The sequence below is a fragment of the Cyanistes caeruleus genome, chromosome 8, assembly GCF_971803275.1.
Source record: "Cyanistes caeruleus chromosome 8, bCyaCae1.hap1.1, whole genome shotgun sequence".
Classification (NCBI taxonomy): Eukaryota; Metazoa; Chordata; class Aves; order Passeriformes; family Paridae; genus Cyanistes; species Cyanistes caeruleus.
In genome coordinates, this window is record NC_141708.1 from 38,126,738 (window position 1) to 38,228,121 (window position 101,384).

Here is a 101,384-nt window from a genome sequence, read left to right on the forward strand (position 1 = left end):
TCCACACCCTCCCTGCAGAGCTGTTAAAAGGACAACAGAAGGTAATTTGGAAAGAAAGACAAGCTCTCTGTCTTGGACCATTCTCAGAGTGCTAAAGGCAGAAGCTGAGCTCAGGTAAACAGGTGATAGCACTGTAAATATGTACCTTTACCCTCATGAGCCTCTTCAGCCCTCAAATAATCAGTTCTGTGTGCTTTGTACAAGGGGAAGCTACTGTCCCTCTTGACATGAGAGAGGGAGCTTTGCTTTCCCTAGAGAACAATTTATTTTGCTCCTTCATTAAACTGCCCCCTCCTCATAGGAAGGGGGGGAATTATTCATTTATGAAGACCTGCTTCCTTAGGTTAGAAACAGGCATGGCTGAAAGTGAACTTCAGAGACAGGGCATCAATATCCTTCCTGTGAAAAACCAACACAGCTGCTGGTAACTAAGCTCCTCCTGTCCTGTCACTGGGCTTTGGAGTTATTCAGTGATCTTAGGAGTCTTCCTTACTTGCTTGTGCTTTCACCTGCAGACATCCATAGAATATTGCCTGAATAGTATTCATTTAACTGGCAGAAATTTCTCAAACTCAATGAAAGAATTGGGAAACTCTTGGGAAGTCAGGTATTTATAATTCTGGTAATGCAAAACTTCAAGAAAGTTAAAACATTAAAGAAAACATTAGGAATTTCTCCAAGAAAACTGTAAGTTTAAGCAAAAGCTATCAGTCAAAAATAGTCTGAAATATATTTAAAAGTAAGCATTGACACCTTTCAAGTCACATTTTGAAAAGCAATACATTATTTGCCTTCTAGCACCTCCATCTTTATATGCATTCTATTGAAATATCTTTTCCTGTGATTTAATTTTTTCAGTCAATGGGGTCCTGAAGTATTTTTATTTAAGATCTACTTTTCCACCAATCACAAGACTCCATAGGAATTACAAGATTCCTGGAAGTGGAGCATTAAGAGAAAGCTCCAAATAGTCTAAGACCTGTACTAAAATAATGAAAGAGAACAATAACGAAACTTACAGTTTATTTGGCTGCCTTCCATCTTCCTCACTTCCACAGCACTGATTTCTCCAGCTTTTCAGTTCTGGTTTTCTTGGAATCCTTTTGAAACCTTGATCTCTTATCTTTTCAAGGAATGTTATCTAATATTGGTACAACTATTCAAATAAAAAACTTCTGCCAGCAAGTATCTAGAATTTCAATGTAACTTCTAATTAGAAATCTTGAAAACTAATTAGAATGACTGAATTAGAATGAAATTAAAATTTCTAATTCGTTCTTGAAAATTAATTAGAAATCTAAAAAATGAAGTTTTTAATAATAAAATTAAAAGTTAAGCACAAGGCTGGGGTCTTCCTTACAAAATTTTACTATGAGTGTGATTCAGAACAAAGAAATTATAGTACAGGACAACTGTAGCAATGCATCTGAATGGCTTGGGCCATGATGTGCTCCAGCCAAACCATATTTAGAGTTTCTTAGCAGACCCTCTGGAATTTCTCAAGGTTGCTCAGACACAAGCTGTTCTAAAAATAAGAAAGAAGAGGTTGAGAAACAAGAAAGCAAGACCACAAGGGTCAGATAACAGAGGAGAGTTGTACACCTGGACTGTAACCAATCCTGTGCCCTGAAGGGTGCGTGCAGAGAGCATGGACAGGATAGGGGCACCAATGAAAAGATGCGTGAACAGTAGTTTTAGAATGTATAAATAAGTGTATAATGTAAATAATAAATGGTTTCTGCAAAATCATATTAGGATTCACTGTTCAGAGGTCCAGAGCTCCCACAGACAACTGCTTAATATTTAGTAAACATCATGATTAGACAAGAAAACATATAGAGTTCCAGCTGTCAATGACCATAAAAACTGTTGTATAATTGTTTTATTACAGAAGGGTGGAAATTCCTTCTGGAAAATTCTTAGCACAGCAGACGCTTTCTTGTACTAAGTATTCATTGTACAGGGATACATTTTCTCTTAAAATTTCCTTTCTCTTTGAATGTGGCACAGGAGAAGAAGTCTTTACTAGAAACTAATGTCTACAAGACACCTTTCCAGCCATTCCATACCACCTGATGTTTATCTGAAAACGAACTTCCAGTGTCAGCTCCCTGCTCAGACAAACTTGTCCTTTCAGAAGGTTTCTTCCCACTCCCTGGCTCTTGGATTTGCTGTGAAACCTCATATGGTCAATTGATGTGATTTCTGAAACTGTTTCCATGCCACACCTCTGTCTCTGCTACATCCCCACACTCTGCTCCATGGAGGGCTGTTGAAAATGCCCATTTTGCTGGGGCAGCCTCACCATTCCTGTGATAAACTGCAATGTGACTTCTCCATCACTGCCTTCATTTCACCTATAATGGAGAGCAATGAACAGCAGCAGCTCCCACCTTTCAGTGAGATGTAAATTCTGTAGTCTGAAAGCATCTGCTAAGTTCTCCACCACAGATCAGGAGAATATGGTGTCACCCTTCAAAACACCTGCCACAGAGAGAACCTGGTCATCAGTCCTGTTCTACATGTTCTTCCTGAATACAGAGTCCTTCCAAGGCACACCGAGCACGAATTCCAGCCCGTTCACAGTTGCCACTGGAGGTGGGAGAAGGTTCTGTTCATTGAAAGGGTTGAAGTTTTGTGTGCAGTCCTCACTAAGTGATCTGCAGGAGCCATTCCAGAGATGAACATTTCAATATAATTCACAGATTGGAACTGACCTTTGCTGCATACAAAATACAAACACAGGGACAACAGCAGAACTCTTATCACATCTTCACTGCTGCCCAGTTTTTCAGTGTGCAGTCCGCTTTGGGAACTTGCCACTGCTTTGAAAGCTCATGTCCTGTTTAATTTTGCAATGTAATGACTGCTATCAAGACGACAAGTACTTTCTGACTGTAATGGCAAGATAGACACTGGGAAAGCAGACCAGGGTTATGAGCAACTATTGCAAAATGCCTGTGCAAGGCAGGCCCCTCCCATGCTGCCGGGGCTGGGCATTGTGTGCCTGCACACCACTGGTTTGTCCACATACTGTGAGTGGCAATTAGTTACAGGGTGTTGATTTCTTCCTAGAAGGCAAAAGCACTGTCTGGAAGCAGGGAAAGGAAAGGGAATGATTAAGGTGTCTTTAATGTAATGTTTAAAGGTACTGTGGTAAGCAAAGAAACAAAAATACTTTCCCTCGACAAAAATTAATCACAACTCCCATATTTTACCTCAGAATTCACAGAATTAGCACTGCATGGGACTGAAGGTTTTCCCCTAGATAAGGAGCTGTCAGGAAGGTGAGCATTGGGAAGCACAGGGTGGGACATCACCACGTGTGTGTGGTGCATCACCACAGCATGAGTAGGGCAGGGAGGGATACAGCCTGCTGAGAACATCGGGATGTCAGCAAGGGGTGCAGCTGGGAACGCCAGCACCACGGTTTTGCAACACTGAGTGAGTGTGGGAAGAAGGAGCAGAAGAAATTCACCACAGAGAAATGTTTTATCATGCATAAATGAAATCTTAAATCAATGTACGCAACGGAAGGTTCTGAGCCAACTGAGACACTGGGATTAGAATATGCCATACATGCTGCTCCATGAGATCTTGGTCATGATGCTCTGTAAAGGTCAAAAAAGGGAATTGAATGCTCCAAGTTATTAGGAAAGGGGCAGAACAGAACAGGGAAAACATCACAATTCCTCACATCAATATGCAGTGCACATGCACCACGAATGCTCTTAATTCTGAAGTACCTATCTGCAAAAATATAACAAGGATTTGAAAAGAGCAAGGGGAAAAACAAGAAGTCTGATCAAAGGCATGGAATGGATTTTGTGTGAAGGATAACTGAACAGGCAAACTTTTTCATCTGAGGGAAAAAGCTGACCAACGGGTTATATAACAATTTTAATATAACCAACATAAGTGATCACTCTCTTTTCAAAGAGTGAGACATTATATAATAGAAATACATTTTTAAATCACAGGCTTAAAACATGGGGAAAATTACTCTATACTGTGCACAGTGAAGCTGCAAAACTCTTCACCACAGGATGCTGTTGATGTCAAAAACTGACAGGGCTTCAAAATATATTCTGCAAATTAAAGGAAGAAAAGCCCCTTGAGGTCCATTGAGTAAAGAAACACAATATTTGGTTCAGAAGTGCCTGCAGCACACATTTTCAGGAGGTAATCCAGGATCTTAAAGAATCATCACTACATGACTTCCCTGTTTTAGCATATGACACAGAGAGGAAGGAATGGGAGAAGACACACTGAAAATTACATTCCTTGGTGTGATAAAAATTCCTCTCAGTCTGCTTAACAGCTCCATTTCTTACTACAAAATGTAGTGCAATAAATATGTTAAATTTTTAAATTTTTTTTAGTTGTAAAAACTTATTGAAACTTACACTCACCACCCCGGTAATATGAGACCAGGGTGCCACCTCATTTTTGCATCGTAAAATGAGAAAAGAAAGATCAGGATAATGTCTCCCAAGGAGCCCAACTTTTGAAGCCGTCAAATGTGGAGAAAGCAGAAAGAGAATTAAGATCTCTCCCAGCCAGTGTGAGGTCTGCAGGTAGAACTCAGGCTTTCCCACACTGAGACTGTAATATCCTTAATTTTTTCACAAAAGGATTAATTAGAATAGACTCTTTTTTAACTGAAAAGGAAGTCTTCATTCAAGGAAAATAGTCTCTTGTGTGTTCAGGGTGCTAGCTCATCCAAGAAGGGGGCAGGCTAGAGGAAAATAATGTGAATAAGTTCAATTAAAGAATGAGCATGGCAGTGCAGGTGTGAGTGCCCTGACTGACCTCTCCATTGGAGGTGCTGCTCGGGAGGAGATGACTCCTGAGATGACTCTGGAGGGAAAGCACTGGCCAAAGTCTACAGAACATGGAGTTTGTCAAAAAGCCCTTCTTTTTGAATAAGAAGGTTATTCTTTCTCCACGGGTTTTAGGTAGAATTCAATGACATGCAAGTTGTGTATCAAGCTGCACATGTCAAGTTTATGGGATACCTTGATACCTGCACAGATATAAAATTCCTTCCTGACATTAATATATTCATGCACATGGTGGCAGCAACCTAGAACTAAATTCTTGGACACAAGATAAATATTTTGAATCAGAGGAAATTCTGCACAGGGGGAATAGAAACCATGGCACTGGTGTGGTATTAGCAGTAGGGATCCCCAGGTGGGAGTGGGATCACAGAAGTCTCCACTGTCCAGTTAGTGACAGAATTACCATGCCTGTAGACATTCCTCCAGTGCTGAAACCCCTCGACCCATAGCATGTTAAACAAACACTGCAACAACCAAAGGACTTCCCAGGAGAAGGCCAGAGTAGGCTGATTTTGTGTGTGCTTGAGCATACAATAAAGGTGTGAGATCTCTGCTCAAACCAAAAGAGTGAACAGATGTGACTGCAGGTGCCCTTCTGGACTTAGGCAGGGACTGAACCACTACTTAAAAGCTGTGGTTTTGGCTTTCTACAGAAGAATCTCGGAGCTACACGTAAGGTGTTATGTTATTTTGTTTGGATTTTTTGAGCCTTGAAACAGCAAATCTTCAGGAAAGAAAAGATGGACAAGCAAAAAGAAAGTACACACATTACCACTTCTTTTGTGTGGGAGTCTGCAGACACAAAAAACTGCTTTCTGCACGCATCAGAACCAAACCCCACAGAGAACAGTGCAGGTGTCCTGAGTCTGTGTGGATAAGGATGAGCAGCAGAGTCCCTGCTAACACACTGAAAGGCTGCTGGCAGCCTGTGTAGCTCTGCCTCTCACAGCGCTATATTGAGAAGCTGATAGTGATGACACATCCTTCAAAAAATGCTTTTGATTTTCTGTGAGAGACTGAAATGTTTTGGTTAATGGCTTAAGCACTGTTACGAAGGACTTTTTGCCCATCATGGCAAAGCTGTATAAAGAGGCTGTGATCACCAAAGCCCAACCTCCCCAAATGTGCCTGACTGGAACTTTCGACTATGACTTATGCCACCTAAGGGAACTTGAGATAAGATAAAGGTGATTCTGTCGGTCAGTTAGGTCTAGGGAGAAGGAAACAAAGGCTGAGGGAGAAAAATGTATCCCCAAGAAAGCCAAACCGAGCAACTGTCCTGAAAATCAATTCTGGCTGGGTTCTACGGGCTGGGGGAAGGTCATAGCCCACAGGTTCATCTGCTGAGGCCAGGTTTGCACAGACTCCCCCCCAACCATGATGGAAGGATAGTTCTGAGGATGCAGCACAACCTCTGGTCAGAGGCAGTGAACACCAATCCTCCCTCATGAAAACTGGCTTAGTGTGAACACCCACAGCCCCAAGAAAGCCACACATGAAGGATATTTACAAGAGGGGCAGCTGAAGGGGTGTCATAAACCCATCAGAGCTGAAGTGCCCCGAGACTCATTGCTGAGGCCTTGCAGCAGAGCACTGCTCATGATGCAAAATGATACAACATGTCCAGAGTCTGTTGCAAGAGACTGTCAAATTCCCCAATGCCAGGGGAGGCACCTGGGAATTCCCACCTGGCCCAAACATGTATTAATCCATTGAACTATGTGTTTTGGGGGAACCCTCACCACCAAGAAGACCTGATGGAGAGCATCAACAGGACACCATTGGGATCCACAGACTGGTGATACTTTTTACTTGACCTTGAAGTCTCTGTCACTTATCTTTCTGCCCCCCACAGCTCTTTTCCTACTCCCTCTCTTTCTCCCTCTCTCTTTCTCTCTCATTTACTGTTAAATGAAATCCATACTATTGACTTTGGCATACGATCTCATTTGCACCTTAATTTGGGCAGAGATGTCTCTAAAAATTTGTATAACTGGATCATAACAATACTTGAAAAATCTTTTTTATAAAATAAGATTTCAATAATTTGATTGTTTCTCCAAGTCATTATAAGTCATTGCAATGAAAATATATCCCATACAAGAGCTTTGGGATTTTTTTTCTGAAAATCTTAAAGAAAAAACAAAACTAGACCATGTTTAATGGAATCAATAATCAGCTCTCTCCCTATTATTATTCCTATTACCCCTATTATTTCCATTATTCTCTCCAGGAATACTCCAGCTTTTCTCATACACCAGCTATAAAAGACCTTAAAATAATTGCCACCAAGGGTTAACTTCATAGCAAACCTGATGTTGGCAATGCTGTGAAAGCTGCTGTCTTGTGATGCCAGTGGTAACTGTCATGACTCCAGTCAACCCTCCTCCCAGCATTGTAAGAGATGAGGGCTTGCACAGGCTTGCTTCTAAGCTATTTTTATCCCAAACCATGGCTTTGATAAGCATAACAATAGAGCATTGGTGAAATGCAGCCACAAATCTAAATGTGTAGAAGACACAGGGTGTGTCAAGAAGAGAGGGGGTGAAATGTGTGTATATATCTGTATCTATAGATTTCTTAGCTTTTCTCTAGGTGAACTACTGCTTGGAGAAATTCTGAAATGTAATTACTTACAATGTGGAGAATAAAACTCTATAGCTTTGTCCTTGATGTGAAATAAGTGAGCACACAGGAGGCTAAGTAAATGCAAGCTGGTTTAATACAGGATTGCATTCCTGGTCTTCAGTGCACAAAACCCAAGGAAAGATGGCTGGAACTGCCACAGTTGAGACACCGGGATATTTCTAATGCCCTAGAAAACTTTGATATCACACATCCTTTGTATGTGACTCAGTTTTTCTTCCTTCTTCAACACTAAGGAGAAAGAAAGGGTAAACCTTTAAGTTTATTTATGTCTCTCTTTGGACAGTGCATCAATGACCACTAGGTGCTGAAGGTTCTCTCTGCATGCAAGATACACCACAGTGCACCCAGCAGAACAAACATCTTCTACCAGGCATTGCTGCTCCCAAGGAGGTCCTGCAGACCAAGCTGTACAGGCTCATTTTCTGAAGAACACAGGAGAAATTAGACAGATATTCTAATGACTTGCTGGGGAAGGTTGAGGCCTTGTATTTAAAACCAGAATTTGTTTAGTGGGTAAGCTCTCTGACTAAGAAGGACTTTGCTGAAATCAAATCCTGGCCAAAAAGTTCTTCCTTCTGCAATCCAGATTATATATAAATGCCAAATTGTTTTACAAAGAGTATCTTCCAAGCTGTTATTCCCTGGTAATTGATTGACTTTTCCTTAAAAGGTTACCTCCTCATTTTGGAATTGATCTGGTGTCTATGATGGAGTCACTGAGTCAAGGAGAGGCACTAAATCAGTTTCCCATCACAAAAGTTCTCTCATGAAAACTCTGGCTCTCAGGACCACTAGAGGAAGCTGGATATAGGTTAATTGAAAATGTCCCTGCTCATTGCAGGATGGGGATGGACTAGACAACCTTTAAAAGTCCCTCACAACCCAAACCATTCTTTAATTCTAAATATTTCCAGCCTTTGATAACAGCATGAAACACTTCAAGAATAAAATCCAATTATCTTCTGGAATTAAACATTGGTTCTATTTGCAATCTCATTCTCAAAGTAGCAGTGTAATGATCTCTGCATCCAAACAGATCTTTCCAGGAATTTTCAAACATCATCTAATGGGTAGGTTATGGCATCTTCATTTCTGTTCTGTGGGGTGCTCCAAGAAGACAACCCATCTCCCAGTGGCCACGATCTGCTGCCAGTAGGAAAAGCCTTGATAGGTGAGATGATAGGTGAACAGGAGTAGCTGTCCTGACCTCAGATTCTTTTATGAAGGGAGATGTTGCCATTTGAATTAACTCTGAACTTTTAAGTGAGCTGATGAAAAGAAGCCACAGAAGAGGTGAAAACGAAATTACTGAGGGTTACAATTTATATTCTATCTGGGCTTTTCCTCACAGCTGAGCTGAGCTGCAGTGTCAGTGAACTTCACCAACAGCCAAATTGCAAACAGATCAAGTGCTGGTGTACATTTTTGCAGCTCCAGGGACTGTTATTTGCACTAGAAGGTGGTTGAGGCTTTCATGCTTGCTCAGCCAGGCTTAGGCCTGCTAAAAGGTCAGCTGATGAAGAGCTTCCTAAAGTCTCCCAGCAAAAGGAGTGAAATCAAGACTGTCAGGCTCTCTAAGTGTTCGTTACACAATATACTCCAGAAAAAGCATTAATTTTTCCCACTGCCATTCAATTAAGCATGAACTGTATAATACTGTTTCAGCTTCAGCAAACTGAATCACCTGAGAGAGAACAGTGCTGCAGTCAGCAGCAGCTGTAGTCAGCAGCAGCTGTAGTCTGGATGTAATCTGCATCCATGAATCATAAACTACTGGTGTGTCCAAAGAATAAACATTGTACAAAAATGAGGTTATCCTATATCCACATTATTTGTCCTTTGATTCTTAATCAGAGGTTCTCAGCTGTGAACTCCAGACATTCCAGCCCTTCTTTTCTATACACTGTCACATCTCCATCTCTCCTGCCCTGCTTCTCCCTCCTGGAGAGCATGTAACCATCCAAAAGGGCACTCCAATCACAGGATGTATCCCACCAGGTTTCATTTACACCAGTGGGACTGGGCCAAAGCCTCGAGCTCAGTACCACCCTAATTACAACAGAGCAGTTGCTGCTCCCATCTAGTGGTGGGTATTCAACTGATTACCAAGGTATAAGCTACAATCTCTTCTGGTGTTTCAAATTTGCATTTCTAGTGCATTACCCTCCAAGGACAAAAACTACTGCCCATCTGTACTGCATCAGTTCCTCTTAAGGGGCCAAGAAGAGATGAGTGCACTCAGAAAGATGAAACACAGTTTGGAACCTGCCAAGGTTCCACAACATCAGAGTTCAGGTGTAAGAGCAACACCTCGCCCCCAGTGCTTTCTTCTCTGCCACATGCCACATGCAGCAACAACACACAAACACGCCCTTCAAGCCAAGACTTTTGCCAGCCTTTGCCTTTACTACATCTTCTTGTAAAAACAGTTTTGCCATCTCCATTTTTTCTGCACACTCATGGAAATCAGGAATAGAAACCTTCTTGTGAGGCAACCTTACTAATCATCCTTGCTCTCAGGAGAGTTTGCTTGGTACTTGGCTAGTTGCAGCACCCACAGCACATGTGGGAGGTGGCTTAGTGGTTTGAATCCAGGCCATCTCCTCCTGTCTTTTGAGACACATGGATTTCAACCTATTAAGATATTTCAAGCCATATATATGTGGTCACATATGCTTCCATAATATGGCAAAACACTACTTAATAAACACACCCCTCAAAGCACATATCATTAAATACAGGAGGGCAACACGTTGTCCCTGGCACAAAATAGCATAAGGAAGAGCAAAGTCTATCCATCCCAACAGCCTGTCACTGCAATGTCCAAGAGCAGCTGCCTTGGGAAGTATGGGAAAACAGGGTAATCCCAGGATAATCTACTAGCCCTTCCCTGAAGCACTTTTCCACCCTCTCGCAAGACTAGAGGGTTTGGTAGGGATATATTGAACCACACACAGTCTATTTGTATTTAACATGAGAAAGAATTTTTTCCATAAATATAACCAGTTATATTTTTGTTTTGTTAGGTTTTTTTACAATTGGAAATTTCTGGAACCTACAAAATCCTGTGGTATTCCAGAGTTTCACCACCAATTTAAAAAAGAAGAACCTTTCTGTTTTGGCCAGAGCCCTTGAATTTCATTTGGTTCCTGCTGGATGCTGACCAGGAAGCTATCTTCACCTCCCAATTTCCTAGACTTCTTCAGGCCTTTTTTCAGGAGAGAGAGTCCCATTTATTTCCTTTATGGAGCCTGTTCAGTACATTTCATCATTCAGGCTGCATTTTATGAGCCTTTTCCCATTCTGTTGTAGCTTTATGAAGATGGGGCCAGAGCTACATGCAATATTCAAGATGCAGAAGCACCATCATGCAATGTCATAATGATGTTTTCTGGTTTATTTTCATTCCTCTTTCTAAACATAAGCAGAGCCAGTTTTTTTCCTGAAGCCTATGGAGAATTCAGCTAATCTTTCTTACCCCAAAACTTGCTCCTGAGTTGTATGCTCATCTAAAAGAGGAGTTCAAAATTACTCCTCCTTCCCCCACCCCCATGTACCTCACATTGCATTTATCTGCATTTCACCTGCTACTTTTTCACCTGTTACTTTTATCACTCACGTGATCACTGGATTTTTTTATGCAGCCCTTCAGATAGCCCTCACTTACCCTGTGCCAAAAAACGCAGTGAGACCTGCTACCTCTCCCTGCTCCTTTTGGGTCACCTGGGACACACTGGATAACACACATCCCACCACAAGCCACTATTTCTACTCTTCTTATTCTACCTATTGATGGCCTGTCCATGGGAAGAACTACTATTTATTTCTACATTAATTTCCATGAGGAGTCCTCATCCTAAAGAAAAGTTCTGGAACAGAAACTGTCCTCAGACTCCTCCGCAGTGAATGAAAAAGCAGAAATCATTGACAGGGTGGTCTGGCCTTTTATTAGCTTGGATTGGTTTTGTACCACAATCACTTAGTCTCTGGTTTTCTTGGCAGATTTCCTCTTCCCTTGTGTCTTGGTTCTAGAAGACAGGTGTCTGCTAGGGAGAGCAGGAGCCTCCCTTGGGATTGTCAGGAAAATTAATCCACGAATACCAGAGGTTTATGTCCAAAGAGGAGACAGAGGAGTCCTTTTACTTTATTCGAATAAAGGGAGAGGCCATGGGGCATTCCCCTGGGGTCTCTCAAATTTTTGGAGGGCACAGCCTCCTTTTTTATCCTAATTCCCAGCCACTTGTCCCTTCTCCCTTTCCCCATAGGCTGAGGTACTTGACAGGTACAGACTGCCCGGAACGCCTGACACCTGGGGTACCTTTTCCCCCTCCACCCCCAATGCATAATCCCTTCTTAACTTTTATGGAACTCCTAGTGTTCTTTCAGTGCCTCTTTGATCTTCTACTGGAATCCATCCCATTGTTTCTGTCGTCTGTCACTGATAGCTACATCTTATCAACTGACCCACAGCTTGTTTGTAAAGACAAGCTCATCATTCCTCTCAAACAGAACCACATCTATCACTTCAAGAGGACTGCTACCACCACCCTGACCAACAGGGTGTCAGGTTGTATCCTGACTCTGTCTGTTTAAGCCAGTGTTTTCTGCCTTTATTTTAATTTTCCTATTAAATTGTAATTCTGACTTGGAATTGCCCACTGTCTGTTTTCAAACTAGTACACTCATAAAAATACAGCTTTAGGTCCAGACAAATGGTAACTATTGCTTTTTGATGCCTCAAGTGATCTTTTTCCACTTCACTGCTGCCATCTTCCTCACACAGATCACAAAACAGTGTAACTGATAAAAGCAATTATGATGTGTCTCTTAGTTAATTTTTAAACTGTGGTTTTAATACTAAAATTTAGTTAAAGTCAGGTTTAAAAGATACAAAAACAGCCAGCCTGAGGCCATGCTATTTACAAAAACTTTTTTTCTTTATAAAGAAGGTTGCACAATACATTATTAATGATAGTTACTTCAAAGCATTGCAAAATCTGTAGTCTAATGGGGTTATTCTGGACTTCTGTTACATGCTAAGGAGAACACTGTGCTGCTGAAGAAGGCTTTGATAACCAAAGCTGCCCACCATCAAGAGATCACATGGTACTTCACAGGTGAAAAATGTGCTTTGGGTTTTTTTTTTTCCCAGATGGGTTTAAAAAGGGGGAAAAAAACCCCAACCAAAAATGAACTGTAAAGAAGTTGGAATAAAACTTGGAAAGAGGATAGGGAGTGCCTAATGTCATGAATAAAATCTCTCAAGAAATCCACCCCAGTTAAAACACTGTTTAGTTATGTACAGTTAATGCTCTTATCCCATTTGTAAACCTTGTACCCCTTGTTTACTCCAATGGTTATTAGTAATGTTAATTACTTACCAGTTTCTGAAGTGTTTTAAAGGTTCTTATGAGACATTCCTGTACCCTTTCCCCTTACTTCCCTGCTACCTTGTAACAGAGCTGCTCCCATGGGGGCTAAATCCAACTAACAAAAGCAACCCATTAGAAAGGTGTGCCACAGAACCAGGCAACTCCCATGGTCCCTGTGCCACACTAGAACAAAAAACTCCCAGGAAGCTGTGTAACCCAGTAAAATGCAAACTAAGGCATGCAGGACACCAAAACAATGAGCTAACAGAGGAATAAAAGGACAATTTAGAAAACATATTCTAGCAAGCTATGATGCAAGATCATCTCCCTGCATCAACTAAGCCTGCTTAGAAACCATCTTCCTGCATCACCATGACCTAAGAGGACTGGAAAGGACTGACACCCCTAGACAGTGAGCCAGAACAAGAGGCCTCCTGGCTACTCTCATGAGGATGGAAGCCCCAGCTCTGCAGTGTGTGCTGCAAAGCTCAATTGTGCCTTCTCCTTGGAGCTGCCAGTGTGGGATTGGCCGTGGTGCAAGCAACCCCTTGCGCCCCACCCCAAGAGCTAAATCCTAATAAAGGCATCAAACAGGAGTGTTGTCGCTGAAGATGAGTAAATCACACGGACACCAGTCGAGGTGTGGTGAAGAGAAGAGAGAGTTTATTTTTTCTCCCAGGATTTATAGGCTTGTGACCATGGCCAAGGATTGGATGGTCAGGATAACACTTTCCCACTGCACTGGCCATGAGAGATGCCCATCACAAGACGTGTAACAGAAAGAATGTACACATATCTATGTTTACAGTTACTGTCCTGGGAAAGTCCTTAGAAAACTATGTTAGCAAGCTCAGAAGCTGAGTTTTCAGGGTGACATCTCACCCTTCTTGGTTTAACAAAAAGAAAAAAAAAAAAGAAAAATTAACAAAGAAATTAGCAACATTTTAAACAATCAAAAGGATAAATAATAGGAAAATACAATACTCCATATAATCAGAACGCTGTAATTTCAGGGTGATACAGGAGTCTTGTCTCCTGGCCAATTTCTTTCACCTAAGCTCAGTGTTTCACAGTATAGGAAGAAAAAGACAGCGGGAAGCGCACTGCCAGCCTGAGCTGGAGATGAAATGTGCCGTGGTGACCCAAGCAGTGTCCCAGAACATACACCATCCACAGCTCAGACCACAGTGAAAATTTAAACAGGGCAAGACCTATCACAAGGTTGTATGATCCTGCATCAGGGCCCAGCCAGCTCTTCTTTCCTTAAGTATTTTGAAGCCACACTTGAGTATTCAAGCTGAAATTCAAATATATTCAACAAAGGATGATTGGTTTTACAGATTTAAATTGTAGCATGATCATTTTCTGCTTCGATTGAATAGAAACCCATAACAAATTCCCAAGGGTTTTTGATTGATACAGAACATGATGGTTTTTGGGAATTAATCCCTTCAACCTACAAAGTTACATGAACAGGTATTGGGGAAGCCCAAGGGCACATCCTAAATGAGACGCCAGTATTTGAGTATCAGAGTACTTGAAAAAAGGTTCACGTTGCCCAAGCCCAAGTTGCCAGCATTTTCACTGTAGCTATTCCTGGTTTGTTTCTTTCGAGAAGTGATTTTGCAAAATTGTTACTTGGTCGTGGTACCTATTTGACAGCTTCCCATCTGCTGGCACAATTTATATCCACTGAAACTGCTAAAAAAATCAAGTTTTTATTGCCAGCCTTATTGCAGTTTATATAGCTGTGGAAAAATGGGCTGAACTCAGTTCCCCCTTACGCTTCATCAACCAAAGTGTGCTGACACCAATCCTTTACTGCCATCCAGGGCAACAGGCAATTGGCTGCCCTTCAGATACACTGCACAACACACAGGTTGGATTTATTTGTTCTGTTCAAGATCAAAGGAAGTGTAGAGATGGCCAGAGGAAAATGTGTATATGGCAGGTATTTTTTATTTGATAATATAATATCAAATGTAAAATACATAATTCAAATAAATAATTTGAATTATTGTACATAATTCAAACTACAGTGTTTTGAAGTACCTTTGTTCTGACTTTGCTACTGAATGTCACGTAACAAATCTTATTCTAGATTGTATGTATCCTCAAATCTTGTGCTGGCCTAAACCACAAACTACAGGTACATTTAGAGGAAGTCAGCATTTGGGGATGGCAAGAAAGGTGAAAAGAATAAGCAAAATCAGCAGAGCAGCAACAGAGATAAGCGAAATGTCTGATATTAAAAGCAAGACTTTCAAATGGCTCTTGAGACACTCCATAGTTAAGGAAACTTCCCTGACTATCCAGGACCACTCTGACATTCACTCTTGCACACCACCTGAGCTGGACCAAGGCCCCTTTGCAGCTGCACCCCACACTCACACTGGGTTACCTTATGGGCATGGACCCAGGCTTCCCATGGCAGAGTCTCAGATGTTCAAATTCTTAATTTAAGCTTGGTGCAATGACCAAGTAACTAAATAAATCCAGGTGGTTCCTTCGAGGAGCCCCTTGGCTTTTATTCCCTCACAGTCTGAGCACAAAAGTCCGAGTTCCTCCGCTCCTATTTTGTCTCCAAGTGTCCAGTCTCCTTGCCAGGCCACAGGTCCCCGGGGCCCTCATTATGCAGAGGGCCAGCAGGTCACAGCCTCTGGCCCTGGGCTCCCCCAGGGTACAACCTGCAGCTCCCCTGCAGCTGCCCTTGACCTACCTGCACTGGATAGATTAACACCCATTCCCCTCCCACAGCCCATCTTTCCTCCACACAGAAGAGGCACTTCCCTCCCTGAATATGAGCCAAATTGAGGAAGCCAGGAGAGCAAAACAGTGTTAATTTACGTGTCAGTTAAGTGGGACTGTAAAATCTGGCATCTGCCAGGCATCAGTCATGCTGTGCACAGAGGCAGTGGAACACAAATCCAAGAGCTATGCTAGCAGAGACTCAGTAGGTCTTTGTGCTGAGAATAGTATGTTTGGTTGTCACACAGGGCCATATCCTGACAGCCTGAACTCTGTGTCCATCCTGGATATCCCCCTATGTGGGAGTTCTATGCAGTTCCCCAGCTCCTCTCCACATCTCCTCACATGGCATTTTCTTAGTCTGAGGAAGTTCTCAGCCACATCAGCTCCCTGATGTATTTCACAGTACAGCTCTTCAAACATGCACACCTACGAAAGGAAGGAGAGAGCAGAGACAGTAAGCCTCAGCCAGTCAATACCCTCGACAAGTGATGAGAGCAGGCATCAGAGTGTGATTCCTTCTTCACTTCAAACCAGTAAGGAAATGGGGATTTCTGTACAAGATTCTTCAGTGCATAACCACTATTCATTTTTTAAATTCAAAACACAAAAAACCCTAGTTCCTCACAATAGTGTGGTTTTTGCCAGTTACAGCCTCACCCCGTAATTTCTTCCAATTCTCAAGCATGGGAAGGAAGGCTGCACAGAGCCATGGCACAATACTTAAGACTACTGAACGCATTTACAAAGCTTTGTAAAATGTGGGAAATGGAAAAAATAGAAACTTCTACAGATGATGAAGGGTTCAATCTGCAGCCTTGGAAAGAGCTTGGGTTAATGTAATGATGAAGGTACACAGACATTGGGTAGAGAAATTATAAACTTAGGTCTCTATAGTTATAAGTAAGAATATGCCTAGAGTAGGGAAGAAATTATATTAGGTAAAATAGTTTGAGGTTTGAGCTGTAATAACCGAGTTATAGAGTAGGCTAGACACCTAGAAACTGTAATAGAGGTTTGTGTATGTGACCTGTCAGCTTAGTGGCTAACACAAAGATGCAGTGCAGCAAAATTAAGCAAAGGTGATAGGTGAATAAGTAGAAACAAGTTTTGTGTCAACTGTCTATTGGACCAAAATATAATATATTGCTGTGTGGAGAAGAAAGCTGTGACTACCTTGAGCTGTGGCTGACTTGCTGCACCTCTAAACCTCATGCCTTCAGACTGATCTTATCTGGCCTACTCGAGCAATAAATCATCTCAAAGCATGGTGGTCCCATCCTTTGCTCTACATCATGACAGGTACACAAGACAACATATTAAAAAAAAAAAAAAAAAAAGAAAGAAAAATATTCACAACATAATCCCCCCTCCAAACCAACTTGAAAGTGAAGCACTAAGGCTGTTCCTGCATGCTTCTGGAGTTTGGGACCTGATGTTGGATGCAAAAGGACTTGTAATCAACAACATATACAGCCTCTTCTGGTCCTGTTAAGGGTTTTCCAGGATGAGTTTAAAGGATTGTGGAATTTATTTTTTTTTGTTTTAAAGACATGAATCTTGTATACTCAGCAGGTATTCCCAATAAACAATGGCAATGAGATGCTATGACGAAAATATGGTGGTAAAGCAAACCTGGCAAATCCAAGGGAAACCCATTATAGAGTGCACAGAAAAAAGGAGAAAGAAGGAAAGAAAGGAAGATTCATCAGTACAGGTAATAGTCAAGTAAACTTTTTTCTCAACAATCTTCTTGTATTTAAAAGAAACCAATTATACGTCCAAGTCACTTGCAGAAAATTTTAATAATTTTCCAAATATACAACTATTAGAATGACCCTAAATATCACTAATAATTAAGTTACAAAACTTGGCAGGTAGCACAGCACAATGTCCTATAGAATAAACATAGGTAGTATTAACAATGCTCCCTACGGTCCAGGAATGTCAGAAAATAGCAAATGAAATTACAAACACAGATCAGAGGAGATTAAGGGGCACTTTTAGACACTTAGATCAAAGAAACTGAGACTAGACTAGACACATTCATTCATCAACCATAAAGAATGTAGAACTTTAAATCTCAAAAATTATTAAAAACACATCAGGTGCAATTTCACATGGTTTCATCTACATTCCAATACAGTTCCCAGAGGATTAAAGTGTCTTTGTGCACTGTAGCTTCATTTAGTCACATGCAACACATTGTATTTGGAAGTTACTTTCTTTTTTAAAAAGTGACCTATGAAATAACTACTTGAACCAATGCACATAATTCAAACTACAGTGTTTTGAAGTACCTTTGTTCTGACTTTGCTACTGAATGTCATGTAACAAGTTTAACTCCAAATCCACAAGGCCCATCTCCACTAAACAAGACCAGAGTAAAAGATATTTATTGAAATATGTTTTCTGTGGTACAACTCTTAGTTTGCTTATTTTTCCCCTTCAAACATATTTTCCCTTTGGATGACAATTTTCTACTGCAGCTTCTGTTTACAGATTGCTGTGCACATGAAAAACAGACACTATTTCACCCATGGCTATGGTGATGAATGCACTTCCCAGATAACATCCTGTCTTAACCCAGTGAATAAGCACAATATATATATTGTCTGTGGGACAACCAAAGATCTGCAGCCTTTGTATTTTACTTGTAGCCATTCTCTGTGCTACAGCATGGACCCAGTGTCCTGCTCAGGTCTCCTTAGGAACTCTCACTGCTCTCTGCTGTACTACCTCCTTAAACCCAAACCTCCACCTGAACTGCAGTGAGGGAAGGAAAACTACACACAGTTCAGCTGTCACTCACCTTGCCTCCAGAACGTCCTCTTCACCTCATGAGTAAAGAACGTGCACAAAGCCTATGGATCCAGTCTCCCATCATGCTGTCCACCAGCAGCCACTCCTGCTTGTTCAGGGGAGAGTGTATTCCCACAGTATTTGACACATTTTATGGTGCTTTTCAATAGCGTCACTTCATGAGGAGTTACATGGCAAAAGCTTTTTAGGATACACAAATTTCCATCATGATGTCACCTGTGGCAAGGGCACTCAGGAGGAAATTGCATGTAGGGAAAAAAAACCCTAAAGGAATTAGGAGAATGAACAACTAATCCTAAATTTAAACAGCAACTGTGGATGTGAGTCTTCACTCTTCCAGTGTCTTCCTACATTTGATTGTGCTTTGTATCATGAAGTGAGCAAGTCACTCCAATAATTTTAGGGTCATAATGTAAACACTCTTGCACATCTGATGTGGCCAGGTGGCACCATTTCTTCACCACTGCTGCTGTTACAGCTGAGAAGGCCCATTTTAAACTCTGCACAATCCAGACTCGCATCAGGAGCTCAGTGCAGGTGAGAAGTTTTACTGAGGTTCCAGATTCATGGCATGTTAACATTACAATAGTACATGCACTGAAATATTTTAATAACATACACACTCTTCTAATCAATTTAATGGAAATTAGTGATTTCCTAATCTACTCAGTACTTTTAAAAGTTCTTCATGAAATTGTGCAGTTATGGAAAAGAATGCTCTGGTTATGCATTTCAGTAGAAAAAAAATGAAAGAGTCCAAGTTTCATCAGAATCATAACTACAAGTAAAGTCTCCAGTTCAGTTCATAAAACAAATTGATTAAATTATTCTAATTATTTCAGAGTGGCATAATAACTTCCAATGCAATTTATGCAAGAAATTTCACCCATATTCAAAAATACATTTGTAAATGTTTTCATAAAATTTATACATCTCAAGTTCTCCTTAGGTAAGCCTAAGCCCAGTTCTCACATCACCTAGGCAGAAAGGCTTCAGAAGCCTATATTCTCAGAGTCCATGAGTGAAAATACTGCAGGAGTTCTGTTGGTTCTGCTAAACCCAACTCTTATTGCATAAAATCATCAGTTTCCTCAACAGGCCTAGCACCCAGCTACACACTAGGCTGGGGCAGCAACCCACTGTTTTATAGGACATAAACATCTACAAGCCTTATAACCATTCCAGTAAAGATTTCCATGTAATGGTTGCCTATCCTGCATACTTTGTCCAGAGAACAAAAGGGGCATTGCTGAGAGAGGGAGATCAATCATTGAGAGTACACATCAGTTCGGTGACCCATTGTCTACCTCTTCATTTTCTAATTACATAGAAATGTAATTCTACATTTAATGATTTATTTATTGATTTCTGTAATGCTTAATGATTTCTGTAAATACATTTCCAACTGTAACTGAAAACAATTGGCTCAGACACAAGACACTTCATGTCTAAAATCTGCAAGAACAGTGTGAATATAAGGCCTCTGCAGGCTCAAAGTCACAGCTGGCACTATGTCCAAACATCTCCATGGCAAGCTTTAATTACACAATTTCCAATGAAAAACACTGTTATTTCTTAAGCTACATTTTAAATTATCAGAAATACATTCATAATAACTACTGGTACAAAAACCATGATAAAATTTTTTTATTCAAAATATTCTGACAGGTTGACAATATTCCAGGCGTGTTACTGCCATAGCCAACAAAACAATCAATACTTAAAGAGCATTCAAACACTGAGGACATGTATCTTAAAGCAGAAACAGGTGAGTGCATGGTACTAAGTGCATACTAATCATTTTCCAATAACTGACTTGAGGAAAATGCCTCATTTCTCTGGTACAAAATGGATTAAAATCCAGAAGAGATGAATTACAGAGGACAAAAATGATGTTTAAATGGTTTTGCCCATATTTTCTTATAAAACCTTGTAACTTTATCATACAAGGCCACTACCAAGTCTGCACTACTCTAGCATTGACTATTTAGGGGATAGAACAACAAAATTATAACAGAGAAACCAGTGAAAAAGCAATTAAAACCACAAACTCTTTCTAAAACATGGCTTAAATTAAATCACATAGAGTTGGGAATATATTAACTATAAGGTGCAAGAGAAACACCAGGTAGGAAAAAAGTCCCTCTTCCTGGTACTTCCCCTGTCAGACTTCACTGTATTTCCCATAAAATTTTCAACACACTGGAATTTTCACCCTTCCTGCAAGCCCCTTTTCCCATACTTCTGAAATATCATGTTATTAAAAGGTTGGTTTCAGTCTTGAATGTATTGGCCAATATGAGCTCTAAAGTTTAAACCATGTAATTCTATACACAGTAATACCCTGTTTCTCCCAATTAAACCAAGCTCTCAAATAGAGCTAAAAATTCAGCTTTATTAAAAAAATTACTATTTCAAGCGTATTTGCTTGAAAAATATGAATCTCTTTGTCATGTAGAAAACAGATGTCCAATGAACTTGTCAAGCTGTACACAGCTGAGTGCATAGTGAAGAACATCATACAGAGAGAGCAGCAAGGCCATAGGGTCACACTAAGTCCACACAAAAAAGATGTATGTTTCCAATGACCAAATCCATTCTAAAACATTTTCGTCCTGGAAATGCTTTAAGCATTAAAATCTTACTCTAGGGATGGCAAGACTCCTCCATTCCCACTTTTCATACAGCTCACTGTAATATGCATGGCAGCACAGCTACATACACAGCATACAGAAGAGATACACCAAAATTGCTTTGGACACATCATACTGATCTCAAGTATTCAACACAAAAGTTGAATTTTTCTTGTGAAAAGGAAGGAAATAGGACAGCTTTCAAATAACACAGCTTGCCTGTATGTCACTAAAGAAACCTGCAGCGTCTGCAGCCCCAGGACGGGAGAGCCTCAGCTCCACTGGCACAAGCGGTGGCACACCTAGTGGCTCCAAGGCTAAATGATCCCACAGGAGGCTCTTCCACCTGTATTGCTTGTGGTTCCAGTCAGTGCTCCCCAGCAGTGGAAGCATCAAACACTCACTGCAAAAATACAAGTTGATTACATCCAGAAGAGCTCTGCACACTCACCCAAAACACTTGTTTCCCCATTCTATTAGTTTGCTTTTTTAAAGCAATGTTGTTAGAGCAGGGCCATGAGAACAGGGTGAGACATTTTCCTTAATCACTGCATCAGACACTCCATTAACAGACTGACAATCTCCTAAACCAAATTAGCTCCTGGAACATCTTGCATTTGCCTTCTTTCACTTGTTCTTAAGAACAAACAGTTTCTCTAGAAGTTGTGCAGTTCAAGCCTATTATGGTATTGTACTCCAGCATTTTCTTAGCACCTCAACACAAATTACATGATAGCTCATCTGTGGTGAACATCGGCTACAGACATCCACAAAGGGGGAAGGACTGAAAGAACAATATTGTCCCATGACATGGAAAAGCACTTTGGGATGCATTGGCTTCAGGCGAGACTGCTGACTAAGAACAGGATTTCTTTCTCTCCATGCAGAGTTACTCCAGTTATTCAAATACAGTAAACACAAGGGCAGTACTGCAGACATCAATCCTGCACCTTACGACTTTCAGTCTATTTTCTAAACACCTCTTAATGGAGATGTGGCTCAGTGTCAAGGTTAAATGGGCAAAAACATCATCTATGCTAAAGTTATTAGAGGAACTAACATAACCCTTGCTTCTGGTAGTTCTTGGACTTAAGTCAACCACATACATTTCATTCTATTAATTTACTCATCCTGCTTTATCTCAAATATCTTCATCCTTTCACACTTCCTAATTAACTAGCAGTATTTTTTCCTGAGTGAAATTATAAAAAAGTTAAACCCTTCTACCAAAAGTACAAAGACAAATAAAATATAGAACAATACAAACCCAGTTATACAGCACTACAAGTGCAGAAATTCTTCATGTTGTTGCTCTTTATCGTTGGCCCCCAATAAAAAAACATAGCAAAGAATTCAGTTATCCAAAATATTTTGCAGTACTCTGATTAGATTCTTCAGACCATAAATATAGCCCTCATCCTTTGCGTTGCTAGGAAACACATGAGCAAAATCAATCATTCGAACTTCAACATTTGCACTTTCCTTGGTCTCTGCTGGTACGTGATAGAAAACTTTTTCCAGTTGGGGTAGAACATTTCCGTTTAGGTGCTCCTGTGTAATGCAGGTGCTGGTTTTCCACACATCGTCTTGCTCTGAGTTTTCAACTTTTAGAGAGAGCTGACTGTGGTGCCTCTTCGAGCATGCCTTTTTGTGAAGTGCATAAAATTCAGACAAGCTTTTACTTACAGAGGCTTCAATTTTTCCATTCTCTGTAGAATTTATTACATGAATATTATTATTATACTCCAATACATCTCCACCTGCTAACAGGCCTTTGGGCACCCTTCTCTTCTCTGACAAGGTGACATCACTCAACCGCACAGTTGTCGCTTGACATGAACCTTCATAGACAAACAGCAATGAGCTTGCATAGAAGTTGAGCTGTGTCTGGCCCTCAAACCACTCCAAAATCTTTTCAACCTTCTGAATGCTGGCAGCTACCACATCTTTTCTCAAGCAGTACCCACTGTGGAAAAACTTTGAGATGCCTGCAAGAAATACACACATACTTGGATTATTTTAATTTCTGAATGGAAAACAAACCATTTTTTTGGGGGGGGGGGTGGGAATGAGTATAGCTCTTATTTGAAGGAATAGACACCATTCAGGTAGTTTCTGTTCAGGCAATTACTAACTGAACTCTAAGACCTTCAGTCACATCACCTGCTGTGTAATACTACAGCTTGGGATTGGGTTGTAAGTAAATGTACCAAGCACATAGTAAATGAACATGGTTCCTGCTCCCAGGTCAGTTTCACGAGCGTCTGGACAGTTTTGGGCAGGGACCCATTAAATTCTCCATGCATAAATAGGCTTAAGAAGCTTGTTATTATGAGTGTGTTCATGTGTACACCTTCTGTTCCTTGCTGGGGGACAGATGAGCAGGTGTCTAATAACTAGTTTGCAATAATTATCACCAAACAGCCCCATGATGGCAGCATTTCTGTTCATTGTTAATGTAGAGCAACATGTGGATTGACTTCAACTGATAAAGTCCTTTGAACTGAAAAATGCTTTCATAGTAGCTTTCTAATAGAAATAATACAAAATGCACTTAGATATTCACAGAAGACTACAGACAAAAAAAAATAATTTATAATAAAAGCATGTAATACTTTTAAGTATTTCAATTTCATTATAGTTTCAAAGCTGCAAAGTTGAATTCTAGAATTTTCTCTTTATTAGTAGTAAAAGAGACACGAGGAGAAAATTCCTATTGTCTGCAGTGCTGTTACAGCCAACTGCACACTTAATTTCTGATTGACAGGCAGCTCAAATACTACAGGGAACAGCCAAAGAACTGTCTGACACGAGGACAAAATGGACTTTTGAAACGGGAACACCCAGACCACTTTTTCCAAACTGTTCTATAAATAAGTATTTAAATGAAAAAATCCAAGCCCACTAAGTTCTGACACTCCAATCCTCTTACTTACCATCCTTTACTGTTTCCTTGGTCAAGCTCCTTCCATAGTGCTGGTTCTGTGTCTCGTAGCTGTCCGAAGACACGTGGTACACCTGAAAGAGGCAAGGAGGGGGCTCCCTATGTATTTTAAACCAGTATTTAAAATACAGGTTTTATTTTAAAATAAAATAAAATTTTAATTTTATTAAAATATATAATATTTTACCAGTATTTCTGCAGAGCAAGAGACACCTCACAGGCCACAAAACATTTAGCCCTCACAGTTTTTATGTTTCTTGCAGTGCCCAGCACTGTATTGCTCTCCCAAACTCTCCCTTCAGCCCTTGGGCTCCAAGCCGCAGCTTTCCTGTGCTAGAAACATCCTGGTAGTGGCAAAAGGCAATGCACCCATTACAGGGAACTCTTTCAGAAGGCCTTGCAAATCACAACTGAGATGTGAAACTATCAGACCCTTATCTGTGTTACTGAGGATGTTAAATCAGTAAGACAACAAAGCAAAAATTTCAATGCAATTATTTTGAGTTCTAGAAACTATACAACTAAATAGCACAAGAGCAAAACAGTAAGAATTACTGTATGCGACCACCAAGGCCCAGCTCCATAAGACCTATCTGCAATTGTCAGCACAAATAAGGCTGCACTAAATAAATGGCAGCAAGTTTTTGCAAACAAGCAAATGCTGGTTCCAGCATCAACAGCAGTACTTCAGCTCTTATCTGAAAGGAAGGCAACTCATATGGGTACAGTTCTGTCCATATCAGGAATTGTACAAGCTTAAGAACTTAATTTGAAACTGCTTTACATATAGACATATTTTCTCTCACACTGAAATATTTCCACAGCAGAAATGTGCAAGGCAGCAAGGCCCAAGTATAATTTGTCTATGAGAGTGTAGACAATTTTTATTTGCAGAAATAACGGTGTTACTAAGCAGACAGCTGTCTCTGGTAGGAATTTGGTGCTTGGCACTTGTTCAGACCACCCATCCCTGTGGCACCCACCCCATCCACAGCCCTGCCCTCCCTTTACTGCTGTAAACAGAGAGGCTCCCACTTAGAGAGTCAGGGCACACTACTGAGGTGCCTGCTCCTCATCTCTCCTCTGGGGCCTTATTCTTGCTGAAGCCAACCAATGAAGTCCACAATAGTAAAACAGCAGCAAAAAAATTAATGGTACAGAAGCATTAAATAAAGAAAATATAATTCCCTGTTTTCATTACAGCCCATCACCCTGAAATGTCTCTCCCCCATCCAAACAACAATAAATCCAGGACAATTATACAGATCCTCCCGTTTTTCAAAGCAGCTGGGAAGAACAGTCTCAAATAGCTTTTATTTTGACAAAAAGATAGAAGTAACTAAACCCAGTTCTCCAGGAACTTCAATTATAGTGCATAGAAACTGACTTTAAGTCACCAACCATTAACTGAAGGGGAAGTAAACAGTTCCCATTATTTTAAAAAAACAAAGAGCCGTAAGTCTAAACGTTTGATCTCAGTAGCAGAGAAACTTCAAACACTGTTGCGATACTTGGAGAAACTGAGGCCTCCATGTCTATGAAATGAAGAAGGCCATTGCAGAGATGAATTACTCTAGAACTGCATCTGACAACTGTGATTTTGGTTTCACAGGAACAGCAATTTTTCTCCACTTAGTTTTTGCTGGTTTTTTTTCCAAAGCACATGAAAGTACAGCATATACCCAAAGATTACTTATGTAAACACTTCAGGTACAAAAGTATCCTTCAAAAACATACCAAAAGTTTCAAAACTTTTTAAAGAGCTACAAGTCAAAGGCAGTTAAATAGAGAATAATATTGCTTAGAAAGAGAATCAAAAGTCTGATGACTACAACTAAATTTTCACTAGCTGTGACTTCATTTTAATGATATTAAGTGCTCTCATGGAGTTGGCCCAGGAGCAGCTTTCTGCAGACATCAGTGCTGCAGCAGTACCTGACCAAATCATCTTGTTTACCAGAACCATACCTCTTCCTGGAGGAGCTACAGTTTTTGTGACATGGGCACTAGCTCAAGCATGCTGATTAAGATCTGCAAGCTCATTTTGCTTTCCAAAGAAACTCTGGAGCAGCACATCTGTGTGAAGACCTTATGCTTCTGAACTGGTTTCTCAAGAAGCTGCCCCACCTCTTCTTATAATTTGAACCAGAAAAAAAAATAATTTGAAACGCATCTCCCAAATGTCTTTCTATATAGCTTACAAACACCAAGCTGGATGGATATTCATGCTGCATTAACAGCATATTTTTAACCATACAGTCAGTGACAGAGCACCAAGTCCCAGACCCACAGCATGAGTGTAATTAATGTATATGTTTAACTGCCTTGTGCACTCAGAAGGCACTCAGTCACCAAGAGGCTTGGCTACAGCCAGTGGCATTAAAGGACAACAGATCTGCATAATCACAAAAACCATCTCTTACCACCACCTTGAGACTCTGTGCAACTGCAGGAAGAGACTAGCTGAACATTCCTGGAAAGCCTCACTCAAACATAGATACATTACACCTCATTCTCAAAGCAAGGGAGCTGAAAGCCAAGTTCAAACAGAAACAATCTCTCACCAGCCCTTGCTTCATCCTCACCCATGCAAACACCCATGGCTGTGCTGGAGGAACAGGAGGCTAAAATCAACTTCCTATTTGAAAGACCTTTTGCTCTACTGTGTTTTTGTTCACATGGTCACTACCAATCATCTGCTATTAACCCTTCCCAAAATGACATTTTGCCTTTGAACCAAGCTTTTTCTGTATCCCTCTTGTTGCAGCTGTCTGTACTAGCCCATTTCTGTCATAACAATGACAAGTCAGATCTGTAACCTTAATAGCAGCCAAGAAAGGATTAGGCAGGAAAATCTCATTTCTTGTCTACCTGCCACAGCTTGTTATGTGTTTCCTCTGTATCCAGTGGCAGGTTTCCTGGAATCCAGTGGAAGATTAAGAAAACTTTCTATGAACTACAAAACACTGCCCACAATAACCCTCCTGCTTCATTAGTCATTTTTATATGTTCTTACTATGCAAAATCAGAGCTGTTCTGGTTGACAGTGCAAAGGCTTCTCCTTGTGCCTACAAGTAGCTTCCACTCAGTTAGCTTCCTGTAGGAATGGCTCTGGAATCCAGCAAGCTAACAGGTGCAGTTTACAATTAGGAGTAGTAGTGACTCTGTATGGGCAGCACATCAAAAAACAGACTATTAACTGTTGAGGGAAATGATCTTTAGATGTTATAAACCTGCACTTGGCTTTTGTCTCCCTGTGAGGTGTTCAGTCATTGCTGTTTGCATACCAAAACAGCTTTTGGTACATTTTTTTTAAATACAGTTCCTTCTTTTTTGTACCCTTTTTTCAGTTACAGTATATGACATTCCTGGACTGATGGAAACCTTGAATTAAAATAAGAAGTTGGACCAGCACAATCTTTAAAAAAGCACAACCCTTGCAAGGTCTCTGCAAAGATACAGAATTTGAAACTTTGCATCTTCAACTTTAGGACATTAAACCAAAGGCAAACAGATATCAAATGTTATGTAATGTTAATTATGGTAGTTCAGTACTGTTGGAGTCTGAGATACAGAGTGTGTGCCCTTGTTTCTGATACTTAAAGATCCAGAAAAACACTGAATTTCATACAACATGAAAATCATGAGCATGTTTTCATGGTGATACATGAGAACAAATGTTGAAGTTAGATAGAAAAAGCTAGAAGTGTAAGTGTGTAGATTAAAAAGTTTTCTTAAATCACGGGGTGAAAAAGTTAGAGAACAAGAGGCAAGATGGAGGATTTAGGGAGCTGTCTCTTGTCCCTTCTTCCTTCTTCTTCATGTTCTTCTCCTAGAGGTTTTTGGGTAGTAGCAATTGATTGGACAGAAAATGCCACAGTGCAGCACATGGGGTGAAGGGTCATTGGGTCATTAAGAAAAATATATATGTGTCTATTGTTAATTGGGCAAAAATAGGTATAAAGATAAAAGAACTGCATACTTGGGGGCCATTTTGTGCATCAGACACAAAGTGAGCCACAAGGCCTTGTTTGTACCATCAGAAGAAAGAAATGTACCAGATTACAAAGATATAACCTTGTGCAGCCAGCCTAGAAAGACCTGTCAAGTTTTGTGATGACCTTTTAATAAACACGAGAAACAAGATTCTAATGAGCTCAGGAGTTTTCTTCAAATCATAAGAACTGAGATAAGCAGGGCTCCCCACGAGGGAGGATCCCAAAGATACAGTCCAAAGGAGGCTGAGAGATCCAGAAAGAAAAAGAAAAATACAGGAGAAATGCAGCAGACTGAGAGAAACAGAAAAAGGATTTTTTAGAGAAAAGTTACAAGTACCAATGTCCATGGTAAGGCAGAAAAATGTATATACTGTTCAAATACTGTGGCAACTCCCTGACTTCCAGAAAGTACAATTTAAATACACATTCAAGCACTGTCTGGGGGAGATTCTACTGGCACAAATAAAAATCCCTATTCAGTAATTTGCAGAGTTCTTTCAAATCTGCAAAAAAATATCTGCTAATCTACATCACTTTCCCAAAGTGGGAAGAATAACCCCAATTGAGCAGGCCTGTAGAACACTACAGAGCACCTGGAGAGCGAGGACAGACTCAGCAACATGCACAGTATAGACCTGTGTGGCACTGGCATTCCCATGGTGCCTATAAAGCAGCTTCCTGTGCAGCTCCTAATGCCCATTCCTGCTCCCCTGCACACCCCACACAAGGGCAGTGTGGGATCTGGTGTCCTAAGCAAGGACAAAGAGATTCAAGATACATGCTCTGATGCTGAGGCATTCAGACTCGACAGTGCCAAGCTTCCCACTTCTCAGATTTTTTCTGTGAATACACCTACCAGTTGTCTACAGATAGGGGTGAGTGAATGCTTAGACATAACACAGAAGCTTCTGTTTACAAAAGGCACCTCTGCACTCCTGAGGGCATCTGAAGATCAGTACCCAGCTGCTACCAAAGCTAGAGCCACAGGCTAAAAGCAGGAATAAGCAGGTGGCATCCCAACTCATCTAGGCACATCCAACACCAGCATCCATCCTCCAGCTCTGCAGAGACCCTCCCAGTGCTAGGCCAAGACCCACACCCACCCACTTCTGCCTGTACCCCATGACTGTCCCAATATAAATACATGTTTCCTTCATGCTCAAGTAACCCAGGTTTCTCTACAGGCCCTTTATCCTGCCACAGTGGAAGATCTAAAAGAGTTTCAACAGGCCTTATTTTTTCTTTTTCAAAAAGAAAGCAAAGCAAGGATTTGAAGAAAAAAATAATAAAGGTAGAATTTTTGTTTAAAAACATCCTCTTATTTGGTATCTCTGCTTTATAGTAATGCTCTCACATTACCACTGCTGCTGAGAGCATGCCCAGTTATCCAAATCCATTTATCTAAACATGTCATTCCCTAATTTTTACCTTTTGAAACTTAATTTATTGTTGCTAGACAACAAGTGATGAAAGTACACACATCTCTGCTTGCTGCTGCCTTGAAAATTCAGCACAGGAAGGATGCATCCCTTTTCCTTCATTTCCAAGACTATACTTAGATATTACTCTGACCATTTTGCTTCCTTGTTCCTCTGGATTACCTTGAATGAGTGATATGACTAAGAGCACCTCCAAATGCTTTGACAGTCAATATAAAGTGTTGGTCAAGACTTTACAAAAAAAAGTGGTAGAATGAAATTATGTTGAAATTTAACCAGTGAAAAAGCAGGCTATTAATCTCCTAAATAAAATAAACTACAACACTGCAATTAAATCATGAACCATCTTAGAAATAACTTAATACAGTAGTTTTAGACTCGCAGAACTTCCATGAAGCATCTCATTAGAATAAATTTATTTTATGTAATAAAATACCACCTGCTCCAGCTTGAGAGACTTTTTTTTTTTTTCAGAGCTTTCAACTGGTCTCTTTGGGTTAGGGTTTTATTTATTTTTCATTTCATGGATGTTTTTGTTTGTTTTCTTTTAGGTTTTGTTTTGCTTTGTCTTCCCGTTTTCTTAGACATGAAAGCTTGAATTAGACTTATAAATGTAAAAACTCCAGTTCTGGTAGTTTTTTAGTGTAGAAGAATCTGAACTAGATTCAAGATTTAATGCTGACTTCTCTTCTAAATCTTGTTACTAACTTGTGAAAACTACCACAATACTAAAAAGAGTTCACAAAAACCCCATAGAGTCAGCTACAGTCAATTTGAAAATATCCTGCAGAATCGTGTGCTATAAATTAGAAAATTCACTTTTAAATTCATCGTGCTTGTACTCAATAGCACGCAGAATGCTCTGTATTTAACACTGCCTGTGCCATGAAGTGATTTCTTAATTGTTTTGTATGTCTACTACAGAAACCAAATTACAATTTGTATTTTTGCTACTGCAACAGTACCTGAGACTTCCAACTTCTACATAAACTCTAACTACTTTCATAACAAATCATGTCCATTCTGATGGAATTCCAGAACAATCTGGTTTCAAAGGGACCTTAAAGACATCCCAGTTCCAATTCCCTGCCATGGGCAGGGCCACGTTTCACTAAATTAGGTGCTCCATGTACCATCCAACCTGGCCTTGGGCAATTCCAGGGATCCAGGGACATCTATTAAAGAAAGGGACTTCAAACAACTTCTCCACTAAATACAGAATTGTTTTTAAACTATGTTATTAAAATAACTGTGCTTTCTAAGTGTATTTCCATGCATCTATTCTGTCTATTCAGTGTGTTAAGCTAAATACAGGTCAAATGCCAGAACTGTGTACATAAATTAATGCTGGGCTAGACAGCAGAATCGTATTTTTAAGGACATACCATATGAACAGATGACTGCTTGCTTACCAATGCATAAGAAAAAGCTGCTTCAATAGCCTCTGGGGTAAAAAAACACTGTAAATAGATTTTGGGGTAAAACCCCCACCTATAACACTTTTTCCCTTGCATCTCTTCATGACAACTCGTAAGATGGGTGCTTTAGAAAAAGTGTAGCTACATTCTCTTTTTCCTGGCCTCCTTCTTTGTCTTGTAAAAATTTACCACACAAACCCACCTCTGTGGTAAAAAAACACTGAATGGAGAGTTTAAAACCAAACCTCTGTACTTCCTTGTTACATCATATTTTGTCCAGCAAACAGGAACAACCTTCATCCAACACATGAGCTGTTCTGGGCAGTACATATCCATGTAGGAGTGTTTCATATTATGGCCAGAATGTTGCAAAAATAAAGCAAGCAGACAGGCTGAAAACACCCCATAATGAAGAGGCAGAGAACACGCCTTGTGAATTCAGACTTTGCCAAGTGCTGTGTGAGGGCAGAAGGAACCTTCTAAATTCTCTTTGGAAAACAGCTTTCAACATGCAATTGGATGCCAAAGGCAAAAATGCAAATCTCATCTAGTTAAACACTGGATGGAAAACTGCATTCCTTGGGACAATCATCATTATACATCCAGTCTGAATTAAGGGATTGAAAAAAATTCTGCAATAGGACAAAGACACACATAAGTGACAATGTTAGAAACAATAGTCACAGGCATACCATAGAAGCAATCATTCCTTCTGCACTGACATGAAACAAAAGACATGAAGTACACTGTTTTACAAATAAGATAAGAAAGGTTACATAATGACATAAACTAAATCCAAAGTTATGATCTCTAACCTTCCTTTTCCATCCAAACTGGCTCTTTTTTGACTTAACTCCCACATTCTTGCTCATAGGCTTACATAATTACTACTCATGACCACTATAATTTCTATAGTAGCTTACCTCAAGGCAGAGTTAAGGGCTGGGAGGCTGGGCAGTTCTGCACAAAACATTACAGAAATACTAGAATTATCCTGAACAATGATGCAATCTGGCTGCTGTTGCTATTGAACAGCAAAGGGGAAGGTTATCAGAGTCTCCAGCCATTTATGCATGTTGATGCAGAGCTTGAGGAGCCCTGGCTATGTGTGTGAAAAGAAAAACAAATATCTCACATCAAAAGGAAAATTATTTCTTTATATCACTGCAGAAAATTTTTGAATTCCATCAGGAGCTCAGTAACATCAATGTATTTCTCTTACTGAGCCACAAATGTTCTGTACAGCTTTTCTTTACATTGAAGTTTTAAAGTAGCCAATATACACATATTGACTCAGTATTTTTAAGAGTACTAAGAGCTAATAGGGATGACTGCATGCCCAACTAACCTTCCCCTGACAGCCAATCCTTGAGCCTGCAAATATCAAAGGAAGTTTCCTTTTGATGGAAAGCTTTTTAAAACATAAAACATAAGCAGCTGTTCACAACTACATGCATCACCTCTGCAGAACATCGGCAGCTGTTCATGGTTATATGCATGACCTCTGAGAGCTTACTTATTCTTCCCTAAATGGAAAACTTATGTAAAATTATTTTCCTTTAAAAACAGAGCATCAAGATGAAAAATGTGGAGGATACAGCTCATTGTTAAATTATTATAAAAATTGGTTCGGTATGTAAATCTCTGATATAAGCCTGCAAGAAAACAAACACAAAAATCCTCTTCACAATCTTAAATGTCTGTTGTGGTTGTGAAGAATTAATTGCAACTATACTCAGTTTTAAACACCCAGCCCCTCTCTTGTACACATACACAGTACCCAGCTTGCAAATAGCTTGCCCTAATGAACTCAGCCAAGTTAAATAATTGTTTCGAAGCAGAGCAGTGCTTTGGCACAGATTTCACATGACAGCTAATACCAGCACTACCAAGACATTAACACGGTATTATTTAAAACCACGACATTATGTAAAACTCAAGAGGAATGTTCTTTGCTAGGAAAACCAGTTGCTGTAAATGGTGTGTGACAAGAGGCCTGTGCATAAACTAAAAGTGAAGACAAAACAAGTTCTTACCCTCATTCCAAGAACCAAAAAGCCGATCTCTTCCATCAGGGGGTACTTGCTGACCTGCTGCTGTATCTTCTCTGCTGAAGCATATGGATCATAACTTTTCTTACCTATTTTTACATCCATTATGCATGGCTTATTAAACTTACGGGTCACATCTTCCAGTTTTAGATATATATCTGTCAAAAAACCAAGACTTTTGTTAACAGTGGGTCAAAGCAAAATAAGAATTACATAGCTAATTACATAGCTTCTGCTGAATACCTGTGGAAGAATGGGAATAGTTTAAAACTTAACATAACATGAATTCTTTAAGAGTCAAATTTGTCTCTGAATACAGACTAAATCATGATCACTGACACCCACAAATTCTATTGCTATGAAAATCTAAATGCTTTATTGTTTAGAAAATTGTATACAATTAACGTGTTAACCTAGCATTCAAATTATTGCCCAGATAAAATCCACGAGCAGCTTTTATTAAGTCATTACCATATCACAAAGAGTATTACTAACCACATTCCAATACAGGTTTTGCAGCTGTGTGGCTGGTTTTGTAATTCAGATGGTCTCTTGTGTCATTTTAAAAATGAAGTGAGCATTCCAGTCCTAGCCTTCAGGGGCTGAAGTGCAGATCATTTTGCTTCTTTTTATCCCACTCCCATCTGCACTCATTTCTCATAGCACACCTTTTGGAGGAAACACTCTTGGAATCCCAGGCTGCCTTTCATCCACTTCTAACAGTTGCTTTGGGAGGGTGGCTGGACAAAGGAAACCCCAGAAGTACTTAGAGTGCCTGGAGATTTACAATAGTATCTAAAACCTGATGAAATTTATCATTACCAGCATGACCCTCACACTGACTATGAGAACACAACAAGGAAATGGACTTCCATTAATACACCCACCCTCTCCCAGACAGCTCTGCTTGGGAGACAGCTGCACACACCTCCAGGCCTTGCTAGGACGCAGCATAACCAAGGCAACACACAGCATCAACACTGGTCTCATTCTTCATATGTGGTTTGTAATTCCACCTGTCGCCAGGCACAAACTTCAAGTCTGCTTTTCTTTCCAGTACAGCCTTTTCCATAAATGATTTCTTTGGCTTTAATACAGTCTGAATACAAAAAAAACATTGTATTATACCCTATTCCTGCAGCACGATCTAAAATGGGATTGTGAGAGAAAGCAAAACTAGATCAAGTTGTAAAAGAGGCACAAAGTACCTTGTTTGAAAGCTGTACAGACAGGTACAGTCTGAGTCAAAATAAGGTGAAAAAGTGTTACAGTAGACAGCACTGCCAGCATACTCCAGCTACTCACAGACTCTGGCTGCAGGCCCTAGTAGACTCTAACTGCAGGTGCCAACTCCCAGCAGACTCAAATTCACAGCAGGGCCAGCAAAAACAAAACAAAACCAAACCCCCCAACAATCCCCCACAAAAAAAAACCTCTCAATAAGCTAACCCACCCTTTTTTAACACCCATCCTCACTGGACATAGGTGTAACCCATTAAGGCAAGGCTATTCCTCCTCTTTGGTAATTATACAGCTGCAACTCATCAGGGGCAACGTTACTTGCAATCCATTCTCCTACAAACAAGCAACATTTCATACATATTTAGTAAGTAGAAACACTTTCTTAAGGAAAAGAAATGAAAGGGACTTTACTACTTTAAGTCCTACTGAGAGCTTCAGTTTTTACACCATCATGATCTAATGTCCTATTTTCTCACACAGTATGTATGTATTAATTTAAACAGGTTTGATTTAATCCCTAGATGCCTGTTTTCTGTATAAATAGAACTAGGAATTTTGTTCATGTAGTCATTTTCAGAAAAACATGTCAAACCAATATACTAATTTAAAAACAAAACAAAATTACTCTTCTACTAACTCACTTCACCAGCATAGACTAGCACACCCACTAACTGCAACTGCAGGAATACATCCAAGCTGAAATAACTCATAGTTGACTTTGAGGAGTCCTAGGCAGCCAACATACTCCATATTTGCTCACTGAATATCCTGAAAGGAGGAGCAGGACAAATACTCCCCCTACCAGACAACATATTCTGGATCACCTGAATTGCAGGTGCTACTTTCACTCTTCAAAGCTGTTATTAGACAGAGGTCTAATTCAGTCAGATATTAGCAGAGCTTTTGCAGGACTTTGACAAACCACTACCAGTACCTGGGGAGTCCATAAAATCTGTTAGACATCTCTTATTAAAAAAAAATATCTAAGTGTCATCTTTCTGACTATTTTTGCATATTACAGAAATCACTGCAATCAACAGATTTGTGTCATCAGTCTAAAACAATGCAGAAAATAACTAAATAAAGTTCAAGGTTTTCAGTACATAGCTCTCAAAAGCAAAGAGCCACAGGTTTACATGGGAGGTGAAGAAAGACAGTAAAAGCAAAAAAATTTCAGAAAAGGGCTGCAGTCCTTCACCACCCATTCCAAAATACTTTGGAGCATGTTGCAAGCACTCCAGAATCAAACTATTAGAAATAAAAAAATTATACAAATTGTTTAGATGCAATGTTCTCATCAGCCCTAAAATAAAACCATACAGAAAGTAGTACCCATGGGTATCTGCTGTCCTCTACTTCAATGGTCTATTTCCCCCTTTTTATCCATACATTCAGCACCTCCCAAATACTTAAAAGTTTTAAATATCTGTCACTTTGTTGTTCCCCATCCTTTTCAGATTTCTTAAACTAGACTACCTTACCACCCTCCTAAAAATGTAACAGTAACTATTTTTTAAAATTAGGCATTAAATTACCTTCGTAGATAACACCAACCCTGAGAAACACTAATTATTTGGCAGAGCCTGTAAATTATCCAGAGATTTCTCATCTCTCTCCCACTTTTCGGAATTAGATATTTGTTAGTTAACCACTAGCTCAGAATCAGGCCTGTTATATCTGTTAACACACCCCTCTGCTCTCACAAAGCTGTCTGGCCTTGTTGGCAGAGCAATGCCACCCAGATAAAGCACCATACTAAGTTACTTTTTCTCATTATTGCTTCAAACAAGTGGATCAATTGTTTACACCCCATTTTTCCTGTCACTGTTTGGTGCCTATTTGCACTGTAGTCAATAGTCTAATGAAAGAGCTTCACAATATTGGTACATATGTAACTTTCACTTCCAGCAGTTACCCCATCATACCTCCAAGCACTGAGACTAAGGCAAACAAAGTTAAGCCTCAGATATCAACTGCTCTCCATTTTCAATTCAGCTACTGCAAGTGTCTGAAGTTCTGACCATAAGTGTCCTTCACAAGGGCTTCCTTGAGTCTGCACCTCAGCCCAGGTAACTAGAGCACTCTCCTCCCTTCTCCTTGCTTGATTAAACAAAACCTGCAGATTTTTCAAGCAATTTAGACTTTCTAAATTATTACATAGTGCCCTGCTAGCACAGTTTGCTTCACAAAATGTTGCATCTGCCATCTAAAACTAGATTAAATTAAAAACCCCCACAGAGAGAGGTATTCATAAAGATTTTTATATTAAAACTTGCATTGCTAGATAGTCTTGACCATACATTTCAAGGATTTAAATCATTCATCAGAGATTTGCCCTGCCCTTTTCTATTTACCAGTGGCAGGAAGGTGTGACTTAACATATTATTTACATATTTTTACAGTCCAGAAGAAGATAAACCAAAAGACCACCAAAATTCAGCAAGTATCCATGACATGAACCACTGCAGACTTCAGCACAGACATGCCAGTGCATTCAGTCCTCACTGGAGACAGAAGAGACAAAAATCACTTAAGGCATCTGATTTCTTTTTATAACTTAGGAGACATCTCTCAAAACATAGGAATAAGCAGGGAAGAGCCTCAATTGCCTGCAGCAACAAAGGAAGAAAAGAAAGGTTTGAAGTTGGGTTATATGTGTCCTGCTCTCAGGTAACAAAATTAGGTAACAGTATGAAATGAGCAGCAATGAAGTTACTTAAAAAAAAACCCCAAAAAACACAGGCAATAACTAGGCAGTCACACTCAGAAAATTCAGTAGCAGATGGCTCCTATAACTTTGCAAAAACTTTTCCACTGCTTTGTGAATAAACTCCAAATATCCACAATGCCAGTGAAGCTAAATTTCAAATCCAACCCATTTTAGATGAGCTTAGGAAAACAGCATCCCACCTCTACCTCCATTACTTCTGCAGTACCACTGGGTATCTGATTTCAGCAGAACAGGAATTATTTTACAAATTGTACTGATACGAGGAGTCCACCCTTTCTATCACATTTCCTACATTCTCATTTACACTTTGTACATTTCACCTCTTTTAGCTAGCAATTTCATCCATTTACCTATATTTTCAGTATAGAATGCTGATGCTTCCCCCTAAATATTTCCCTAAGGCAAAAAATTATGTTCTTCACCCTACAAACTGCAGTTCCTGCTTACCTGAAACTCAGAGACTGTCACAAATCAAGTTGAGAGTAGAGTAAGTTTGTTTTTTTGTTTTTTTCAGAAGTCATCTATGACCAATTTAGTAACAATAGGAAATTACTGGGTTGACTACTACTGGGTTGTACGGAGCTGTGATCCCAGAGCCTGCAGAGCAGTGATTGCCAAGGGAAAGGTCAGGTTTCCAGTGTCAAGACTGCAACAAACACACAAATGTATCTTCAATCTACATTTAAGAACAAGATACATATATACTCTGCTAAGCTACATCATCTCCAGTGACTTTGATTTCTATCAAGACTACAAAGCTCATTAATACTATAGATATAGAATACTATAGATAACAGAATTGGCAGTGCAGTGTTTTGGTTGAATGGTCACCACAGCTTTCTGTGAAGAGGGCACATGACAGTGTACAGCCTTTTCAAGAAGCAAAGCAAACAAAATCAAATGTTTCTCCTCCTTTAAACAGTTATTCCTACTGCCTATGTCTGAATGACCGGTGGCAAATTTCCAAAACCCAGCCCCATGGTGCACAGGGCTTTTGAATCCTCAAAGCAAAATGAGCAATGTGTTGAATTACTGTCTCTTGGTTAGACCATATATTTTCACATCTTAAGATCATGCTGCAAATAGAAAAAAAAATATTTGCAATTAAGAGGGGATATTAAGTGAACTCCAAGACACATTAAACTGTGAGGAAAGGAAAAAGATAGCTCTTGTAGAGCTATTTGAGGTAGTGCCAAACAGGAAACCATGAAGGTAAATCTGAGCTAAGAAACTGTTGGTACTACCACAATCTTCCTTTCATTTTCTCCTGTCGATATAACACCATGTCTTTGGATACTGTCTTACTACTACTTTGGAAAACAAGTCTATCAAGTGACAACATAAGCAGAAGAAAACAGTTATTCTAAAGGAGCATGGCATTTAGTTTGGTGCCCACATATTCAAATAGACTTCATGGTATCCCTTTGTTTCTGTGTGTTCCAGAAGCTCCATGTCCCTAGTGTGAATTAGAAGAGTCTCCAGAAGAAAATCTACTTTCTAATACAACAACATCTATTTTCTCTTGAAGAGACAATCTTCCAACTGTTCTTCCAAAACACCCTTTTCTTTCTGACTCCTAATGTTACACAAACACAAATTTTAAGACACTGGATGTTTGTTTCATTCAAACCAGTAACAGAGGATGACAAGCAGAAATCCCCACCATAGCACCTACTGAAATAAGTGTTTTGGGTGGTAAAGCACAGTGATGGGATTCAACCTCGTTAGAGAAACAGTAGCAGATTCCAGTTTGAATGCTTCCTCAGCCCCAGAGTGAAGAGATTTTGAGCGGTTTCTCAACATCTGGCGCCTGAACAGGGACCCTTTGCGGGCAGAGGGAATTCGGCGGTCCCTTAGACGTGGAAGCAGGCCAGGGCCAACGGAGTGGATCTGTGTGCAGCAAGATGCAGGAGCGGATCGGTAGCAGGTAGGCGGGCTCAAAAGGAGCCTAGCTGGGGAAAGCCAAGGGCAGAGGAGCTGGAGCACGGATCGCGGGCGCACCAGGCAGAGGGGTCGCTCCCCTCCCTCTGTCCGTGGCTGTACAAAAATTGGAAGTAGAGTTTGCAGCAGCATGGAAACTGCTTCTTAGCATTATCGTTAAACGAGGCAAAGCAGTCGGGGAAAAGGACCTGGAGAGGCTTGTTTTATGGGCTAAAGAAAATGGGCGCCTTTCAGTGCCACCATCACTGCTTTTTGCAGCAGAAGAATGGAAAGACATAGGAGATATGTCGTGGGAAAGGGCGATCACAGGGAAGAGCAAAGATGTGGCAGCGCTCGGCTCGATCTGGAAAATTGTGTTGAATATCTTAAGAGATATGAAGGCGGAGTCCACGGTGACAGCTGCTGCCTTAGAAACCATGGCTTGGCACCAGACAGACGTGCTGCAGTCACTTCTAGCCACATCAATCAGCCATCTGGGTGCTTTCTTTGGGGTTGGGCACATTCACCCAGTGAGGCAGCTCACAGGAAGGCAGCGTAGCACCATATTACAATTTTTAAAATCTCAGGGGATGCTCCGGATCAAGTGGGTCCATGCTGGCGGAGCCCGAACTGGAAATTACCTTGCCAAATGTGGATGTAGAAATGACATGTCTCCGGAAGGAGACGGCACCAGCCCCAGGCAGGCACAGCCTCACACGTCAGCAGAAACCAGAGCCCCAGATTGCCAGCCAACATCTACTGTTCACTGGGGAAAGCTGCAGGACGTCCCTCTCCCCCCAAGGCGTGTTGATGCATTCAGCAGACAGGCAACCACCGGCAGGAGAAGAATCAGGAAATTATAATTATGCATTGAAAAAAGATCTATTAGGGTGGTAACAACAAATAGGGAAACTTGTGCAACAACTACATGCTCATATTGAGCAGTCATTAGCTGCAAGTGGATCTCAGCATCATCAAGAGAAAGCAGTTCTGCAGCAAATGCCGAAACAACGAACAGAATCTCTTCAGCAACAGCAGGATGTGATACATCCTGAACTATTTGTTCCACCTTTGGAGACACTTTTAACACTACAATCATATATAAGTTCCAACTTTACTACCCTGGAAGAAGAGAAGCCGGATTTAGAATGGTTTCCACCCAAACCAGGGGGACATGGGGGAGCACTGATGTTTGCACAGAGAACAAAGGCACCCCCAGGGCAGAGGAAGTGCAGAAAAAGCTCCAAGGCCATGCTGGACAAATATTAGCAATTACAGGAATAGTTGAGCAGAAACAGGTGGCTCAGACAGCTTCAAAGAGAGACAAAATAATCAAAAAATTGCTAACTATATGGTATCTAGTTCTAAATTCATCACTGTAATTAAAGGTTAGTAAGCTGCAATGATCACTGTTGTTACGACCTGGCCCTGAAAGGCTTTTCATTTAACATCATCTCCTTTTGTAAAATCGTGCCCTTTTTCCTCTGTCTGTGAACAAGAGAAATATTGAGAGAAAGAACTGCATTTGTTAAAGTTAACTTTGTGAGTTTTTGTTTTTGCTCTCCGTTTTTCCCCTCTGTGAGAGTATGTGGGGGATGACAGAGACTGCACTCAAACCTTTTAGAGAGAACAGCAGCAGCAGCAGAGCAGGCAGTTCACACCCCCCCTGCTCCCTGTCTAAAAAAAAGCCCCAGGACAGTACCTTTTGTTAAGAAGTCATGATTTATTGGGTTTTTAAACTCTTTTTATATACCCTTTTAGAGTTAATTTTGTGTTTTAAGTAATTATGAGTTTATGCAGCTGCAGTTTTTTAGAGCTTTACTGGAGAATTTGTTGTGGTTCTTTGAAAGTTCAAAAAGCCCCTTTTTAAAAAGTGTTTAAGGTGAATATTAACAGAAGTAAAAGTTACCTTGCAATAATTAGTTTTAAAACCTAATGTTAAAATATTGAATGATTTACAGCTACTAAGAAAACAACCTTCCAAATAATGTTATCTACAAAATATATTTATGGTTTAAAAAATAATTAGCTAGGAGAATTTCACTGTGCAAGACAAAGTTAAGCATATGTTACCCATTTGTTTGTTTTTTTCCACAATTTTAATATGATAATTTCAATGTGAATTTTTTTGTTATAAAAAACATGGGTAACAGCATATATATACCAATTTGGACTTTGGATTTTAATTAGAAGTTAGACTTGATGTTTTTGAAAAGTGCTACAAAAGCTGAGTGGCAACTTGCCAAATCCTGTGTTGTGGTTTTTCTATAGGAAAACTGCACTTTAAAATCCTCACCAATTTAAGCATATACTAGGCAAATTCTTGTTTTGAATAAGTATTTTTAATAACATTTGCAGTTACAGTGAGTTATTTTCAAAGCCAGATGACATAGAATTGTGATGTATTTGTTACGTTTTGATAATCTTTATGCTGAATCCATGTTACTGTTATATTCTGTTTAAAAAGTATATGCCAAACTTTCAATTGCCTTTTCGTAATAATAGAGTAAGATTAAGTTATGCTTTTATTTGATAGAGATTTAGTGTTAATAGAATTAAGCAAAGTTTAGTTTCATTATGTTTAAGTTTGAATGTTTTTAAGTTAAGTTTTATAACTTTCATTTTCTTTTAGGGTTTTGTTATTTCCTTTTGTTAATTAATAATTAATTTTAATCAGGTTTAAATATTGTTTAATTTGGATTGTTTTATGTTTTATTGGAGACACTTGTTTAAACTGCGAAGTACAGTTATTTTCTTAGAGAGATGAAGATGACTACAACTGAAACAGCTGTGATAGAACACTGATGAACCTGCTTGTAGATAGAGCGTTTCCAGAATTCCAAGAAAATGTACCATTGCTGAGGATCAGCTGCCATGGGAGAGGCTTCAGATTGAACCAACTGCTGCATGGTTTAATTGGTCTGTTACCTAAGGCTTCTGATAACTTGATTTGTACAAATGCATTTCAACAGTTTGCTGTGCTGTAAGCATCTCATAGCTGCTACTATTGAGAACCTTGTTTTAGAAATGAGTTAAGAGGCATCTTTCCAGTTTAAAGCCAGGCCCTGACCAAGCCTTGACTTTACCTGGACAGAATGTTTGCCAACAGATCCAGATGTTTTCTGCATCAATCAGTATTTGAGTCACTTTTTGACTCAGCAATTTGACCCTATTAATATGACAGCTGGATCAATTTTGAAGTGGACTTGAAGAATCATTTCCAGAGGTGGTTATCCAATCCTTCACTGATTTATTTTTTGTTTGTTTGTAGACTATGGGATGCTGGTGCAGTGTTTTAGTAGTTAATAGTAATTTTATATCATGTATGTTATTAATAATGTTCATTATTTGATTGATTTTTAACTACTATAGATTTTTATTTATCGTGTATATGGTTTTGAGTTGATATTGATGTGTATGGCAGAAGTACATCTCATTTTATTTTTTTTTTTAGAGAAAAAATAAACAACAGGGGGAATTGATGCCCTAGAAGTTTAGAAAGATTATCTCATCTAAATTTACAATTGGGTGTACCACAGCTAACCAAAATGATTAATTAACTTTAAGGGGAGAAGTGTCTGTGTTTTGTTAACAGGTTAAAGAGGTCACCTGCTCATCTGACCAGACTGTCTGCCTCTGAAAACATGAGACCCAGTGAACGGAGAAGTCACCAACTTGGTACTCCAAATGAGATCACAAGTGGACCTGTCAGGACACAGTTGTGTCTGAAAACTACACAGTTTGCCAACAGAAATTTTATGTTGTTATCATGATGTTGTGTCTTTACCAATTTTTTTTTTCAGTTATTCTCTATTTTAAGATTTAGAAGGATGTGAAGAACAACCTAAACATCAATGCTTTCAACCAGTCACTGATCGGCTGCCAGGTGACATCACAGGAGCAGCACATGTTCCAAGACCGAATCACGTTAAAAGATTGATTGTGAGAAGAATTTTGTAGAAGATCTAAGAGTATAGAGACTCCATCTAACTGTATATAAAAGAAAATTGTAACTGTATTTTACCCTTTAAGCAAAGTGCTTTCATGCTTAGATTGCATGAATACCAGAGCACGTGTGTTAGAAGTGGTTAGACAATAGCTTAAGATAAAGAGTTTTAATTTCTGTGGTAATTGTTATTTGTATGTTATTGATAAGTTTAGTAAAGACATTATTATAAGGTGTAAGTATTCCCCCTTCAAAGTTAGTGTAAGCATCTTTGAAAGTTCATTTAATTTTAAAGCCTTAACTGTGATTCTGCAAGCATGGTGTCATTTGCATGGAACAAACTGCTTATAGTAATTGTAAGGTGTATAGTCCCAGCCAGCCGTCTGCTAACTAACATCCACAAGTGACAGAACATATGGGTCACTCTGGCACACCTGACAGCCAAAAACCAATGTGTCTAAGCCTAGCCACACCTGGAGATCCTTTCACACCTGTCTCATGGGAGTCCCTGAATGGGATCCTCAAGCATTTAAAGGTTTACTTAGTAATGAGACTCGACTGAATTGATCAGCAATGTTGCAAGAGTACAATCACACTACTGGCCTCACATCAAGACAACTTGAAGCCTGCTGGCAAGCAAAAATTATCAAAGTTCTTAATGTTACCATAGGGCCCCCAGAAGAATTGGATTTGTTAGGTTCCACCAAGACCTCAGGTGGATGGATAATGTTTGAGCCCCCAACAGAAAGCCACTCCAACAAAGTAATGCAGCACTGGGCTACAGTTAACCCTATAGTTGATGTCATTACTAACACTAAAAGTAAAGCTTTTTATTCACGGTGCAATCTCACAGGACGATTACCAAAGCGATTACCTAGTTCAATATTCCTAATCTGTGGAGATAGAGCATGGAATGGAGTTCCTGCTAGCCCACATGGAGGACCCTGTTATCTTGGGAAACTTACTTTGTTCCATCCAAGCTTACACCAATTTCTGAATATAGCTGATAAAATAAAAAGCATCAAAAGGTCAAAGCGAAGCCTGAATGAATTACAGTGTGATGATGTTAGAGACCCAGACTTTTGGAGTCGTGGTATAATATGGGCAGCCTCCTTTTTACTCCAGGAGCAGCTGCTGCTAAAGGCTTGTCAACTTTAAAAAGGCTCACTTGTTGGACTAGGAAAGAATTGAACTTAACATCAACAATGTTAAGTGAACTTTCAGCTGATGTGAGTAGTGTACGTCATGCAGTATTGCAAAATTGAGCTGCAATTGACTTCTTGCTCTTAGCACAAGGACAAGGTTGTGAAGAGTTTGAACTCATGTGCTGCTTGAATCTTACTGATCATTCAGCTTCCATCCAACTACAGTAACCAACTACAACAGCTACAGAATGGGTTACATGCCCTGAAAGAAGACAGTGACCCCTTTGGAAGTCGGTTCACCAGCTGGGGCATCACTGGATGGTTGAGGTCTCTTCTGCTAGAAGGGGGACGGATTTTACTTATGGTGTTAATTGGGATGGTTGTTTTAGGCTGTATGGTACCTTGTCTTCATAGAAGTGTAGAACGAGTTGCGTCCAAAGCCTGGCTTGGGCAAAAAGACAAAGAGGGAATTGTAGTGATTATTTTAACAGAAGGTGGGCATGATATTTTAGTAAAAGCCTGTCTGCACAAACCAGCCTTTGGTATAAGTAACAATATTAAAGGTAATGTCCTTGAAACTCTCCTGAAGCAGAGAGAATGAAAAAAACAATAGCCTTGTGTACAGGAAAAAGAAGGTAAACAATACGTATTAGCCAATAGTAGCTTGTTAAGCCTGCGGACCCTGTCGGAACCTATAAAAGTGTGCTAAAGATAGAAATAAACGACATTCGCTGTACTTCTGTGAAGACTCAGTGAATAGTTGAGCGGTTTCTCAATACCAGAGTATCCATCCTTCCTTTCTTCCATACCCACAAAATGTTGCTTCGATCACCTGGTTGGACATAACCATGCAAGCAGCCCACTCCTCCAACATGGCCCCATCCAGAGCAGGAGTTCTGGGGCAATGTGCATCAGGACCAGCTACTCAGGAGACCTTTGTTGTACCAACAGCCACATTCCATCTTCCCTGGGAGGAAGACTCCAAAGACCTAATCCAGCCACAGGACTGCAAACTGGAACCAATTGTTAGAGGGAACACCAGTGGGTTCCAAAACAATTTAAAAAAAAACCCCTACAAAGCTCACAACTGCCAAAAATTAGTCTCCAGAAAACTCTTCCAGGAGGTTTGGATTAAGAGATAAAATTAGAACAGTACCATTTGGTGCAGTAGGTGGTGACCAGACACCAAAGTATTTTGGCAGATATTCCCGTAGTTCCAGAAGAATGCTGTCACAACAGTCGGAGTCATACACCTGAAATAAAATAGGGAGGGTTGGAGAGATCACCATTTCAAACATTCATTTTTGCTGGTGGGGGAGTAAACAAGTAGCTGCATGGTACTTGGTAGCTGCCTGGGACTAAACTCTGACAATTTCCAATTGTCCCACAATTATACTTTCTTACAGTCTTTGTTTTCATAAGTCTAAGATATTTACCTTACGTTTAAAAAACATGCAAGGTGAAGATAACAATTATCATAGTTCAACATGAATGAATGGCACCCTTTCTCTCAAATTTTAAAGTGGCAATGATACATCAACCCTAAGGACAATTTATGGCTTTACTGGAATAAAAATCTAAACTGTAATTGTTAACTCCAAAGCCTAGCTATTGAAAAAGGTGTTCTCACATTTGCATTCAAGATTGTATAGGATTACTGCATCATATTATATTCCAAATCTTTTTAATTTATATCAGGTAAAGTACAGAAGCTTAGACTAGATAGCATTTTCCCATCTTCTCCAAGACAATTCATGCTGTAGCTACATCACCCAGACTGTGCACAATTCAAACACATTTCATTTGCTTCAACACTTTCAACATTTTTGTTTAACTTCTGTAGGAAATAAGAGTAAAAATCTGGAAACAGCAAATTGCTTATATTCTTGAAGGAACAACTCTTTGCAGTTAAAAGAAAACTTTGGATACTATCTGCTATGGAATTGCATGACTGTTACCAATTTGCAGCATTGAACAGGGTTTCAAAACCATTCCCTTGCCCAGATTTCCCCCATCCTACCCAGTGATGTAGTTCCAGACACAGGGGATTGCCTATACCACACTTCCACACACTCTGTAGACTGAAAGATCTATATCCACACCAGTACAGGTTACAATGATTGTTACTGCATTTAGGAGCCACCTCATCCCACTCCCCATAGAGATGTCCCAGTGCTGCCATCAAGAGAGGTGTCCTTCCCCTCAGCCCTACCATGGCCACACAGGATGCTGTACAGTGACTGGGGCATGCTCAGGGTTTTGCTGCCACTGCAGTGCAGCCAGAGCCCACTGCAAAGCTGGCAGCAAGGTAAAGAAAAATGTCAGGTGTTAACAGCTCTGCAGACTTGGCTCAGCTTATTTTGTCAGGCCACATTTAACTGCAGTGGGGCATACCTGGCAATAGCAGTGACAAAGGAGAGGTATCGCAAAACACATGCCAATAGTATTAATATAGCTAGGGAGGAAAAAAATGGACCTGAAGTCCAGATGCTGTTTTAGAGCATCAAGGCAAGCCTTGGCTATCCTCACCAGTGCTAGTAACTTGAGACAGCACCTCATGCAGCAGCAGTGTTGAAATTAGTTAATGTGAGTTTGTCCTAAATTTAGGCTTCGATGCAAAAACCTCAAACTAGATAAACTCAAATCACCAGTGTGCTTCTAACAGAGGGACCTCTCCACAGCTAATGCAGGGCTCTCCTGGGCTTGCACCAGCCACAGTTTTGCCACCCTCACTGTTAGTGGGAAGTGACCAAGACCATGATAAACCCTTGCTGACTGTATGCTAAGGTACTCAATTTGACCCATTCCTTTAACCAACTCAAGGTATAGGCCCCATTTAAAAGATCCTATGGGAAGGGGCCAAATCCTGAAAGCTCAAACCACACAAGTATGTGAAGCAAAACTCTTTAGCATTGCAAAACTCTAGGGTATGCCCAACAGCACACCCTCTGCCACTACTGTTTCTACCTTAAGTATAGAGAAATTGCTGGGTGTGTATCTTTCAGTGTCACATCACAGGGCACTGATCTCTCTTCATGTCATGGTTTAACAAGCTGGCATGACCACTGAGGATGACACATAATTGTATGTCAAAGTCCGGTTTCCCTCTGCGTTAGCACAAGCTGGTATGCTGGTACATTGTGCTCATAAGATGAAAAATGCTGCTTGGCTCTGTGATCAGAGTATTTATGCAACATTTCTTCACTAAGCCTCAAGGGCTGCCAGCAGAGGACAGTGTCTTCTCCAGAAGACTGCAATGTAGCTTGATTTTACTCATTTAAGGAAGAAAAGAAGAAGCTAAGGGTAGAAAAGAGAGGAAGATTAGCACCAGACAGATGCTGAGGCACAGAACTGAACACTGCTCTCTTTGATAACAGTTCAGCATTCCCCTCTGTACAGACAGCAGTTTCTGGGACAGTACTCCAAGCACTGGTGCTAGTACTTCATGCTGTACACAAGCAGTACAAAGCCAATTTTTGTTTACTGTGGTAGTTTATGATCATAGCACCTTACATCCAAGGCAGGGCACTTCACCGTTCCCAGTACTAATGCTCTTTTCCTAGATGAGTTGGAGAGGATCTGAGAGGCAGAAATCATCATACCTTTACATGGGAGCAAGTGCATATATTTAGGTCAAGAAGAGAGCAATGGAAACCAAAAGTACAACAGACAACAAGGAGAAACATTGAATGCAACCAAAAAAATAGGCAAACATAGTAATTTGTTTACTTAATTTATTAGCAAAAGATTCTGAGCAAGTGAAATGTCAGGAGACCACTTCAGTTTTTTGAGACAGTACCCTTGACTTACTTTTTATCACCAACATTAGGCAATTAACCTTTGCAACTTAGCAAGCAATTATAAGTATGCTCCTGTGTATTTCATATAGCAGGATACAACAAAGATACTCAGATAATTTATAATGGGGTGTGATATCCCAAAATTGAGACCAAATAGGAAAATACAGCTCCAGAAGTAGTATCTTCCAAGTAGTCTATTCCTCAATACCCTGATATAAAACATTTTAAATGGAGACAGAACTCCCAATAATGCATTTTTCAGTATCACTACTTTGATGTAACAGAAATAACTGCATTATTTCTGTCTCTCAGAAGTTATCTTGCTCCAAGAACCAGTAAGAAACTCCCCTCATAAGTCTGACGTAACATATACAAGGCACTTATTTGACCTTAATATAGATCTCAGTCTTAGCCTGTAATGTATCTGCATGTCAAACAAGAATAAGCACTCAATTAATAAAGATCAGAGAAGTCACTTGGTGTGGGCAAAGCAACAAAACCAGACATTTCAGAAATGATGCTCATTCCTGCACAGGACAGAACCACTTCTGCTCATTAGAATGGTGCCTCATAAGCAGTACACATCACAGGCACTTCTTCTCATTTCATACAACCTGGTAGCAAGCCACAGAATACCAAATATGAATGTAAACATGACAAAACCATCCCCAAAACTACACAGGGACTATACCATGCACCTCATGACCCAAAAGGTATTGCTACTAATACTGCTGGAAGATTCATGAAAAATGCAGGTTATCACTTACCTCAGGAAAACCTCAGTAAACAAACCATTCGATTTTTTACTTACATCAGCAATATTCTAATTTTACCTCAAGAAACAGTGTTTTGGGTTTCTTTTAATGTAATAGTGGAGGTCCATCTCTCCAGCAAACACTGACAAATACAAGCAATTTCTGCATTAGCATATATAACATCTTTATCCAATAAATCAAGAAATGCAAGACAATTCTATGTCAGCTCAGCCTGGAGAGTTATCTCTTCTACATATCACAGGCTACATTCTTCAAATAGCACAAACTGGAGACCTAAAACATATCCAGAAAAGCAAGTAAATAGGATGCTGACATTTGGAGGGCTCACAACATGACCACTACAAATTACAGCCACTAACTCATATGCGGAATATGCCCCAGGTATGTTCTATGGTGTGGCGAGGTGCCTCCGGGAAGATAAAGAGTTACATTGTCCCACCCCAAACCCCTTGTGAAGGGTGGCCCAGGAGTTCAGATTGGGTTTGAGTCCCTGGGGGTTTCTCCCTTGCTGTGTTTCTAGTGGTCCCTGACCCTGAACTCCACCCTCAAAGGTGGAGACCCTCAAGAGTTCTGTCCCTCAAAAACCCCTGCCCTGCCTTTGTTAGGGGCTCTCCGTTCTGGATCTGAGTTGTTCCCATGCTGAATAAATGGTTCCATGAACCAGGAGCCCGTCTCGTTGGTGTTCCATGCTGGTCCCCAGAACCCTGCAGCTTCTCTGGACATGATCCTGAGGTTGCGAACTGCAACACTATGGCAGCTCAGATAGTCTAATAGACACCACGAGTCGTAATTTCTAGTCATGCAGACTTTTTAATTCCAAGGCAAATTTAGCATCCTTAAGTTTTTAATCCAAAGTGCACCCTCGGGTTTCTTGTAACAGATTCATCTGCTTTTAATGCAAACAGGGGATGCTTAAGACAATGGGAATGTTCTTTTCATTATTTAAAACACAACATGAGAGTTTTTTCCTAAAGACTAGCTAATGACCTAAATGATAGGGGGAAGGTAAAACAGGTGTTTAAATTTCAATCGGAAACTAGTTCTGGCAGTACAGACCTGTCTTCAAATGTCCTGATAAAAAAATACCACTTTGACAGAAAAGTAATCTATAGAGAACCTTCTAAAGTACCTTCAAGAATTAGTTTAAAAGAACATGTACTTTAAAACTATTTGAATAGGAAACTTTAAATGTCAGAGTAAACATTATCAGTCTGAAGCATCACCTTTCTTGTTGCCAGATACCATAAACTGTCCCTAAAGGCAGCAGTGCTACAGCCTGCACATTATAAGGATACACAGCCAGCTGCCAAAATCAGGCAGAGACATTCACTGTCCACTGTGGGATTTGTGACTATTTTGAGCAGTTAATGCAGTTAAGTCATGCACTTAAATTAGCAAATGCAAGATTTACAGGTGATAGGGCAACCTTAATTCCCTCTTCCATTGAGTATGTATTATATCACAGACTTTAATTACCTGTGTACACATCGAATTTCCCTCCAGACTCTTACATCAGCCAGTTACAACAAGAAAGTGCAAGGGTCAAAATATTGAGGTTGAAACAGCAGCTGTGATTTTAGCAATTCATATCTGCTTGGTTCCACAACTCAGACAGCCCTGTTTTTTTTCTGAAGAGGTTTGAATTGTGTGTCCACAGAACTTGTTTCCACCAAAATGACTGGCATGGAGCCAGCCCTGATTCTACTCAAAATCTCATACCACAATAACTTCAGAAGTCTGTGAATGTTGTTACACTAAATGCTATTATACCAAATTGTTTACTATCTAATATGCAGCCATATTAATGAGATTGCAATAATTTTCACTGGAAATATGTACAGAAAGAAAGAATTTTTGAAACAAATGAAGACCTATTCCCACAGTCTGATCACATAAATGTATTTTCAAGTAAAGATGGCACACAATTTTGACAAAGTCAAAAGTCTTTCAGGTGTCAGGAAAAAATATCCCCACATTTATAGTAAGGGGTTGGCCATCTTACCTACCAAAAATGAAGGCTGTGAAAATAAGCCTCAAAAATCTCACAAAGAGGCACTTATTTGGTCACGTGTATCAACAAGTCGAAGTCTAAAAATGCCAAAAAAATAGAAGGTCTTGTTTCATCCACTTTCATGTTTTACATAGTCCAGCTTAGGCTTGACCCTAACAAGATTTGAAGCCCCAGGCAAGGAAACATTTTTAAAAGAGACAAAGCATGATGATGAGTTCCTTCTTTGTTGGAAAAACAAAAGGAGTCACCCCTCCAGCATGCCTTGCACCCCATGCGAATTTTATGTATCCCATGCAAATTCTATGTACCCCACTGGTCCTTCCCCTTTGCTCCACCCCTGAATCCTAAGTTGACTAGTCCTGATGCTCCTATATTAATCCCTCTGACTATCCAGAGTCTTTGGACCCTAACCCCTTCACAGTCGCCAGAGCTCCCCTTGTCCCTGGGCCAAGAATAAAAGCTTCTTGTGGAACACCACACAAGGCTCCCATCCCTCCTTCTGTGTCACCCAGATATCACCTGAAGAGCTGAAATCACTCAACAGCCCTTTTCAGGGCTCAGAGCTGAGATTACTCTCAGCAGGGCAAGGAGTGCCTTTGCACCCAAGAGTGTCCTTCCAAGGACACTTCTCTAGGAAAGCAGCAGCATCCAGATCACCATCCAGGCTTTGACAGCTGGCACCTGAACACGGACCTCTGTCAGGAGGTTCCCTGAGAAGCATCTCCTGCAGCGTTCAGCTGCAGGACACAAGCTGCTTTCGGTTTAGCCAGCTCCCCGTGGAGAACCCTCCCCATTCTCAGGAAGGCTGTCTGAGGGGTGACCAGGACACTCGCTGAGGCCATCTGGGGAAGACTTGAGAAGAGATCCCCCCAAGGACCGGTTGACAAGCTGAACACCCACCTAACGCCTTTCTTTTGACCCAGCAAGCTTCATGCTGCCTGAAAAAAAGATTGGAATTGTTATATTGGGGTCTTTTATTTTCCTTTTGCTGTTGGGTGCAGGAGCGAAGAACTGAGGATGAGCAACAAACTGAGCCATCTCCTAAGCTCAGCCCTCCTCAGAGGGACTTTTACTACCAAGTTGTGAGAATCCTTGCTGCGGGAGAATTTAAGTTTTCTAACCGGCAACTAAAGAGATTTGTTCATTGAGTTTTTAAATATTTTCCTCATGTTGCATGAGATTCTGTTCTCTCAGGGAAGTTTTGGGACAGCGTTGGGATAAAGTTATATAATGTTCAAGAGGGTGGTGATTTATCGGTGGCAAAGTTTTTTCCTTTGTTTCATACTATGGTTAAGTCAACTGAAAAACTTGGGGAAAGTTCAGGAAAGGTTTTGGGTCACCAGTTAAAAACCCCTTCCCTTTTACCCTCTCCCGGTGTTCCTAAAACCTCTTCACCACCTGAGGGGTGATCAGCAGGCAGTCGTTGCAATATTGCACAGGGTGGATGCCGATCCCTTGGTGCCTCCTGATCCCCTCTCTCCTCCTGTCGGGACAACACTGGCCTTGCCGCCCTGCACCTTCCCCTTGCCCTCCGTCTCATGCCACTCTACCCAATCCCAACTGCTGTTACTGCCCCACGAAACAGCACTGGCAGCATGGCCAGCCCCGACATTTTGTCACCCCCATGTCCAAGTTTTCCCACCTCCAACCCTCCAAATGGCCACCTCCCCACCTCTTCACCGCCTTTCTCCACGCTTCCCATCGGGTCTGGCTCCTCCCTTCCCCCCATGTCCTCAGCAGGTGTGACCGCATCAAAACCTCCCCTCATCGCTGGTAACTCCTTTTCCCCCATGGACTCCACCTCTTCTGTAAACTCCATCCCTTCTGCTGTTGGCTTCTCCCCTGCTGACCAACCCCCTTCCAGCTCTCACAACACCAGAACTGCAAGTGGCAATGGTGGCAACTGGAAGGAAGCCATCTGGTTTCCAATGCTTCACACCATCAGCCAGATTAGTTCCATTCAAAAAGGCTCCACTAAAGCACCCTCCATCCTGTTTGGAGGATGAGAGCTGTGAGTCCTCAGACTCAAACAGTCTGAGGACCACTGGGCCAAGACTCAAGGGGAGGCCACCCAGCAGAGGGACTTGGAACTGGCCAATAAGGTCTCTGCCCTCCCAGTTGTTTACAAACGGGGAAGAAGGCCAACAGCAAACAATTCCTGGGAGCCCATCCCCTACAGAGAAATTAAAGAACTAGTTAAGGCAGCAAAGGAACATGGCTGGAGATCCCACTTTTTCAAAAACTTGATCAAAACCACCTTCTCCTCACACACATTGGTCCATCATGACATCAAAAATATTATGAACTGTCTCCTTTTGCCAGCTGAAAATATGCTGTGGGAAAGGCAGTGGAAAAAACATCTAAAATCTTTACTGGACACTTATTCAAAAGATGCCAGTAGACCCAGTTTGTCTATTGAGCAGTTAACAGAAGGTAACTTTCAAAAACCAACTGATCAGGTGAATGTTATACCAGAAGCCACACTGCAGGACATAGCCAAAATATCTTTGCTCCTTACCCCTAACGATACTGTACCAACACAGCACTTTATTAATATCAAGCAAGGGGTTGATCAAACATTTATGAAATTTGTAGATGAATTAAAAATGGCCCTGGAAAACCAATTTGAAAGCCCTGAGTGTCTAAAAGAGGTTCTGAATAAAATTGCTCTCACAAATGCTAACATGCAATGCAAAACAATCCTAAGGGCTTTACCCCTTGACAAGGAATCTACCATCAAACAGATGGTGGAGGCTTGCACCAAGCATTTCTCCACCGAAAATACTGTGGCACAGGCAGTTGCCAAAGGCATTGCTGACAGAATGGCAGGAACCTTCACTGCGGTTTCCCAAAAAACAAAGGCCCATGCTTCTGCTGTGGTGAATTAGGACATTTTCTAAAAGACTGCCCAGAATGGATGGTCCCACATGACGATCATAAAAACTATCAGTGGCCCAAGTGACAACCGCCTTACCAGCAGTGCTTGGGAAACTTCCAGCAGAGCACGAGACAGCCCTGCGCTACGACAACAAATGGAAAGCTGTCTTGCCCTGCTCTGCCCACCATTCTGGAATACCAGGAGAACCCAACATCAGTTGTGGAGGTTCCTCTACCTGTGAAAAGATTGAGGTGGCAGCCCTGTGCCAACTGGTAAGTGTGTTGCCCATTGACTTTCCCAATGAAGCTATTTATAAAATCCCAAGAGGGAAACTTGTGCCACGAGATGGCCCTCAAGACACTTCAGTTATTGGGGACTCCATCAATTGGCCAGAACAAATAAACATTTTACAGGAAATTTTGACTGTGACTCCAGTGGACAAGATTTTTGTCTCTGTCTCCTGTATGAACCCACCATACCAACTTCCTCAGGGTTAACGTATCACCCAAGTGTTTTTACTGCCTCATTAATACCTGGAATGAGTCCCTCTCAATCCCACCATGATGTGGACACAGACTGTGGGCGACAATAAACCCATGTCAGAGTGTGGCCTGTTCTGTCATGGGGAAAAGATCTCCTGTCTAGGGATGTGTCTTGGTTCTAGAAGACAGGTGTCTGCTAGGGAGAGCAGGAGCCCCCCTTGGGATGAAAAAATGTAGACCCCCTCCCTCCAAATTATTATAATTTTGAAATCAAGGGGCCTTTCAGGCAGAGATCTGGGGATAGGAATAACAGTTCTTTACTAGTATAACCAGGCAAACAAACAACAATAACTACAGCATTAACAAGAAAACAGAAACAGGGACCCCGGGACAGCTTTCTCGGCTGAGACGGGAAGGGATGGAGGAGAGGCTTTGTTTTCACAAACCCCCTCGGGCAGTCCCGGTGCTCCTGCAGGGCTCTGAGGATTTGCCACGTGCCATCATGCCCAAAGCCCGGTGTCCTCCACCAAGGCTCAGGAGGCCCTGTCCTTGCAGCAAGCGCATCACTTTGAGCTCTCGCCTGCCCTTCCAGATGGCAGTCCTAGGTAAAACCTCATGGTTTCATAGTCTTATTTTCCAGTGGGACACCCAGATGAAAGATCCCCTTATCATTTTAGAATGGATGTTTTCCCACAATCAACCTACAAAGACAGTCACTACCCCTCAAGAAAGAATAGCCAACTTAATTAAAAGGGCTAGGGCTTGCCTCCACTCTTGTGGGGTGTGAGTTCACACACATCCTCCTACCACTGACTATCAGGGATCTGGAGCATTTGCTTCAGACCACTGAGAGCCTCCAGCTCACTCTCAATAGCTACCCAGGCCAAAATTTGATCCATTTGCCAAGTCATAAATTGTTTAGTTCAGCTTTCAATCTGGTCCCCAAATTAATGCAAAGTAGGAAACCTTTCAACCTCTCAATTTTTACTGACAGCTTGGGTGCGGAGGCCAAAGAACCGGCCAACAGGGAGCTTGCTGCACTCCCTTGGATAATTCATCCATAATCCACAGACCCTGTTGTTATGGAGAGCAAAATTTGTCCCCCAGAGACCTTTGCAACCCTATGTTAATCCCTGGTTCACCATTGGTTCTTCCCCTTACTCTCTGCCCCTGTGCCTGCATCCCATTGGTTACTGGTTTCTCCCCACCCCTCGCCTTCCCTATATCTACTCGTTTTTCCCCAGTTCAGAGAGTTTCTTTGCTCGCACCCTTCACAGAGGGCCCTGCTCTAATAAAGGCTGATTTCCCTGTGGAATCGCTAGCCAGAGCTCCAGTCCTTTCTTTCCTGCGCTGCCTGGGAGAAGCTGCTGCCGAGCCAGACACCGCTTGCCAGGCCAGGAGAGGGACATGCCTGTGCCTCTGAGAGCCAGAGTCACATCACGTCCTTCTCAGGATGCTTCCTCAGGAAGGTCGCGGCACTCCTGCCATCCTGGCCACCGCAGCACTTGGGGGCATCCCACAATTCAATAATGACTTGGAGGGATCCTAGGAGACAGAAGTGGGAGTCTGACGTCTATGTGGTGGAAGGATGCCCACAAATTGCTGAGTTAGCAGCCATCATCAGGGATTTTGATAAATTCCACGAATCTTTCAGTTTGGTGACAGATATGGCCTATGTTGCCACAGTAGCTAAGAGAGTGGAACAGTCTTTCTAAAAGAGGTCTCCAATCCAAATTTATACCGCTTGCTTTCTAAACTAATCTACCTTAACTCCTACAGAAAGCAATCATTTCATATTATGCATGCCAGGTCACACACTGACCTCCCAGGTGCCATCACAGAGGGGAACAGGAGTGCAGACACCCTAGCCATGTTTTCTGAGACTACCAACCTACCACAGTTTTACCCATGAATTTTACCACTACAGTGTACCAGCATTAATAAGAATGTTCCAATTGTCCAAAGAGCGAGCACAGTCAATTGTCACAACTTGCCCCAACTGTCATAATTATCAGACACCGTCTCTAGATTCCGGGGTCAACCCCTGGGCATTAAACAGCTGCCAACTTTGGCAGACTGATGTGATGCACTTCCCATCTTTTGGGAGGCTGAAATATATCCAGAATGTGTCTGTTGACATATTCTCGGGTGCAGTGTTTGATTCAGCCCATGCAGAGGAAAATGCCAATCATATCCACCTCCTTGCATTTGCCACCCCGAGAGTCCCCAAACAAATAAAAACAGACAATGGCCCTGCTAACACCTCCCACAAACAAAAAGACTTCTTCAACCAGTGGAGAGTGAAGCACACCACAGGTATACCCTTTGATCCCATGGGACAATCAATTGTAGAAAGACCCCATGGTATTATCAAGTGGGTCCTCTGTCATGGAATCACTTTATGATGCTTGTATCCCCAGTCACCTTGTTTATGTTATGTATTAAGTTCTGCACCTTTAAGACTGTCTCTGAGAGTGAAGGGGGGAAGAAGAAGTGCACAGTTTGTGCTGAGAAAGATACTCACTCCCCCAGATTCTCCTCCTGGACTGTTGTCCAGGACAGACAGCGGGACAGAGCTCTCCTTGGCTGTTAGTTGTTTAGCTTGCTGAGGCAGGGAAGATCCCTGGACTGTTTTTCCCTTGGATCTGTTCAAACCTGCTCTGGACTGAAAAACACCCAGACAAGCCCCGGGAGCTCACACCTGTGGTGCATCAAGGCCTGGGCCTCAGCACTTTCCAGTGCCAGAGGGGCTGGTAAGAACCTGAGTGAGCCAAGCAACACCCCATGACAAGGCCTTTTCTGGATTGACCATCTCTTTGAACAGCAAGAGGTTTCATTGTTTAATATTACTCAATTTCTGTTAAATAAACAGGTTTTTTCCACTTCTCTCTAAGGAAATCTTTCCCCAAGCCAGTTGGGAGAGGGGCCACTTGAATTTGCTTTCTAGAGGGGCCCCATTCGGAGGTTTTCTTCCAAATTTGCCTTAAACCACAATATCCTCGATCAGCAGCAGGGAGGGACAGAGGTCATGTCTCCACTGAGAGACTCTGTAAGGCTCTCTTTGTTATTAACTTTCTAAATTGCTCTTTTTCAGAGCCAAGCCTGCCCATATTCCAGCACTTCTCTAATTCGGCCTAAGCTAAGCTCAATGAGAAGCTGCCAGTGCTGATCAAGATCCCAAAACCCGACAAATACCTGGTCCTTTCCAATTGATTACCTGGGGAAGGGGGTGTAGTGGTTTAGGTTCGCTGATTTCAGTTTCCCAGCTGGTGTACCAAATAATGTGGTGGGTTTAGGACTGGGTAAAATCACCCGTGCACTTACTCATTTCTTGCTGTGAGATATGGACTAGGAGAAGGGCAAAACAGGCTCAAAACTTAAAAGGTATGAAGAAAACTTCATTAACAGAACTAAAAGAGTAAGAAGCATCAGAATAAAACCTTCAGAACACTTTTCCTCCCCCTGCCTGACTTATTTTCTTTCCCAACTGACAACATAGAGACAAAACCTGGGATTTTAAATCAGTTACCAACTCTACAACAGTCTTTCATCAGTTCTTGTAGGGAGAGGGGCTTTCTCTCACCATGCCATGGAGACTTCTCCACAAGAAACAGTTCCCTCAGGGCTTTTCATTTCCATGTATAGCAGCTGCCCAGAAAAAGATCTGCAATCGTGAAGTTCCTCCCATTTTCACAGCCTTTGCACAGCTGAATTTATGGCCCATGCCAAATTATGGGTTATTATTTTAAGTATGAGCTGTTCAAAGGCAAAGGTTCTCTTCATTTATCTGCAATCATCTTTATCTCTGAAAACAGAGGTCCTTCTTCTCTCCCTGAGGGCAAAGAGCCTTCATCACTCTATCTTTTTGTTCAAGCTTCTCATGGGATCACAGTCTCTCTAGCATCTATTTTGCTTCATCATGGATACCTCTGCTCACATCTACAGATTGAACACTCCATCCCCCCATATTTTCTCATGAATTAAAGGGGATATTTTAGTGTATCACAGTCCATCTCCATGGCCTTAACAAAAGAACTTTCAGCCTCAATACCAGGGCATCTCCCCATTCTCCTTCCATCTGAGACCTGACTCCTTCTTCACTGACCTTGGTGTCTTCATGTCGTCTTTCTATGTGTTGCCACTTTGTCCTTTTCTCAAGAGATGATCAAGGTCTGCAGGTCTTATCTGTGCAGTGAAAGGGTTAATACCTCATCCAGGCCTGCAGATGGTCATGTGTCACCCTGAGAACTAAAACCTTCTGATAATGTTTTCACAGTTTTAGTTACTTTCCCATGAAAATTCTATAAACATAAGTTGTTTATCACTTTCCTTCTAAGAAACTCCTTTTGATGGATGTTTCACATGCCCAGTGTGATTGGGAAGGTGGTAACTTAATTACCTGGTCACTGTCGAGAACCTATAAGTACTGGAGTCAGAGAATAAAGGTTAGTTCTTTCCTGTACTAATGATGAAAGGTGTTTGTGTGAATCATTTCATGTTCTTTAGAGACAGGCATAGGCAAGTGGCCAAGCAGTCACAGTGATGGACTGCAGGCCACGCTGTGCCCCACCCTCTGCCCAGCAGCCGCTGAGGGCAGGGAGTCCTGGCCCAGCCCAGAGCCACTCCTGGGGCCCGGTGGTCCCTGGCTTGGCGCAGGCCAGCAGCAGCGGGCAGGGCTTGGTGCTAGCAAGATGTTCACAGTTGTGAACTGGCCCGGCTTCAGCCAGGGCCCCATGGCCTCCCATCCCCTGCCCAGCCAAAACAGGCAAGCCCGGGAAATTCTCTCTCTTGCTCCCAGGATCAAAAAGTAACTGAGCTCCCCAGTGGAGCCAGCTCTGCTCCACTGCAAGTCTGCATGACCTGTGGGGATGGGCCAGGCCTCAGTGGTGGCTGGGCCATTGCTGCTATGCCCCCCGTTACTTCCCACAAACCTGTTCACCCCTGATATGTTCCCAAAGCCCATTTACCTGTATACCTACCTCCACACTCCGGTTCCTCCATCTCTTCTGTCTTAACCTTAACCCAACCTCCCTACACCCTATGCCCACCACCTTTCCACAATTTCTTTTAATAAATAAAGGGAGTGGAAGGGGAGGAGGGTGGAGAAGTGAAAAGAAGAAGAAGAACCCCTCCTCCCTCCCTAATGACTTAACAAATTTTGTTTAATTCCCCAACAGAAGCACCTCCCTCAGAAATGCCTACTCCCAGTGTGAACATGATCTACTTCTTCGGACATTTGGGGCTCAACAAATGGGTCACTTTTCTCTTAAACAACATTCTCTAGGTTCTTTAAGTGATTTTTATTGTATTACTTAACTTAAAAGTTAAGGCAACTTTTACGTTGCCTTACAAGGGCTTAAGTGTGGCATTTTTAGTAAATAACGAAGGGGGACATGTGGAAGCCGGTGGACCAATTAACAAAGAATCCCCAACTCTCCCTTTGAGGGAAAGCTCCTAGGTGAGTTCCTTCTTTGTTGGAAAAACAAAAGGAGTCGCCCCTCCAGCATGCCTTGCACCCCATGCGAATTTTATGTATCCCATGCAAGTTCTATGTACCCCACTGGTCCTTCCCCTTTGCTCCACCCCTGAATCCTAAGTTGACTTAAGTTGACCTAAGTTGAGTCCTGATGCTCCTATATAAACACCTGTTTCCCTCTGACTACCCAGAGTCTTTGGACCCTAACCCCTTCACAGCCGCCAGAGCTCCCCCTGTCCCTGGGCCAAGAATAAAAGCTTCTTGTGGAACACCACACAAGGCTCCCATCCCTCCTTCTGTGTCACCCAGATATCACCTGAAGAGCTGAAATCACTCAACAGCCCTTTTCAGGGCTCAGAGCTGAAATCACTCTAGGAAGGGCAAGGAGTGCCTTTGCACCCAAGAGTGTCCTTCCAAGGACGTTTCTCTGTAAAAGTCGTGGCACCCGGACCACTGCCCAGGCTACAACAAAATGAGGCTAGTATGGCTGTCCCACTTTCTGAGAACATTCAGCCTTACTATTTTTTTTTTCCCCAGAAAGCAATCTAGTACCATCTGAATACTTACACAGAGGAGTGGGAGAGAATAAGAGCTGGGAAGAATCCTGAAATACTTAAAACAAGCAAAATTTAATTTTACATTTCAAAGAGACAGAAACGGGAACCAAGTCCTGACAGATGCATGTTTGTTTTTCCTAGGACTGCAAAAGGCATCTATATTATTTGGAGCCATGACATGGCAACACCACTAGAACCAGCTATGACAATTCTGACATACAGCAAAAGGCGGGGGGAGGGGGCGGGAGGAAGTATATCCATTGGAAGTTGTCCATGCTGCAGGAGCCCACAGAAGGAATGTACTGCACCAAATACCAAACTGGGGCAGACTGATGGTAGCTTCAGTCAATCTGAGACAGTACTACCACAGTCCTACACACATTTCCATACCCTCCCCAGCACCAGTGATAGCGTACAGCTTGTCCCACAGCCTCCTGAGCACCTTAAGCTGGCTCACTGTCCATGTCCCAGGCCAAGGCATTCCATTTTAACTGCCATTTATAGAATTGCAGAATCACAGGATGTTAAGGGTTGGAAAGAACTCAAAGATCATGTAGTCCCAAAGCCCTGGCCATAGGCAGGGACACCTTCCACTAGATCAGATTGCTCAAGGTCTTGTCCAGCCTGTCCTTGAACATTACAAGGTCTGGGAAAGCCACAACCTCCCTGGGCAACCTCTTCCTGATGCAGGGCGTTTCTCCAGTTACCTTGAGGCCCCTTGAGATACTATGAGGTCTCCACATAACCTTGTCTTCTACAGGCTGAATAGTCCCCTTTCTCTCAACCTGTCTTCACAGGGGAGGTGCTCCAGTCCCCTCAACAACTTTATAGCGTTCTCTAGACCTGGTCCAACACTTACATGTCCTTCTTTTTATGTTGGGGACACCAGAACTGTGTACAGCACTTCAGGTGAGGAGAGAGCAGAGCAGAGGGGGAGGATCCCCTCCCTCAACCTGCTGGCCACACTCCTTTGGATGCAGTCTAGGATTCCATTGGCTTTCTGGGCTGGGAGCACCCACTGCCAGCTCATGCCGAGTTTTTCAACAACCATCATCCCCAAGTCCTTCTCCCAGGGCTGCTCTCAATCCCTTCTCCATCCAAGCTGTCAGTGTGTCTGGAATTGCCCTGACTCAGGGGCAGGACCCTGCACTTCTCTTTGTTGACCTCTGGCTGGCCCAGTTCTCAAGCCTGTCAAGGTTCCCCAGGATGGCATCCCTTCCTTCAAGTACATCACCAACAATATTCTCACATTACAAGCCTTTTTGGGTTTTTTAATCTGGAAAACAGAATTATTTTGGAGACTGAATTTATTTTGTTTTTCTTTCAAGTAGGCAACCAACACTTTCCTAAATCTCATTCTGTCAGCTCACCAACCATATCTTACTTTTAAATGAACTTACAATGAACAACATATTTTCTGTATAACACTAACATGTATTAGTAAGTTGATTCATATTCTGAAACATTCATAACTGAAGTCTAAACAGTGTTTGATCCAGACTGAAAAAGTACTTGTATGACCCTCCAGCAGAGCAGGACCACTTTGCTGGGTCTTAATTAAATTTAACATACTGTGCACTTTACAACTATGCATTTTCACTCATTTCCAACCAGATCTACTCTTTGTAAGGAATCTTCCTCAAAATCAGGTTGCTAAGAGAACTGGATTTTTTTTCCTGCTTATTTGCATAGACTATAAGACTACTCAGTCTGCTCCCAAACTCCACCCAGTAGATCCACAATTGCATCAAATTGCAATAACTCCCTTTTACTGTCTACCTTTTAAAAGAGTTTCTTAGATTTATTAAAGCAGTTGTGGTTTATTCTGTGATACACAATTCTCAAAGAGCACTCAGACACTCACCAGACCCTTCTAGGCTAACTTTCTACTGTGTGGAAAACTTGTTCCAAACTTGTCTTTGCTGCAGAGTGCAAGAACCAAAAAAATCTGCCTTATTTCCTTATTGTCCAGTCATTTAATAGTGAAGTACAAAAAAAGTATATATAGAACAGTAGTAGGAACTCAGCAGATTCTTACAGCTACACTTCATCCTTTATCTCTCTTAGACAACTACTCATATCAAAAAAGATCTGAATACCAGCTTCAAATATTTCACTACTTTCTCAAAAAGCCATTTTCTTCTCATTAGTTAAGAATTACTATGTGTCGTTCCTTTTATTACATATGTCCATGCTCGTGGTTTAGAGGCAATTTCATGTGCTGGTTTGTTCATTTCCCCAGCAAAACAGGATCCCTTCTAGACAATTCCTCAGCAGAGGAATGATGCAAAGGGCAGGAATGAACTGCATCAGAACATGCTCACTATGTGTGCTAACAGGTAATTTACACTGGTACACTTCAGTGCCAGTATCACCACTGTTAATGTGGCAGATCCAGATGTACCAGAATGAGGCACAGCCGAAGACCCTTTTGAGCTACAGCTCCAAATGCCGTAGTAATGAAAGGCAAGGGCAAGGCATTGCATGTCCAAAATAGGATGTCAAGAAAACCAGCCATGCTATACTTTTGTTCATACAAGACCAAAAATCAAAACCTTAGCCAGGTTTGATCACAGGATAAGGGTATTTTAGTACACAAGAGCAGCACAATGGCCATCATCCACTCCTTTTTCAGCCAAGGATAATCATCTAAATCAAGAGTACAAAAGCACTTAACTGAGCGTAGAAAATAGGATAACTTATCTTGAAATAAGACGTACTTTGCCTCCCCAATCCCTTCCCTGTCAGTAGCAGAGAACAGCTTATGGAACACAGGCTGCCTTATCATGATTTATGCTATATAGGCTTAAAGGGAGCTGAGCCTTATGAGTCAGTTCTTGCAATTCTGTGCAAATTCAGGCCAAAATCCATCTTTCAGACTCTTGGCTTCATTTTATGTCATGGAGAGTGGGGGAAATCACCACAAGTCTTCTGCACTGCACTGCCTGAAGCTACTGGAATACTAATTAAAATTAGACACTGCAGAAAAGAAGCAAGCATCAAGCAGGAATGAAAAGACACAGCCCAGGAGCTGCAGGTAATTGAGAACAAAATAAATAAAACAGTAAGATTACTGCTAATGGTCCAAATGGGCACAATTCTGGAACATTTCTTCTCTGCAACCTCAGAAGCACAACGAATTGTGGCTTCAGAAACATTAGTAACTGGGTTTCACTAACACATTATCCCCTGGTTACAAACTCAAAGACTGACTGTTAAAAAAGAGACAACAAATGTTGCACAAACAATATCCATTCTTGTATCAGGCTTTAAATGAGCTAGTGAGTTCTTGAGGGAAAGCAAAACAAAGACAGGTCATTGCCTTATAGTAGCTGCATTTCAAGGCATCCAAAGAAACTTCAGAACAATTGTGTAGGCAACCACAAAACCATTCCTTCCCAGCATTCAAGTGCCTAACTCTCAGCTAATCATTGTAAATCTCTTTTACACGTCAGAGTTATTGGCGTCTTTTATATCCTGGCTTTGTTTTTAGGACACATAACAAGAGTGAAAAACATTTTCTACTATCTTCACTGGTAACAACTCCTTTGCATTCAGACTCAATGTCAGCAGGACTCAAACCCTGAACTCTACTGCTACAGCAGTTAACAGCTATCACTAACTGGGCAAGGATGGAAGATTTGTTAACCTAAGAGCCAAATGATTAGCTGAATTATCTTTTCACAATGCTGTGTGCAGTTAATCAGCTCCCTTGGTTTACAAGCATTGGCCAGAGGTAAGAGGTTACCAGGGTGTGGGAGAAACCCTGTCCACCTTTTCATTCCAGTTCCCCAAAATCACCTTTGCACCTGGGACAGAACTATCTGAGAATTTGGGTACGACTTGCAATACACTAGAATTTGAAACCTTATGCCACTGCAGCTATGTTATTTGGAACCATGACATAACAACACCACTAGAACCAGCTATGACAACTTTGATGTACAACCAAACAGGGAAAAAGAAAAAGATAAAAGTATCCACTGGAAGCCGCCGGTGCTGCAGGAGCTTTCTCAGGACAGTTTTCAGCAGGCGGAGGGAAAGTGTACTACACATCCCCCAGATGTCATGCAGTCACCACAGGAAAACTGAAGAGCAATCTAAGTAATACTTTGCATGAACATTTATTGATCTGTTGAGCACAAAATCCCAGTTTATTAGCTGATCCACTAGCAAACTTTAAACTTCAGTAGGCCATGCTCAAGCACAGTTACACACAGTACCAGGTTTACAATTGCACTGAGTGAAAGCCAAGACCAGAAGTGAGAGTAGCCATTTCAAAACAATACAGCAACCTTCTCTTGTTCTACGAAACATTAAGAAATACTCCATCTCTTCATGCTTAACACACAGCTTGTAGGAAACCACAGTCACAAATATAACAACTGTAAATTCTCTTTTCCTCAGTTTTCATAGAATCACAGAATGGTTTGGGTTGGAAGGGACCTTAAAGACCATCTTGTTCCATCCCCCTGTCATGGGCAGGAACACTTTCCACTATCCCAAGTTGCTCCAAGCCCTGTCCAACCTGGCCTTGAATACTTCCAGGGATCCAGGGGCAACCACAGCTTTTCTGGACGACCTGTGCCAGGGCCTCACCACCCTAACAGGGAAGAATTTCCTTCCAGTATCTCATCTAACCCTGCCCTCAGGCAGTGAGAAGCCATTTCCCCCTTGTCACGTCTCTCAAGGCCCTTGTCCAAAGCCCCTCCTCTCCAGGCTCTCTTGGAGACCTTTCAGGAACTGGAAGGAGCTCTAAGCTCTCCCCAGAGCCTTCTCTTCTCCAGGCTGAGCAACCCCAATTCTCCCAAGCCATTCCTCATAGCAGAGGTGTTCCAGACCTCTCATCACCTTGGAGGCCTCTTCTGGGCTCAAAGAGGTCTGTGTCTTTCCTGTATTGGGGACCCCAGGGCTAGAGGCAGCACTGCAGATGGGGTCTCACCATATCTCAGACGGGCAGCATCCCCTCCTTGTAGCCCAGCCTCTCTCTTTCAGTGCCCACAAAAGCAGCTGCCCTATTTAAGGCTTGACAATCCAGCATCCTCCCTCTCTACAGGACAACAGTTTCTGCAATGCTACATTCTTGACATGACAAACTAAGGAAAGCCCTGTGCTGGAGAGCTCTGAAATGCAAGGACAGAGCCTTCTACAGCGTGCTCTGGAGTACAGCCTGACATGGCTGAGACAGGAGCTCCACACCCAGCTAAGCAGCGGGCTACCTCATACAGTGGCTGCATTAACTTTTTCAAAGGACCGTATTCTCACATTTTTCAACTCACCTGGCGCAACAGATCACCATAGGAGTGCTGATAGGTTTCCTCCTTCTATCAGAAGGACTAAATCAGAACTAAACCACTGAACTAAATCAGAGCATTTCAGCATGGATAAATGAGCCCTGGCATAAATCAGGCTGAAGCAAAATCCCAAAACACACTGAGGAGCAGGCCACTTCCCTGGATGTCTTAGCATGCTTGCATAGGCAGGCTACCATAAGGTCACACTGTATTTTACCAGTTCAGACTCTCTAATTGAAAAGACTGCATTTTCAAACACTATTTCCCTGCTTCCACATCACTGTATATTGCTCCCTCCCAAAACCCCTTTAAAAGTAGTCCTTTGGAGTACCTCAACCTACACGTTCTGACAAAGCATTGCCATTACACAGAAACAGTGTGTAATGATCAGCAGTGTAGCTAGCCCTTAAATAAACACTAACCTTACACCTCAATTAGTTTCATTTTCAGTTTTCGTATTTTTTTTTTCACACAGATAAGAGTACCAGAATATCAAGTGAAGTGAAACACTCCATGATTATGCAGGCAATGTTTGTAAGAAGCTCATGCCCCCAGATACAGAAAGGGAGTTTGCAGAAACAAAAATAATTTTGTTTTAATTTGATTAAAATTAATCAATTAAGTTTAATCAAATAAAAATGTTATTATTTTGATTAGATAATCACTCAGATTTACAGACCTCAATAGCAAGTGGACATTACAGCTAGAGAGTCACACTCCAATAAGAAGTTAAGCAGTGCACAGTAAGCTATTAACAAACCAGTAGAAACAGTTCATTATTCTACTATGTTTTATCATGTCATGCTCTGTTTTTCCCCTCCCTCATAACGCATGGCAAGCCTCTTCCCTAGCAGAAGAGAATGACACATAGGGTTATAGTAGATAAAAGATTGCTTTACTTGGTGAAATAATCTCTTACAAAGAAAAATCTCTATTTTTTTTTTGACTGATAAAGGGAAACACAGTATGAAGAAAACAGAAAGGTCACCTGACAGCAGCCCGAGAAGGATTTGCTTCAGCAATTTTCCAGATTTGACAGAGACCTGTGAAATTCTTCCAAAATTCAGTTGCCACACACTTCTGAGAAAGTTTTGGATCACTTGTTAGTATTCTTCAGCACATGTCTTGCTCGAGTTTCCATTCCAAAATGGAAGCCCACTTTGTTCGGGCTCTACTGGTAAGTACTTAGTGTCAGGCTCAACAGAAAATAAGCCATCAATAACAAGGCAAAAAACATCTGACTCACTGACACAGAGTTTTACTCTGTCATGTTCAAGCATTGAGCTGCAATCAAATCCAGCAGCTTCAGAAGAGAAGACTTACCTACCTGGTGTCACATTAAATATATCAGAGCTCTAGTCAAACTTGTCTCTTAATGCCTCATTATCACCTATCATGACACACTCCCTGCAGCCTTCAGCTCACAAGCACTAGGACTTGGGTTAGTAGATGGTGGCATGGAACAGAATGGTCACCCTGTTATCCAAGAGGAGGCAGTCAGAGAACTGCCAAGCCTCTTGGATGTTCATAAATCTATGGGACCAGACGGGATCCATCCCAGGATGATGAGGGAACTGGCAGATGAGCTTGCGAAGCTGCTCTCTGTCACCCTGAAAATTAAGTCTTCTGATCTTGGTTTTCATAATTGTAGCTGCTTTCCCAGGAAAGTAACTGTAAACATAGATGTTTATGCATTCCTTCTAAGAAACCTCTTTTGTGTGATTGAGAAGGTGATAACTTAATTATCCAATCCCTGGTCATTGTCGAGAATCTATAAATACTGGAATCAGAGAATAAAGGTTGGCTCTTTCCTGTTCTAACACTGAAAAGTGTTCGTGTGAATCATTTTGTGTCCTTTAGTGACAGCTTTCCATCATTTACCAGCAGTCCTGGATCACTGGTGAGGTTCCAGATGACTGGAAGCTGGCCAACATGACACCCATTCACAAAAAGGGTGGGAAGGAGGATCCTAGCAATTATAAGCCAGTCAGCCTGACCTCAGTACCTTGGTAAGGTTATGGAATAGTTTATACTTAGTGTCATCATGCAGCATGTACAGGATGGCAAAGGTATCAGACCCAGCCAGCACGGGTTTAGGAGCAGTAGGTCATACTTGACCATCTGATCTCCTTTTATCACCAGGTGACCCACCTAGTAGATGCTGGAAAGGCTGTGGATGTTGTCTATTTGGATTTCAGCAAGACCTTTGACACTGTCTCCCACAGTACACTCCTGGAAAAGCTGGCAGCTTACAGTTTGGACAAGAGCATGGTTTTCTGGGTTAAGAACTGGCTGGATGTCTGGGCCCAGAGAGTGCTGGTGAACGGTGCTGTATCCAGCTGGCAGCCAGTCACCAGTGGTGTCCCTCAGGGGTCTGTGCTGGGGCCAGTCCTGTTCTATATTTTTATTGATGACATGGATGAGGGTGTTGAGTCTTTCATTAGTAACTTTGCAAACGACACTAAGTTGGGAGCATGTGTAGTTCTGCTGGAAGACAGGAGGGCTCTGCAGAGATACCTGTAATGTTTAGATGAATGGGCAAAGTCCAATAAGATGAAGTTTATTAAGTCCAAGTGCTGAGTCCTGCATTTTGGGCACAATAACCCCCTGCAGTGTTATAGGCTGGGGTCGGTGTGGCTGGACAGTGCCCAGGCAGAAAGGGACCTGGGGGTGCTGGTCAACAGCTGGCTGAACATGAGCCAGCAGTGTGCCCTGGTGGCCAAGAAGGCAAACAGCATCCTGGCCTGTATCAGGAATAGTGTGGCCAGTAGGAGCAGGGAGGTCATTCTTCCCCCATAATCAGCACTGGTGAAGCCATAGCTGGAGTTCTGTGTCCAGCTCTGGGCCCCTTGTTGGAGAAGATGAAACAGGGAAACCTTATGAATATGATTGTTTAGCAAAGGATTCTGAAAATATGAAGTCTAGAATCGAAACAGAAAGCTAGCTTTGAGTCATAAGAAACTGAGTGCTAGTTAATATATAAACAAAGAACAATAGCCTAGCCAGCTGAAGGAGAATACTTGTTGATGAAACAATATCCTTCTGCTGATAGAGAATCCAAAGGTCAAAAGCAGCAAGAGAAGAATTAGAAAGGTAGCTTTTAGAGTTTAAAATGTAACACTGTATGGTAATGTAGTAGTTCTTATAGGCTATATGTAAATTCTCTGGTGTGTCTCGTAGTGGTTGGTTACTGGGAATTAGAATATTCACTATAGAAAAGGATATAATGTATTGTGAGGTGCCTCAGGGAGGCAAAGAGTTACTTTCAGATAACCATTGTTAAAGTGAGAGGCATGGCTGTAAGCCACGTGTGTGAATTTTGACCCCCTGTGTTGGGGGATAGGCATGTGAGCCCTGGATGAAGTTGTCCCACCCCAAACCCCTTGTGAAGGGTGGCCCAGGAGTTCAGATTGGGTTTGAGTCCCTGGGGGTTTCTCCCTTGCTGTGTTTCTACTGGTCCCTGACCCTCAACTCCACCCTCAAAGGTGGAGACCCTCAAGAGTTCTGTCCCTCAAAAACCCCTGCCCTGCCTTTGTTAGGGGCTCTCCGTTCTGGATCTGAGTTGTTCCCATGCTGAATAAATGGTTTCATGAACAGAGGCCTATCTCGTTGTATTACATGCTGGTTCCCAGAAAATAACACCTGATCCTGCAGTTGCAACTACAACAATAATGTATTGTAACAAGAACTTAACTCTTAGCTCTTGCTCTCTTAACTTCTGCATATCTCTTAACCCTCATTCCCCTCTCCACCCGCTCTTAACTTGCTCCCTTACTCCCTTCTCCTACATTCTCTCTCTCCCCTCTCCAGTCTCTCTCTCTCTCCCTCCCTGACCATGTGTACATCATGGCTGGTGGCAGAAACAGGTCTCTTCCTCCCTCTACCTATATAATAAATTGCTTATATCTGAACAGCTTGACCCTGGAGAAGTCTCTCACAGCGTGTGATTTGTACATCTATACCCCTCAGTTTAGGAAGGACGTTGAGATGCTTGAGTGCATCCAGAGGAGGGCAATGAGGCTGGTGAGGGGCTGGGAACACAAACCCTGTGAGGAACAGCTGAGGGAGCTGGGGTTGTTTAGCCTGGAGAAAAGGAGACTCAGAGGTCACCTTATCACTCTCTACAACTTCCTGGAAGGAGGTTGCAGTCAGGTGGGGGTCGGTCTCTTTCACCAGACAGCAACTGACAGACCGAGAGGACACAGTCTCAAACTGCATCAAGGGAAATTTAGGTTGGACATTAGGAAAAAATTCTTCACGGAAAGAGTGATAAAATACTGGAATGGTCTGCCTGGAGAGGTGGTGGAGTCACCATCCCTGGATGTGTTTTAAAAAAGACTGGATGTGGCACTTGGCGCCATGGTTTAGTTGAGGTATTAGGGCATGGGTTGGACTCGATCTTGAAGTCTAGTCATTCTGTGATTCTCTGTGACTGCACACTGAAATACCATTTCCTACCTCCTGGAAGACACTTCTGCTTCAGATCTGCGATAACTGCTCTCCAGCTGACTCATGCAGATGAAACTAGACGTGCTCACCTTCTTGCTACCGTAAACTACAGAGCTTCTTAGTTATTTCACATGAGGAAGTGTGCTATTCCAGAAGGAAAGATACCCCCTTTTGTCGCCCTGAAAACTCAGCTTCTGAGCTTACTGACGTAGTTTTCTAAAGACTTTCCCAGGACAGTAACTGTAAGCATAGACATTCTTTCTGATACACATCTTGTGATGGACATCTGTCATGGACACTGCAGTTGGGAAGGTGTTATCCTGACTATCCAATCCCTGGCCATGGTCAGAAACCTATAAATTCTGAGAGAAGAAATAAAGCTTTCTCTTCCTTTCACCACACCTCAAGCTGGGTTTGTGTGATCTATTCGTCTCCACCAGCAACACCCTTTGATTCTGACCGAGGTACTGGGACACTAATTTTCATTCATGCTAGTATAAGGTGGGATGCAAAGGGAGCAATAACTCACCTACCTACAGACAAAACAGTTCTAAGCACACATGAGAAAACAGGGACAGAAATTTAAAAAAAAAAGTTTCAATTAATTCACATATACTAAAGGACAACCACCTGCTTTGATCTTACCAACCAACCTGCTCTTTTGCCCTAACAAAGTGAGAGCTTGGGACTCATCAGTCTTATTTCACTTGTTTCATTTCTGCACTGTTTCTCACCATTTCCTGTACATGGCCACCTTCCGAACAATTCTCTGGCTCAAGGAGAGGTAAAAAACCTCAATCTCTGGAGGTTCATCAGCTTTCTTCAAGGTGATAATGTCTCTCTGATTATAGATCACAAGATGTGTGAACTCAGTCAGCAAGACAGGGCAGCCTTGCCATTGTTCCCGTTGCTTGCCAGCTTAGTCACCTAAACTGCCAGAAGACTACCAAGACAAGGAAGCTTTGCCATCTTTTAAATAGATCAGATCAGTACACAAATGTCCAAAGAGCACTATCATGGTGCAAGGTAAATGCCAGGAATGAGAAGAAAGGCATTTCCCTTTTGGCAACTACGAGCTTTTGGATGAGCTCAAGCTGCATGTGAAACTGTACCTTACCCTGAGCCTTCCAACCCAGAGCAATTATTATCCTACAACAACAACATGTAGTGCTTAGACGTCTATAGCCCACATCACACAGTTCTTGCCTGAGAGTAAACGTGACAGCAGTTAATCACTGAAAAGCAATCCCCAAGACCCTTCTCCTGTACTTTCACCAATACAATACACATGCACATGGTCTCCTTCCCTTCTCCCACTAAAAAGCCTTCTAGTGTACACACAATTAATCACGTCTACGTTTTTCCCTTTCTATGGTATTTTTTAGGAATTGCCTAACCCCTTTCCAAGATGGCTTATAACCAAAAAAAGTCAGTGTTGGAAGCAACCCAGCAAGGCCTTAGAAGACAGAATAGAAGCTTACTTTGGAAGTTACTAGTATTGAGACCTGACTTCTTTACAGCACAGTAATAAGTGTTACAGACACACCCTTCTCAAAGACTTTGCCCAGGATCTTGCTTATGGCTTGAGTCTAAGCCTAAACAAGCAAAATTGTAAAGTCTCTGATGTAAAGAGTTCATGTCCAAGCAATGCCTGAACTTACCCCTCTCACCTGCTGGCTTTAGGCAGAGACAGCACCTTACTGTCTTTGCCTGAGGATTTCACAGCACAGTAAGTAGCCTGGAGCCCAAAGGAGTCTTTTCAAGCTTTCTCCTTCTACTCAAGTTACCAGTCAGGCTGGACGGCATATTTCTTAACCTCATCTCAGTAAGAGCCACAGAGAAACATAGAAAAATATTTACATTTAGCTGGCTCCTAGTAACTCAAGAGCTGCTGTTCTGTCCCATCATAAGAATTATCAAATAATGCTACTATGCAAACACACTCTTTACTTAAAGCACCTTGCTTTGTTTATATGAGACATTTTAAAAAAATCTGCAAGGTCTTTTGGTAACAAATAAATACCCTTTTAGGGAAAAAGAAACCAACCCACCAAAATCCAAGCCATAACAAGTAGAAGATCTCAAGACTCCTCTTACACCAAGCATCAAAATTTTGATAGTTCTTTGTACCTAATAAGCCATGGAAAGGCATGGCATATCAATCTGACACAAGAAAACCACATGACAGACTATCACAGGCAGGTAGGACACAGCAGGCTCCAGAACTGTTCACAGGAAAGCAACAGTTTTCCTGGTCTACACTTGTTAAAGTTACTAATAAAACAAACTGAAGATGAGCAATAGGAAAAATACAACCACTGAAGTTAAAACAACTTGAGAGTTTTGATTTTTATTGACTTTTTCAAGGAACTGAGTTTTAATACAGTGAACAGAGCAGTATTTCTAGCAGCAAAGCAGGCTAGGAAGAAGAGTTAAACATGCTCAATTTAGATGCAAGCAATTCTGAGAGACTTGTATATATGAGAAAGTTGGGGTCAAACACACAACCCTTTAAACATAGACAGGAGATAAGGCTTTTCAATAAAATCTTAGATGCTGTGAAAGTTTTCTGTCCTATGAACAAATAAGCAAGCTTAAATCCTATGGATAAGTAGGTCTGGCATGAGGACTGATGTGCAAGGAGCAGAAAGTTCTAGAGAACACACAGATACCATGGCAGGGTATTTACGTTGCACTTTCCCAACTGCAAATGATAAGGATGTACTTCTACAGGAAGCACACCCCTCATTTCACCTGGAGCAAGCCAGCCTTCTCCACACTGTGGGACCCTCACCTTGTTGTAGAATTCTTGCTCCCTGGGACCACGAGGTGGCGGCTGCAACTGCTTCAGGACAGTTCCATCTGGATGCTGCAGTATGCCTAGAAGAGAAGCATTTCCTTTAGGGCTTAGTTGTAATAGGTATGGCTTTCTTTTTTGCTTTTTTTTTTTATTCCCCAAAAATAGTGACTTCACCATCAAGGACAGCCTGTTGAAAAGCTGTACTGCTTCCACTGTACACAGTAGAGAAAAAAATTATCCACTCCTACATGTAACTCTTAGCAGAGGTTTCCTTGCATTCCTCTTATTTCTACCCATCGAATGATTTCCTGGGTGTAGTTCTGTCCGAGGCCAACACAGCACTGGGATTTGACATTAAAACTTGCTCAAAAACCCCATCATTAAGAAGATTACATTGACATTCCCTTTTTAAATAATTCATAAATTGTTTTGCAACAATGCCAAGATGTTAAAGGAGTACCACATTTAATGCATTGTCACTACTAGAACAGAAATAAATGTCCTGTAGATGTATATCTATACTATTGGCACAGATAGAATGTCTTTACAACAAGAAGTAGCATCCCTACAGCACTCCAAGCTATCAGATGCTACTGTTTGTATCACCCATAATTACAGTACAGAATTTCACCCCAGCAACACCTTCATCAAGCCTGCACAAAAAAACCCTCCAAAATACCCTCATGAAACAGCCTTATGATTCTCGAGTCACCAGTATTTCTGAATACCTGCAAAAGAAATGCAACTGAGTAGCTGAGGATACTCAAGAGATGGATGTAGGCAAGAACAGAGAAAAGTAACTGCATTCCTCTGAAATGTGTACTGTGTTGCATCATGAGGTGCAAGCGTAAACCAAAATCCCACTTCTGGAAAATAAATTTTCTCCTAGAATTAATTTCTGGCTTTTCAGACAGGAATTCATTTTGCTTAGAAGGGTAGCAAAAATGTCAACTGCATCCAAAATAGATTCTATTTTCAACTACCATATGAGAAAACAGAAAAATGAGCCAGGAGCTTTGCATCCCTCTTCAAAACCATTACCTATGAATGGGCTCTGTTGTGCAGTCCTGGAAACTAAACAAAATCTTTAGAGACCAAGATATTTATTTTAAAACAACCACCAGACTTAGAATTGTTGTTTCAATAGTTTGCTATGCCAAAGATTTGCTTTTAAATTTGAGTAAAACAGCTCTCAAGTCATGTTTCTTGAGTAAAGTTGGATTTTATATACTTTCCAAAACTAGAAAAATATTGCCATAGATGTGCAGACTACCACATCTTCAAGACACAGCAGCTTGTGTTCCCCTCCCTGTACCCCTTTGCATTGCAACCACTCTGCAAAGTGCACCAAATACTTCAATGAAATGCAAATTGTTAACAACCATATTAAAATAAAATAGGTTAAACATTAAAATAGGTTTTATAACACATGCTCCTCAAAAATCTGTATTTTGGCTTTGATAAGCAGACAATCTAGAAGGTAGAAAAGACCAGGAAAAGATTCCTGGAAGCAGAATCCATACACTATTGGGTTGATACATATAAACTGAAGAGTTTTATATAAACTGACATCTAAAGTTCCCTCATTCTCTGCATTCTTTACGGACTAGAGCACTTACTGCACTGCTCTGTCACTGTGACTGGGGCAGGCCTGAAAACCAGAGCCATGTTTCAACATTCACCACAAAGATGAAAACTCCATAACCTTCCCTCTGATCTATAACAAGAAGCAGAGATATCATCACCTGCAGATCATACTAACATATGGATGTTGGTCATGTGCCTGTTGTAGGCTTCCCAGGATTTTTCAGCACAGATAGGGAATAGGACTGTTTTAATACATGAAAAAGCAAATTAACATTTCTTATGAATCAACAGAACTATGCTGAAAATAAAATCCTGAAATATTTCACACAAACATTTCTCTCTGGCTGTTGGTCACAAAGCTTGCTACCATTCCAAAATGAGCAAGCAAGTCACTCTGAAGGAGAATGGACCCTTTAGCTACAGAATCCTACTAATGGCTTGGAGCCCAGCATTTTGCAGGTACAGACACCAAACCACCAAACTCCTGCCAGGTGCAGAAGGCTCTATAAGGTGACATATCCACCAGTTTGTGTCTCTTTCTACCCACCTACAGAATTAAGCCACAAGCCGAAGTCATTACTTTACTTACTACGCACAATTTATCTGCGGGAAGTACTACTGCACATAGCATTCAACAAAAGGGCAGTCACAATGCACAGAAGCCTAATGTCTACACATGCATGCAGAGTCTGTGAGAAGCCTTTCTTTGCAAGGGCAGTAAGAGTCACAGGAAACAACGGGAAAAAGGAAGGTTATTCAGGAGAAATTTTACAGTGTACTTTTACTAAAAAAATAAGAGTTAAAAATATTTTGGATACCTTCAAGTCCTCTGTCTGTTTGTATGTGGGAATAGAAGGGAAAATCGAGTTAAAAAAATGAGAGCTGCGAGTACCAGAGCAGCTTTGGTCTTCACTTCAACATTAAACGGTTTTCAAGATGAGATCATCAACCATGGTGGTACCTCTTCAGAAAAGTCTTGGTCTTGCCCAAGTAGAGCTAGCTTTACCTAACCCAATGGAGTGGCACCCAAAATATAGATGATCACCTGTGTTGTTTGATCTAACTGCAGTAAAACTGATGTACCAAAGGTGAAGCTCTCCCTGAAGTAGGCCTTTTTTTGCCTGATCCCACCTCATCCTATGATGTGTGAGCACAGAACACATACATCTTCAAGGATCCAATGCACCCCCATCTACATTTTATTGCACCGTCTGCAGCTGGGGCAAGGAACAGGAATGACTTTTGTGTGGAGATTATCAGCAGCAAGCCATGCCATGGAAAAAGGCTGTAGGTAAGACAAACTCATAGCACCCTTACTGCTGTAATTTCAGACAGTGATGACTGGTGACTGAAAAAGATCTGAAGTTCAGCCCTTGGCAGGCGCAAAGAGAAGAATGACTTTTTTTTTGAGATTATCTGCAGCAAGACACACCATGGATGTAGACTGTAGATAAGACAAACTCACAGTGCCATTAGTGCTGTAATTTCACTCACTGATGGCTGTCAGGGTTCTGTAATTCAGCCCTTGGCCTACTCAGCAGGGGCAGTTCCTACCACCTGGGTTTAAAGGCAATACACTAGTAGGTACTCATTATAGGCTGCAAGTTGAATGGATGCATACCTTCCGTTTAGCTGAGAGGCTAGAAGTGCCCCAAATTCGAAATCCTGGAACGGCGAGAAATGCCATTTGGGAACATTAACTTGGCCACTTGCTTTGGCACTGACCACTGCCTAAGCTAAAAGGCCCCTCATCAGAAGGGCCAACACCTTACTCCTCAACATGGAACTAAAATAGAAATTTAGAGCTGGTGAAGGGATATTTTAAAATGCTGTATCCTCAAGTATTTGTATTATTAGATCACTTCCTAGCCATTGGTTCAGGTTTGTCATCAAATATACAAGCTTAACCAATAGCTTAATAATAACAATTTGCTGAAGTTTCTGGTGGCCACAGGTTCAGGTGGTCTCGTTAGATAAACCACCTTTTTGACATATGTTCTTAGGGAACCAGCATTCTGTTACCTGAATTCCCGCTTTTAAAAAAGTGCCTGATAAAAATGAAGCTAAACGGCGTAAAGTCATTCGGTTCAAGGGTGCCTGATAACTATCACGTCTTGACAGACTAATGCCATTTAGGAAAAGCACCAGGATAATTAAATTTGGCAGCGGTTACACCGCTCCATCCACAGCCTGTGCGTAGCGGGGAGCTCGGCCGGGCCACTACCCTCCCCCCCCCACCCACCTCCGGCCTTCCCAGGGAGGCTCCGATCCCTCAGCACTCCCCGAAGCCCCAGCACCGACCACCCGCGCTGCTGCGGCACCTCTAGCGGACAGGTGCGGGCAAAGCCCAGCGGCGAGAGCACGGAAAAGGCGGCGGCGAGTCCTCCGCTCGCACCCCGGCGTCACTGCCGCCTTCACCGACCGCCAGCCACGGAGCTGCCCCTTCGCCGCCGGGGCGTGAGGGAAATAGAAGCCAAATCCGTCACAGCCGGTCTGGGAGAATTCAGGTAAAAGGAGGGAAGAACGGGGTAGAGTGAAAGAACCCCCTCACAGGTGACCCGGCCAGGCCCGCCGCCCCCTCCCCGCGCGCCCATCGCCGCTCACCGCCTTTATCCTTGCCGTACATGTGCCCGGCCACCTGGTGCGACAGCGGCACGCATCCGTTCAGCGCCCGCCGCCGGCCGTCCCCCGCCGCCGCGGAGTCCGGGGAGGCGCTGAGCACTGGCTGGGCCGCGGCCTCGGCCTCCTCCGTCTCGCCGCGCCCGCCGCCTGCGCAGCACCCGCGCCCGCCCTCGGAGCGCCCCGCCGGCCGTGGGGGCTCTGTGGCCATGTCCCGGCGGTGTGGGGGGGCTGGCGGCGGCGGGCGGGGGTAGCCGCGCTCTGGCGGCGGCTGCGGCCAGACCTCAGCGGGCCCTGCGAATCAGGGCGCGGACAGCGAGGCCCCGCAACTCCATCACCCCGCACCGGGCCGCCCGCCCACCCCGCACTGGGGCAGCGACTGCCACCGCCCCGCCCCAGGCGTGGCTCCGCCTCCGCCGCCCGGCCCGGCCCGACTCTCAGCGGGACCGCCGCTCTGGTGACGGTGAGGGTGGCCTTGGTGGCGCCGCGTGGGGCGCGGCCCCGGGAGGAGGCCTAGACGGGCGTCGCCGGTTCAGCGGACGCTGGAGAAGGTAACAGGGCCCTGCGCAACCGCCGCACCGGCCCCGAGCCGCAGAGCGTCTGGGGACCCTGACCCCGCGCGCAGCCCCGGCCGGGCCGTCAGCCCTTGCTCCCCCGCCAGTGCCGGCAGACCCGTGCGGTAGCGGGCAGGGGTGGTTCTCCACTGATTGTCGGCAACCTGAAATACCCCCGAGTCCTCTTCGTTTTTAAATAAATTTGTCGTCACGCCGGGGTTTGTTCAGTTTCTCTCCAGCGGATCGGAGATCGCAAGTGCAATCCGACCGAGCTATGCGAACAGTATAAAAATTTACAGTTGACAAAGACCTTAAAGCAGCCTCAACCAGAACTTCTTCACACACTCTACGTGCTGGTCTTGCATTGGAGATGAGTGCACCTGGCCCAAGACCAGATTAAACTGGATAACAGATTAATCCCTAAATTCAAATCTTAACCTCCCCATGGACAGAGGAAGGTATGCATGGTCACTCTCAGGACCCCAAAGCTTGGCTAGTAAATTTCATTAACACTTCACTAGGGCTCATATCAGCTCTGTTTAGCAGCCTGTAAATACTGCCTTTTCTTTTTGCTGTTTCTTTCCCTTATATATATTAGAGTATTAAATCTGCACTTTTGCTGTGATATCTGCCAGTCTCAAGTTCTGTTTAGTATTAGTAGGACACAGAAACAGGAAAAAAAGGCCAGAGACAGGAAAATTATTTAAAATTTAAAATTATTTTTAAAATATTTTAGCAGATATAGGTTGTTTTCCCAGGTTTTATAAAATGGCCTGATGCATATTCAAGAATTGGCACTGACATCAGAGAAGCCTCTATATGGTGAGCTTGGCTATTTACCACCTCTTCCCCATCCTGTAGCCCGGAGATGTGGCAGGTGGTTGGGAGAAGTGATGGCAATTTAAGGGATTTACTGGGGAAATTAGAGTATCAGAAAAGCAGGACGGTCACAGGGAGAATTAGGACTTGAAGAGTGAGAGAAAGGAGCAAAACATAAATCTGTTGAAACTGAGTTTCTTAGCTCATTGTTCATGGAACAGTTTATTTTACACTCTTAATTGGATAAGGTTCTGCAGACAGGGATTGCAACTCAGGAAGATCCTTACTGAGTAACAAGGCTGGGCAGAAAACATTTCTCCCTCCTGATACCATCTTCTCATCAGTCATTACTGTCCAGCCCTAAAGATTAGAAGCCAGATGGGTGCAAAAGTAAGCTCCTGTCTTCAGATACTCAATGATGAATTTTCCCAGGGGGGTGCTGGCACAGGAGAGAAATAACACAGATTGGCCAACTCTTGCACAAGAATTAGTGAGACGTACAGCAGAAAAAAAAAAAAAAAGCACAAGTGTGTGTGTCTGGCAGAGAGGAGGCTCCCAGTCTTGACAGCAGTAACTGCCACAAGGTTTGGATGCCAACCTGAGCCTTGCAGAAAGATATTTCCCTCTGCAAAGATGTGAAGCACTTCAGCTATCTGGGTCTAAACACAGAAAAACAGATGGCATTTCAAACTTATCTAAGTGCCCATCTAACAATGCAATATGCCTGAACTCAAAATCTCAGTGGAAAAAAGAATGGAATTAAAAGGCAAAAAAACATGGAATTTAAAGATTATTCAAGCAGCTAGTCCTCAACAGATAGTTCTAGATATTATTGCAGCTAACAAAAGTGTGCCTGAAGGACATTAAAAGAAATAGGAAAGCATGAGTAATTAGAATAAGCAAACACTGCCTCCTTCCTTTTCCCTGACATTTCCTTTAGTCAGATTTCTGCGTATAGAAATCAAGTGACGTGAGTGAGACTATCCTCCACTCACTTATTCCACCCTCACACTTCAGCACATGGAGTTCGCTAATCTTTCTGGGAACTTCTCCTAAAATGAAGCAAGTGAAACAGAGAGAATAGCAAAAATGGCAAGTAATTTCTTTCTCCACAGTGTTGATACTGTAAGAGATTGCACTGAAAACTGAACCTACCAGCAAGATTCCTGAGGAAACTTCTCATCTCCAGGCTGTGTGACTGTACTCCAAGAGAAAGCAGAAGAGGCTGTGAACAGCTCCAAAAGGAGGGGCATTTGTTTGAGAATCTCCTCCAATTCCCCTGACAAAGTGCATTTAGTAAAATTATACTTAGTTCTGGATTACTCTTTCTCACTCTTGCTGAAAATCAATCCTACCTCATTCGATCTGATGACAATGTACAGACTAACAATGCCTAGAAAAACCAGGACTGTGTTTGTTCTGCGAGAGGATGTGCCATGAGCAGATTGCACAGTTGCCCCAAACTGAGCTGAGATTACAAAATAATCACTTTCTGCTGAAATAAAGGCCTTTTCCAAACACAAAAGCAGTTAATAATTAACCACAAGGCACATGGTAGTTTAGTACGAGAAATAAGCTCATATTAAATGGAAGTGCAAGAGGATATTAGGTAAACAGTAGTGGTGCTGGGTCTTCACCAAATTATCTGTATTCTAGAAGTATGCTGACAGCAAACTCTGCTGGATTTTTCACTGTACCTTCACATGGTTCACAGCCCCCTTTTCCATACCTCACCAAAAAGACGGCTCTTTTGCCAGAGCAATGCTTTCTGCACAAGGTCTGTGTGAGAGACATGGATCCTGCTGCCCACCGAGCCACTTCCTGTATCAGGCTGCCATATGTGTGTAGCTCCTGCCAGCCCAACAGACTGCAACCAAGCTGGCCAAGACCGTACATGTGGGCATGAGAACAAATGTCCATCATCCAAATCAGTTATTTGCTGGACAGGCGGAAGCATCTGCAGTGGAGCTCCTGCAGACAGGGAGGCCTGTCCCACTCACACAATGCAAGACAGGCAGCATTGCAGCAGCATGGAAATTGTAGCTGCATCGCAGCTCTTTTTTTCTTGCCATTTCAAAGCAGAAGTGTTGCTGTATTGTGACCTCTTAAAATCACTCAGGATGCTTAATTCTTAGTTAAATTCACCTAAGTTCTGTTCTGTTTTGTTCTTGTTAAGTGAAGGAAAATCTAAACTTACCCTTATCTGCTGCAGCTGTAAAATTCAAGGGTGACGTCCTGCTTTCTTTCCCAGCTGTGGCCATGCCACTTAGGCAACATGCCCTACAATGATTAATATTTTACCTGGCAAATGGATGCAAACCCTTTGACACTCCTCCCTGGTGTTATAAATACATATTAAAATATTAGCTTTTTGTAAGTATTAAGATGAATATGTATAATGTTGGAATGGCTTTGCTGTGTGAATGTAGTTTTTTTTCTCCTGCTATTAGCAGAAATTTAGGCATAAGTGGTAATAGTCGATATAGTATGTTAGAACTGCCTGCTGGTTAGGATAACCTCCAGTGAAGAGATGATGGGAGCCTGGCTGCTATCAACACTCACCGCCTGTGGAAAGAAGGAGCCAAAGCACAAATTAAAAATTATAAGAAGAGGATTAAAACTGCAAGCCAAGAAATGTGCATGCTCTAAAAAGGTGGATCCAAGGAGTAGCCATGCAAAATAGTTCCTGGAAGATGTAACCTAGTTAATGGAAAAATTTGAATATGCATAAAGTCTATGAATATGCATCAAGGTGATGCAATAGAAATGGTATATAAAGGGTGTTATCGAAACACCAAACATGCTCTTGGGAGAGTGCCAAGCACCCAGCTGTTATTCTTTCTTTTATTATTTGTGTCTCTTACTGTCTTCATTAAATCTTTTAAATTTTACCAGGAGAGTGAACCTCATTTTTTACACTGGCAACTGGTCCATTTGGGTTTTCTAGAATGAAAACAAAGGCATACTGTCAAAAGTCAACCTTCACTCTCTGTCATAATGTGGTACATTTAAAAAATTACTGCAAGGTTAACTCATAACAGTTGTGTATCTTCTGTATCACCTTTTCTACAATCAGAACTGCAGATGTAAATTTGGGGAGGTCTGTTCTGTATTAGTGCGGAGGGTGAGGTGTCCTTCCTTTTGTTCCTTCCCACCAATGGAATTTTTGGCCATTAGTTGTGGGGACACCTGATTGCTGGTGCTTGTTGGGCGCTTGAGAAACACAAGGAGTTTGGCTGGGACCAGGGGGGAAGGCAGGAAGGAGGGCAGGGGGAGGGCAGGGGCAGCTAGGGGTTGGCTGGTTTCTTGGGCTAAAGAGCTAGACACTCTCTCAGAGCTGTTGGGGCTTGGAGAAGGGAATTTGCCATCACCCAGAAGGCACTGCTGCTGTTTCTTCTTTCTTCTTCGTTTGCGGGCCTCGAACCTCCTGTCCTGCCAGGACATGCGGCAGTGCCAGCCACCGCTGCGGAGCTGCTAATAAACCTCAGCCACCAGCCCAAGATCTCTGCTCATTCCTGCTGTTCCTGCTGTTCGTATTCCTCCAAGTCCTGCAGGAGCACTGGGACTGACTGCCCAAAAAAGTCTGTGAAACAAAACCTCTCCTCCATCCTTTCCTGTCTCAGCCAAAAAAGCTGTCACGAAATCCCTAGTTCTGTTTTTTTGTTAATGCTGTAGTTTGTTTGCCTTGTTATACATACCAGTAAAAAACTATTATTTCTATCCCCAGATTTCTGCCTGAGAGCCCCTTGATTTCAAAATTATTGTAGTTCAGAGAGAAAGGGTCTACATTTTCATTACGAAAGAGGCTCCTGCCCTCCCTAGCAGACACCTGTCTTCTAACCAAAATAAAGATACAAGTACTATAAAAGTGAGAAGCTCATTTCAAAAGTTCTTCTTGGATCCTTGAATTTTATTTTCTTCCTGATGATCAATAAAGAAACAAAGCCAAGTGTTTGAAGGAAAAGTTCATTTTTGGACTGAGAGTAGGTTAAGGGCTGGGAAGCAAATGAAAGGGCTTTGATGGAAGAGGCAGAAGTGGGTGTTTGCTGAGACTGGTTTTAGTCAACATCTTCATTCACAACCTGCAGAAGGGAGAGTGCACAAACTCTCCAGGTCTATGGATATTCCTGACCTCCTTAGGGCAGTTAAATGCCATGCCAATGACAGCATCCTGCAGGATCTCACAAAATTGAACAAAAGGCATATTGTTGGCATAGGAGTTTCAGTATAGGTAAACATAGGATAATACACGAAAAGAAAAATAATCCAAACCAAAGCTCTTTGATGCTGATGATGGATCTGGCTGTCATGGCCCAGAAAAGAAGCCTAAAATCGCTGAAGTTGCTGTTAACAGGTGCCTGAAATCATCAGCCCAGTTTGCATCTGCAGCCAAAAAAATTTCCCAACAAAATTTCTGGGAAGCAGTACAAAGAGTGTTGAGGGAATGACAAAAGGTGTCATTTTGTTGCTCTGTGTATCCTCAGTGTGATACATAGCATGAATAAATTCGTGCTGAAGTTATAATCTCATTTGATAAGAATCCTAGCATATTTCCAGGAAACATCCTCTAATGAGATTATAGTGATATGCAGCAAGGCCAACATGAGTATTCGTCTGAAAGGGGCATATTTCCAAGAAACCTCCATCCAGTAAGATTATAATGATATGCAGTCATGAATATTAACCTGCAAGAAGTGTATTTCCAAGGAACCCATCTGTTGCAGTCCACAACCTCAGGATCATGTCCAGAGAAGCCGCAGGGTTCTGGGGACCAGCATGGAACACCAACGAGATGGGCTCCCGGTTCATGGAACCATTTATTCAGCATGGGAACAACTCAGATCCAGAACAGAGAGCCCCGAACAGAGGCACAGCAGGGGTTTTTGAGGGACAGAACTCTTGAGGGTCTCCACCTTTGAGGGTGGAGTTCAGGGTCAGGGACCAGTAGAAACACAGCAAGGGAGAAACCCCCAGGGACTCAAACCCAATCTGAACTCCTGGGCCACCCTTCACAAGGGGTTTAGCAGGGGACAATGTTAAATCTTTGTCTCCCCTGAGGTCACTGCCACACCCAACAAGATTACAACATATACACCCAAAACAGCATGAATATTTGTCTGCAAGAAGTGTATTCCAAGTGAGAGGGATGACAGGTTTGTCTTTACAAACAAGCTGTGGGTCTGCTGATAAAATGCAACTATCACTGAGAGATAACAGAAACATTGAGATGGATTCCATAGAAAGATGAAAGAGGCACTGAAGAAGCACCATGAATTCCACAAGAGTTAAGAATTAAGAAGGGATTATGCATGGTGGGTGGGGAGGTATCCCAGGCGTTCCGGGAAGCCTGTACCTCTCAAGTACCTCAGCCTATGGGGAAAGGGAGAAGGGACAAGCGGCCGGGAATTAGGATAAAAAGGAGGCTTCGACCTCCAAAAATTTGAGAGACCCCAGGGGAATGGCCCATGGCCTCTCCCTTTATTCAAATAAAGAAAAAGAAAGGACTCCTCCGTCTCCTTTTTGGACATAAACCTCTGGTGTTCGTGGATTAATTTTCCTGACACAAGGGACCCCCGAAAAGCCTGAAAACATATAAAAAGCACCCTGGGACAGTCGTAGTTTGTGAAGCATGGTGAAGTGGAGCTAGCAAGCCCCTCCCTGGCTCACCCAATGCTGTTTGCCTGGTTCAGCGCCAATCTGACTTTTGCTTGTGGCTTTTTACGATTCTATTTTGATTACAGAATAAATTCTTTTTTATTAATCAAATTGGCTACTCATTTATAACACTCAGCATGACATACACTGAGTCTGACTTCCATGTCTGGTCACTCAAAGAGAATAAGAACATACCATTAACTATCAGTGTGAAAGATTAAACCACAATTTGTGGAGAGCCTAAATAGCTGAAATAAGCTTTAGCTGCCTCCAGTCCTAGAAAAGAAGCAATGACAAATATGTGTGCTTTGACACCCTTAGGAAAGGAGCTGACCGAAAGTAGCTGAGCTTCTATCTAAAACAGAAACTTCAGATCAGAATCTTGGGTATTATCTCCTGATCTCATGGCTTACATGCAGACACAGATCCTCCTTTTGTCCTTCTAAACAGGGATTTTTTTCAAGTAAAGTGTTGCACCACTATGCAGGGTGGGTTGCTCAGGGTTTAAAAATGCATGATAGTATTTGGATTTTACCAGTCACATCCTAATGCTTTAGGATAAGCCCAGAATTTGATTTAAGGTGATTAACATACCTAGCGGTTTATTTAAAATGCCTGTTTGTCTTTCCCTAGAGGTGACTTAGATTGCCTCCACCCATAGTAAAATTAAACACTTATTTATTGATTAAACCCATTAAAAGTCTGTTCTATTAAATTATATGCTACCACCAAAATTTATTTGCAAAACAACAGTCACAACCCTTAAAAAGTAATTTAACTTGCACAGCTGTTAGAGCTAAGAATGAGATTGAAAGAACACAGTTTGAAAGGCGCATCAAATTTAATAATTACTGCAGTGGAAGTCTGTGCTGCCCATTGTTTTGGTACCCAAATCTTGAGCAAGAGCCCTGGCAGTGAACAGACAGTGCATCTTGAATATGTCTTACCCATGTATGGTGATATTTTCCAGCTGTAGGAAAGTATTTGAGAAAAGTTACTCAGTGTGACCTTATCATTCATTTTGCTGCCTGTTGCCAGTTAACTTGAGTGAACAGAACAAACATTGCAGTTATTGGGCAGACCCTTGGAGTACACTGATTTTTTGAATGCTTTATACATTAAAGATGTAATCTCTGGGATGCTCAGGAAGTCTTTTTGCACAGGCTGCTCCTGGAGAAGAGAAGGCACTTTTTTGGGGTTTAAGTCTGCCATACATAGTAAAACAGCAAAAGAAAATCACAGTCTGTGGGACAAAATAGGATACAGAGTGGATGAAGGGCAGTGCAATGCCAAATAGGAAAGAGGGATGGTTGAGTCTTCAGCTGGGAAAAACATAACAAGAGACATGATCTATCTGTGCTTATGTGAAACCTCTGCAGCTTCTATATATTGAAGGAAACAGAAGCTGCTTGAGAAGCCAGGTAAATCCCTTCTTACCACTCCAAACTGCACTTGGGAAAGGTAGACTGCATCCTACTTTGCTAGTCCTGTACACTTATTGTGATTTTACTGACTTCTGGGAGCATACCAGTAAATACTCCTTCTGTTTATTACTACTGCACATCTAATGAAACAGCTTACAAAGCAGGGTGTGGAGGAACCGGAGACTGCTAATGGGACCCACTGCACCAGTGTGTGTTGCTTTCTGTCCAGTATTATGGTATTTCACAAACAGTTGAGGAAGAAAATCCCCAGTAAGAGATGTCTGCTCAAACATATGAACTTTAACTCTGAGAAGCACAGGTTTGGCTAATAGAACCACCACTTTATACTTTTTATGCTTGGCTCTGTAAGGGTATATAATGAAATGCAACATACCATCATGTTTTTTGATTTATCCCTTTTTGCTACCATGTAGTACTGTTACTCATGTTCTCTAGCTTAGGCTCTCCTCCCATCCACCACATTTTTTTTCTCCCTTTTCCTCTTCTTCTTTCTCTTCACAAATTTGCTTGTTTATTTTTATGTTATTTAGTGTTTATTCAGTTGCTCTCTGCATTAGGCAAGTTAGGCATTAGGCAGCTTGGAAACCATCCTGCCAAGAAACGCAGTACACACCCTATGTAGCTATAGAAAACAAGCATCAGAGAGTTTGAAGCAGCAGGCCTAGGTACCCAATCTAAATTCATCATGGCTCTAGGAAAATTATTATGACAGTGCAAAACAAAGAAGCCACTCACCAATGGAGTAAAACCACAGCAGAACAAGCCTGGATACAGAGAACAATTGGAGGAACAGGTATCCAATAATGCTAGACGGAACATGAGTCAGAGCAGATCTGCATGAAATGTTCTGCCTGGGCTGAAATAGTGATGGTGAACACAAACTCAGCTTCCTGGCAGTGGTGTTGGGCATCCTCTCTCTGCCCACAGGCAAGGGGGAGATTGTCCACCTAATCCAGTCAAGGCTCAGTGTGGGTTTTGTCAGCCTTGAAGTTTCAGGAATTGAAACAAAGGCCAAATTTAGCATGAGACTTCCATGTCCAGGGTGGCTAAGGAGAAGCCAACTGTAAAGCTTCCTTTGCAAAACCAATGTTTAGTTTCATGCCTACCCTTCCTGCTATTACAAAATCTTCTTCCATTTCTTGTGAGTGAGCAACTGATACAACAGCAACTCATGTTTACAGGTCTTTAGTTGCATTACACTGAAAGGAAAATCCAAGTCTAACTGCTGCACAATTGCATGAGGTAAGCTTTACAGGCCCCAACAGCACCAGAACAAGACCCAAATAGAAACAGTATGGTAATTTTAGCAGGCTCGCTGTCAGGGAATTGGCAATACACCTTCTGGACTCAAAGCATATGGGGCTCTGGCCATGAAACACTGCTTTTGTTGTAAACATATTTATACAGCACTTCCAGCTGCCTGGGCTCAGCCAGCCAGCACTGCTGCTGAAACCCCATAAATCCACAGCTGTGGAGAAAGCCCATAGATTAGTGCTCATGGAGTCCCCACTGCACAGTGTGTTGATTTGGCATGGACTGGTTTTCTGGTAGCAGGGGAGGGCCACAGAAGTGGTTTCTGTGAGAAGCTGCTACACCATGTCCACAGAGCCAATCTCTGATGGCTCTGAAGATGGAAATGCTGCTGGCCCAGTTGGTGAGGTTGGTAATGCCTCTGTGATGACATATTTAATAAGAAAATCAAAAGAGCGCATGCAGTTTTTTTTCCCAGGGGTGGCCAGGCACCACCAGGGCCATCCCAGTGAAGCACACAGCAACATGCTGTGGCCACCACCATCTTGGTACAGGCTGCAGTGAGCCTTGCCTGCCTGGCCACCTCTAGCCAGCCATGCTGCAGGCAGAAGAGCATGGGCAGCTTCTCCTTCCCAGCACCCCGCCTAAAGAGAGGCGTTAAATAGCACCAGTGCTGCAGCAGCTGTCACTGCCTGCACGGTGGCGGCAGGGCCACATGGCCAACAGCAAAATCATGGTGAGTGACTCTCCAGCGTGGAACCTAGACAAGATCAACCTCTTAGCACTGTGAGATCCTGCAGAAATCTGAATTACTGGAACTTGTTGGCAACAGTATAGGCAGCAGTTTTTCTTCTAGTCAGAGAAGAGGAGGAAGTGAGGACATGGGAGGGACAAAAACATGGCAGCACCAAGGTCAGGGGAAAAATGGGGAGGAGGTGCTCCAGGCACCAGAGGAGAGATTCCTCTGTAGGCCTGGTGAGGACTATGGTAAAACAGCTGTCCCTCTGCAGCCCATGAAGTCCCTGAGGGATGCAGAGATCCACTCACAGCTTGTAGAAGAAGTGCTCACACTGGAATGGATGGATGCCAGAGAAAGCTGTGATCTAGTGGGAGACCCAAAGGGACAGAGAGGGCCCCTGCTTCCAGAGATAGAGGGTCCTTGCTTCCAAACTAGAGCAGTCTATTCTTGGAGGACTGCACTCTATGGACAAGTGACCCACATCACAGCAGTTTTGGGAAGACTGTTTGCCCATGGGAGTGACTGATGGTGCAGCAGATTTGCTAAGACTGCTGCTTATGAGATTAGAGCTACATTAGAGAACTGAGAGAGAACTGTCTCCAGTACCAAGGACTCCATGGCATAGCAAATACTCCTCTCCCTAAGCAAACAGAAGATGATCTTGAATGATAAACTGACCAAAAGCCCCACACCCTGTCTCCCTGCACTGGCAGTCAGAAGGAGGGATGGGCTGGAGGGAAAAAAAAGTGGTTTAAAGGCTTATTTTACTTCTCATTAGTCTTCTCTGACTGTTAATAACAGATTTACTTTATATATATATAAAAATACTTTATACTTGTTTTAGGGCAACCTGTCTTGCCCTTAGACTGTTTTCTCCCAGTCCTCATCCCAACTCATGAGCCCTTTGTTAATTTTTTTCCCCTCTCCTCTGCCCAGCTGATAGCAAGAGAGGATGAGTGAACAGCTTTCATGAATGCCTGATGTTTGGCCAGCGTCAAACCACAACACACAGCTTCTGTTTCCATCCAGCGTAGCTGCAATGCTGGCTGCTGGCCTCCACCACCTCCTCAGCCTGCAGACTGAGAGTGCTGCAATGAAACCTGCAGGAAGCACCTGTAACTGATAGCCTTTCCCCTTCAAGGATCCTGACTGCAGAAGCACTCAAATACCTGACATTCACCCTATTTCGATGAGTCACACTCAGTTACTCAAGAATCGGTACTTTAATTTCTTGACCTTCCCAACAAACACTTGCATGCTGAAAATAACAATAAGGAGCAGAAACAGTTTTACTCTGCAGAAGGGATTTTTCTCTGCTTTAATTTTTGAAGGCTTTATATTAAGAGTTTCAATCTGAAGTCAAAATTGCATCATTTGCATAATTTCTTTATGGTTAAAACTGGTAGAAATGTAACCAATGCACTTCTTACTCTAGAGAGTATTTGAGGAAAGCACTAAAGAAAGTGACTTAGAAAAACACTGCAACAGTCAAGCACTCTGCCCATCAGAACATTGCAACCTATTATGGTACTAAGAGAAAAAATGAAATGCTCTCTGTGATGCTCATTGAGACTACTTGGTTAAGTTTGTTTCTTCAAATCCAAGACTCTTCTCATCATCACATTTGAACAGCTTGCATAAATATGGTACAGTACAGGAATTGTATGTGCCTCTAATTAAGATCTAAACACTCAAATCAACATTCAGAAATGCAATACTTCTCCAAAACAAAAGTCACTAGGATCAACACAGTAAATCAACACAGATTCTGCTTCCGCAACTTTGCTTCCCAGGAATAAAACTTCCCAAAGGGCCCACTTCCCAAACTCCCAAAAAAATTTTATTGGTGAACTCCACGAAATACTTTTATGACTCATCTGAAGACCTTAGGACTTAATTTCTTAGACCATTAACCCTGGATTTCTATTCCTTCAGGAGCAGCCAGGTTTTGATGTTGACAGGAAAAGGAGTTTCAGATGGAAAATCCACTCCAGACACAGGTTCATGACTACAGCAGCACTGCTGTACAGCACTACTGAAAGAAAAAGCATACCCATGAGAACACAGACTAAAGCCTTGAGATTAAGATGAGCTCAAATGTGTATCTGACAAAAATACAGAAATATCCAGTGTCATATTTTAATAATACAGGAGTTACTCTGCTTTGGATAAAATGCATTTGATAATTTTAGGTTAAAACAACTTTCCATATGCATTAGTACTCAGCAAACTAAAAAGTATCGAGTGTCTTTACACTCAAGACAGACAGAAAAGACTAATGTATTTGACTGTAACTTCTTTCAAATAGAGGTCTCTTGGACAGTAGTGCCCTTACTCCAACATTCCACCTTTCTATACCTGTGCCTCCTTCTTTACATTTTGTGCCTGCTGCCCAAATCCAGAGCAGCTGGCCAAGACCTCAGCCTCTGAAAGCCTCACACAGAGACTATGCAAAACATCTTCAGTTTTAACCAGTTGTACCAACCACTCTTAAAAAATAAAATAGATAGAACCTCTCCTGCCCTGATCATCTGAAGAATCCTTAAGGGTCCAGGCTAAAATGCCAGCTTCTTAGCAAGGCCTTTCATCTAGCCCTGAGGTAGTTTCTTGTCCCAGGATATTCAGAGCTCAATCTTATGCAGGCCGCAGTTACACTCATGGACTGGATTTAGTACGAGATTTCCCCCTGCTGCCCCACCCTTTGGGTTTTGCTTTGTACTTACATGCATGTTAATAAATCAAAGCTATTTAAGGAAACCAAAATGACAGCTATTAATGCAACCATGCCAAACAAGAAGACAAGTGCCTTGGGTAAGGAGGGTAAGAGCTCTCTCTGTTTCATCCTTCCTTCCCTTCTTGTTTCCGTTTTCAAAGCCTCTCTTCATTCATGCCAGGGTTTTTTGGTAAAATCAGTTGAACCACATTAGCAGCTCAGGGAGGCAGGAGTTAAGACACATAGAGCCTAAGCCACATAGTAAGAAAGGTATGCCTCCTCCCTTCTCAGCAGCAAAAGCTGAGAACCAGAACCAGCCAGTGCAATGGTGAAAGCAGATGGTGATGATGGGTGGGGTTTTAGTTTTTATTTTAGCTTCTAGAATTCATCAGCATAGCCACTCCACAGAAGCATCCTGTGGTCTGGGGAAGTTGGCTTTGCTGAAAGACTGTAAGTAAAACTAAGGCTTTCTCCAACAGCAAAAACAACCCTGCCACCCCTTGCCCATCACTCTTGAAGCACTTTGTGTCATTCCATTCATCTATTAAAAAATCTCTCAGAGACCATTTCCCTAATCCTACTCTAAATACAGGTCCACGGTTTGGACAGTATTTTCTTGATATCAAATGGAAGCAGGGTTAAGTTTCAACACTGCTGTAAAATCAAAGGTAAACTTGCCCTCTAGCCCCATCTTACTTTCAGCCTGTTGTCTGTTCACAACTAGCAATGTTGAATTTGTTAGTTTACAGAAGCCATACAGCACAGTAGTGTAGTAATGACAGATGTGACACCTGCAGAAAATGCAGCATAATCAGAGATTAAGATGACACTGCAATTTCTGCCCTGCCATTGCCTTTTACATGGACATCTGTCCAGCTCTGTGACTTTGCAACCTCTCCAGGATTTTAGTATTTACCTTCTGATACACATGTGTTTGAAAATAATTTAATATCTATTTCCTGATGAAGTACATTCTGTGCCTCATTTTAGTTTCACACTCAGTGAGAGGGTACACACACTTTACAGGACAAAAAATTTAAACCATAACTACTTAGTAAATTACACATTGTAGTGGCTGAAAGACAAGCACCAGAGAAAATATACATGCTGAAGCCTGATGTATATACTACACTGGGAAGTCTTCAGTGATATGACAAAGAATTTGTGGGTTTTTTCCCCCAATTACAAGAGAACAGAGGATTTGTCAGACACTGATTCTGTAGTTTCTACTGTCCACTCTATGCCTCCTTCCTCTTGATGATCAGAGGCCCAACGTTGTCGCCAGTCTCCTCGTTGTGCTTTGTGTGAGAGCCATCACACAGTGGGAACTGAAAAAAAGAAAGAATAAACACATCTAAAGTACATCCAGAGTCAGAACTAAGAACCTAGGCTGAAAATTTATTAGGCATCCTCTCATTAAATCCACTGAAGCCACAGACCACAACTTTTATGCCAGCATCTCAGGTCTCCCTGGGTTTTGGCTGAACTTTATCCTTACTAGCATAGAACAAACAAGAGGCCTGTTCTAAAAATACAGCCACCAAACTCAATAAGTAAGTAGTGACAAGATACTTGGACAAAATCTGAGCAAACAGGAATGTATGTTTATGGGACACTGACCAGCTTTCAACAGCAGATGTTCCTGGACCAGTTGTTTTTCCATGCAACACCACAGTCCACTGGTCTTCACAGACACAATGACACAGCTTCCATCAGACATTAACATCTCACAAGCTCCAAGGAGGCAACCCAAAGTCCAGCTACAGCAACATCATTGCTTCAAGTTTTGAAGCAACAAAAATGGTGGGATTCCTAGGTTCAGATCACATCCAGACACCTTTAACAGCTACCGACAGTGACTGCTGTGCATTCATCCTACTGGTCAGCTGGTCTCAGAATACTAGCTCCCAGGAGCTGGTACACTGTACCTGAGCTTCTCAGGGAAAAACACCAAACTGAACACCACCTTCCCAGAGCACCACACAGCCACCTTGAAGATGAGATATGGCATAGGATATTGGGCCTGACACACAGTGTGTTCATCTCTGATTAAAAGTAAAGCAGGATAGCAGCAACAGTGGCCAAAGCTCAAACCCCAGGGGAATTGTACAGTGATATGGACAGTTCAGCTGATTTCCCTTGACATTGAACACATCTGGATTTTGTATTTTCTGCTGATAGTCTGCAGCAGTATTCCTCAATCCACAACTTGGGGACTAATACTTCTCTGGAAGACACAGAAGCTGCAGGTCATTGTAAAAAGACAGCAAATTAACCTTCACCTCCCCTAACTCACACCTAAAAATGTAGACAAGTAAGAAAACAAGTGTTCTAACTTTAATTACAGTTTAAAGACAAAACTCTTGCCTCTGGTAAGTTTGATCACTAGCTTTTTCACTAAACTGGACAACTACGAAGTGCCTGCAGAGCACAACACTGAATAGGAAAAGGTCATTTAAAGAACCACCCATTTATTATTAAGAGATAATACATGCCAAGACAAACTTATTTCAAGATACTATGTGTGGTTTGTTAAAACACATACATTCCACAAAGACTCTGTCCAGCACAAAAGCCTTTTAAGCGCACTATTTAAAAAAAAAAAAAAAAACCCAGACAAAAACAACTTATTTTTTAGAGAGTTACTCTAAAATACTCAGGTGTAGTCCAACTGTTTTGTTATTCCGTGTAGATGAGGACCACCATGTGGGGTCAGGTGTAAAAGCATGCATATCATCAGTGCAACAGAAACATCCTGTGGTTCCTGATGCTACTGGTTCTACCAACAGCCTCATGCCTCAGGTGAGCCTGAATCTCTTAAGAAGTGCAGACAGTGACACAAAAGGACATTTCTTCTAGCCTATATGCACCCATTTACCAAAAGCACAGCAGGTACTTAATGCATTTGAAGTAACTGCAATTTCCTGCATTGAAAACACACACATTAAAACACACAAAATAGTTTGAGAACTGTAAGAGCTAGATAATGCTAGCTGACAACTTCCAAAGATGACAAGCATGTAAGAATTATGTATTTTATTACTTTTTGGCAATAACAAATATGAGAAACACACAAACCCTATTAGAGGTTATGCTACCCATGCTGCAAAGTCAGCCCATCAAGGCAAGAGGAAAGCAACAAAACTGGAAAATATAGTCTTTGAGGTGGAACATGTTGACTAAAATACTTATCATTAAACAGGAGTAAAAGGAAACAAATACTCTCCAAAATTTCCAGCAACCTCCTAATTGCCTTTCCAAGACCTTTCAAATCAGAATTCTAAGAATGTACTCATTATAGCTTCATCTACCTTCCTTCTAACTCAGTAGAGCAATATGTTCATAAACTGACAATGCCCCTTAAATATATGCCAAAACATACTTCTTAAGGTTTTTCATCTCACACCAAGAAAAGGGTAATATCAAACAACAGTAAACAACTGGTAGGAGCTGCAATGCAACCGGAATCAGACACTATCTTTCATTTCTGTTTAGAAGATCTAATAGGAAGCAGAAAGCACAAACACCAGGGTTCAAGTAGGGTTTTTTCAGTTCAGACTCCAGACAGAATAGAGAAGACAAGGCCACCTCCACAAGACTATTTCAGCATCAAATCATAATGCTGTTTAATCCTTAGCAGTGTTACACTGTAAAATCAAATTCAGGTACAAATGTGTAAGCTCCTGAGTTACCTGCAAAATAATGAAGTCAGATCCGACAACAGCAAGAACCTGAAGTTATAGCATCTGGAAATTGCTGAGTTTGGCCTAATGAGACAAATGTCTAAGACTTGAGAAGTTGAGTATTTACCTCCTTGAAGGAGAGAGAGTTAAATTTCAAGGCAGTTATCTGTCTCTGAAGGTCTGTATTGTTTCAGTCTCCATACACTGGCACCTTCTAAAGAAGCTTTTAAATGTGCACCAGTGGTAAATGGACAGGATTAATCATGCAACTGGCTTTCTCTCATTACAAATCCCAGAACTACCATTACAGATAAAGTACATACATCTCAGCTAGATCAGCTGTCACACATCTCTAAGATCAGATGTAAATCTGAGGTATTGTAATTGAGAAGCCAGGTTATCACTAATTTAAGGCAATTGAAGCAACCCAAATTCAAATGCAAGCAATCTGGAACAATATTTAGGCTCAAAAACAGGAGCTTAAAGTGTATCGCTGTGGCTGCACTGGCATACACCATGTACTACAAGGAAGATACTTTCTGACTAAGCTTCCAGCTTTCTCCAAAAAGAGGTGTTTAAGATCCTCACAGTGTTATCTGCTCCTACTGCCAAGAGGCCAATAGTTTTGGACTTCAGTATTAGCACAGACAGCACATAAAATTATATCTGTCATTCATGACCATGCTCCAGACAGTTGGTCTCTTTTCAAGAGATACTTATAAGAGCTAGAGAAAGTTTTGTCCACTATTAGCACTGATCTGCAGGCTTTACTCTGAGCATCAGCACACATCTGCAGATGTGTGCTAGTTCTACAGATAAGAATATTGCTACATCTCAGTGCTGAATAGTTTAGGTGAAGAGGTTCGTTTTCTCTAATAAAAGCAGTTTAAAAATAGTTTTGCTGAAAGATACATGCACATGAACAACACTGGACCCATTCATTTTTCTCTTACCTTCTTAGACCTCCAACAACGACAGTACACAGCCTTGTCTCCCAGATCTTCCATGTCAAAGGCATGGACTACCTTGGGGTTATCCTTCTGGATATTGGGATTCACCATTGCTTTGCAGCATTTGTCTTTAGAGAGAAATTTTTTGTAAGCTAGATATCCAACAGTAGCTGCTCCAGCAGCTAAAGAGACTGCAGCAATCCATTCAACTAGAATAAAAGAAGAAAAAACAAGAGACTGTCAGGTTTTGACCAAAACATTCTATTAAAACCATTTAGCAGTAAATGTGTTCATGCTTGCAGCAACACCTTTTTACTTTCCAACAGATCTTTTTGTTCTGTAGTAGTAACCCTCTACTTCAGAAGTGTATTTTCCTTAGACAGTCACCTAGTTAATATGCTCTTTTCTGCTGATCGGAGTTCTACTTCACCCAAGCCCTTTCTGGACAAGGGTGAGAATTAAACTGGCAGAGTTTTCATATTTTTGTTTTGTTTTTTACTGTTCTGTTTAGCAAACTCTGATATTAACATCAGTAGTACATTGTTCTGAAGTTCAGCACATCAAACCAGGTGTAAGTACATCCTGTAGCAGCAAAAAAAAACCTGTGTTGTTTGTTTCAGTTGCAAGAAAGTCATTAAAGAAGAGGTCAGCACCAACAACCCAAAACCAGGTTTCTCCCCCCAAAGGCATGGGCACTGAGTAGCTTTTAATAAAATGCAACTTGTAACTAAAAAAAACTAAAACCAGCTGTTTGGCAATAGGGAAATTATTAAATATACTACCACCAGTAACAAAAGCCATCTTAGATTAAATACCTACTGTGGTATAGAAGAAAGAATAAGGATCCAAAAATATTACATTTAAGAATCATAGCACATGTTTATTTCAACTAGATTAAGTCCTGAATATCTGCAGGACAACTTCCATTAAAAATCCTCTTGCCACCATTTCTCATCTTCACTTCTCCTCCCTTTATTTACTGATAAAATTTATGCAGTCTTTCTTAGTACGATGTCCATTCCTGCAAGAAGTTTTCCTACTTTTTTGTGGCTCTACTGCTTTCTCTCTGCTTCATGAAAATATGCTGATCTTTGGCTCAAAGGTTCAGGTTGCAGCACTAGGTCTGGTTGTTTCCTCTCAGAGTAACAAGTGGCTGCTCTTTCTTTGCTTTTTATCCACCACTTCTACATATGCATGTACTGCAAGTTCCATTTACAAACAAATAAACAGGAATTTAAATTTTAGCACATTTACAGAACTTAATAAAATTAGAACAACCTCCAGTTGGGAATTTCTATGTTTTAATTGGATTTGTAAGATGCCAAGCCAGATGGCATCTGTGAAGCAAGAGACATTGCTAAGTCCAAGTCTAGAAGAAGTTAGTTCTTGCTACTTTCCATGACCAACTGACTTGCTGTATTTCCACTGTGAGCTTGGAGTAAAAGTATCAAGGTTTTCTGTCCCTGTCCCACAGACTTCCCTAAAAATCTGTATCAAGCCCTTTCCTCAGCTAAAGCACTGTGTTAGCTCACAGGCACCACGCTGATCCACAGGTGTCTGGCTCTAGCAATATGTGGAATTAGACAGCTATCTGTACAGTGTCTGCAGCATTGTAAGATCAGGGAAGGCAGGCACTACTTTAGAGTGTTACTAAAGGATTAAAAGATGCAGAAATCCTTCAGAGTTAATTTTCTTAGTAAATGACACAGAAAACACTAACATACACTGAGACCGTCCCTGCTAATGAGTGACAAACCCTTCCTGTAACAGTAAAGTTATATTAAGATACAGAAAATCATCTTTAATGTTGAAGAATTTAGGGCAGGCATGTCTCCCTGCTCTCCAACTCCTTAAAACAATAAAAGCCCAAGAGACTATACTGTGAATGCTGAGTTTTATATCCATCCAGTGAGTTCTCACCCTCTATTCCCCAGAGGAAAGCAAGACAAGAATGGCAGTAAGACATTGATAGGGATTTATTATTTTCTTTATTCTTTGGTCATATCCTAATGAAAGAGATTTAGATCACAGTTTCTCCTCTCTTCTTTCTCTAAAAATCTAGAACACTGGTTTGGATGTTTCCAAATCTATGCTACAGAGGGAGCTTTTGGATCTGCTAGAGAGCTCTGAGAGACTATACAAAGGAAAACACACGTTTAAGATCTGCACTGAGAAGTGGTCTGAGAAATTGAGGTGGTCTTGCCTCCAACAACATCCTTGTCAAGAACCCAGATCAATTTACATTTTAGCAACTATCAACAACATGGGGGAGAGCTACACCCTGACAAAGTCAGTCCAAGACCATCCTAAGAGGCAATATTCAATTTACCTCTTCTGCTTAGAAAATATTATTCAAAAGTCATAGAGTAATAACTCTAGACATGAAGAACTGTATTTTATGTCTCTAGAAGTGCTTGTAAACTTTTAAGTAGTTTTCTCCTTATCTGCCAATGAACAGACTATTATTGTGCAGGAGTTGCTCATGACAGTGCAGTAGAGTCACCGCCTACAACAAAAGACAGTGCTGGAGAAACACATTAAACTCATTTACTGAAGAGTGATCCAGGATAACTGGATGCACAAAAAGCCTAACAGTAAAAGCCAGAATCACTTCTACCATGCCACACCTCCCACAAAAAATGAGATAATGACTGGTGGGTTCAATTGAACTGAAGCTGTATGGTGAAGAAGCCACCTGAGGGAAAAGGATTGTTGTATTTCACCAATAAGCAGAAAAAGACAAGTCACCGTGATCAGATCTGTGGTTGGTGTGAGGTCACACCTGCAAACCACACCTCTCAGATAAAATGCATTAGCTGCGCCACTCACTGCCTTCCAAAGGGAATAGAAGCACAGAAGCAATTAACTCCCCCACTGTTACCACGAATTAAATCTCACAAAAATATGGTAAGTTTCTGGTGTCTAGTTTTCAGTAGAAAATAAATTATTTTCAAAATTCATCAGCTTGAGACACATGCCAGCTGGAGGAAGAAATGCAACCTGCCAGTCACAAGGCACTGATTGAGTTTGATCTCATCAGAAATCACAAAAACCTGATGCTGTCTCCTTCTAAACAGAGCACCCTCCAGACTGGTCCCATCAGCTGCTCCCATGCTTTTCTTAGATAATGAGGACATTTCCAGTTTATTTAACAGCATGTTCTAGGAAATGTTCTAATTCTTACAATATTTTAAATGACAGCAAGCTACCGTTGGGAACACAACCCGGATGCAAGCTATTACCAAGTCATCCTCAGGGCTCTGATTATTTTAATAAGCATAGTCTCCCATTACTGTAGCCCATTTTATACTTACGTCTTTGCTACCATCCTTCGTACTGGCAGCCGCCACCCTCCCCACCTCTCGAAAAAAACCGCAAACCATTCGCCCACAAAATTAACGACATAAAGCATGAGCAGCTTTGCAAGTGGAAACCAGTCATGCACGTGAAGCTCAATTTTTTAGAGGAAAATTAGGTAATTCAGCTCTCTATTCTATCCTCCACCCGGTCCAACTCTTTCATCCTGTCCGGTTGTGCAACAGCATTCAAAACACAGAACGCTATCTCAGGCACAGTTCAAGTCAATCATTACACAGCAGAAATGTCACCGTTACCTCTACGTACAGTACCAGGTATTGAGAGCCAGACATTACCTCTGAAAGTTACAGGTTTTAGCGAAATTTTCACTCAAACCGGTGGAAAACAAAAATAAAAGCCCGTCTGAAACGGGCTGTCCCCTCTACAGATAAATCCCCGCTGTGAGGGCCGAAGCACCCGCATAAGTTGGGCGCGGACCCCTCGGCGTCTTCGGGCCCTCACACCTCGGTAAGGTGGGACAGGGCAAAGGGGGACCTTTCAGGCCGAGCCAGCAGACCCCTCCTCGCTGACCGCAGTAGGGGTTTTATTGATGAGCGGATCCCACCGGCCGCTTCCAGACCCACCGCATCCGGCGGGGGAAGGCCTGCCATCTTGTCCCGGGGGTCCAGCGGGGCACGAGCAGCGAGGCGGAGCCGCCTCCCGAGGGGCGCCCCCCGTCCTGCCGCGCACGCTCCCGTGCCCCCCAACCGTGTCCCCAACCCCGCCCCGCCCCTCTGATCAGCTCACACCTCGAACTCCCAGCCGGCCATACCCTTCACGGCGCTGTTCTGTCCCGGCCCCATTGCTCCCGCTCCGCACCGCGCACGCGCCACTGCCCAAGATGGCCGCGGGGCCGCCCCTTAAAGGTCTCCCGCCAAGGGAAGGGGTTAGGGGACAGGTGGAGGTTACGGGATATGCGAAATGGCACTGTGGCGAGCAGGGGGAGGGAGGGAAGGACGGAAGGGGAGGGAGGGAAGGGGAGGGAGGAAGGAAGGAAGGGGAGGGAGGGACGAGCGGACAAGCGCGCGAGCGCTGTCACTGGCCTTACGCCCGGCACAGGGCTCTCACGGAAGCCTCTGCGGCTGTAAAATGGGTGTTGAGCATCGCTGTGCATCCAGGGCCGCTGTGCATCCAGGGCGTGCCGCGGCCCCGCCTTTCTCTTCTGCTTGTGGCGCTCTTTAGTGTCCAACAACAATGCAAAACGCTTAGAACGAATCGCTGTACGAGCCCTCTCCTCTGCAGTTATGGAAAGATGAAGCTGCAAAGTTATATCATCTGAGTGACAGCCGCCTCGAACATCATAAACTTGCGTATTGATGTGAGAACTACTATTCTTTACTGTAAAGTACTACCGAAGTTCTGTGTCTGATTAAGGACTCACTACTCTGGGAGCTCACTTACGGTTGGACTTGTTATAGATGATAAAATAATACAAGCATTTGCATTCATAGATTAGCTTTTGCATCACAAGCATTTTAATATGGTCATGAAAAGAACAGGCAAAGAGACCAGCTTCTTTTTAATGCCTTTATTAAGGTCAGCTCTAGGTGGGGGAGCTCAAGAGGCTGCACCCACCACTGCTGCTCCCAATGCACGACCCAGAGAAAGAAATATTAAGCTTTGTCTCATGGCAGAGCTGGGGCTTCCATCTTCCCAAGAATTCCTAGGAACACTTGGGCTTGCTGTAAATCTAGGGTGGTCAGGCACAGCAAGTGTTGTGTAGGTATGGCAACAAGGTTGGGAATATCAGTAAGTTGCACAGCGTTCTCCCTTGCTCCTCAATGTACTTTGGAGTTCGGTTTGTGCCATGGCTCACTGATTCTAGGGGTCTTTAGATGTTGATTCCACTTCCCCTGGGTGCCAACCCCCATGGGAGTTTGACTTACCTACATACTGGGCAGTGTCACCAGCTGCCATTATGGGGTGCCTGGAGCAGCAGAGGCAATATAAAGGGCCACGTGGCATTTAACAAGGCTGTCAGAACATTGATCTTTACCAAACAGGACACAACATGAGGTGTTTAACAAAGAAGGCACCTTATGGTGAAAATATTCTACTTTTCAAACCGAAAACATCTTTGTATACTGATCAGGAGGTCACATATAACTCTACAGTACAACTTCTAACTGCTTTATATGATGTCAGTTTATGTATGCACTGTATAGTTCATATGAAGAGTAGTGTAAAAATGTATCGTAGGCCTTAGCAAAATGTTAAAATAGAGACTAAAATACTTTTACGTAACTAACTCAGAAAATTATGTAAAGCAATTATTCTGTTTCTTACATCCGTGGACTAGCCTCTCCAAGTAATAAAATAACAGTGACAAGAAACAGAGCATGAGCATCCAGGAAGGATTTATCGACTCTATTGGCACTATCAGGGAGTGTGAACCAACAGGATAGAACTACAAGAAGAAATAAAATATATGGACCTGAGAGGAATGATGAGCTTGTCTTTACAAACAAGCTGTGGGTCAGTTGATAAGATGCAGCTATCAGTGAGAGACGACAGAAACAATGGGATGGATTCCAGTAGAAGATCAAAGAGGCACTGAAAGAACACTATCAGTTCCATAAAAGTTAAGAAGGGATTATGCATTGGGGGTGGAGGGGGAAAAGGTACCCCAGGTGTCAGGCGTTCCGGGCAGTCTGTACCTGTCAAGTACCTCAGCCTATGGGGAAAGGGAGAAGGGACAAGCGGCCGGGAATTAGGATAAAAAGGAGGCTGTGCCCTCCAAAAATTTGAGAGACCCCAGGGGAATGCCCCATGGCCTCTCCCTTTATTCGAATAAAGAAAAAGGACTCCTCTGTCTCCTTTTTGGACATAAACCTCTGGTGTTCGTGGATTAATTTTCCTGACACACTCCAGTGGGAAGAGCTGCATTCCTCCTCCTCCGAGTTGCTCCTGGGAAGCAGTGACGGTGTGTGCGCGACCCGTCAGGCCCCAACCCTAAGCTGATTCCAATAAAGGCTTTAAGAAAGGAGAAGAACGTCTCCTTGCCCTGTTTTTATCACCTTTCATCTTTCAGTGGAATCTATCCCATTGTTTCTGTTATCTCTCAGTGATAGTTGCATTTTATCAGCAGACCCACAGCTTGTTTGTAGACAAACCCGCCCTCCTTCTCACAATTAAATGTTTAATGGTTCTGTCAACAAGATTATCAATTGTGATAGGCATTGTTCCTATTTTTATAATCCCTTGCTCATTTATTTGTTGCTATTGATACATTATTTGTAAGTCTAATAATCCCTTTTATCACTTTTGAAGGCCTCAAAGCAAATCCCCTAGCCAGCAGCATTGTACACAGGATTTTTAGCCTGCTCCAGAAGACTTGTAACTAAACACCACGCAACAGTGCATACTAATGAAAAACCTTCCAGCCAAAAACCTCAGTTACCCCCAACGACAGCAGACTGTTGGAGATTTTACCAGCACCAATCAACAGTAACTATTGGGGTGGGACTACGAACAATAAATTGAGGGGACAGAGATTATAAAAGGAGCTACGAGACTCGAAGAACTGTCCTTTTTAACTGTGGATTAGCTGCAGCAGAGGACACCACATTGCAGACTATAGTTTACA

General features: G+C 42.1%; 2 protein-coding genes and 2 long non-coding RNA genes across 6 annotated transcripts; 1 reads left to right on the plus strand and 3 right to left on the minus strand.

The window, feature by feature from the left end:
* Positions 1-20,068: 20,068 nt before the first annotated feature.
* IPMK (inositol polyphosphate multikinase) lies at positions 20,069-77,234 on the minus strand. Of its 3 annotated transcripts, XM_086900929.1 has the most exons (7): positions 77,121-77,234; positions 76,618-76,782; positions 72,421-72,506; positions 45,060-45,156; positions 32,905-33,077; positions 24,006-24,087; positions 20,069-23,057 (listed from the first exon to the last, which is right to left on the minus strand). In XM_086900929.1, exons 2-7 carry the CDS (start codon positions 76,637-76,639, stop codon positions 22,423-22,425), a joined length of 1,095 nt encoding a protein of 364 aa, XP_086757055.1. In that variant the 5' UTR covers positions 76,640-76,782; positions 77,121-77,234; the 3' UTR covers positions 20,069-22,422. The 3 variants fall into 3 exon arrangements, with proteins under 3 accessions (XP_086757055.1, XP_086757053.1, XP_086757054.1); XM_086900927.1 differs by having other exon boundaries at positions 76,618-77,209; XM_086900928.1 differs by lacking the exons at positions 45,060-45,156; positions 77,121-77,234 and having other exon boundaries at positions 76,638-76,980.
* Positions 33,415-34,353, minus strand: LOC147652028 (uncharacterized). Its single transcript, XR_015290175.1, has 3 exons — positions 34,128-34,353; positions 33,848-34,018; positions 33,415-33,659 (listed from the first exon to the last, which is right to left on the minus strand). It is a non-coding gene; the product is annotated as an uncharacterized LOC147652028 (long non-coding RNA).
* Positions 77,063-80,896, plus strand: LOC147652029 (uncharacterized). Its single transcript, XR_015290176.1, has 2 exons — positions 77,063-77,644; positions 79,121-80,896. It is a non-coding gene; the product is annotated as an uncharacterized LOC147652029 (long non-coding RNA).
* A 7,403-nt stretch (positions 80,897-88,299) lies between these two features.
* Positions 88,300-98,951, minus strand: CISD1 (CDGSH iron sulfur domain 1). The gene is made up of 3 exons (XM_086900931.1): positions 98,571-98,951; positions 94,445-94,650; positions 88,300-91,136 (listed from the first exon to the last, which is right to left on the minus strand). The coding sequence occupies exons 1-3, from the start codon at positions 98,599-98,601 to the stop codon at positions 91,047-91,049; spliced, it is 327 nt and encodes a 108-aa protein (XP_086757057.1). The 5' UTR covers positions 98,602-98,951; the 3' UTR covers positions 88,300-91,046.
* Between the last annotated feature and the right edge of the window lie 2,433 nt (positions 98,952-101,384).

Excerpts from the sequence above, each read along its gene's own strand:
- IPMK (XM_086900927.1), bottom strand. The coding sequence starts at position 76,843 with ATGGCCACAGAGCCCCCACGGCCGGCGGGGCGCTCCGAGGGCGGGCGC. Across the intron at positions 72,507-76,617 it reads GTACGGCAAGGATAAAGGCG|GCATACTGCAGCATCCAGAT; the intron begins GTGAGCGGCGAT and ends CTTCTCTTCTAG. Across the intron at positions 23,058-24,005 it reads CAAGGAAACAGTAAAGGATG|GCATCTCAAAGTTTTTCCAC; the intron begins GTAAGTAAGAGG and ends TATTTCTTGCAG.
- CISD1 (XM_086900931.1), bottom strand. The coding sequence starts at position 98,601 with ATGGGGCCGGGACAGAACAGCGCCGTGAAGG. Across the intron at positions 94,651-98,570 it reads ACAGAACAGCGCCGTGAAGG|TTGAATGGATTGCTGCAGTC; the intron begins GTATGGCCGGCT and ends CTTTTATTCTAG. Across the intron at positions 91,137-94,444 it reads GTTGTTGGAGGTCTAAGAAG|TTCCCACTGTGTGATGGCTC; the intron begins GTAAGAGAAAAA and ends TCTTTTTTTCAG.